The sequence below is a fragment of the Sciurus vulgaris genome, assembly GCF_902686455.1.
Source record: "Sciurus vulgaris genome assembly, chromosome: 2".
Classification (NCBI taxonomy): domain Eukaryota; kingdom Metazoa; phylum Chordata; class Mammalia; order Rodentia; family Sciuridae; genus Sciurus; species Sciurus vulgaris.
In genome coordinates, this window is record NC_136462.1 from 149,105,728 (window position 1) to 149,249,906 (window position 144,179).

Sequence of the window (144,179 nt, forward strand, 5' to 3'; positions counted from 1 at the left end):
TTGAAAAAAAAATCTGTTTAATATAAACAAACAGGCATATATATGTATATATGCACATATGTATATATATGACATGGATTAAAAAATAGAAAGACATCAAATATATTAAAAGTCTGGGAGCTCCTATTTGTTTTTAAAAACCAAAACCTCATTGGTTACCTTTGGAAAATGGATGCAAGGGAACCAACTTATTCTGAAACTGCTAAATAAAGATAATCAAATATTTGCCATCTTTTTTTTTTTTTTTTTTTTTGCAGCGCTGGGGATTGAACCCAGGGCCTTATGCTTGCGAGGCAAACACTCTACCAACTGAACTATATCCCCAGCCCTGCCATCTCTTTCTATATGGACGTTTCAGAAGATAATGAAATAGGTGATGAGAGGAAGGTTCTTTTTAAAAAAGATTTCTGATCAATGAAGAAGGAATGACAGGGTTTCACCACTTTGCAAACCCTGATGAAATAAGAAATCTAGGCGGTTATTTTCTGAATCCATTTGATATATGATGAAAAGCTGATGGAAAATATTTTCCCCTTATTTTGCAGTACTGAGAAATCAAACCCAGTGCTTCGTACATACTATGCAGGCAGGCACTCAACTACTGAGTTACAGCCCCAACTCTGATGGGAAGCTTTATAATGAGCAGGTCGAACTGGCAACATCTAAATCCAATGATCAGTCTTTACGTTACAAAAAATAAGGCCCTGATGTGATGTAATGGGAATTCTGAAATATTCTTGCCAAAAGGTTGAAACTGGGTCTGATGTACAAGGATACAATAAAAGATCCAGAATGTGATTCTATAGGATCAACATCAAATAAATTGGAAGTAAAAAGAGGGAGAATTTATAGATTAAGGAATTTAAGAGACCTTTCAACTAAGTATAGTGTGTGGAACTTATTGGGTACCTGATTCAAACATATGAAGTGTTGCTTAGTGCAGTGGTGCATGCCTGTAATCCCAGCAACCTGGGAAGCTGAGCAAAGGATCTCAAGTTTGAGGCCAGCCTCAGCAATTTAGCGAAACCCTGTCTCAAAAGAAATAATAGTGTGGGGATTTCACCCCTTTATCTATAGAGTGGAGATTCAACCCCAGCCACTACTAATATTTTAGGCTGGATAATTGTTTGCTCTGGGGGTGCTCTCCTGTTGTACTCTAAAATGTTCAGCATTTACCCCTAAACCCTCTACCCACTAGGTATGCTAGCAGAGACTGGCCATCTTCCTGCCTCAGCCTCCAGAGTTGCTGGGATTACAGGCAAAATTGATCCCATCAAGAAACAATGTTTGAAATACCTACTGAAGTATTTACGGTTAAAATGATATTATAGCTGGAATTGTCAAAATAACCTGAGGGGGGTATAGGCAGAAGTAGAAGTGAAACAAATTTGACCATGTGTTGACAATTGTTGAAGCTGGATGGTGGACACATGGGAGTTCATTATACTGTTCCCTCTGTGTTTATTAGTTAAAAAAAAAAAGTTAAAAAGCATAGTGCCAAAGGAATATTATTTTCTTTTCCCCAAAGCAACATTAGCATAATGTATTAAAGAAGCTGCCTTTAAATCAAAAGTAACTAATTTTTAGTTACCAATTAGTATGACAAGATGATCAAAAATGTTTTCCTCACGTAAGATTCATAGCTACCATTTTCTGCCAAGCATGGTAGCACATACCCATCTCAGCAGTTCTGGAGGCGGGGCAGGAGGTTAGTCTCAGCAACTTAGAAAGACGGTCTCAAAATAAAAAAAGGGATGTAGCTCAGTGACAAAGTGCCCTAGGTTCAGTCTCCAGTACCCTCTCCCCAAAAATCTTTTTTAAAAGTCTTGGACAAGACCCTTGTCTACTTCTCAAGTTTCAGGAAAGTCGATTTCTAATGACTGGCTAATAATTCCTTTTCCAAATCCGGTCATTTTCTTTCTCCTTTGTGGTACTAGGGATAGAACCCAAGGCCTCACTTGTGTTAGGCAAGCACTGTGCCACAGAACTATACCCCAAGTCTTCATTTTTTTTTTTTTTTTTTTTGTGGTCAACCAAATTGGGAGTTCTAATCAGGCTATATTTGTTGTTGTTGTTGTTATAAGCCACTGAGGTTTATTTGGTCTAAGGAATCTTAATAAGTAACATTGCTCTAATAAAACACCAATACCTCAGTGTTCCTCAGGGCTTATATTTATAAACATGAAAAATTGGAAGAGCACTGGTCGTAAGCCCTATCTCATTCTAGCAAGAATATATTTATCCACGAATTTATTAAATCTTTTTTTTTCTTTTTGCAGTACTGGAAATTGAACCCAGGGCCTCACACATGCTAAGCAAGTGCTCCATCACTGAGCCACAATCCCAGTCCTCCAGTTCTTTTTAACAATTTCTTTTCTTGCCAAGTTGTTGAGACTGGCCTCGAACTTGGGATGCAAGTTGTTGGGATTATAGGCCTGTGCCACTACATCTGGCTTAAACCTTCATTTATCTCATTTTTCATTTTTGGAAAACCTTCATTTATCTCAAGAAATGAATTCCAAATACCTCTTAGAGTCCTTTGTTAAGACAATACACACTCTTACTATGATCAAAGGTGCACCAACAATAATGGTAATGATGTAAGATATTTTTTCTGGCTGAGTTAGTAGCCTTATGAGCACAGAAAATAATTTTTTAGTAATTATGACAGAATGGTCAGAAATATTTTAACACATTACATTAGGGGGCTGGGAATGCTCAGTGGTAGAGTGCTTGCCTACTTGCTCAAGGACCTGAGTTCAGTCTCCAGTACCAAAACACTAGTATAAAAGTGTGAGGGTAGTGGAATAGAAACATGAGTTTAAAACGGTGCAAAATTTCTAATTAACCAAGAGCTTTGTTTATGAACCTTTTAAAATGGATAATGGTGGGCTCCATTTCATACTTTGGAGTAATTTTTGTCTCAAAGTTTCTAATATGTTGGCAATGATACACCTTGTAAGCATTTTTTTTTTTTAAACTTAAAATGTGTAGAGAACAAGTAAGTTTTCCCAAATTGTTTTCAGAGTTAAATGGGCAAAAATAGTGCAACCAGCATTGCTGTGACAGCTCTGGGCGGCCCGCATGCCCTGGTCTTCACTTCCTTTACCAGCATCACTCCCAGGTTCTGTGAAACCTTCCTCCTTTGATCATCCCAGTCTTGTTTTCCTTATTGAATGTTAGCCCAAGGGATTTTATCACTCCCTTGAAGGAAAATGTAGAGCACAAGTCCTTATAATCTACTTGAGTTTTCAATAACAAACCTACCAATGCAGGGGCTGGGGTTGTGGCTCAGTGGTACAGCACTTACCTAGCATGTGTGAGGTCCTGGGTTCAATTCTCAGCACCACATATAAATTAAAAACAAACAAAAAACCTACCATGCAGCACCATCTGTTACAGAATGAGAAAACTGAAGATCAGGATAAATTCCACAAGGTCTCCCTGCCAGGAAAGTCAAGCTCTTCCTCAGAGACATCGGGGGCCATTGCTAGCCACTTACACAAACCATCCACCTCCCAATTTTTCATGTATGCCAGCTTAAAGCTATTCCATTTCTAATTTCACACTAATTTTCCAACAGTTTGGCCAGTGTTCAAAGACAACGGGATGCTTACATATATGCATTTTTATGTAAGGTTGCCACTTTTTCCTTTTATTATCGCTATTTATTTTTTCTGTAGCCAACTTCCCCCCAGTCTTCTCTGGTGACTTGCACTTAGGAACACAGAGTAGAACATAGTAGTGTGCACCCAGAGGAGCACACTACACTTGCTCAACACCTGGTGTACTGCCATCTGTAAAATAATGTAAGGTGGGCATGATGGCACAGGCCTATAATCCCAGCTACTCAGTAGACTGAGGCAGGAAGATTGCAAATTCAAGGCCAGCCTAGGCAATTTAGCAAGAACCTGTCTCAAAGTAAAAATAAAATTTAAAAAAAGGTGGGGATGGAGGAATATAACTCATTGGTAGAGCACCCTGGGTTTAATCCCTACTACCTGCAAAAAAGTAAAATGTTGCTGCAATTTAAACCTCCAGTCATTAATTAGTCAATCAGAATTTAAGTGGCATTATTTTGCTCCCCACATTTTTTTAAAATACTTTTTTTAGTTGTCAATGGACTTTTATTTTACTTATTTATATGTAGTGCTGAGAATCTAACCCAGTGCCTCACACATGCCAGACAAGTGCTCTACCACTGAACAACAATCCCAGCTCCCAACATTTCTTTAAGGCTACGTTGAGTGTAATAATATATTTTTTTTTTTTTTTGGGGGGGGGTGGTACCAGGGATTGAACTCAGGGGCACTCAATCACTGAGCGACATCCTCAGCCCTTTTTTGTATTTTATTTAGAGACAGGGTCTCACTGAGTTGCTTAGTGCCTCACTAAATTGCTGAGGCTGCCTCAGGCTTCCAAGCTGCTGGATTGCAGGCATGCACTGGAGGAGCTGGCTATAATAAATTTTAAAAGGCTAAATTTGCACATTAAAAATCACTTAAGGAGCTGAGCATTGTGGCCCATATACCTGAAAATCCTGGTTACTAGGGTGTGCAAAGGCAGGTGAATCCAAGTTCGAGGCCAGCTTGGGCAAGTTTGTAAGACCCCCATCTCAAAATAAAAAAATAAAAAGGGCTGGGGATGAAGCTCAGTGGTAGAGTGCTTGCTTAGCATGTGTGAAGCCCTTGGTTCAATCCCTAGTACAGCAAAGAAAAACATTTACTTTGAAATCTAGCACATGACTATAATCCCATCTACTGGGGAGGCTGAGGCAGATGAATTACAAGTTCAAAGCCTGCTTTGGCAACTTAGTGAGACCCTATCTCAAAAAAAAAAAAAAAAAAAAAAAATCTAGGGATGTAGTTTACCCACACAATATCACTGGGGGATCAAAGGCCAGGGTGGGATTCTGTGATTTGATAGCAGAGTTAGTGCTTGCTCCTTTAAAATACTATAAAGAGGGGTTGTTTTTGTTGTGGTTTTTAATTATTAAATCTCACCCTAGTTAACACTGTTTAGCAGGAACTGCTAACAATGAAACTGAGAAAAATAAACATAAACAGGAACAAATGACCTTTTATTTCATACAGAGATACAAAGGCAATTGTGTGTAGCAACAATCTTGATGGGCAGTCCAAATTCTTGGGAGGAAGTAAATTCATGATAAATGTCATGATGCCTGCTCAAAGAGAAGGTCAAAGAAAAAGTGAGATGAGACAGAATGCTATAGCTAATAAATAAAGTAAAAGTACTACATGGTTTCAGTGCCGCAACTTCAGAGTTTATTGGGGTGATCCCTGTGCTATTAAAACTGTAATTCTACACAGTTGTCACCAAAACTCCCAAAGTGCATTTGGCATTACTTTGCGTTAGAAATTGTTATTTCAGGGACAAAATGCTTAAAAATAATTGAGTCATACTATTTTATTAGAGGAGTTGCAAACTTTGTTCATTCTTGTCTGTCTTGGAGGCAGGCTCTGGGACAAGCATTTGGGATGGTTATCCTCTTTTAAGGAAACAGTGTTGACACATTTTTGTTACTTCCAGTTTTTGAGATGATGCTAGTTCAAGAGCATCTTCTTTTAATCTGAGTAAGACGTTTGCTAAAAAAAAAATTGTCTTCCAAAAACAAGGCCAGGGCAAATGGCAAATCTGTGCAAAAACACTTCTCTAAGACTTATCATTTGTCATAGGGACACACCACATAACTTACTATTCATCAAAACAATTTATTGGCTTTAAATATACAACAGTAAAATTATAAATGTTAATTTTATTTTATGATAAAAGAGTACTGAACCAAAATTTTAGAGAAAATTGTAGGCTCAGTAGCATGATTTCAATCTATTTTCCAGGATAAACAGATTGAGAAAAGAAAAAAAGCGTTTATGACTTTTTTTTCTAAGAAGAGAAGCTTCCTAAACTCAATGTTTAGAACTGAATTGGTTTTGACTAAACCCAGAAAATTGGGGTCTATAAAATAAAGGCACAAATGTGAACAGCAAGAGAAGAGAAAGAATTGGGAAGACATTTTTATTTTAATCTCAAGTGTAACATAGATTTGCTGGTTTTTATTTTAGTTATTTAAGGCAGGATTATCTCTTGCAATCCTGCAGATAAACCCTAGTGTTTTAGCTGTAAGAAAGTTTCTAGAGTTCAGATATACAGATAAACCGATTTTTAAAAACTTTTTCTCAGAGTATTCCAAAGATTTTTGAAACATTATATAAATCTTTAAAATTCCTATCACTCACATTTAAAGAAATAAATCTATGTTTAATAAGGTACTCTGAAGACAGAACAGCTTGCTGACTTTCCTGGCTGTAGGGATGCAGTTAATCTCTGCAAAAGGGTATACACAGGTAGGTGCCTCAGCCCACTCTGCATCTACTTAAGACAGCTGAACATTATCAGTGGAACTCTCTCATCCAATGGAGAAGGGGTTGTACTAACAGCATTGCCCAAATTTGATAGTGAAATTTTAAAACAATATCTCCTTTTCTCTAAATCTGTTTCATTTGAACAGAGAACAGTGATTTATTTGTATTAGCTCCTAACTACAAAGAAAAAAAGGATGGAAGAGAATCAATGATCCCCCATATCCTTTGATTTTACTGATAAGACAGAAATATAAAGGAGCCTTACTTTTTTTTTTTTTTTTTAATTTGGTAGTATGGGAATTGAATCCAGGGGCCACTTTACCATTGAGCTACATCCCCAGTCCTTTTTATTTTGAGACAGGGTCTCACTAAGTTTCTGAGGTTGACCTCGAACTTGTGATCTTCCTGCCTTAGCCTCCCAAGTTGCTGGGATTACAGATGTGTGCTACCACACCTGGCAAAGAGCTTCACTTTCAAATGACAACCTAATTAACTGTTGATAACCTGACATTTTAATTGTGTATGTTATGTGTACCTGTTATTGATGTCAATAACTCCCACTTCTGAATAACAAAAATTTGAACTCCACTATCCTTATTCCTAAGTAACACAAACACCAAAGCTTACAAAATAGTAATTCCACTTTGAAGGCTATAACAACAGCAAGGGATTTTGGTAGAGTTTCCACTCTTCCCTAAATGATGAACAAAAAACAAAACAAAACAAAACAAAACAAAGGAAATAGAAGGGTCACACTAAGTCTGAAATACAATTTCACTATGAAAAACAGGCAACAAACGTCCCTTAGAGTGACAGGACTTAAAAATGGGGCATTGGGAGAGTACTGAACGGGGCATCATTGTGGTGTTGGCCTCTGCTTCCAACAAGTAAGGAAGGATCCTAGAAAGAAGTGGTGAGGTGTTTCTTTCCTGCACCCTTCTTGAGCTGGCAGCAAATGAATGATCAATTACTTCCCGTAGAACTTCTTGTTGAGAAGGAAGATCAGGAGGTTGACATTTACTTTAGCTCTATCAAATAATTTCATGACTGCAACTCCTTCATACTGTAGCTGCAGCAGGTCCTGTTTAAAAAAAAAAAAATCATTTTGGCAGTCAGTCAAATCTGTGGAACAACAAAAGAAAGGACACAACGTAGGGAGGGATCCAGAAGGAATAAGGCAAGCTTCCTATGCCAGATGTGAAGCAGGGCGAGACAGAAGTTTCTAGCTACATGACTGCCCCCTGCACAAATACCCTGGGAGCTGAAGCACACAGGCATGTTGGCCAAGGGGACCTGCTGGTTAATCTGACATTAGGGAGTCATATTGTTTATATTTAAAGCACACCAAACTTGGAAAGAAAAAGCATGTTCAGTTATCACACACACACTTCTAAGTCTTTTTATTTCAGGGGGCTTAGGGATGTGGCCCAGTAGTAGAGCACTTGCCTACCATGTGTAAGACTCTGGCTTCCATCCCCAGTACTGCAAAAAACCCTTTTTCAGAAGTTACAATGACATTTTCCCATTTCATTTCATTGTGGGTCACCAGTTTTAAGAAATCTGGAAAAGGTAGAAGCATGGTAAGACATGATGAAATATACTAATCACTGAAAGTGAGACAAGGGGGTTGGGGTTGTTGCTCAGTGGTAGAATGCTTGCCCACCAAGACACTAGGTTCGATCCTCAGCCACCTAAGGATAAAAAAATAAATAAAGGTATTGTGTCCATCTACAACTAAAAAAAAAAAAAAGAAAAAGAAAAAAAAAAGTGAGACAAGGCTAGTAATGTCTTAATAACATCTATTAGATTCTTTTTCAATAGGGATTGAACCCAAGATCTCTTTCATGCTAATGTGTGCTCTACCATTACACCCATACCACCTCTCTATTAGATTCATAATTAATTTCTATTTCGCATGAGAAATCTTTTATATTTTGAAGGCAAGGGATAAAAGAGGACTTAAGGAGCCTATCCTGTGCTGGCATTGTTTAGATACATTATAAGGTACGTTTTTAAGTCCTCACAAAAATCCTATGAAGTGAGATTACACCAGGTTTGAAGATGATCTGCTAAGGCTCAGAGATATTGAATGATGTGCTCAGCAGATCAGAATTGGACATGGCGACTCCAGACCTGATTACAAAGCTGCTGCTTTTCCTACTATGCTCCACCATGCAGAACAAGTTTAAGGAACTGGTGTGGTCTTCCTACCTACAAACTTTAGAGGAGTGAGAATGAGAAAGCAAGGGTTAAAGGACCCAAAGTGACCCAAAGGTTTAATCAATCCATTTTTTGGAAAACTCCTAGCAGCTCCATGAGGGTGGGGACTATTGCGTCCCCCTACGCCTAATATATCACCTTGCATCTAAGCAGTTACCCCACATTTAATGAACTTGAGCATAAACGAATAAACTACTTCAGGCAGACTGGTAGGCCCATATGTATTTGGTGAAAATGAGGGAATAAGTGGATCTTTTTTGTGTGGAAACATTTAGTTAGCTATTTGTACCACAAAATCACTTCACATTTGTTTGGCCAATATGCTTTGAGAATCTACTGGTTTCTGAGAAGGAAACAAAGATGACTAAGACATACTACCTGTCCTTAAGGAGTGGCAGAGTTTGTGGGGGGTGGGAGGGAAATGCGTCAACATGTACTATAAACAAAGGATGTCTCTCAGGGCTATTGAAGCAAAGGGGAGACCAACTATTGTGGTATGATTGGGGGTGGCTTTGGAGATGGTAACACACAGGCAAGTATTCATTATTAGATGGAGGAGTAAAAGGGATGGGAAAGGGAGGAAAGGCACCCAAGTAAAGGGAACAACATGTTCATAGCAAGGCACCTGCCCAGTTTGACAGAGTGTAGCTAGCACTTTGAGAAATGGAACTGTAACAGCCTATAGGGCCTGGGGTGCAGCTTGGTGGTAGAGAGCCTGCCTACTATGCTTGAGGCTCTGGGTTTGAACTTCAGCACAGGAGGAGAAAACAAAACAAAACAAAATTTATAAAGTGTTACGTACACAAAACTAAACGAGTCTGGACATTGTTAGGAATTCTCTCAATGCCCTAATATTTTTTAATGTGAAAAAAATTAGATTCTTAAAATAAAAATTAGGGAATCCCTGCAGAGTTCTTTTTGAATTTAAAATGGGACTCAACTTACGAAGATGCAATTTATACACACCTCATCAGAAAACATCTAACCCTAGCAGGGTGCAGTGGTGCACACCGGTAATCTCAGGGACTCAGGAGGCTGAGGCGGGAGGATCACAAGTTCCAGTTCAGCCTCAGTAACTTAGTAAGACAGAAAAGAACACTAAACTTTAAGTATCAATATCAAATCAAAGGAGGGGGAAAAAAAAAAATCAAACTATACTGTTAACCCTTATACCTAAGCCTTTTATTCAAGTCTAAGGTATCATCTCAGTTTATTGGCAACACTTAAGTGGAAGATTGTTTAAACACTTCCTGAAGATTCACATATCTTGGAAAGCTCTGCCGAGTGCACAGGCCAAATCAGACACATTCAAACACTTGGATTCTTTCCCCTCTGTGGAGCCAAGCTCAGCTGAACATGGACAGTTTTCCCCCGAAGGGGTCTTCATTTTATCTCCTTCTCTCACCTTGATGAGAATATAACTACTTCAAAGAGAGAGATTTTAGTTCTACCTGTGCATACCCACCTGATAATGTAGCATAAATGTCTCCATTTGAACTCCCATGAATTTGGCTTTTACTTCAAAGTCTCCAACTTCTTCTGTTGGACTGATTTCAAAGATAACATTTTTAAACCTGTTGAAACATAACACGTGGGTGTGCTTTTTATGTTCTCATAACAATATTCTGTGAAATGGGAAAAGGGATGAATCCAGTCTTTGTGGGTGAAAAGGGGCAGAGGTACAGGTTCAAAGTCTTGCTGCAGGTGAAGCAGCATGGACTGCCACTGCTCAGCACCCTTGGCTTTGGGACCTGGAGGGAAGAATGGTGACCTCTCTTCACAGCACAACCCTTGCATTTTACTCAAAGAGGAGCCACTGGGGAATGCTACAAGAGACCTGTGAAAAGGTAACATCAGAGAACTCCCTTGGTCTTCCACATGGCCACTGCTGAAACTCTGTGATAAAAGGAGAACCAGGAAGAGAGTGGGCAGGAGGGAGAGCATCTGTGTTTGGATGCAGGCATGTTTGAGGACTGGGAGAACTGAGCAGGTAAAGCAAAGGGAGTCAGTAAAAGGAACAAGAGGAGGAGGTTTTCTGGACAAGGTAGGTGCTGTATATTTAAATGCACTGAATATGACCAAGTTAAACTGCTATTATTGTATTACTCAGTCTCAATAAGTTACATGCCAGGAAATTCTACAGCACTACCAAAAAAGAAGGATTATGCTGCTCCCCAGGTGAATAAAGTCTATCACCCCAAATTTCCAGAGCTCAACTATGGAACTCAATTAATCACCTTTTAGGAACAGAGCTGAGGATGATAAAGGATGTAAAAGAGGTCACCATGAAGCTAAACGAACTCATAAAACCCATACACTGAAATGTGCATTCTCTTTGGAGTAACTCCAAAGTTATTGCTTTTTCTTTTTTGGGGTGGGGAGAGGTTACTAGGATTGAATTCAGGGGCACTCAACCACTGAGCCACATCCCCAGTCCTTTTTTTTGTATTTTATTTAGAGACAGGGTCTCACTGAGTTGCTTAGGGCCTTGCTTTTGTTGTGGCTGGCTTTGAACTCTCAAGCCTCTTGCCTCAGCCTCTTGAGGTGCTGGGATTACAGGCGTGTACAATCGCACCCCGCTCCAAAGTTATTCCCTAAAGTTTTATGAGCTAATTAATCTAACCAATTTTACTGGTTAACAGGCTTCTGGGCCTGTAGTAATGAATTAGAAAGAGGGGCATGTAGAGGGAGGCACCTAAACAGCAGTGGGAAATAATGACAAAAAAGAAGGGAAGAGAATGATAAATATTATGAGATAGAGACATAAAGTACTCAACCCCTAAAAAAACTCACAACAAACAAAAAACAGAGAGACTAAGATTCCCATTGAAAATATGATCAAAGAAAACACAGATAATAATCTGTATTTAAAAAAACAATAATAATGTGCTGAGTGTGGTAGCACACACCTGTAATCCCAGTGGCTTGGGAGGCTAAGGCAGGAGGATTTCCTAGTTCAAAGCAATTCAGCAATTTAGCAAGGCCCTAAGGCAAGCAACTTAGTGAGACCCTGTCTCAAAATAAAAATATAAAAAGGGCTGTGGAACACTCCTGGGTTCAATCCCTAGTACCAGAAAGAAAGACAAAGAAAGAAAGCAACCTGTCACAAAACCAAACACCTCAACAAGAAATCTAAAAAAACACAATTTTTAGGAAATATTTTTTAACTTTTAAAATAAAAAACATAAATTATCTTATTCATTACTTAGTGGTGGCAAGGAAATAGTGAGATAAGTACTTTTGTGTATACTTCAGACACTAGTGGGAAATATTTTGGCAATATATGTTAAGAGTTTATATATGTATTTTTAATACCAATATTTCATTCATTCATTCATTCATTTATATGCAGTGCTGAGGATCAAACCCAGTGCCTCACACGTGCTAGGCAAGTGCTGTACCACTGAGCTATAACCCCAGCCCGAATTTATATTTTTCTTCAACCACTCTGGAAAATACTATGACAGTTCCTCAAAAAATTTAAACTAGAACTGCCAAATGACATAGCAATCTCATTTTGGGATAATATCCAAAGAATTAAAAGGAGGATCTCAAAGAGATATTTACACACCCACATTTGTTTCAACACTATTCACACTAGCCAAGAGGTAGAAACGATACACGCATCCACCAACAGATGAATGGACAAACAAAATGTGGTACAAACATACAATAGAATATTATTCAGCCTTAAAAAGGAAGGATATCCTGTCACATGGATGAAACTTGAGATATTATGGTATGTAAAATAAGCCAGCAACAGAAGACAGTGTCTGATTTTACTTATGAGGTAACTAACATGGTCAAATTCACAGAGCAGAAACTAATACTGGTGGTTGCCAGAGGCTGGCAGGAGGAGGAAATGGGGAGGTGCCACTTATGGGTAGAGTTTTCCAAGATGAAAAACTTCCAGAGGTCTGTTGTACAACAATGTGAATACGCTGAACACAAATAAACTATACCCTTAAAACACGGTTCAGATAGCAAATTTTCTATTAATGCATTTTTATAATAAAATAATTTAAAAAACTTCTTTGACTAGAAATTCCATTTCTAGGCATCTTCTATTAAAACAAACATTGGGTGTGGTGGCATGGGCCTGTTGTCCTAGCTACCAGGGAGGCTTAGGGGAGAACTGCTTGAGCCCAGGAGTTTGAGGTCAGCCTTGGCAGCATAGCAAGACCTGGTCTCCTGCCACCCCTGCCCCCTCAAAAATCAAAAGTAGGATCAAAGATTTACATATGAAGGTGTTACCACATGTATAATATAAAAAGTAAAACCAATTTAAGCATTTTACAAGAGACTAAATTAGGGAATATGTAGCCATTACATAAGATGCTTTCAGCTGGGCATGGTGGTGCATGCCTATAATCCCAGTTACCCAAGAGGCTGAGGCAAGAGGTTTGAAAGTTCTGAGGCCAGCCTGGGCAACTTAGTGGGACCATGTCTCAAAATAAAATAAAATAAATAAATACAATTTAAGAAGAAAGATATATGATAGACACATGGTAATAAACAATATCATCCTAATTTACATTAAGAAAATAAGTAGGGGGACTGGGGTTGGGCTCAGTGGTAGAGTGCTCACCTGATACTGTGAGGCACTGGGTTCATTCCTCAGCACCACATAAAAATGAAAGAGGTACTGAAAAAAACATGTATATTAAAATAAAGAAAAGTAGGTAATTAAGTGGGCAAACAGATAATCTTCATGTGAACAGGGACACAGAAGAAAATGTACTAAAATGATTTCAGTGGTTATCTCTGACTTATGGGAATAAAAGTACTTTTTCTTTTCCTTTTTGCCTTATTATATATTCAAAGTTCAAGGGCTGGAGTTGTGGCTCAGTGGTAGAGAACTTGCCTAGCGTGAGTAAGGCACTGGGTTCAATTCTCAGAACCAAATATAAATAAATAAATGAATAAAATAAAGGTCTATTAACATCTAAAAAAGTATTTAAAAAAGAAAAAAATCTCCATTAAAAAAAAAAACAAACAAACAAAGTTCAATAATGAATATGTATTTTAGGAACAAATAACCCAGTCAATAAATGGGCTAAGGAACTGAACAGGCACTTCACAAAAGAAGAAAAACAGCCTATCAACAAACATATGAAAAAAGTTCATCTCTTGCAATCAGAGAAATGCAAATCAAAATTACCCTAAGATTCCGTCTCAACCCAGTCAGAATGGCAATCATCAAGAACACAAGCAATAATAAGTGTTGGCAAGGATGTTGGGGGAAAAGGTACACTCATAAATTGTTGGTGGGATTTCAGATTGGTGCAACCACTTTGGAAAACAGTATGGAGATTCCTTAGAAAACTTGGAATGGAACCACCATTTGAACCAGTTATGACACTTCACGCTTTATACCCAAAGGACTTAAAATCAGCATACTACAGTGATGTAGCCACATCAATGTTTATAGCAGCTCAATTCACAATACCTAAACTATGGAACCAACCTAGGTGCCCTTCAACAAATGAATGGATAAAGAAAATGTGGTATATATGCACAATGGAATATTATTCAGTTTTAAAGAAGAATGAAATTATGGCATTTGCAGGTAAATGGATGGAACTAGAGAATATCATGCTAAGTGAAATAAGCCAATCCCAAAAAACCCAAGGCTGAATGTTTTCTCTGATAAGTGGATGCTGATCCATAGTGAGGGGTGGGTAGGGAAGAATGAACGAACTTTGGATTATGCAGAGGGGAGTGAGAGGAGGGGTGGGGCAATGGGGATGGGAAGGACAGAAGAATGAGACAGACATTATTACCCTATGTATATGTATGAAAAAAGACAAAAAAAATTATGAATATGTATTTTAGAATCAGAAAAATGTAAAAGTTTCTTTTTAAATAGACACAAGATGAAAAAGCTCAGCAGTCTGAACTCACAGGGCTAACTATGCAACCATGTGCAAAGAAAGCTGGCGCTTCCCAGAAAAGAAAATGAAAATTCCACAAGTAGAATAAAGTAGATGCTTCTTTTTTATTTATTTGTTTGGATTTTTAATGCTGGGGACTGAATCCAGGGCTTCTTTCATGCTAGGCAAAAGTACTACCATTGAGCTACATGCCCAGCCCTTTTTATTTTGAAACAGGGTCTAAGTTGCTGAGGCTGGCCTTAAACGTGGGATCCTCCTGCCTCAGCCTCCAGAGCAACTGGGATTACAGGCTGGCATCAACAAGTCAATGCTTCTTACTATTATTCTTACTTATTTTTGGTCTACACAGAAGAAATGGCTTCCTGATTTAAAGAGGAAAAATTAAGAAGAGGCACACAGAAACAAATGTGAATGTTCCCTGAGACAAATGTTCCACAAACAATGTAGAGGAATACATTTTATGACAAATTAATTGTGTATGAGGCCAAATCTGCACACATAAAAATTATATATATTTGTTTGTATATATATTTATTTATATATGTGTATATGAATAAACACATTAAAAAATACAAAGTGGTCAACCAGGAAAGAGAAATAAAGGCAAGATGAAGATATGATGAATCCAAGAATTTTAAAATCAACTTACAAAACAAAGTTAAAAAAAAAATGATAAACACTCACTGATTCACTTGCAGGTCCTCAATCTCCAGAAGAACTCCTTTTTCATGCAGTCTGGCTGCAGTATATTTTAGAGAGATCTTTTTGCTTTTCTTTCCCTTCATTTCTCTAGGCTTTTTGGAGACTCTTTAAAAAAAAAATCATATTATGTTTCTTTTTATAAATAACTATCCTCATTGATAATTCAAGGAAATGAGGTCAGAAAACTCTTTACATAGGCCTAAGTAACACAGCACTTGTAGAATGGTGAACCGTGTTAGGATTTGCCAGGGCGGTCACAGGAGAAGAAACATTACTACACTGCTCCTGCTTTAGTTTAAGTTATATATGAGAACACTTCAATGGATCCAACACTGTCTTAATGCTTCTACGTCCTTCTTGGAACCTAGGCACCTACCAGCAATGTGAGTGCTTCCTATGCAAGCCTGAGGCAACCGGACAAGTCCCCGGGTTAAGAAGTCACTCTAAACCCCTAGGTTATGTAGAGAAAAATTTTTTAAACAAATAATTTTTAAGCATTTGAGTCAGCATAGCAATCACAGGAATGGGAGTAAGGAAAAATAAATGGGTCTTATAAAACTATTAGGACAATCAAAGCATGAAGTTGATAAATAAGCATGGGAAGAAGAGAGAAATGAGATCCAGTTATATGGGACTCTCAAGAGGAAGGTTTCAAGAAATAGGGCAGAAATACTGGTAGGAGTGCAAATAGGGACAATCACCATGAAAGATATATGGAAATATCAAAATTACGGTTGCAGGGGCTGGGGAGATAGCTCAGTTGGTAGAGTGCTTGCCTTATAAGCACAAGGCCCTGGGTTCGATCCCCAGCACCCAAAAAAAAAAAAAAAAAAAAAAATTACGGTTGCAGACAATTTCTGACTTGGCAATTCCACATCTAGGAATTTATTTTCAGAAATAAAGCTCACACTTGCAAAATGACAAAAAGTTCATCCAGAGAATTAAAGTGTTTTATCCATCTATACAATGGATTAGTACATGTTTGCGTAGAAGGTCTAAAAGCAGTGACCACTTGGACAATAAGCACCTCATTGCTAGATATTGGTTTCTAAGGACCATTAACTAAAACCAGTGATGCTTGGAGAAATGATTCATTCCAGGTCCAGTGAGGGGAAGCTACAAGTTGAATTTGAAATACCATGTGCCAGAAAGGCAGTAAATGTACAAAGACTTTCAGGCACATGACAAAAGGACACAGAAGTCAGCTCTGCAAGCTAGGTTAGGTGAGTCTGGTTCCCATCCCTTGAATATCAGACCTGCCTCACTCCAGAGGGAAAAAGACAGTATACCTGTGTAAGAATGAAGAAGTCACAGAGGAGAAGCAGAGGCAGCAAAACATGAAAAACTAGTGAATCTAGGTTAAGGGTACATGGGTACTTATTTTTCTATTCAATCAAACTTTCTGAGGTTAGAAGATTCTTTTTCTTTTTCTTGGTACCAGGGATTGAACCCAAGAAGGCACCTGACCATTGAGTGACATCCCTAGCCCTTTTTATTTTTTATTTTGAGTCAGGGATTTGCTGAATTACTTAGGGCCTTATTAAGTTGCTGAGGCTGGTTTTGAACTCCTATCCTCCTGCCTCAGCCTCCCAAGCCACTGGGATTTTAGGTGTGCAGCTGAAAATTCTTGAAGTTAAGGTTAAAGTTGAAAAGTAAACCAATCTCTCAAGTAGAACCTGAACTTGTCATGTCACCTCTCTGGGTGTTCATGCCCTCCTTGTAAAATAGGTGTGCTGATGGTTTATGACCAGTTATAGGCAAGCTGCCTATAACTTTCTCAGACTCTGATCCTGTTTCCAGGGGGTAGGGAATCCAAATTTGTATAATATTCCTTAAGAGACTGGGAAGTGCACTTAGATTATAGGACCACTAGATGATCAATCTTCATGATTCTCTAATTTCTATAAGGTCAAGAACGTATTTTGGAACCAGGAATGCTTTGACATAAGCATCCTTGAAACTGCCCCCACCCCCCGCATTATTTTATCACATGCTATTGAATGGAAGTGAATGGAAGTAGGCAATTATGCAAATAATGAGAAGCAAAATTGAGAACTAATGTGATAAAGAGATCCAGGATGTGTTAGGTAAAAATTTTCCATGTCACTTCAGTTCCCTGTACTTCTCCTCCACCCCATTCTTGTTTTTCCCTTGGGTTGATTTTTTTTTTTTTTTTTTTTCTTTTTTAAAATACTCACTTGCCCTTGCTGGCTAAGTTATCCAAGCAGGTTTTGATATAGCTTTTATAGTAATCCACCTGCTCCCCATAAAAGGTGGCTTTAGAATTCAGAGCAGCGTATGTTTGTTGCAATTTCACCAGTTCTGCCTTTCTCCTTTGTCGGTATCTTCGCTGATTCCGAATGTCCTGAGACATAAATATTAAAATTAGGAAAATAATGATACCATGTGCTTCTTGAATGATCATTGTATATTCAGCACTAGACCCCAGCAATGCTTAACTCTGTATTGAACATGAGCACACGTTCCTAACAGGCAGCTATCTGTGTTCACAAACTGATAAATCCAGACCTCATCTCATTTCTATCTTCTAGTAGCAGGGAAATGGGCTACTTTCAGACTCCCATATTTTTTAAATTTACTTGTAAATTGATATAAAACTCTTTTTTTTTTTTTTTTTTTTGAGGGGGGAAGGGCAGTACTGGTAATTGAGCCCAATATTTTATTTAAATTTTATTTTTTTTATTTTGAGACAGGGTCTTGCTAAGTTGTCCACGCTGTCCTCAACTTGTGATTCTCCTGCCTCAAACTCCCAGGTTGCTGGGATTATAGGTGTGTACAACTTCATGTAGAAGAACTCTTAAATTTATTGTCAAGAGACGGAGAAAAAGAATTACATCAATCACCAAATTCTTAGGTGTGCATGGTATTCTCTTGGTGCAATGATGGAGAATACCTAATATTCTCAGCTTGCATTAGAGTCCCTCGTTTGAAATGACACACAAATCAAGGATCTGATGACCAACTTTATACTTCATAGTAACTATGAAAAAGATCTGAAGAATTCTTTAAGGCCAAGGACAAATTTAGAACCAGGAAACTCTAATATAGTGTCCTCTCCCTGTTAATTTAGGCCATGGAATAAGCTACAGCAAGACAAGCAAGGTCCTCAACTTAGAAACAGCTTCTCAGAGGGGACAATGATTTAAGCTCTGCTCTGAGCAGCTACTATCCCTTTATGAGCCTCTGAAACAACTTTAAACAAGGCAAGGCCATTAATTCCCCCAAATTCAATACCCTGGCAATGTCGTTGATCAGTTCCTGGTATTTGTTCTTTGGGTTCACAGTCCCAAGCTCTGTTAGCTTCTTTAACCCTGTCTGGATCTTCTCCTTCTTCTCCTGGAGAGTAAGGTTGTTGTCTTCCTTCACAGATTTTGACTTTTTCATCTTATCAGGAGTTTTGGCATCACGGATAGCCCGTCTCTGCATGGCCCTCTGATGTTCTGCTTCCTACAAATGAGAAAAACAAGTTCTTGACAAGTTTGCTACACTAATTCTAAAATGGGATTTATATAGCTTATCTGCATCTGAATTTATACAGTTCTCAAATTTCATTCTAGAAACAGAGGGAACAAGTTATACACCCCCTATCAAATGACAAATGAGAAACTGCATGAAGTAGAGACAGTAAATGATAGATATCATGTGCTTTTAAATCAAAGGCCAAATGTTCTCCCTGATAAGTGGATGATGATATACAATGGGGGTGGTGGGGCTGGGGGGTGAGAGAAGAATGGAGGAACTTTAGATTACATAGAGGGAAACAAGAGGGAGGGGGTATTAAAAATGGTGGAATGAGACAGACACCATTACCCTATGTACATGTATGATTACTTGAATGGTATGAAGCTACATAGTGCACAACCACAGAAACAAAAAGATGTACCCCATTTGTGTACAATGAATCAAAATGCAGTCTGTAAAAATAAAAAAAATTATTTAAAATTTTTTTTTTCAAAACTCCCTGAATGTCATAACTACAATAATGCAACATCAGTGATCAGTAAATTCTTGCTAATTCTTTAGGCCACCTTGTTCAGGCTGAATCAAGCCATCCCTCTGCTTTTAAACACAGTACAAATGACAATATCTTAACAAGGACAAAACCTTTGACTCTGCCATCTTTCCTTGTTAACATTCATTTGTTCATTACATCCTTGCCCAACATATGATCTACACTTGCTATTCCAGTCTTTTAGCACTTTCTTCTTTAACAACTTACAATCTAACTTCAGTTTCTACGGCTCTCATCACTGATTACCATTCTCCCATCCCAAATTCAATGTCTTTTCTTTTTTATTTATTTATTTTATTAAAAAAAAAAAACTTAGTTGTAGAAGGACACGAAACCTTTATTTTATTATTTATTTATTTATGTGGTGCTGAGGATTGAACCCAGAGCCTCACATGTGCAAGGCAAATGCTCTACCACTGAGCTATAGCCCCAGTCCCTCCCCAGTACTTTTAAAAAATTTATTCCGAGACAAGGTTTTACTATGTTCACCCAGGATGGCCTTGAACTTCTGATCTTCTTGCCTCAGTCTCCTGAGTAGCTGGGGTTTCAGGTGTCCCCACCATGTTCAGCTTATGGGGGGCTTTCCCCCAACCCTTTTCCTATTTTTCATTGGCACACTATAGTTGTACATAACAATGGGGTTTGCTGTTACATATTTGTATACACACATGATTTTATGATGTACTATGACTTATTAGTCACTCCTCAGCACTTCCCCCTCACTCAACCCTTCCCATTCCCCACTTGGTCCTTTTTCTCTACTGATCTCCCTTTTATAGTGGGCTTCTAAATAAGTTATCAACTTAATGAAGTAATTCCCACAATTAAAATGTGAAAATAGAAATGACTTGACCAACTTTCTCATTTGATAAATGAGAAACCAAGTTTTAAACATGAAGTGGACTCACCAACCCTTCCCAAAGCCCACCTCTCCATCCTACCCCTTACTCTGGGACTTTATCACACATTCAGATGACTCAACTACCATCTGCTCTGACAACACTGCCCAATTAATCAATATTAAATGACCTCAGGGCTTACAAACATGTTTTAGTCCTTATCTCTGTAGGGCCAAATTCCTGTCTAGGTTTTGGGTTCTAAATAACCTGGTCTTGTGATTTTTTTTTCTCTCTCACTACTCCCTCCCACCCACATCTTCATCCTAGATATGTGGTCTGATCACATCACACTCTTCCTCTCCTTTGCACTTTTGTTCATGGGGGCTCTCCTGCACAAAATGCCCTCTCTTGACTTAAATGCACATCCAAATCATCTCCATTCTGTAAGCCTGTTTCAAGTTCCACTTCTTTTACAGAGCCTTCCTGATGCCCTCCACCTCATTCACCTCTTTCCTCAAACTTACATCATTTTTATAGTCTATACATAGTTAACTTTAAATGATTTTATTATTGTTTCAGGTATATATGTCACATTTCCCCAACAGGATCTTAAGATCATTAAGTTTAGGAGCCACATTCTGTACTTTTCTTCTATATACCAAGGTTAACAGAATTCCAACTATAAAATATTCAATGAATTACTACATGGACTCTGCCCCAGGTTAAAATTACTTACTCTCTGCATTTATGTATCAGTGATCTTCATGTCCTAAGAATATTTTCTGGATGTTCTGGAACCAACAGCTTTCTCAGACTAGCCTTTAGTTACCACCATCCTCTGGTTAAATCCAGAATTGCCCTAGATCACAACCTCTTGTATATGTCTGCTTCCCTTAACTTGGCATGCACTTACAGGAGAGCTTATGTACCTTATGAAGACCTAAGATAAAGGAAAAATTTTACCTGCTCACTGGTGGCTGGTATTTCTAGGATTTCTGTCAAGGTCTCTCCTGGTTGGAATCGGATGACATCCACAATTAAACGTTTTGTGCTAAAATGAGATGAGAAAGCATTTAAACATTATACTGTGTATTCTGCTTCCTCTTAAGTGAACTTAAGCAACAGAAGTACAAATACCATTTCACAGAGATGCCAATAGGCAGCTGGTGATACAAGGTACTCAAGGCCCTGGGCTTATTTATGCAATTATGACATAGCAGGTACGAGGTTATGATTTCCAAGATTTAAATTTCATTTTACAGCATTAGCAAAATAAGGTTGACAAATCCTTATACAAACAAGGTATACAAATACCAGGTATAACATGTGAGATAACCAAAATTAAGATGGGCATAAAGGCCAGAGGATCATTTCAGGTACAACCCAGTGGGCTCCCTCACCAAAGGCCAAAGGATCTTTGGATTATATTCACTTCATTCTTCCTACTTTCAATACTCACTTCAGTAAGATGGTCCGAGCATCCATTTCTGCATTCTCATCTCCAGGCACGTCAAACTTGTTGGTCAATGTGAGAGACACTTCAGTCTTAGCCAGTGCCTCCTTATTTGGATCATTTAAATTGCCAGAGCTTTCCCCTGAAGGTTTTTTTTTTTTTTTTTTGGGGGGGGGGGAGTAAAGAGAGTAAACATAATAAAAGGAGGAGATATTTGGGGGAAAATTATACAAATAAAAGATGCAAGTCTAAGATGATACTTAAATAAGTCAACAGTGTGGCAAGAATATTTTTTACTCAGAAATAAAAGAAAATATTATGCTAAAACGATAAAGGCAAAGGATCCATAATGAAATAATTTCATAAATAGCTGACAAATTGAGCTGGAGTTATGGCTCAGTGGTAGAATGCTTGCCTCACACGTGTGGGGCACTGGGTTCAAGTCTCAACACCACATATAAATAAATGAATAAAATAAAGGTCTGTCAACAACTAAAAAAATTTTAAAAAACAGCTGACAAATAATTTCAACAGTAATATCACAATTCTCTCTCAAAATCTCTCCTTTATAGGACATATAATTTCTAATTATATGATTACTTATACTTAAAATGATCTCTTTCACTGTACTTCAACTTCTCATGGACAAGGACCACATTTTTTTCCCCCCAATATATCCACAATTTGGTAAAGTGCAAAATCAGAGGAGGTGACAATTACAACATTCTTCTGTCATGTTCCTCCTCTTATCTTCTGGGCAGTTAAGTCAGAACATTACCTATCAGGGATTCAATGGTGGGCACCTCGCCAAGGTCGTCCAGCAGTTCATGGATCGGGTCGTTGTGCTCTGGAGCAATGGCATCCTGATGGTCTAACAGGAGCTGCAAAGACCTTATGTTCAATGCCATTTTCACACCCACTGTAGCCCCCATCCCCATCCATGATGCCTAGCAGTGATCTGTACATAGGAGGCCAGACAAACAAAGCTCCTATGTTCAAAGCACTGACAAGCTAAACTTCAGCAAATTAACTCAAATAAAAACATGATATATTAAGCACCACACTGGGCTCCATTGACTGACACGTTATGACGTATGGAGAAGAAATACTGATATACTCTTTAAACCTAATGACCCTAAGGTACTAATGTACATTGTGAAAGAAAGAACAATTAAATTTATAGACTTCAATATCTAAATTAATCAATGTATCCTACTACCAAGTCAAATAATTCACATTCAGACTGTAAATGTTTCCAGTATACAGTATCTTCTGGGTCCCCCTGACCCCCAACACTACTGTGGGAGATCAAACTCAGTTAGTGTACAGTATCTTTTAATTCAGCAAAAAGCATACCAGATGAACACTGTTATGATCTTAGTAGTACTCAAGCCTTCAAGATGTTATTATCTGCCTTCTTTCACCACTTCTACTCAACATTATCCTTGAAACTCTAGCCAGAGCATACAGACAGGAGAAATAAATTAAATTGATACAAATAGGAAAAGAACTCAAATTATCACTGTTTGCCAATGACATGATTCTACATTTAGAAGATCCAAAAACTTCTACCAAAAAACTTCTAGAACTCATAAATGAATTTAGCAAAGTAACAGGATATAAAATCAACACCCATAAATCAAAAATGTATTGCTATACATCAGTGATGAATGTACTGAAAGAGAAATAAGGAAAACTACCTCATTCATAATAGCCTAAAAACAAGAACAACAAGAACAACAACAACAACAATAAAAACACACTTGGGAATCAATCTAACAAAAGAGGTGTAAGACCTCTACAATGAAAACTACAGAGCACTAAAGAAAAAAACTTGAAGACGACCTTAGAAGATGGAAAGACTTCCCATGCTCCTGAACAGGCAGAATTAATACTGTCAAAATGGCCATACTACCAAAAGCATTATACATATTTAATGCAATTCCTGTTAAAATCCCAATGACATTCTTCATAAAACTAGAAAAAGCGGTCATGAAATTCATTTGGCAGCTGGGGTTGTGGTTCAGTGGTAGAGTACTCGCCTAGCATGCGTGAGGCCTTGGGTTCGATCCTCAGCACCACATAAAAATAAAATAAAGGTATTGTGTCCACCTACAACTAAAACAAAATATTTTTAAAAAAAGAAATTCATTTGGAAAAATGAAAGGCCCAGAATAGTCAAAGCAATCCTTAGCAAAAGTGAAGCAGGAGGCATCACAATACCAGACTTTAAATCATACTACAGAACTATAGCTATAGCAATACAAACAGCATGGTATTGGCACCATAACAGAAATGAAGACACAGTGACAAACCCAAAAAAATTCAGTTATCTCATACCAGACAAAGGCACCAAAAACTTTCACTGGAGAAAAGATAGCCTATTCAAGAAATGGTGCTGGGAAAACTGAAAAGCCACATGTAATAAAAAGAAATTAACCCCCTATCTCTCACCCTGCATGAAACTCAACTCAAAGTGGATCAAAGACTTAGACACTAGAACAGAGACCCTGCACCTAATAGAAGAAAACCTAGGCCTAAATCTTCACCATGTTGGCCTAGGATCTGACTTCCTTAACAAGACTCCTGAAGCATAAGAAGTAAAATCAAGAATCAATAAATGGGATGGATTCAAACTAAAAAAGCTTCTTTTTAGCAAAGGAAACAATCAATAACATGAAGAGAGAGCCTAAAGAATGGGAGAAAATCTTCACTATATGCACCTCAGAGCATTAATCTCCAGGATATATAAAGAGCTCAAAAAACTTAACACCCAAAACCCCAAATAACCCAATCAATAAATAAGCTAAGGAACTGAACAGACACTTCACAGAAGAAATACAAGTGATCAAAAAATATATAAAAAAATGTTCAAAAATCTTTAGCAATTAGAGAAATGCAAATCAGAATGGCAGTTATCAAGAATACAAGCAACAATAAATGATGTGGGGGAAAAAGATACACTCATACATTGCTGGTGGGAATGCAAATTGGTGTAACCATTATAAAAAGTGGTATGGAGAATCCTCAGAAAACTTGGCCTGGAACCACCATTTGACTTAGTCATCCCACTCCTTGTTTTATATCCAAAGAACTTAAAGTCAGCATATTACAGTGACACAGTCACATGGATGTTTATAGCAGCTCAACTCACATTAGCTAAACTGTAGAACCAATGTAGGTACCCTTCAACAGATGAATGGATAAAGAAAATGTGGTATATGTATACAATGGAATATTACTCAGCCTTAAAGAATGAAACTATGGCATTTGCCAGTAAATGGATGGAGCTGCAGAATATCATGCTAACAAAAATAAGCCAATCCCCCAAAACCAAAGGCTGAATGTTTTCTCTGATAAGTGGTTGCAGGGGCGAGGTTAGGGAAGAATAGAGTTACTTTAGATTAGGTAGAGAAGAGTAAAGGGAGGGGAGGGGGCATGAGGGTATAGGAAGAAGAGTAGAATGAATCAGACATTATTATCCTATGTACATATAAAACTATATGACCGGTGGGATCCTACATCATATACAACCAAAAGAATGAAAATTATACTCCATCTACATATGACATATCAAAGTGCATTCTTTGGTTTTTTTTTTTTTTTTTGGGGGGGGGGGGCGGTGCTGGGGATTGAACCCAGGGCCCTGTGCCTGCAAGGCAGGCACTTTACCAACTGAGCTATCTCCCCAGCCCTATCAAAGTGCATTCTACTGTCATGTATAACTAATTAGAACAACAACAACATAAAGATGCTATTATTGTAGGTGATGTCCTCAGAAATGACAGCCCCTGAGATTTCATTTACATTTCACATAAGTCCTCATTTATTTTTCTACATGTCCCCAAAGGGGAAAGAAATTATTTAAAAAATCTGCAGAAATAGGGAGTTTCCAAGGAGGGGAAAAAAAATCACTCCAAGGCTACAGAGAGGAAGAAGTTGGTATTCTAGATAATGTTTAAAAAAATAAAATTTTTTCAAGCCACTAGATCAGTGCTCACAATGTACATATTGGAGCCCAGGGATTCTGATTCGGTCCATCTGTGGTGGGATCAGGTAACTTCATTTTTAACTATCAGCACAAATAATTCTGATGTAGGTGACCTGGGCATAATTTCCAGAAACTAAGCATGCAACAGGCTATGGTTTTGATACCCAGCACTGCCAGGGGGGGTGGGGGAGTGGAGGCTGAGGAGGCAAAGGAAGAAAGGCAACAAGATTTGGTGTCATTAACATCACAGGAAGCTGAGATACCTGGCTACGAGACACAGTAAGCAGCTGCCAAGGAAGGTAATTAATGATAGAGTAATGAAATTAAGTAATTAAAGAAAAATACTTACAGTGTGGGTGTTGATGATTTCACCAATGGAAATGTAGATAACTGGTTTGGTGAGCGTTACTAAATCAGAATACTCATCCACATTAAATTTATCCTGCAGCTCTGGGACATCACAAGCAGTTTGGAAAAACCGTCTGAAAGTAAACACAGGAGGCAGTGCCCCAACAAATGACACACAAATGAGAAGCTGGCAAAAACCTTCCAAGCAATGAGTTCAGACAGAAGCCAGTGAATTAATTCTAGAGAAATTGCTGCATGTTTGATGTTAAAAGTGTTCCTTGACAGCTTTGAGTTACTGGTTCTAATAACTATGTTCTATATCTAGTTTTAGCTCTACTCACAAGAACCACTCAACCACAATTTAAAAGAGTTCTCAGACACCTGAGCCATTTACCTGTAAGAGATGCTCTGAAGCAGTGAATTCAAAACTGTTAATTTACCAAAATTAAAAGAACTCAGTTCTTTGATTACAAAGAAACATGGGCCTAACCATAACTACCGTTTTTATATTAAGTACTAACTCATATGAAAATCTTCTTCAAAATGAACGTACCATCCTCTGAAGCCCTGAGCACATCAAACATGTATCCAGCAGTATGGTATTCCAGGACAGGGAAAGCTAGAAGTGATATATAACCTTGTCTTTCCCCTCAGAGATAAAAATATGCTTACAGAATCTTTCAAATATTTTGTACCTTTTCTCTTACCTGAATTTCTGGTAGGACTGGGAAAGATACTCATTAATGATACTTAAGTGGGCATTATCTCCCAGAAACATCTTATTGGAAGCTGCATGCTGGAGCATCTTTGCAATGGAGCCCAGATTTCGGCGTTGGTCGGTGGTAAGTTGGCCTCCTGCCGACAGGTCAATGATGTCAAAGGCGTCGGGAGCAACAATGGCTGGATTCATGTATCGGTAGTAAAGCAAGTTACCAATAATCTGGGAACAGATAAAATATAAAACTGGGTATTAAAAACCATATCACCAAGTATACCGCTAATGATTTTGCTAGCAAAGAAAATGAGAAAATGCAATCCTGTGAGGAAAAAAAAAAATAAAACACACACACACACACACACACACACACACATATACATGCACCATGCATATGTATACTTTCTCTTAGGGCCTAGAACTAGAATAAAAATTATTTTGTTGGATGTGGGGGAAAACAGGAGAACCACTACCAGTAATTAATGAAAGAATAGATTCAGAAATAAAAATGACAGACTTAAAGTGTATCAAACATTTCAGGGCATCTTCTGTTCACATGTCATAGTAGCAAATAAGTTTGCTATCATCTACATGCACTTTATACTTTCACACAGACAGCCTTTCAATTATAAGAAGCTACTGAACATAGTTAAGTACTTAAACACAACCTATTTAGCACAGTGCAAGCTGTCCAACCCCCATCATCCTCATGCTGCAGACTTCAAAGGCCAAGTTTATGCCTCTGAAATGAAATCACTCAACACACATCTCTACTGCAGAAGAATTCAAGGACAGTCACAGCATTTCCCCTAGAGTTTTATTCAGAAAAATAAAATTAATTCACCTGAACAGAAAGTCTAGAATCGAGGCCTCACTGTAGGAAAGCACAGAACTAGGAGAGAGAAGAAAAAAGCGTTCAGATTAAAAAAAAAGAAGAAGAAAGGAGTGTAGCTGAGTAAGAAAGATTTTTCAGCAACGGCGTTAGCAGAAAATTGTGCTTGCTATTTTTCACCTGGCCACCAGCAGAGGGTGCAATTTTTCAGCGAGAAGATAGGACTCAGAAATTTAACAAGACAGGAAAAAAAAATACATCTTCCTCTATTTGATAGATGTATATTGAGTGGCATTCAAATTGAATAGGAACTGTTTTACACTAAGAGAGCCATGATTTACTATTTACAATTGCTTTCAAGAGTTACAATCAATAGTGAGCTATGCCGCAAACTATGCTTAGGCACCCATTAATGGTCTGTAGTTGGGACTAGTTTTGTTACTTTTTCCTCAAAGGGCTGTAGAAGGGCAGGATTCTGCCAGCTTTTAGACTCTTACCTTTAGCAGCTCATCCTCACCAGCATCAGGGAACTTCTCATGCAAGGAGTCCTTCAGCACTTTGGCAATGAAGCGCATCCCGTAACTGTGGGATGGACAAAACAGTGAGAAGGGCCAATGAGCAGCAAGACCCTAACACTAGGCTATATTTGGGATCATGACAACTGATGGCACTCACGGGATTTTGTCGACAGAGCTGATGATAGCTGAGAGGAACTTGTCTGTCACAGCTCTCATGTTCCTGATAGAGTTGTCTAGCCGTGTCTTTACTTCTTCATGAGCCAGAGCCTGCTCAGGGGTCACATCATAGGGCAGTTTGCTGGAAGAGCAGAAATTTCCCCCAACTATGTTAGACCGACAGCAAGGAACTATGACTTCTGTACACAGAAAGATCTAGAAAGGTTAGGAACTTATGTTCATGCTGACAGAGCTGTTAAGTGGTAGGGCTAGAATTTGAACTCAGGTTTTCAATTGTGAATTAGATGTTATGAATTTTGTGCCAGGCACTATGATAAACACTTAGGAATAAAAGACAAGATCTATTTTCTCTTGATAATCTTCCAGTCCAGTGGGAAAGACACACAGAGATCATTATAAACGTAAACATATAAACAGAAGTTAAACAGAAGCACTGCAGGACTACAGGATACCACTCAGACTGCAGAAAGAAAAAGTGGCTTCCAAAAGGAAGAGACTCCTAACTCAGGAAAAAAGGAGAAGGGCCTTCCAGGAAGGAAGGTCAAATGCAAAGAAAGGGAAGAGGGACCAGCATATATACTAACAAGCCTGGACTTCTTAGTAGTCAGAAGCCAGGGGGAACTATTAAAAGTTAGGAGATCTGCATTTTGAAGAAGACTACTCTGGAAAGTAATGAATTAGAGAGATGGACAGACACCATGAAAGAGGCAGGAGATCAGTGTCACAGTCTGATGAAGAAATGCTGAGGGCTGGGGTTGTGGTTCAGTGGTAGAGCACTTGCCTCACATATGTGAGGCACTGGGTTTGATTCTCAGCACCACATAAAATAAATGAATAAAAAGAAATGCTGAGTATGACTAAGGATACAGCAAGGAGACCAAGAGAAGAAAATCTGATGGATATGAAGGAGATATGATGATACATTCAATAGGATTTGAGGCCTTTTAGATGCAGAAGGGAGTAGACAGTTACATACAGGAATCAAAGCTAGAGGCACTGATGAGATTACTTAAGGAGGGGGGCAATGAATTTGTCAGGAGAACTGGCATGAGAACAGTAGATGTGCTAGAATGTGGGCTTAACCAGAAAGGAAGGGAGGACAGAGGGCACTGAAAGACAAAATGAAATGCAGGGGTCATGGTTCTGGTACTTTTACTAAAGTAAAAAAGTAGTAATGATTATATTACATTTTCCAAATGGGCCCTAAACCCAAGGATCTTACAAAACAAAGGCAGAGGGAGATTTCATACATCCAGAAAGAGGAGGAAGTGTGACTAGAGGCAGAGACTACAGCCATATGGCCACAAGTAAGTAATAGTGGTTGTTGTCAGCCACCAGAAGCTGGAAGAAGCAAGGAATAGATTTTCAACCACAGTCTCCAGAGGGAGCACAGCCCTAACAATAATTCCTTGATTTCAGCCCAGCAATAATGACATCAGATTTCTGGCCTCCAGAACTGTGAGAGAATGAATCCCACACCTCTCCTCCCATACAGAGGATTGAACCCAGGAGCACTTTACATCCCTAGTCCTCCTTTTTTTTTTTTTAACTTGTAGAAGGACACAGTACCTTTATTTTATTTATTCATTTTTTATGTGGTGCTGAGAATTGAACCCAGTGCCTCACACATGCTAGGCAAGTGCCCTACCACTGAGCCACAACCCCAGCTCCCAGCCCTAGTCCTTTTAATTTTTTTTATTTTGAGACAGGCTCTGGCTAAGTTGCTGAGACAGTCCTGGAACATGTGACACTCCTGCCTCAGCCTCCTAAGTTGCTGGGATTACAGAACTGAGCCAACAAACCAGGCAAATTTCTGTTCTTTTTAAGAAGTTTGTGCTGATTTGTTACAGCAGCCCTAGGAAACTATTACAAGTAGATGGGGTTATGACTCTGTCATAGTGTGAAATACTCCACAGGTAGACTACAAATATATGAATTCAGCTCGACAGCAACATTCTATGAGAAACAATTTGGAATTTTTATAATAAATTGTACTGTATATCTTAATATGTATAGGTCATATGCTATACATTTGGGGGGGGGGTGCTGGGGATCAAACTCAGGGCCTTGTGCTTACAAGGCAAGCACTCTACTGACTGAGCTATCTCCCCAGCCCCTGCTATACATTTTTAACACAAGTAAAATCTATAATAGCCTTATTATAGTGGGGCAGGGTTGTAGCTTAGTGGTAAAGCACTTGCCTAACTATACACAAGGCCCTGGGTTCCATCCCTAGCACTGCAAAAAAAATTTTTTTAATTAAAAAATAAAAATAAGGAAAACAAAGTAATGAGCAAAAGGAATAAAAGCACTAAAAACAATGGTTGTAGGGCTGGGATGTAGCTCAGTGGCAAAGCGTCTGCCTTGTATTTGCAAAGCCCTGGGTTTGACTCTCAGTTCCAAAAAAGACAAAAAAAAAAAAAAAAAAAAAAAAAAAAAGAGAGAAAGAACAATGGTTGTAGTCAGAGAAAAGATTAAACTTTTTAAGATTTCAGAGGTGACCATTCTTCCCAAGAGGTGACAAGGTCATGGCCTGCTGTGTGGTAGTTGAAAGAGAAAAGGAAAGCTCTAGCATTTGTGATGCCCACACATAGGGTGGCTCCCACTACACCTCACAGTTACTGGTATCAAAAAAGTGTTAAAATTAATTTCCATTTTTTGAAAAGTAAAAGGAGACAAGAGTTTCTTATACATACCCATTAGAGAAAAAATTCTGAAATGGTCACTGGAATTCTGATCTAAATATCACTGTATCATGGACCCAACAAGGAAAATAACTTAGTACCCTTGAGCCATTGTCCACGGGCTGTTAACTACAGAAGCCCTGAACTGCCAGCAAAACTTCCCAGGCAAGGCTGGGGGTAGAGCTCAGGGCTACAGTGTGTACCTAGTATGCATAAGGTTCTGAGTTCTTTCCATACCCAAAAGGAGGGAGAATGGGGAAAGAGAGGAGGAAGGGAGGCAAAGAAGGAAGGAGAAAGAGAAGGGAAGAGGGAGAAATAGAAGAGAATAAAAAGGAGAAGGAAGGAAGAAAAAACTTCCCACACAAGTATTTCATCACACCAAGCAATGATCTGAATCCTGGTGAGAGACTAAGAGTACTGAGAACCAAATCAGATGCCAAATGATTCCCAGCAAGGATAAGGCCTTTCTAGGAGTCAGCATGTTCTGTTCTCCACCTAAGGTACACTTCCTCCTTTGCATGGTGTCCAGATACAAAGAAAGTAGAATGATGTAGAACAGTGTTATTCAAAATGTGGATCGGTGCCAGTCTATAAACCAGTGTTAAGACAAGATAAGGAAACGGAGCCAGAATGAAAATCAATGTACTGTTTTCCTCATTGAGAAATGTCAGCTGAACTAAACCGTGGGCTTAGTAACACACATGATTTCCCATAACTGGCCTGCATACCACACTTTGAATAGCTGCTCCAGGGAGCTCAATGCATGAGCTAACCCTAGGCCACAACAAGAAAAACACCAGACACCAAGTTGCTCATATCTTCATTCTGCACCCAAGCTCAATGAAACCAGAAGCATTTTGCCTTTCTTCATTTCATTTTCCCAGTATTATCCATATTTGACTGACAAACTTGTGCTTTATGTATGTTAATGTCAGTGGTTAAACTATAGGCCCGGCATGGCAATCTCCTATAATAAATTAATTTAGTTAGTCTAGCTCTCAGTATTTCAGGGCAGCATGCCATTCACCCTATGCCATATTCTTTTTACTTTAATGAAATAAAATGGTCTCACTCATCTGTAGCCTTCCCGTTCACTCAACTGAATCTCTAGTTATGCCAGGATCCTTTCAGGTGCTAGACCTTCCACCTTAAGGCATTCAGACATGAACACACTGCACCAAGGTCTTAGCAAGGCTGCCCCGTCTTACCCTTTAGGTCTCAAATGAAATTCCACCTTCTCAGTGTCTCCCTACCACCCTATCTACATTGCTCTCTCTTGTATTTTCTACTATAGTACCCTAGATTAAACCTCATAAAACTTCCCTCAATTTATCATTAATTTTATGTATCTATTTGTAGTCTCTCTTACCTAATAAACTATGTAAAGAGAGGGCAAGAAGCACATCTGTCTCTCATTATTGTGCTTTACTCTATGTGTATATAACACAGTGCCTGGCACATAATAAATACTCAATAAACATTTGTTTACATTGCCAGCTTAGCAATGTAAAAAACAGGATCTCTAAGGCTAAGCTATTTGAACCATTATTGTTTTGTAAATCAAAGGTAACTGCATTTTTTAAAAAGGCAGAGGAAGTAATAAAAACAGGAAAGGAAAAGTGGTACAGCTATCATACCTTGCCTCTCCTGTCTGGGACTCCATCTGGTTAACCCAAGATTTGTAGATGTCCACAGGGTCAGTTTTGATGTTGAGAGATTTGTCATCCATAATCTCCTTCACGACGGGGGCCAAGATCTGTCTCAGTGCATTCTGGCCCCGGGCACCACGGTTGAAACTTACAACCATCTTAATAACGGTAGGATTTCCTGTCACAATCTCTTGAATTTGATCTACCTTTGACCTGTAAAATATCACAATTCAATTTAATCTCAGAATCTATCATCTTAAAGATTCTTCCTACTTCTAAGGTCCCCATTTCCTTGGGAACAGATCAATTGAAAATATTTCCCAACACTCACAGGACCTTCCCACAGCTATACACTCAATCATGGAGTTATGATGACGTCTCTATTAGACAGACATGTGGGACCATTATGTTTGGATCAGCTTTTCTTGAAATTATAGCTCACAATAGAATATTTCTTTTTCTTTCTTTCTTTCTTTCTTTTTTTTTTTTTTTTTTTTTTTTGCGGTGCTGGGGATTGAACCCAGGGCCTTGTGCTTGCAAGGCAAGCACTTTACCAACTGAGCTATCTACCCAGCCCACAATAGAATATTTCTAAAAATTAATTTAGCAAATCTCTTATTCTCCCTGATTCCCAGAAGCAAAACTTTATATTAGTAATTTTAAAAGTGGATGCTTCTTTAGAAAGTACTTCTCACAAATTAATTGAGATCAAGAAAAGGCCTGGGCAGGCCTGATTCTGAAACTATGAGCATCTGTGACGGTTAGAAGGACTCTGCAGCAATCTCTTCGTACTTGATTTCCTCCTGGAGAGCTGTCTTAAACAGCCGAAGCAGCAGGTACTCTTCTCGTTGATTGGATGCATAGTTGTAGAGTGTGAAGATTACAGAGTCCATGAACTTTGTGGACTTGTTCTGGGGCATCTGAAAAATCAGCTTGGCCAGATAGGTGGGGTTGGTCTGAAATAAAACCAAGGGTTAAGTAATTCCTAGATAACATAAAGGCCAGCAAAATAATGTTCACTTTTTTTTTTTTTTTTTTTTTTTTTAATTTGAAGGGTTAGATAAGTAAAGAAAAATAAGACAGTCCTGAACATATCCCTAGGTAGAAATCAGAGAGATCTAAGGGTAAGGCTTCCTTGTGGGAAAGTAAATTAATCAAATGCTGCAATACCAATTTGAGGAGCCACTCACCTGTAATAAATAAAACAGGTGCTGATAAGCTTCCAACTTCTCTCTTTTCTCCTTGCTCAAAGCCTTGAGACCTCCTTTCTGTTTATTTATCATCATCATATCAGACAACTGTTCCTTATTTTTTTTGGTAAGCTTTTTACTGTGGGAAACCACATCCTATAAACAGAAACCAATGCATAGATTGAAAGTTTTCTAAAAGGAAACTCTGAGCATTGTGAAAAGGTCTTTTAGTACCTGTACACTTACATGAAGGTCTACTGTGCTGGCAGATCTCCACTAAATATTTTAGAACCATTAAAATATGCTATTTTAGCTTAGTATACCAATCAACTCCATTCAAGCTTCTGCCTTCCTATAAAGAACATGAGCTATGGGTGGTTCCTCACATAGGCTCAGGAAAAACCAAACAAACAAACAAACAAAAACAGTTCATGGAATAAGGAAACCACCTTCTAGGAATTTATCTTTTAAATATATATCAACCGAGTATGGTAGAGCAGGCCTATAATCTCAGTGACTTGGGAGGCTTAGAAAGGTTGCAAGTTCGAGGCCAGCCTTGGCAACTTAGCAAGACCCTGTCTCAAGATAAAAAATAAAAAGCTGGGAATGCAGCTTGGTGACAGAGCACCCTGGGTTCAATTCCCAGTATCATAACAAAACCAACAACAAAAAACCAAAAAACATCTTAAGCCAGTCATGGCAGAATGTGCTTATAATCCCAGGTACTCAGAAGGTTGAAGCAGAATGGTCACAAGTTCATGGTTAGCAAAGGAAATTTAACAGGAGCCTATCTCAAAATAAAGAAAGAAAAATGTAGGTAGGGCTGGGGATGTGGCTCAAAGGTAGAACACTTGCCTAGCATGTATAAGGCCCTGAGTGGAATCCTAGTAAAGAAAACAAACAAAAATCCACCAAAAAAAAACCCCCCAAAACAAACAAACAACAAACAAACAAACAGAAAAACAGACTTAAACCAGGTACACTGGTACATGCTGATAATCTCAGCTACTTGGGAGGATAAGGAGGATCTCTTGAGTCTAAGAGTTCAAGGAAAGCCTAGGCAGCATAGTGTGATCCCATCTCAAAAAGAAAAAAATATAATAGAAACTTCATTGAGATATTAACTGCTATTTTTTTATAATAAAAATTTGGGAACAATCTAAATGTCAAAACAATAGGGGAAAATAAGGCAAATCAAAGCGTATCTTCTGTTTTTATTTATTTTATTTTTTTGCAGTACTGGGGATTGAACCCAGGGCCTTGTGCATGCAAGGCAAGCACTCTACTAACTGAGCTATATCCCCAGCCCCAAGGTGTATCTTCTAATGAAGTACTATATTGCCCTCAGAAGTACTTATGACATTTGTCACATGGAAAAAGTGTCTTATTCTCTAATATTAAAAATGTAGGTGGGTTGGGCATGTAGTTCAGTGGAAAGGTGCTGGCCTAGCATGCGTGAAGCCCTTTGTTGATCTCCAGCAGCCCAAAAGCAAACCAAAACAAAATAAAAAGTAGGATAAAAAATGATTATGGAGTAGTGGAATTAGGGAAGGATTTTATTTTCTTTTCTAAAATTCTAATTGTTTTACTTCTTATAAAACTTTAAAAAAATATGTCATTAGCTGAAAAGAAAGTTATTAGTTGCACCCTCCCTGAATGTCAGAAAGGGTGAAGCAGGATGAAGTACTCTGAGGCCCCCACTGGTACTGGGTCATACCTGCAATGTAATTTTATTTTTTACTAGCAGTCCAATTTTGATATCCATGAGATTGAGGTCATTCTCTAGTTGCTGGTTGGAACGAATGAGGGTGATGACTTCTTCCCGCATCTTCATAAGATCAAGCTCCTCCTGAAAATCCTGGTCACTTTGGTCCAGCAGGTGGACAAATTTTCGGACCACAATCATAGGAGGATCCTCAGCATTGACTGACAGAAGGAAAACATACATCACACAAAGAATAAGAGTTACCAGAAAAAGTTCTAAGGTCCAGGAAGTATCAGCATTGTCTTGAAAAAGTAGCTCTAGTCATATACTTATTTTTAAGATGTGCTAAGACAACCATCAAGTGCAATCTCCTCTGTCACACTATTGCTATGTTATGACAAAGGCTAACACAGCAAGCAACAAGACATCTAGCCACATGTTAGAAAAGGGCTTAAATTCCAAGTGGCACCCTTCCCCTCAAGTCTTGCCTTCAAGACAACCAAAGAGATCCGTGGTGAACACCCAGAACCTGATGGCTCCCAAGCATTGCCTCAATCCTCAGTGCTGAGCCAAGTTACTCACTGAGAGTCTTGTAGTCATCACGAGCTTTGTTTGCCCGAATAAAAGCCTGGATTTTGATAATGTCATTTATCTGAGGAACAAGAAAAAGAAATGCCTTTGCTCATTCACCTACCAAATATGTAGTAGAACCAATTTAACTGGCCCGTGATACTCAAGAGTACTTACGTGGTCTCGGAAATACTGTAGGCGATCTCTATAGCGCTTTCTAGCTTGATGCATCCTTGCCAGGGATTGAATCTGTGGAAAAGGGATCCTGGAACTTAGAAGAGTTCTTCTTTCAACATGCCATGTTTGCACCCCACCTGGAGAAACCTCACTCAGGCTAACATACCTTCACAACTTCATCTTTATGAGAGCGTAGGTAAGCTAAACGATCTTGATATGCCTTCTTCTGCTTGTATCCTCTCCATTGTGACTGCAGTCATTAAATATTACAGATGACATGTTATTTCCCAAGGACCAGAGGAAGTTAAAAAAAATCTCATCCTGACATAGTATCCAAATACAATTTCATGATGAAGCTTTAGAAAGGACTGCTTCCCGCAGTGACAGTAGAAGGAGGGCCTGGCCACAGAGCCCCCAGAAGAACAGTGGCTACATTTCACTCCCCAGACACCTTTTAAAGTATATCATAAAGAATCACTGATTGGTTCCTTACAACAAATCTGGTAAGGAAGCTAAAAATTAGTATCCCCGTTCTACAGATGAAGAAGCAAACTTAAGATTCACCACTGTCTGGCCTTAGTGGCACCATAATTCCTAACTCAGAATTCTTCCTGTGACACTGTACTACCCTATCACTGAAGCAAAACCAGTTTTTTCTCTCAAGATTCAAATTTTACACAAAGGCAGAGTGTTAGAAGAGAAGAAGGGGTGCCCAAGAATTACCACTGCCTTCATTAAACAATAAACACACATTAAACATTAAGCACACTGATTACAATGGTAGCAAAGAGAAGGTATCTGTTAAGAGAAGAGAAAAAGAAGTCAGAAGTTAAGAAACACACTCACACATTGATTTCAGGAGCTGATAGTTTATTGCCCCTGGTCTAGAAGCCTGTTTGCTGTGTGTATAGTATACTCTGAAATACCTGAATGCAGGTGATGGCAGGGATTTGTTTCTTTAGGAAATTCATTCTGGATCGGAATTCCTGTCGCACTAAGTAGCCACGGCAGCAAGCTTGCAGCTTGGTGATCAAGCCTTCGTTGGCCAACCAAAGCTGTTCTCGGTTATAGGCAGCAGTCACCCCAGAGATGGAACTCTGAAAAAGCAGAGATTCAAAGATATCCAAAGTTGAGAATGGACACTAAATTTACCCAAGTTTCATTCAAAGCACAAAAACTCACTACTTTATGAATCTCTATTAGATTTTTCAGCTAAGCAACAGAAGTAAACCTCAGGTGTGTTTTTTCAGGGCCAGCTGATCTTCTTTTACACCTTATCTCTTACCCACCCACCTATTCCCACCACTATACTAGCTGAGACAGGGTCACTGTTGGCAGGAATACAGGGCGCGTACTGAGCACCAGGTGGCTCCCAGGATGCCACAGTGTGGGACACCTCCTCATCCCTACACAGACTACAAATGGTCTTAAAAAGCAGTCTAGGGGTGGGGGGGAAGGAAAAAAATAATGGAATGAATCAAATATCATTACTCTATGTAAATTTATGAATATGCAAATGGTATGCTGTTACTCCATGTACAAACAGAAACAACATGTATCCCATTTGTTTACAATAAAAATAAATTAAAAAAAAAAAAAGCAGTCTAAAGGTTTTGGACTGTTGCTGCAGGAACTGAAGAACCAGAAAACCTTAAAGCAAAGGAATTCAACAATCAGATTTGTTTTTAGAAAAATAATACTGTTAGCAGAAAAGCTGACTGACAGGAGTGAGGAGAAACTTTAAGCAAGTGAGAGAATTAGAAGGCTGCTGTCATCATCAACGTGAGAGGACATGGGCTTAAATGAGGGCAGCAGCAGTGAGAATGGGGAGGAAGAGCATCTGGTTACTCAATCAGTACCCACATTCTCCCCTTTCCTTGGTACTGGAGTCTTCTCCCTCTAGTCCTCGCCCCCACACTCCTGCAACACCATGAGCATTTAGAACCACCCCTGCTGTGAGAAGACCAGGTTGTGTGAGACCTTTGGGAAAGCTAAAGAAAGGGAGCTGACAGCACACCCTTTAGCTTTTCTTCCCCTTCTCCCTACATCCTGTCTGGACTGCTGACTTGATAGTTGAAGCTCTAAGCTGCCATTGTGAATAACAAAGTGACCTTGAGAATGGAGGCCATATGCTAAGAAAGCGCAGTGATAGGAGGACTGTGGGACAGCTGATGGGTAGCTACCACACCATCCCTGGATTGTTAAAGCTCCAGAACCATTCTATGTGAGAGGAAGCAAAAAACACCTCAAGAGCTTTTATGTGCTTTTTTTTTTTTTTTTTGGTCAAGCTGTGTATTTGCTGGACTTCTAGACTGCAAATGGAAGGGCAAACTGGTGGTGAGGAAAAGGGCTTAAAACATCTGAAGATACAAGATTTAGGAGTCACAAGCACAAAGGTGAGGGCTGGAGTAACAGGCTTGAATGAGACCACTCAGGAAAGAACATGTACAGGAGAAGAGGGACAACAGAATCCTCTGATGTAATTCAGGCAGAAGCACAGAAAAGGAAGGCAGCAAGAGAGATTAAGAGAGAACATGTGGAAGCAGAAGAACAAGAGGAAATTGCATGGGGCAAGTCAGGAGAATTCAGAGTTTAAAGAAGGGATCTCAAGTCAAATATGAGACCTCCTAAATAAATTTGGTAATTAAAAGGTTACTGATGAATTCTAAAATAACAGTTTTACTAAATTACAAGTCATACAGGATACTATATTACAACGAGCTAAGAACTGAACAGTAACAGAATGAATTAGTGAGGGGCATACTAACTTTCAAAGAAATTAGCAAAGACAAAGAGTATGAACATAAGTGAGGTCAAATCAGCAAAATTCTATGGGTATGAAACTTTTTCTTCTTCCTTTAGATAAGGGAAACATAATTATATATGTAGACTGACACTTAAAAGTATAGTCCTTGGACCAGCAGCATCAGTATCACCAGAGAACTTATCAGAAATGTAGATTCTCAGATCCTCAAATCCTACCCTGGACTCAAAGAAACAAAATCTTCATTTTAACAAGATCCCTATGTATTATGGTTTGGATATGAGTGTCCCCCAACAGCTCCTGTGTTAACGCAGTAGGAAACGATTAGATTATGAAAGCTATAACTTAATCTGCGAACCGATTAACTTGATGGATTAATTGGAATGAACTAATTGGGTGGTAACTGTAGGCAGGTGGGATATGGTTTGAGGAAGTTAGGTCACTGGGGGTATTCCTTTGGGGTTTATATTTCTCTGGTGGGGGTGTTCCTTTGGGGTTTATATTTCCCTGGTGTCTGTCTGTCCCCACCACCCCCTACTTCTCTCCTTCTTAGGTACCTTGAGTTAGTAGTTTTTCTTTGCCATGCCTTTCTGCTGTGATGTTTGGCCTTACCTCAGCCAAGGGCAATGGAATTGGCTGACCATACACTGAACTTCTAAAACCATGAGCTCAAAACAAACTTTTTCTTCTCTAAGTTGTTCTGGTCAGGTATTTTGGTCATAGTAACAAAAAACTGACTAATACACCAGGTGATTCGTACACACATTAAATTTTGACAAGTGCTGACCTAAGCAATAGAGTAGAATTGAAAATATGAGGAATACAAAAATCTGAAAGAAATTGGGAGAAGATGGCATCATGTATAAGATGAACAACAAACTTTGGAAAAATAGAGATTTTTTTCCTCTAGAGAAAAGAATCAGGACTGAGTGAAAATCCAAAGATGAAAAGTATAGAGTGGGGAGCAGGAAAAGCCACACTTGATGGCCATTATTTTGATATAGGGAGGGAGAAAGGTCATGTGCATAAAGCCAGGTAGTATCACCCCTATCTTTAAATTCTTAGGTCCTGACATACCTGCAAAACACTAGGCATGAGTGTTTTTCTGGAGGTAACACTCAAAGGCACCTGATCTAGCAAGGGTTATACGCTGCTCTGGTAGAAGATGGAGGCTGGATTCCTCAGCACAGTGCACATAGGACTGTCCCTCTCTGCCTGCTTTTCTGCAGTATCCTCAGTATGCCAGTCAACAACACTAATGTGTCTTTCCTTAAATGGTCTGTTTTCTCAGTCCTAGTGCCTTTCCCCACACTATCTATCCTGTCCAAAAGAGCCTTTCCTCTTTTTCTCATGTGTTAAAATACTACCCGTGGTGTCTTCTTATAGCACAGAATTAAACTTTTCCTCAACATTTCCATCATTTATTATCAGAGCCCCTACTTTTCCCTGCCTTACATGGTTGTACTCAGGTCTGTGCCTGTTGTTTTCACAATAATATGAACAAATGGAAGGCAGATCATCTTTAGATCAATCAAATTTCCTTTAATAAGCACACAATTTATCTAACTACATTCTGCTAGTCAGATATTTCACCAGTTCAGCCTTCAGTCATCCCCAAAACCGCTAAAAAAAAAAAAAAAAAAAAATTACTCTGGTGTTGGGGTTGTAGCTCAGTGGTAGAGTGCTTGCCCTAGCATGGGGAGGCACTGGGTTCAATTATCAGCACCACATAAAAATAAATAGAGATTAAGGTGTTGCGTCAAAAAAAAAAAAAAAAAAGAAAGAAAGAAAGAAAAAATTACTCGAAAACATTACATAGCTGAATTTTTATTTATTTTTTTATTTTTATTTTTATTTTTTTTTGCAGTACCAGGGATCGAACTCAGGGCCTTGTGCTTGCAAGGCAAGCACTCTACCAGCTGAGCTAGCTCTCCAGCCCCACATAGCTGAAATTTATTCTAAGGCTTCTGACAACATGTCCTCCTCCCCTTAACTAATATGAGCTCTAAACACTTTCTCTCAGTCCCTTCTTAGTTGAAGAAAGGTAACTTACCTGGATCTCTTCCCGGGAAAGCTGCATAGAATTTTGCACAAAGTCTGGGGGTTCGTCCCAACCTCCTTCCTGGGTCTCCAGATTGTGGTAATAATAATACCCGCCTTTCACCCAGTGCTTCACCCACTTGCTGTTATTATCTCCTGGCAGAAAGTAAAGGAAAGATAAAACAAACCCATAGCCCACCCCTTTTATGTGTCTAATACTACAGGATTATTCTAGTAAGTTCAACAATCTGAATGAAAACCATTCCCAAAACTGGTTCCTTGGATTTTTTGCAAACAAAGGTGCATTCTAAGACAACATTAAATGATGGTTATATAATATCTAATTTAATTTATTCAGATCTATATTATAAAAGGAAAATACCTATGAAATCAAATTATGAAATTAACCATGACTAGCTGCCCTTTCCAATGTCAATGTCTAAGACCTGTGTGTTGGAAAACTGTTCTGATAAAAGATTTGCAAATGCCAAGTGTGGTGGCACATGCCTGTAATTCCAGCAACTTGAAGGGCTGAGGCAGGAGGATTCAAAGTTCAAGGCCAGCCTCAGCAACTTAGCAAGACCCTCTCTCAAAATTAAAATATAAAGAGGGCTGGGATGCAGCTCTGTGGTGAAGTGGCCCTGGGTTCCATGTGCAGTACAAAAAAAAGTTGCAAACATTCAGTACCTCCCATTAAGAAAGAAAGGAACATGAAATTGTCTTTTATTTTTGTTTTCAGATAAACTACTTTCAACCGCTATTGAAATACTAAAAAAGGCAAGCGGTCAAATGGCCTTTCCACATTTTCATAAAATAGTTGACAGCTATTTGCAAGGGAAAGAAAAGAATATTTTCAAAAATTGGGATAGTATTTCCTTTATAAGCCTAATCAGGTGTAGTGATGCACACCTGTTATCCAAGTGACTCATGAGGCTGAGGCAGGAGAATTGCAAGTTCAAGGCCAGCCTGGACAACTTATCGAGATTCTGTCTCAAAATAAATACAAAGGGGTAGAGATGTAGCTCAGTGGTAGAGTGCCCCTGGGTTCAATCCCTAGTGCTGCAAAAATAAACAAACAAATAAGTAAATAATAAAATGAGCCTAAATATTGTACTTCTACATTAAAACATCTTTCCCTATGGCTTATCCCTTTCTTCTACATCTATCCCCTCATATACTCCAGTTCTTAGAATTCAGGTACATATGCACTTTCCATAACGCACCTGCTGCCAGTTTTTTCTTCTTGACTTCAGCAAGATCACTCTGGTAAGTTTCGCCACACTCAGGAATGACTCCATACAAGCCAACGTCAGGGGAACGAAGGGCACTCAGTGTTTTGCCAACATCACCACTTTCTACTGCCTCATTAATGGCAAAGATTCCTAAGGCAACTACCCCAGAAAAGAACTGTTAATAATCTGACAGTGTTTGGGTTCAAACACCAGTTTACCTAACAATACCTACTGGCCAACTATTGCCACCAGATCTATCTTGGTCAAGTTGAACATAAAGATATGGAATACCTCACCACCCGCACCCGCCACAAAAAGAGAAACAAAATAGCCGATACATACACTTCTGTGCTTCTTGGGTGTCTTTGTTGGACTGCCAAATTCCACCTTGAATTTCATCCAACCATAAGACAGCCGACTCATCCTGGGTTTCCTACATAAAATTAAAAGCAAAACAAGAGTCATGAAACCAGTGTACACATGATGAGGGGAGCTTCTGAGAATCATTTAGATATGGAGGAAGAAGTTCCAAATATATTAGTCAGATGGAAGAAGTCAGGCATTAAAAAACTGGTAAAGGTTATAAGGGGCAATGGCTCAGATGTAATGAAGGATACAAAAATGAATTTCAGTGGTTGAGGAAGTCGAGTAGCTAGAAGGGGCAAAAGGAACAGAGAAACTGGGAAGGGGCCGAGGGACTTTGATAGTGTGACAAAGACCAAACCAAGCATATGAATATGTAGTACTTTCTTTAGAAAGTCTCTTTTGCTTACAATACTCAGAGGAAGTGAATATTCTCTGTGACTACCAATGTTTTTAAACCTGTCAAGTCTTACTTTAACCAGAACTTTTAAAATTATCACATTTAAAGCAATGGGTCACTACAGCCAATCTAAACTTATCGCCAGATTATATTCTAACATTTTAATGTTAAATCAGTTTTTGGCAACTTAAAAACACATTTTCAGAGAAACACACCAATAAATAGTGATTGGTTTCCTTAATATGGTCAACAAAAGCCTCACTAGCCCATAGTGTAGTCTGAGCTGACTACTGGGAACAGAGGTGATGTCATAGAAGTGGCTTACTTCCATCTTTCTAAATATAGTTTTAGACTTTTCTTTCCTTTTCTTTTTCTTTTTTCTTTCTTTTTTTTTTTTTTTGGTACATGTGTGGTATCAAACCCAAGGCCTTGTGCATGCTAAGCAAGTGCTCTACCTTATCCTCAGCTCACAGACAATGTGTTGTGGGTGTATTTTTTTTAATAAGCTACTGATGATCATTTACTCTGAAAGGCATTGGATTATCAGAAATATCTTGCTAATACTTACCAATTTTCACAAATTTGGCTATCAAAGTCTGATTTAGTGAAGTAATAGGTAGTCACTTCTGTTACTATCGGTTAGCATAACAGATATTCTATTGTTTACCTATTCTCAGTGTGAGAGTCAGAATTGGAAACCACCACTGACAACTAGTTAGATTTCAGAGGTAGGACTGAGGTTATATAAGCTAACTGTCCCAGAAGAGTGAGCGAGAGTCCTTTGTTTTATAAGATGTCTCTAAAGTCTTTACCCAGAGGATCAATTCAGCAGATTACTGTGGCAGCCTTCTTCAGAATGGGCAAGACACCTCAGGTTTTTAAATGGCCAGGTTGTGAGAGGCATGTTTATGGTAATCTTGGCAGATCTAACAAAATTACTATTCTCCTCAGGCTTATGCTAACATCAATTGGGATAAACAGTAGTTCAAACAACCAGTGAGATTACTTGATGTGAATATGTTTGCCAAGGCCTCAGTGAGGCAGAACAAAAAACTTGGTCAATAACCATGACTGTGGGGCCAGATGAGGCAGTGTCTGGGCTTTGGGGCAAAGTGGAAAATTTCACTGCCCAAAAGTTGAAGCCACAAAATGTTAGGGGAGACTGGCTTTCCTCCTGTCTTACTGTAGAGAGCAATGTAACATTTCACTTGGCAGAGCACAGCAGCCATATACCTGAAATTTATAAAGACTGTTGCTGAAAGGGTAACCCACACCCCATCAAAAGTGAAATTGAGAGTAGTGATTTTTCTCAAATGTGGCATTTTAGAAAGATCATGGCGCTGGAAATGTGGCTCAGTGGTAGAGCACTTGCTTAGCATGCCCAAAGCCCTGCGTTTAATCCCCAGCACCACAAAAAACAAAAACAAACAAATAAAAAACCAAAGTCACCAAGAAAGATCATCTAACCAAATTATGTGGGTGGTAGCCCATGCCAATTTTTAAAAGTTCATAGTCTTGATAAAGGAAAAAGAATAAACAGATAAAAAGAAAAAAGGAAATCACCCAATAGCTATAGAACCTCTCCTACCACTAGCTACCTTCTGTTACTGAAAATAGAAAATGACCACATACAATTCCCTAGAGTCCTAAAAGTAAGTGCTGGAAATGTGAAACAATAGATCCAATATGAAACTACAATGAGTCAGCAACAGGCTTGTGAAATTGTAAACTGAGAAGTCATAAGCAAGAGGCTAAAATGTCCAGTCTCCAAGAGAAGCAGCCTAAAAACGCTTGCATTCAAACAAACAAACAAACAAAAAACAAAAGCAAAAAAACAGAAGCATTTCCACAGAATCAAGACACTTTTGGTTCACTTTTTTGCCTGATCCTATCTTTGAACAGAATGTGCTGTAAGCAAAGCTGGAAAGCCTAGCATGACGTCCCTGTAGGGAGAAGGCAGAGCTTCTGAAGAATTCTGGCCATTTGGAGTTCTGTCTTCCCTGCCCCATACAAACTAAAATAAAAAGGATTAAGGTAAACCTTCCATACATATTCCTTTAAGAAACAAGCAATAGAGTGATACTATAAAAAGCAAGAAAAAGAGAATGGATTAGTATTTCAGGTGTGTTAGGGAAACATGTTCAAGAAATACCCTTTAGCAGACTGAAGAAGAAAGCGTATATCACCTCATCCCAGTGGAAGGAAAGAACAGGTTCTTATTGCTCCAAACAGATTGAATAAGATCAAATAAGATGACAAAACACACATCAGTAAAGTCTGTTCTAAAGAGATAACCCAAGATCAAATCAAATCACTGAGGATGGCATTAAAATCCTGAGTTAGGTTATTACAGAGAATACTGAGATACAAGATTTAATGTAAAAATGCTATACAAAATAAAGTACAGCCCCCCTAACAACTCTGACAGGCACTTAGGAACATGATTACATTTCAGAAGAGGGAAAGAGATAAGGATCAGGGACTGGGGTTGTGGCTCAATGGTATAGTGCTTGCCTAGCATGTGCAAGGTATTGGGTTCAATCCTCAGCACCAGATAAAAATAAATAAATAAAAAACTTTTTTTTTTTTTTTTTTTTTTAAAGAAGTTGTACCTTAAAAAAGAGAGAAGGTGGAGAAGGGGTGAAGGGAGGGAGAGAGAGACTAGAAAAGAATTTTCAAAAAGGAGCGAGCAATAACTAGAAGTAAAGGAGACAGGCATGGTGGCACACACCTGAATCTCAGCTATTTGGGAGGCTGAGGCAGGAGAACCATAAGTTCAGGGCCAGCCTGAACAACTTAGCAAGATCCTGTGTCAAATTAAATAAAATAAAAAGTTCGGTGGTAGAGTGCCTCTGAGTTCAATCCCCAGCACTGTAGGGGGAAAAAAAAAAAAAGTGGTGAAGGAGCCAGAAAACAAGGGAAAAGGAAGGGAGAAAAGGTAAAAGATTGGCAATTTTAAGTACATGTATATATGGAAAGCGCAAATACACACCCCTAAAGGGTACTTCTTACCCCTTAAAACTTTCTTTAAACCCTCTCTTTTATTATGTGACATGGTTTATATAGGGATAGATAAAATCTCACATATACACAGCCTCAGATCGGACATACCACATACATGTTAACACATATGTGAATCTACTTGACATATTTATCAACTACACAACACAAGCAATCAGAATACAGCAGAGCCCTTTTCCATGCTGGTTTAGGTATTAGTCTGTTAGTTGCTCCAGAGTGGAAGTTCAGGGAAAGAGGTATAAAAGTAACAAATACAAGGATAGGAAAATGGTCAGAATCAATTTTTTTTTTAAAAAAACTATGGTGAGTAATCGAAGGCTTGCAGCTATTGGGAGAGCTAACTCAAAACAGTAGAATCTTGGTAAGAATAATGAGCTTTGTGACTCACTAACAGAAAGCTTTCAATTGCCATATTCCCACCTGCTCCCACCCTGACTTCAAAGCTCCTCCAGAGAACTGTCATTAGTTGGCCTGTTTGGTGGTTCCCTGGAAGATCACACTTGCCTGTCTGTCCTTTAACTTTACCCTTCCTCCACTTTGATGAACTTGGAAAATTTATTTCACAGTAAAAGGAAATGCTTCAAACTCCATTCACATCCTCTAAAAGTTTAACTCCCCTGATGCAAACAAAATGAATAAACAGAGCCAGGCGCAGTGAAGCAGACCTGTAATCCCAGGCTACTTCGAGAGGCTGAGGCAGGAAGATTGTTAGGTCTGAAGCCTGCCTTGGCAACTTAGGGAGGCCCTGCCACAAAAATAAAAAGGGCTGAGGACATAGTTTGGTGGTATGGAACACCTGGGTTCAATCCCTAGTACCATTTAAAAAAGAGCAAACAGCCTTACAGCATGAGTGAGGACAATGTAAGTTCTATACTGTCTACTCTATCTACTTTCCTCTTTAGTCATGGAGCTCAATCTTGTACAACCTCCCAAATTCCACTCCTCTGACAGTTTGATATAAGGCTTCTTTTGGACTTTCCTGAAAGCAAACACTATCACCTCCAGCCTACACAGAATCATTGCAGCCAGGTCCCACAGCTAAGATTCTAAATCAGTAGAATTAAAACTGCATTTTTAAAATGATTTTTCTGATGATCATAGCTGCTCAATTCACAATACTTCACTTCTTCACTTTTATTACTGAATAATATTCTGTTCCATGGCTAAATCACACTTTATTTTTTCCTGCATAAGTTGATGGCTGTGTAGATTACTGCCATGAGCTATGATCACTCAAGTGATTAAAACATGGAGATGTCAACTGCTATCATGGCAAGGAAATCTGTCAACACTATAATATTACCCACAACTCCTCCACTCCAATACAAACTTATAGTGCCTGCATAAATATACAAGCAACTTCCATACACTAGAGCCTTGGTCTATTTTTCTGTCCCTGACTTCCTAGAAAGAATCTGACTCCTTGAATTAAAATTTCCTTTTAGCTTTTTAGTTTCCTGCAAGAATCTCGCTTTAGGGATTTTCTAAGACAGAAAGGGAAGCCATGGTTCACCCTACTTAGTTGTTATTACTTAGGAAGAACTTAAAAGATCACAATTAGAAAAATAGATGTAATTATGTTTTCATCATATAATTCATGAGGCCTACTACATACAAGGAAACTTCCTAGATAGCAACAGCATAAAAAGAAGTATAAATTCTTCTCAGTTTCCCCAACAAACTAACTAGGTGGCACAACTAGTAAACTTTTAAAAGATGGGTTTGTACTACAATTACTTTAAAAAACTTTTATAGAAGCATTATTCCTAATAGAAATAAAGTGGCAATAATCTACACAGCCATCAACTTATGCAGGAAAAAATAAAATGTGATTTAGCCATGCAACAGAATATTATTCAGTAATAAAAGTGAAGAAGTGAAGTATTGTGAATTGAGCAGCTATGAACATTGATGTGGCTGCATCACTGTAGTATGCTGGCTTAAAGTCCTTTGGGTATAAACCAAGGAGTAGGATACCTGGGTCAAATGGTGGGTCCATTCCAAGTGTTTTGAGGAATCTCCATACTACCTTCCAGAGTGGCTGCACCAATTTGCAACTCTGCCAGCAATGTATGAGTGTGCCTTTTTCCCCACGTCCATGCCAACACTTATTATTGCTTGTGTTAATGTTCATAGCTGCTCATTCCACAATAGCTAGATTGTGGAACCAATGGAGATGCCCTCCAATTGATGAATGGATAAAGAAACTGTGGTATATATACAGCCATAAAGAAGAATAAAATTATGGCATTTGTTGGTTAAATAGATGGAGTTAGAGGATAGCATGCTAAGTGAAATAGGCCAAGCCCAAAAAACCAAAGGTTGAATGTTTTCTCTGATAAGCGGATGACGATATATAACGTGGGGGGGGGGGGGGGGGGGGGGGGGGGGTTGTGTGTCAGGGGAAGAGCAGAATGAAGGAACTTTGGATGGTGTAGAGGAAAATGAGGCAGGAGGGGTTGGGGGAAAGAAAGTTAGTAGAGTGAGACAGACAGTATTACCCTATGTATAAGTATGATTACATGAATGGTGTGAATCTACATTGTGTACAACCATAGAAATGAAAAGCTGTACCCCATTTGTGTACAATGAATCAAAATGCAGCCTGTAAAAATAAAAATTTAAATTAAAAAAAAAGGAAATGAAGTTTTGATACATGTTATAGCTCAGATAAACCAAGTTAAATTTAGGAAGCTAGTCACATAGAATAAGAATAAGGATAAGTTTAAGGCCAGGCTGGGCAACTTAATGATACCCTGTTTCATAATTAAAAAGGGTCAGGGATGTAGCTCAGTGAAAGAGTAGCCCTGGGTTCAATTCCTAGTAGTGGGGGGGAGGGGCGGTGCTGGGGCAGAGCAGTCAGTTACAAAGGACCATATATTGCATGATTCTACTTATATGAAATGTTTGAAACAGAAAATCCATAAACAGCAATGAACTGAGTTGCCTAGGAGAAGAGTAAGGAAAAACAAGGACTGCCTACTAATGGGCATGTAATTCCTTTTTAGGATGATGAAAGTTTGAGGCCAGCCTCCACAACTGAGGGACACCCTGTCTAAAAAGGGTGTCAAGTACGGTAGCATACACCTGTAATCCCAGTAACTCGGAAGGTTGAGGCAGAGGAGGATCACAAGTTCAAGGCTAGCTTAGGCAACTCAGTGAGACCGTGTCTCAAAATAAAAAGAACTAGGGATGCAGTCAATGGTAAAGCATCCCTGAGTTCAATCCCTAGTACCAAAAAGTAAAATCATATAATAAATAAGTGAAAATGGCTGGAGAGATAGCTCAGTGGTAGAGCATCCATGGGTTCAATCCCCAGTCCTGCAAAAAAAAAAAAAAAAAAAAAACCACTTCTCCAATAATAGAATTTATCATTGTACAATGGAAAAGAACAAAACAATGAGAATGAAAAACTATTGCTACCTGTACCATACAAATGAACATCACTAACATAGGATAAAAGAAGTTCAACACAAAAAGAGTACATAACTTATGTTTCCATTTAAATATAGTTCAAAAATTGGCAAAAACGAACTATGGAGTTAAAAATCAGGATAGTGGTTACCACCAAATGGCAAAGTGGACAAGGCAGTAGAGGACATGAAGGAGATTTGAGGGGTACTGGTAATGCTTGCTATACTCTGAATACCAATTACACAGGCATGTTAAGTTTTAAAAATTTATGTATCTGAGCACTTACACAGCTTGTGCATTTTTCTGGATCTTATATTTCCAAAAAAAATTTACCCTAAGAGATGTGTCTACCACTAACAACAAAAAACAAAAGCCCAAATGTGTAAAATAGCATGAACTTCTGAAAGAGGGAGTCTATTTCTAACAATTCACCTCTCCAGTACTCTGAATCTATGGGGGACCAGAAAATAGTCAATAATCAAGAATACATCCCATCTTCCTTCTAGAAAAGATGAATTGCTCTAAACAAAAAGAATAATTCCAGGGCTGCTCACCTGGGCCTTTTCTCTCTTTGCTCTAATCAGTGTGTCTTGGTAATGCTGGGCTACTTCTGCAATGACTCCTTCAAGTTTAGCTGCAGGAATTTGCAGGGCCTGCAGAGTCTTTTGGGCATCACCTTCATCCAGGGCTTCATTAATTAGACCAATGGCCAAAATCCCTAGATACACAAAGAAAAAAACGGTTATTTTTTTAAATTATGAAATTTAGAAACAAATCAATTCTATCCAGGCATGGAGGTGCACACCTATAGTCATAGTCACTCAGGAGGCTGAGGGGGAAGGATCACTTGAAGCCACAAGCTCAAAATCAGTATACACAACACAGCGAGACTCCTTTTCTTTTTTTCCCACATTATTTATTGGCACATTATAATAATACATAATGGTGGGATTTGCTGTTACATATTAGTAACATGCACACAATAGAACAATAAAATTTGGCCAATTCTGCTGAAACCCCTTCCTAAAAATAAATTTGAAACATGCTAATCATACATCCATCAGAGTAGCCATGAATCAGGCTACCATTTGTTATCCATTAAGAAGCACTTTTTAAAAATAATTTAGTGTCTATTTAATCTAACCTCCCTCCTACTCATTCCTATTGAAAGCTAAAGTTCTTTTTTAAAAAAAATTTTAATTCTTCCAATTAAAAGTGATGAGGATTTTTGATGAAACTGGTTTTATAGTTTTCAGGTACATTCAAATACGTAATCAAAACCACTTCTGACTCACAAAAAGTCAGAGTTTAAAGGATCTTACAAAGTTAACTAATTCGATATTTTTACAGAAGAAAAGAGAAAGTTCAAGAAAATTTTCTCTAAAATTGTACATCAAACAAGAGGCAGATGGAAGATTTAAACCTATCCCCCGACACCATTCCATGGCAAATCTTTTTCCCTCCACGTGAGTTTAGTATTTCTCATAGGAAATTTAAAAAATTTAAATTAAAAGTATTTGTTCTTGGGCTAGGGATATAGCTCAGTTGGTAGAGTGCTTGCCTTGCAAGCCCAAGGCCCTGGGTTCAATCCCCAGCAATACAAAAAAAAAAAAAAAAAAAAAAAGAGAAGTATTTGTTCTTCAGGTATTTTAGGCAACTGTGTATTTTTATAAGGACTCTGTTATACAGTACAAAATCTGGCTGGTCTTTGTGCCTGGTTCCTGGGACGGAGCCCCTATAATCCTTGGAATAAGCTGAGTGACAGGTGTATCTATGTTCTTTAGGGTGGGTCCTCATACCATAACCACATTTATGCTAACCAACAACTGCTAGTAGGTCTCTAGGTAATTTGAGGATGAGGGCTGGCCCATCTGGAAAGATCAACCACATTATTGTTAAGATTGGGGCTTGGAGTCATGTGATACCAGCCTGGCCTCCTGATTGCCAGGAAGGGGAAGCAGACTAGGTACTGAGTTTAATCATATGGACAATTAATTCAATCAACAATGTGTAAGTAATGAAGCCCAAATAATAACTGCGGATACCCAAAACTCAGGTGAGTTTCTCTGGTGTGTGATATAGATCAATATCAGGAAGTAGACACATCCTGAAGGGACAGAGTCTTGTATTTGAGACCCTCCCAGATATTGCCCTACGGGTCTCTTCTTTTGGTTGGTCCTAATTTATATCCTTTGTAATAAAACTATTATCATAAGTGTAGCACTTTTTCCAGTTCTGAGTCATTCTAGCTAACTATTGAACCTGAGGGGAAAGACGGAATCCCTAAATTTATAGCCAGCTGTTCACAAGTGCAATAACCTAGGAACCCCTGGAACTTAAGTAAAGTCTGAAGCAAGGAGTCTTGTACAGGATAGTGCTCTTGACCTAAGTAACCTAATTCCAGGTAGTTAATAGTGAATGGCAGAACTATTTATATATATATATATTTAAAACAGCATTTAACAGTAACAGATCATGTTCAATTCAACTCCTGAAAACATTTTTTATTCTTCCTTTTATTTTTTTTGGCAGTACTAGGGATTGAACCCAGGGCCCCATGCATGTTAAACAAGTGTTCTGCCACTGGAGCTACATCCCCAGTTTCTCAAATTCATTTATTAATTCATACTTAATTACAGCAATTGCCTAGTGTTTTGAAAACAATATAAAATCTTAGCTTTTTGGGGGGGGTGGGGGTGGTACTGGGAATTGAACTCAGGGGCACTCGATCACTCGAGGGGCAGGATGATTACTCACTCTCATGTTCCTCTTGCACCACCAGGTTCACGTGGTCTACACAAGCTTGGATATCATTCCATGTGATGAATTCATTATTCTCTGCATGTGCCTGAGCTTTCAGTTTCATCAACTCATCGAGATACCTGCCCCCAACCCCAATCAAGGAAAAAAGACTTTCAGAATTATAACATAAATGAGAAGACTAAGAAACAAAGTACTCAATAAACAAAAATCTCTAGGGTACCCCAGCTGTTTGATATAATCTATAGGCAAGTTTTGGGACTGAGGAGTTACCTTAAACAAAGTGTGAAAATGTAAGGAAATCACTTTTTCAATAGCTGGTTATATATCCTAATTTCTAAGTATGACTATCTCCAATTCTAGAATCTGGGGCAGCAATTGAAGCAATTCCTCTAATGACATAAAAGGGCAGAGCTGGGTGTGTAGCTCAGTGGTAGAGTACTTGCCTAGCACACATGAGACCCTAGACTAAATTCCCAGCACCCCCTCAAACATAGACACATGAGTTCATCAATGTAGAAGCAATGACAGATCAACAAATCATCAATCAGCAACTATAAAAGTGCTGACTCAAGAAAAAATGTTCTATTGGGTTAAAAATATTATGTGAATGGTTAGTGGGAAAGGGGCATTTTGATGTTGTAAAAGGTTCAAAAAGAAATGATGTTCTGTTGATAAAGGAAAAAAGAAATATGCAATAGTGTTTAAACTGTTTCCCTGATCCAAAGATCAATTTTAGAATCTCAAATAGAAGGAAAAATAGATTTTATATGTCTTTTGATATGAAATACACATCACAAAAATGGTCAAGTAAATCACGTTAAGCCTTTAGATCTAATTTCTAATTTATAAGAATAAGCCAAATATGAGAAAGCAGCTAGAACTATACATAAGATGGGGTATTTTATAGGACAACTAGTCCCATCTCATTAACAAATCAGTGTCACGAAAAAGAGGACCTATTCTAGATTAAAAGAAACTTAAAGGACACAAGCCAGATGCCACACATGGTCCTGGTCTAGATCCTGGTTTGAATAAACCAGCTACAAAGGACAGTCTGGGAACAACTGAACAAGAATGAAAAAAGACTAGATTTAGAAGACATTTAAAGAAGTATTAATATTGCTGATAATAGAGTGTTACTTCAGGTATATAACAAATTTAGACAAGCATATATATTTAGGAGGGGATCATCATGGTATCTGTAATGTACTGTAAATCCTTCAGCATAATACAGGACAAAAGGGAAAAAAACAGAACAACAACAACAACAAAAAAGGATGATTACACTACAGTCATAATGCCTGCAGAGAAGACAGACAAAAGGCTATGTAATGGACTCAATTCATTTACTGCAGGCACCCACCTCTGACAGTTCTCTTCCTCAATGTTGGTAAGGCCTGTAACTGAACTGCTCAACTGCTTCCACACTGTGCTCATGTCTCCTGATTCCAGTGCCCTGTTGATTAGGGCCACCGATGATAGCATTTCCACAGCAACAGAGAGTTCTGGATGGGTGAGGTTATGCTGTACAGAAAGAGAGAAGGAAAACAGTGAGTGGAGGTATTCTCCAATACCAAGAGAGACGGAAATTTAATAAAACCATAAGAAAAGTAAATTTCTGGAAAACCATTCTACCCAAGCACACTAAGATGTAGGTATTAAATTTACTTCTACCCTGTTTTGATCACAGTTAGGAGAGGCTTGGTTAACATACTTCAGGACTCTGTTGCTGCAGAGTAGCCAGCTCCTTCTGATAAAGATCAGCTGCAAATGGATACACCTGGGGCAGCTGGGCTTCAGGATTCATTAGTTCCAAAACAGTCTTCTCAGCAACACCCTTCTGGATTGCAGCATTAATTGCTGCCACTGCTGCCAATCCTGTGCAGAAAATAGGAGGTCAGAAATGCAGCAGGCTCAGATAGCCCTGTGGGGAAGGAGGTGACAATTTTCACAGAGCTATAAAACATCAGGTTATGAAGTTTGAAGTGGATCTTTTATCTTTAAAATATTGTTTCTTTTGTATGATGAATGAAATGTATGATACGTGAACCATATTTCAATAAAGCTGTTCAAAAAAAGGGCAGCGTCCTAATCATTCTCCTCATCCATGTTTTCTTTCCACTCAGTTCATCCCATATGCCACTACTGTCTCTACCTAAAACTTCTCTTCCTTCCCTAGGAGTCCAGCAAATACCCGCATCTTATGCTGCCATTCAAAGCTTCCCACAGTCTTTCCGACACTTTATCCAACATTATTCAACCCAAAACATCTATAAAAATGTTATTCTAATCACCATCCCCTTAAATGAGTTGCTCACCATCTGCACTTCTGCTCCTACTTTCTTATTGTCTCACATAAGAAACATTCTTCTTTTTCCTCATTCACAATTCAAATTTTACCAATCTTGTGTCTCCTCCTCTAGATATTTCCCTAATTGACAGCTTATTGGCCAAAGTGACCCTGCATAAACTCTAGTTCTACTTTTTAAAACTGGAAGAACCCTACTACCTCCCAAAGTTCCTGACAGTTATTATGGCCAATAGGCTTGGGGCAGAGGGTGAGGGGTAACAGATGCTAATCTCACACCCTTATTGACATGAAGCCCCAACCTTCCTCCCTTCCCTAAATATTTCAGTGTACACCCAGCTGAGAGGACTTACTTCTCTGATATTGCTGGGCAGCAATGTTTGCAGCATCTACTCCAGACTGCAGCTCCTCTTTCTGCAGGGGATCAGTCTGACCACTCTGAGAAAAGCAAAAAACATTTATGAAAATATGACTCATGCCTATGCCTCTAGATCTGACAGTTTTCATATCTTAACAGCAGAGGGACAGAGAACCACAGACACAAATGACAGTTCCAGGCTATTTGGAGCCAAGTGGCAGCTTGGTTACAGCCAAATCTGGGATAGAGTGACTTTCCATATATCAGTATATTTTTAAAACTATTTTGTGAAAAGCATCAAAATGTTCTGAGAAAATGTTTATAGAATCATTAGCATATTAATGCTGCTTTCTCTAACCAATATATGTTGAGAATTTGTAAAACATGTACTTGCCCTTATTTAGACAAAAAAAGAAACTCCTTCAAGTTTGTTTTTTAAACAAACAAAAACCCACAAAATCCAATTCCACACAATCTACCTGTAGAGAAAATTAAGTGTTTTCCCAGCATTGACCAGGGAAAACTAGTGAGGGGTGTGTGTTTGTTTTAAAGTGGAAATTCCCAAAGTAATAATGTAAAAATATTCAGATTTTGTTTTTTCTCAAAGGCTTTTTCTCAGAGAGGAGCAGGATAGCTGAAGTGAAGAGGTGGTTAGATTCAGGGTGAGTATCATTTATTTTAAAAGAGGATTCACAGCTCTAAAAGCAAAAGAGGACTGAGGATAATGTGTACTTTACCTGAGGATAGTTTTTGTCAACTAATTTACATGATGGAAAAAAGCTATATTAGGAATAAGAAAAGACCACATAAATATCTTTAAATGACAGCATGGGATCCAAATGAATGTAAAGAGCTAGGTATGGTGATGCACACCTATAATTCCAGTGATTAGGGAGGCTGAGGTAGTAGGATGGCAAATTCAATGCCAGCCTCAGTAACCTAGTGAGACCCTCAGCAACTCAGACTCTGTCTCAAAATATAATATAAAAAGTGCTAGAGATGTGGCTCAGTGATTAAATGCCCCTGGGTTCAATGCCCAGTATCAAAGACAAACAAAGAAAAATCAAATGGACATACAGGAACTCTTGCAGGTTCCACCCAGAGTATGTTTACCTGTCTCTTCTGCTGCTTATCACTCAGGAGCTGCTTGAAATACCAGTCACTGTTCTGTTGCTGCAGTCCTCGCAAACCCAGAGCAGGGGATTGTAGAGCCTTGAACAAGGCCAGGGCACCTCCCTGCTCTAAAGCCAAGTCAATGTTTGCTAATGCAGAAAATGCTGAGGAGGAAGAAAAAGACAAAAGCTTTTTAAAAAAAGATATTGTGTTAGTATAGCCTCAATCTCAGTTCCCAGATTAGGGAAATATTACTTGACCTTTATTCTGTAGTATCTCAGAAGCATAAGATTTTAGGATTAGAAGATAATTTTTTTTTCTTTTTTGCTTTTATTGGTACATTATAGTTGTGTATAATAGCTGGCTTCATTTTGACATAATCACTCATGCATGGAATTTAATTTACTCCATTTCAGTCCCTAGTGTCCCCTACTTTTCCTCCCCCTATTTCCCTTCTATTTTAGTGGTCTACCTTCCATTCATTTATATATTTAATTGGTACTTTATAAATATACATAAAGAATAGAATTCACTGTGGTATATTTATACATGTACATAACATAATTTTGTCAAATTAATTCTGCATTTCCTCCTCTTTTCCATCAATCTCCTACTCTGCTGATCTTCCCTGTCTTTATATCTTACTGCCTCTACCCCCATTTTATTCCCCTTACTTTGCTCTAGCTTCTGTATATGGGAGAGAACATTTGACCCTTCATTTTCTGAATCCTGTTTATTTCACTTAGCATGATGTTCTCCAATTTAATCCATTTACTGACAAATGCCATAATTTTCTTCTTTATGGCTGAATAAAATTCCATTGTGTATTAGAAGATAATCTTAAAGTTATCAAGTCCAGGAGGTCTTAACCAGGCTATTCACCAAATTCCATACAGATTCCTAACCACTCCCAAGCCTACTTAAAAGTTTCCAGATGTAGACAGTTTAGCACTGACATAGGCACTAATAGAGCTACTAATCCAGACTAATATGATGTCTAAAATCCCTCTAAAATGTCCAATAGTTGAACAGATCATGTTTATAGACTACAATTTTGTTTCAAAGATTTTTAAAGTTCCCACTCTAGAGTTCACACAGAATGCATCTACTTCCTCTAGCTTCCTGTAACAATGAACTCCTTACCAAGAGCCTGAGTTTCTTCAACCATTCTTATACAGCATCATTTTGAATCCATTCATTATCCTGATATCTCCTGAACACACTCGACCCAAGGCAGTCAGTGCCCAGGCATCAAGGTGATCTGTTCTGTGCACAGTGGAAGAAGCTGTCTTCCCCCCTCAACATTTTCTATTCCTAGTCACAGACCTCAATACAAGTTCTTTAATGCAACATCTAACAGTGGAAACCCAGACATTCCTTCATCTGAAAATGCTAGTAAAGATACATTCCTAATGGGGTGATTTTTATTTATTTATAGGCATAATATCTCACTATGTTGCTCAAGCTGTTTCAGACTCATATGGGGTTCAAGCAATCTTCCTGCCCCAGTCTCCCAAATGCTGTGGAATACAGGCTCATGTCACTGTGCCTAGCTCATAGTGTGATTTTTAGGATTAAATGAAATAGACATGAAAGCACTTCATATATTATAAAATAAATAAGGTGCTATTAAGTTCAAAGATAGAATAATTTCTGATTTCAGAAATTATAGCCATTTGGAAATATACTTAAGTATTTTTAGTTTCTTTTTTCTTTTTTTAGAAAAAAAATGGAGTATTATCCCTCTTCCAGCCAATTCAAAGATGAACATCTGATTTTATCACCAAAGCAGCAAAAGAAAACCAATAAAATACCAAAAATCAAAATATCTGGGTCATCACAAAACTTGTTAATTTTAAATGATTTCATTTTTAAAAAAGCAACTATTAACATAAGTTCTTAGAAAGGCAAAACAACCCAAGGGAACATAAAGTCTTAAGTAAAATGGAAAATGGTTGCCCTTCTCTCGGAGAAGACCTAGTCTCTCCCTTGTAAGTGTCCCCTTTTCCTTTTTCGATCACTTCAATAAACTTCTGCTTGTGTACTGTTGGAGTAAAGGGTAGGTGGAAACATCAGGGGAGGAGTAGAACTAATAAAACCAAAAGATAAAGGAAAGAAAGAAAAACTGTTCTGAATTTATGATCTCATTGTAGGTTACCGGGAGACTGCTTATTTCTTTCTAATGATTATGCCTGCAATTCAACTAACTGAACCTTGTGCCAAGGTATATATAATCTTCTCGAATCATAGCTGAAGGTCTATATGGCCATTATTCCTTCCACAATATTCACTGTGGCCCTGCTATATGCTGTGAAAACAGCAGTTAAGAAATATCCCCCATCCTCATGGAGGTTTTATTTTATTTTTATTATTTTTTTATAGTAGGGGGCAGAAAATAACATTGATACTGGTAGCAACCAAATTTTGTCTAGGTATGGGCTACAGAATCTGAGTATCTGCTACAAAAGCCTCTAATCAATTATGCTTTCTCTGGAAGCATAAATTTATCACTTAAATACATAAAAATGTAAATGAACATTTATTGACATTTATATTGCAAAGATGATGACGTTTACAACATTATTTAAGTACATTCTCTCATTGAACTTTAATTCTTTAACTTTAATTTTCTTATCCTACTTAACAAAAAATAAAATAACATTTTCTGGTTTCTAACTACTCAGCCCACAGCTTTCCTCTGGAGCAGTGTTAATGAGCAGTGTTGCTGGCTCTCATGCCCAAGCAAAAAACTATAATTACATTAAGATGACAAAGTTCCTATATCTTCCTAAGGACATAACATTCTTTTGCCTCACACTTTCTCTGCAATTAGGAAAAAGACTGTCCTACAGGGAATTCTGCCTTATCCTCATCCTCTTAACTTTCCTAAGAATCTCAGTAAATATTTGCATGCACTGAAAACCTACCCCAACCTTGAGCAGAAGTTACCCTTCCCTTCTTTATGACTGTACCTCATACACCTTTGCTATTTTACTATAATCAAGCTGCCCTGAAATTATTCCTTTATATGGCTACTTTCCCCACTATATTGAGAGTTTGAGAACTTCTGTGACCATATCAGAACAATGTGCATAGAACACTGAAAACATGCATTTATGATTATTTCCTTACATGTTTATAACTCTCATATAATTAGCAAGGTAAAGCAATAAAGGTTATAAAACCCCAAAAATATTGTAAGAAAAATTTCTTAGAAAAGCAAAAAATATTCTATGCACTCTATGCAATAGGAAACATACTGGACTTTCTTCTCACACAGAGAAATAAGTATAAGGACAGTCCAGCTTATATTTGCTAACCTAAGTATTCATAGAAATCCAACACAAGAAATCAGTCATATTTGAATGGTACTACTACTCTGTTCAGAAGGTCATTATCCTAAATAAATGAACCAAAATGTAACAGGATAAAGGGAATCTTGGTCAAGATTTAGACCTTTATATTAAATGAAGTTGATAAAATTCTTCAAAAATTCTCTCTAGTTATTAAGAGTATTAGTTCAAACAACAAATTAGAAGTTCCATAAGCAATGAAGACACTGATTACTATTACTACATTATTATCTTGAGCAAAACAAATCGAAGTCTGGTCTAATTGGTTAAAATAAAAAATTTTAATTCTTTCTAACACTATGCTGGGAACTATAAAAATTTCAAAAGAAGCAAAATAAGTAATCTCTAATTAAAAGAGTTTACAAAGATGTTAAAATTGAGGAGCTGAGAATCAATAAATGGAATGGATTCAAACTAAAAAGTTTTTTCTCAGCAAAGGATACAATCAATATTGTGAAAAGAGGGCCCACAGAGTAAGAGAAAATCTTTTCCACATGCACTTCAGATAGAGCACTAATCTCCAAAATGTATAAAGAACTTACAAAACTTTACACCAAAAATACAAAGAATTCAATCAATCAAGGGGCCAAGGAATTGGACACTTTACAGAAGAAGATATACAGGTGATTAATAAGTATATGAAAAAGTGTTCAACATCTCTAGTAATTAGAGAAATGCAAATTAAAACTTCTCTTACTCCAATTAGAATGGCTATTATTAAGAACACAAACAGTAACAGATGTTGATGTGGATGTGGGGAAAAAGGCACACTTTTACATTGCTGGTGGAGTTGCAAATTGGTGCAGCCACTCTGGAAAGCAGTGTGGAGAATCCTCAGAAAACATGATGGACTCACCTTTTGACCCAGTAATCCCACTCCTCAGTTTATACCCAAAGGACTTAAAATTAGCACAGTAACAGCCACATCAATGTTTATAGCAACTCAATTTACAATAGCTAGATTGTGGAACCAACCTAGATGCCCTTCAACAGATGAATGGATGTATATATACATTGTATGTATATACATACAATGGAATATTATTCAGCCAAAAAGAATAATAATATTATGGCATTTGCAGATAAATGGATGGAACTGAAGAATATCATGCTAAGTGAAATAAGCCAATCCCAGAAAACCAAAGACCGAATGTTTTCCCTGGTGAGTGGATGATGATATATAATCATCAGGGGTCAGGGAGAGACGGGGGGGAGAGAAGAATGGAGGAACTTTAGATTACGTAGAGGGAAATTGGGGGTGGGGTATGAAAAATGGTAGAATGAGACAGATATCATTACATGTATGATTATACAAATGGTATGACTCTACATCATGCACAACCATAGAAACGAAATGATGTACCCCATTTGTGTATAATAAATCAAAATGCAGTCTGTAAAAAAAAACTGAGGAGCTGGGCATGGTAGCCCACACCTGTAATCACAGATAGCTGAGAAGTTAAGGCAGAAGGATTCCAAGTTCAAGGCCTGCCTGAGTAACTCAGTGATAACCTATCTCAAAATATAAACGTAAGAAGCTGGGGGTGTGGCTCCATGACAGAAATCACCTGCCCTCCAATTTGCAATTCTTCTGGGGATGGGATTATAGGCGTGCTCCATCATGCCTGGCCAGAAAACACATTTTTAAAAAAAGTTTGTAACAGGATAAAAGAGTCAAACTGTAGCAAAAAAGACAGAGTCCAGAAGGCCTTGCAGGTACAAGGCAAGGGCCATCTGAGGGCAACGAAAGTTGAAACAGGCACAGGAACACACAAGCCTATAATAAACAATCACTCCTAAACAAATCCACTAATGTCTAAAATAAATCCATTAAATATGTCTCTTTCTTTTGGTATTGGGGATTAAACCAAGGGGCGCTTAACAACTAAGCCACATCCCCAGCCCTTTTTTTATATTTTATCTAGAGATGGGGTCTCAATGAGTTGCTTAGGGCTTCACTAAGTTGCTGAGGCTGGTTTTGAACTCATGATCCTCCTGCCTCGGCCTCTTGAGGCATGCACCACTGTACCTAGCTAAACCATGTCTTAAGTCCAAGAATAGAACAACACAAACATTATTCTGTAATATTCCCTTAGGTGCCTAACTCAAGGACATACTTACTGTTGACTTTGTTTATATTGCCTTGAATTTCAGCTTGAGTGAGTAGCTCCTCATAAACGTCCCTTTCTCTCTCGGAGTTTTCTGTCTGAGGATGAGTAAAAAGTGTAATTAAATTAGCTCAGATCTCTAAGAAGACCACAGAAATACATTTGTACTTTCCACCACTATTTAACACAACCAAGAACAAGTATGGATATGACTTCAATCCTTTGTAAAGAACAAAGCAGAATGCTGCTTGACTACAACTAAAAACATAACTAGATCTACTTGTTAATAAGCATGGGGATGTTGCAGAGCTGGACAAGTGAAGGAAGTACTGGATAAACCCTGTGAGGCAGTGGGGCTAATGGCCCATATCCTTGCCTCAGACCTGAGCAGAATGGGCATATGGAGGCACCAATCTTGGAGCTTCACTGGTGGCACATGCAGGGGGCTAGGCTGTAATTGCTAATCTAGAAACCAATACGGTACCTATTTTGAGGGTTGAAATTATTGCTCAATGATAAGAGATTCAAAGAATATTCTAAGAGTTGCCTTCATTTTATCATCTGGATACCTCCCCAAGAACTGAATTATTTCAATCACGAATTTCAAGGGGTGATTAAATTTGAGTGAAGTCTTATATGAGATTCCTAGCCTCAGTTTTTTTCAAGTAAGAATCATTCAGCTAACTTCTATATAGTGATAACAATGGTTTAAAAAAAGAAAATCACCCCAGAGAGGCTGGGAAAGGAGAGTGGCCTTACTGGGAAATCATGTTTCACAAGGGTAAAATTAATTTTTAATGGCCACAAATCCAAAACTTCATTCGCACAAAATTCAAGAAGAAAACAAGAAGTCAAAATAGAACCTAATACCAAGAAACTAGATACTATATAATTCCATTTACATGAAATTCTAGAAATGGTAAAATAAGTGATAAAAACAGGTTGGTAGTTGCCTGGAGGTAGGGTGGACAGATGGAGTTCGACTGCAAAGGGGAAGCAGGGAACTCTTCAGGGCTATAGTAAACCAGCTGCATACATTTGTAAAACTCAAACTGTATACTTAAAATGCATGGATTTTACTGTATGTAAATTATACTTCAATAAAACTGATTTTTAAAGTGAATTCATACCAAATGATAGAAAAATATAAATTAATTATAATTTTTACCCTGTTTTTAGCATTTGTCATTTTGTCTTGCTTGGCCTGATAAAGTACATCCTGGTAAGTGGAAGCCAGAAGCTCTTCAAGATTTACAAGCATTGCATTGGGGTTTTTCAAAGCTGCAAATGTGTCAGCTGGAACTCTATGATCAATAGCTTCATTAATAGCAATAACAGCAGCATGTACTAAAAAAGAAAAAAGTTCAAAGCATAGAATACTGAAATTACTAAAGGATATACACTACAGATACAAAACAACCTTGCATCCCCTATTACAGAGAAAGACTCCTTTTTTCTGTACTGAGCTGTCCCCAGCCCTTTTTATTATTTTTTAAATTTTAAGACATGGTCTCACTAAGTTGCTGAGGCTGGCCACAAACTTGCAATCCTTTCTGCCTCAGTCTCACAAGTCAGTGGGATTACAGATGTGTCACCACGCCCAGCAAAAGGTTTCTTTTCATAGACCAGAGAAACAACACTTGGGGCTGGAGGAGTAGCTCCCTTGAATCCTGAAAACCTAGTCTCTTTCTTATGATGTACAAAGCCACAGCTCTGTCTGTGAGCAATGTTGAATTTGCAGTCACACAGGGAAATATTCATGAGAGAACACTGGAAGGAACATTTATTTTCTGTGGAAAATGTTCACCCTTAATGATCTAGTAAACACCATAAAGGGAAAAAAAAAAAAAAACCTCTTCAAAAGGCAATGAAATGTAGGACTTTCTAAATGTCTTTCTTTTAATAAACATTAATAAATTGATAATTTATTTCTAAATAACAATAGCACAAAAGACTATAATAATGTCTAAAATTCACATCTACAGACTTAAACTTGATGGCAGAATTCCTATTGTCCAAGATCATCACCATAGTATTAATTACAAGTGGTAGCAACAATTCCATTTGAATCCAGAAAATCTCTCTTCTTACATGCAGCTTCATCCACAGACAGTTCATTAGCCAGGATGCCCCCAATCTTGCTGAAGGCAGGCATCTGGATCCCATATTTCTCTAGTTCAATCTTCATGTTGTTGATTTCTTCTTCTGCAGAAAAGAATGAAGACCCAGTCAAGCAAATAAAGTATCTTTTTAAACTCAGAGAAGGAAGCAGATTCCTCAACTATAAAACAGGAGAAAATGGCATCTACCCCTTAGGGTAATTAAAAGGATTTAGTGAAATAATATATGGAAGCATGTAACACAGCTACTATATAAAAAGCAATCAATAAACATTAATTAGGTATTAAACATTAACTATAAAGTGAGAAGTTCCTATGGGAAAGTTTTTCAGAACTGCTACTATGGTATTTCTTACAACTAATTTATAAATGGAAGCTTTAAAGGGAGCTCAATAAGTAAATCACAGTTATCTCAGTCTTTAAAATCCAAATCACTAGCTGCTACTCAACAACTTTGTTTCTAAGACAGAAAGCCAAATGATAAAGAAAACAACATGTAAGGTTTGACCTTTGTCCCACATCTGGTCAACAACTTCCCTCGAAGGAAAAATATTGCAGATAAAAGCTTTCTTATCAATTCTTAAACTCCCAGGCCTAGAAAATAATCACCAGTTCAAAAGACTTGAATCTGTTTTATCCCTAAACAATATTAACCTCTGCTTTTTTTCTTCCCAAGCATCCTCTTCAAGCACCAGACTACAGAAAATATACATAATACTATGGGTTTGTCCCTAAAGGGTTCATATGTTAAAGGTTTAGTACTAGGTGCAATAATGTGAGAGGTGGTGGAACCTTTAAGAGGTGGGTGCCTGTTGGGAAGTGCTTAAGCCACTGGTGATGCTGCTCTCAGGATGAAGGCATTCCTGCTGTCTCATGCCTATAACTTAGACACCTATATCTTGAGTTAGTGCTCAGAAGACATTGTTATAAAAAGAGAAAGTCTGGCCCCACCTAGCTCTCTGGCTCCTCTCTTGCAAAGTGAGGACCTATTCACAGACATGTTTCTGCCACACCATCTGCTAGAGGTCAAACAAATGGGGTCACTGGGTCTAATATTTTCAGCCTGCAAAACTACGAGCTAAATAAGCCTGCTCTCTCTCTCTCTCTCTCTGTGTGTGTGTGTGTGTGTGTGTGTGTGTGTGTGTGTGTGTGTGTGAAAATTACTGAATTGCCAAGACTGGCCTTAAACTTGGGATCCTCCCTTAACCTCTGGAGTTGCTGGGATTACAGGTGTGTACCAGTGTGCCTGGCAGCCTCTTTATAAAGTTAAAGGGTCTCAGGTAATTTGCCACAGGAGTAAAAGTCTAATATATATAAAAACATCCACCCAGAGATGGTTAAACTTTAAAACTACTAAAATGCGATCTTTACATCTTTTCATTCCCTACTCACTTGCCCTTGCTTTGCCCACAATAAAGGGAAGGACTTATAAACTTTCTTTTTTACCATACATGAGCATTTAATGTTAAATGTTAACACAATTATATGTTTTATATATTACATATTAAAATTACTCTCAATTTACATATGAGAAAACAGATTCACTAATCATACCCATGTCATAAGTGAAAGAACACAGCCTGAAATTCCAAGTTCAGTATCTGTCCATCACACTAAGAAAAGCAAGTTATTTATATTTCTTTCATCATCTTTGCCAGAGTATTTTTAAAGCCCTAGTTCTTTAAAATTGGCACTGTTGACTTTCCAGGTTATTTCAAATAAATCAAACATTTCCTGCCAAGTTTAGACTCCTTACCTGTGAAGTCAACCTTTCCATATAGGTCTTGAATCTGAGGAGCCAGGCCTAGTTTAAACAGGTACAAACTAAAAGATATAATAATGCAAGAGTTAGGCCTCCCAGTCTACCTACCTGCTGCTCTTAAAAAAGAAAATCTGGCAGACAGGGAAATCAGCAGACATAAATTCAAATCCAAATTCTGGCATAAATTTAATGTATAATTAGATGCTAGTATTAATTTTAATATAAATAATATTAGTGCAGTCTCTTGGTTTCTGTTTACCTTCCTATAATCATTAAGTTTTAGGTGACACTTTAAAAATTATCATGAAAATAACTGAGAGAGCAAATCTTACACTAAATTCATATTACTGATATAAAAGTTGAATTCAGGTAATTCAAGAATTTTAAGTAAAGTACATATTATGTATCTTTATTCTTTAAATTAAAAAATAAATAAAAAAAAACAAGGTTGGGGATATATCTCAGTTGGTAGAGTGCTTGCCTAGCATACACAAGGCCCTGGGTTCAATCCCCAGCACCACCACAAAAAAAGGAAAGAAAAAAAAAAGTTTCACAAAATGAAATCTTTCTGTATGTATTTTTTTTTTTTTTACACTGGGGATTGAACCCAGAGGAGTTTTATCACTGAGCTACATTCCCTAGCCCTATTTATTTATTTATTTATGGACCCCAAGTCCTTTTTTATATTTTATTTAGAGTCAGGGTCTCACTAAGTTGCTTAGGGCCTCACTAAGTTGCTGAGGCTGACTTTGAACTCATGATTCTCCTGCCTCAGCCTCCCAAGTCTCTGGGACTACGGGTATGCACCACCGTGCCCAGTAGTAAGAGTATTCTCCAGGAATTTCTTCCCCTTTTATTCCCATTATGAAATAGAAAAGTGGTTGCCACATTTTAAAAAATTTAAGGACATTACTTTCATAGCTCAAGAAGCTGTCACTTCTAATGACATTTAATGGTAAATTAAAGGTGTACAATGATACCACTGGCTGATATAAAAAGTAGGAGTGTGGATACCATCTTTCTTATACCTTTCCTTACTTATCAGGTAGTCATTAAGAGTATTTAATGGAAACACTGGAGCTATGAATAGAATCATAATGGCCACTCAGATACTCTAACCCAGCATAAAAAGCACTTAGCTTCAAACCTGAAAATTAAAAATCCTAATAGTGAACATTGCTTTCCCTCCTTCACTCCTGCTGTCTCATGCCTATGACTTAGACACCTGTATCTAGTCAGTCTGTCATTAAGCTTAGACTTCTTTTCTTTTTCCTTATTTAAGTTATACTTTGTAGCAATGGCAAGAAGGAAGCTGTGTTAGCCAATCTAGATTCCAATTAACTTTGCTGAATGCAGAATAACATAGAAATCAATAAGCTAATCTTAAAGATTATTAATAAAAACTCTTACCACAGTTGATTAACAAACAGAATCCATACACAATCCTTTATCTAAATTCTTTGAGCCAGTCATGCTTCAATGTAGAAATGTTTCAAATATTAAAAAGATTCTAGAGTGTACATGGTATTATAAAACATCCCCAGGATGCCTTGGGGCAGTACCCCTAACCAAACACATTACTTTTCTGCAGAGAAACATACAAGTATTCATAAATATTCTAAATAACCTCAATTAATCCTTATCAGATTTTGCCAACAAATGAGCTTGCACTAAAACTAAATTTTCAGAAATATTAAGGTTTTTTAAAATTTGGGGTAAGGGATTATGGGCCTATTTGACCCCAAAATGAATTCTTTTTTTGGAAATACTAGGGACCAAACCCAAGGCCTCCTGCATGATAAGCAAGTGCTCTATCACTGAGCTATCACATACCCCCAGGTCCCCAACTGTGTTCTCAGAATAGCAAAACAGGGGAAAATGGAAAGTATACAAATACATTCAGAATAATATGTATCTTTCAAAGTAACTTAGTGTGACTGAAGGACAATGACCACCTCTTCAATAATGTCTTTAAAATGACTTTTAAAGGGGTGGGGGCAGGAAGAAAGCAGAAATAATGCTTCTTTGTCACTGTTGATCCGAAGGGAGGTGATGCTACCTCTAATACAGTGAGGTGCAAACCTGCCTAGAATGCTGTTGTGTCTTACGGTAAAAGAAGAAGCTCTGAAAGTTCAACACACTTCTACATATCATCAGGTATTGCCAACCCACTTTCAGGAAAAACACCATATGAGAGGAAAGAAACTATAAATCTCAAACCATAACACAGTGCTCTGTATAGACTTTCGAGCATAGATAGCATATGCAAGAGAAATAAAAAACAATAGTGGACTTCCTCCCTTTGTCATTTTTACTTCATCATGAGAAATGTATGGTTAATTCTTCATCTGTATTTCAGAGAATTGAAACCGGGACCCTGGTTATCATTATTGGCTACAATACTAATAGAGAGAAATTCTGCCAATTTAGCCTCTGCATCTGCTAAGTTCAGAAAACCATTTTGGGTATAGTCTTAATAAGGGTATTGACAAAAATTAAAATAAAAATTAAAGTCATTGCATTTAAATGTGAAGCTGTCCTGAATTCTACTCAGTGGGTGTGAGATGCAGAAAGTGACTGCAGCTAAGTATAGAACACTCTTCTCCATGAGGACAAGGATGATGGTGACCATGATGATAACCTTGACAACAGGAGCTAAGATTCATTAAACACCACATGCCAGAAAGTATGCTTATTGCTTGGAGTGAAATATTCTCAGTAAAATACTGCTTTGGAAGGAGTTCATCCTCAAAGCTCTCCTGGAGGTATACATTTTCTGGAAAGTCCCAAATTTAAAAAAAAAAAAAAAAAAAAAAAAAAAAGTTATCAACACTGACCTCATAGAACACTAAGCTAATCACAATACTTGGAATTTATCTGATTTTGGCTCAGACGCATATTCTCAACACAAGATAAGTGGTAGTCCTCAGCTATATTCATTCTTTTGTGTGTTTCACATTGTTTCCAGTGATATCCACATATGTGTGATCAAGAAACTGTAAACAGACTGGAGTTGTAGCTTAGTGATAGAGTGTGTATTTAGCATGCACAAGGTCCTAGGTTCAAGTTCCATGGCCAAGAATAAAAATGAAAGGAAAAAAACCTACAAAATAGTTTTCTTTTTTTTCTTTTTTCTGTTTTTCTTTTTGGTAGCACCAATGATTGAACCCAGGGCCTTGAGCATACTGTGTAAGCACTCTACCACTGAGTTACACCTCCAGTCCTTTTTATTTGAGTCAGGGTCTTTCTAAGATGCTTAGGCTGACCTCAAACTTGCAAACCTCCTATCTCAGCCTCCTAAGTAGCTGGGATTACAGGCATGTACCACCCCATGGAGTGACAACAGGCTTCTTATAGATCAATATTATACAATACATTCATTCATGTAATTAACATTTATTAAGCACATTCATAAGATGATATCTAAAAAGGGCAATCCAAGCAAAGAAATCTCACATTCATATCTCACTCACTTTTACCATCTTCTCCTTTAGTCCTGTGGCCATCAAATAAGTCTGCTGAAATACTACATTATTCGACACTACTGTAGTATACAACAGGCACCCCCTCTCTTCCCATTTCATCTCCCTCCAGATATATCACCTTTTCCTTCCAATTGGGTACCTTGTGGATTCCAAGAACAAGGGACATGAAATTAAGTCATGTTCCCTATTTACCATGAAACTGTGAAAAAAATCATTTCTTTCAGTTCCTATTAATATATCTATGTTGGTATAAAAATTATTTAATGAGTGAACAAATGGTGGCAAGGACCTAGATGACTAAACTCCGCATGAAATGCAGAGCTCATGGAGACACTATATTAGTAATGAAATATTATGCCATGTTTTTATAACAAAATTATCTGTTATTATGGGAATAAACAAATCCCTTCTCTCTACTCCCTGGAAAAACACAGCTGTTTCGCACCATTTTGTGAGGTTAGCAGTTTTCCCCTATTTGAAAATCCTGAAGCTGATGAAAAATGTGTTCATTCTTACCATGGACAAAGACACACACTTAAGTGAGATGTCATTACTAAATTGCTTATTTTACCAAGAAAATCTAATTACCTGAGTGCATGGATACAGTAAATACATCTTGGCATGTTCTTTCGATCATAGATATCTGTGGTTTCTGGGTAAAAAATCTAGAGGGAAATAAAAGGAGCAGAGTAAGCTATCTATCCACTGGTTTCATGTACTCATTTAGCAATCATCAATAAAATAAATAAAACTATGGACAATTAGAAAACATTGTTGGCATTCAGCAAATCACTTCATTAGGTTGAACAAACATTTCATCATGAGCACTGCAAGGAATAAAATGCTACAATGCAGAATGAAAAGTACTATTTCAGAAATCCTTATTTGGTCAACCCACTGAATTTCATTAGGTGTGTAAGAAGTGATTTAGTTATTTCAGATCCAGACACAGGGAAATGAAACCCAAGTTCTAGTTCAGTGTAAGTCAGTGGCAAGTGTATGAAGCGTTAAAGGACCACGATCTTCTTAGTTACTATCTACCCAGATTAATAATTCAACAACAAACACTACATGCTTTTTAGTTTGTGCAAACTACTACATTTAGACATTGAAAAAAAATCATTAAATATGAAACATGCTATATAATGCTTTGAAGAAGTAGAAAGAAAAATGAAGTAGCCAACGTAGAGGATGAATATAAGAATGTAGAAGATAGGTTGTTTTTGTTTTTTGATTCTTTACAAAATGTTTATTAAGTCCATTGCATTCATAGGGAATTAACACTTTAAATGTTTCTTTTCCACCAATGGCAGCATTATCTAAGTAAGTCAAAATAAGAACTTTTAACATAGATGTAATATTTTTCCCTGGTAGCACTTACCACAATTAACTAGTTACCTGTGTTTATCTATAATGGCTACTCCAACAGACTAAAAACCACAGGAAGTCAGGGAGCTAGGTCTATGTTACTGCCAATTCAATGTCAAATCTAGAGCCAGGGTCACTGACAAAGCTCTATATTTGATAGGTTAACCAACAAGGTAGGATAGCAATAGCATAGGTTTAGACTAGTAATAGCTTTGAATTTCAAGACCTATTCTCACCATAATGTGGCACCATACAACCCAATCTGTGATTTAGAGAAATAAAGGGTAACAGAGGATAGGAAAAGCAAAAGACTGAATAATGAGTTGACTAAAAGAATCTGGAGAGTAATAAAGATCTATACAAAAATAGACTATGAAGTCCTGAACTAATGAGTTAATCATAATAGATAGCAAAAGATTTCCCAACCAAGAGAAACAATAAGAATAAATAAAGCAGAGCTGGGTGTAGTGGCACAAGCCTATAATCCCATGACTCAGGAGGCTGAGGCAGAAGGATCACAAGTTAGAGGCCAGCCTCAGTAACGTAGTGAGTCCCTGCCTCAAAATAAAAAACAAAAGGACTAGGGGCATAGTTCAGTGATAAAGTACCCTGGGTTCAATTCCAGATACCAAAATAAATAAATAAATAAATAAAGAATAACCATATTTGTGAGTAAAGAAATATAGTTCATTACTTTCAAGAATATACAGAATACCTTCTAGAAAGTAACAGAAAAATAAAGCTGGGTTGGTATGATGGAATCAGATTATTATGAGCAGCTTAAAAGCCAGACAAATTTGACCTTGATAAGCAGGACATAAAGAAGACACCTAGCTTCGGAATTAAGGATAAAAACAGCTTTAGGAAGATCTAACTGGAGATGGGACATAGGATACATTGAATACTGAAAAGATTACAGCTGGAGAGGCAGGCTTGGGGGGTAGTTGTTGTATAGATAAAACAGTGGATGGATAAAAGAGGTACCTCACATAAATGAAGAAGGTTTTGGAAATGACTAGTTAGACCAAGATCTCACCAAGGTTCTGAGCCTGGATGACTGTGATAATGATGACATGGTATCACTTATCATAGAGAAGGGCACATTTACTTGGGGAAAAGGAAGGTTTAATTTTAGATATGAAGAATTATAGGTGATAGAAAGCTGTCCAAGGAGAAATGTTCAGCAACCAACTGAATGAAGGTACCATGTTTTTCTTACAGCAAAAAATCTTCAGAATAACTGAACTCACAAAAATGGGAGAAGTAGCCAGGCACAGTGGCACATTCCTAAAATCCCAGTCACTTGGGAGGTTGAGGCAAGATGATTGAAAGTTCAAGGCCAGCCTTAGCAACTTAGCAAGGCCCTAAACAACTCAGCAAGACCCTGTCTTAAAATAAAAAGGACTAGGGATGCAGTTCAGTGGCAAAGCACCCCTTGCTTCAATCTCTAGTACCAAAGCAATAAACAATTAAGAGGAAAAGTTTATTTTTTTAAAAAAAGGGGAGAAGTAACTTAAAAAAGCATTGCATCTTGAAGAATGCCCATTGATAGAATTGTATAAAGTGAAAGATTTCAAGAAATCAAGACTAGTTGGGCAGATTAAAAACAATTTAAGGGTCTGGGGATATAGCTCAGTTGGTAGAGTGCTTACTTTGCAAGCACAAGGCCCTGGGTTCAATCCCCAGCACCCCCCCCCAAAAAATTTTTTTTTAAATCATTTCTGGGCTAGGTGTGGTGGCACACATTTATAATGCCAGCAGCTCGGGCAGCTGAGGCAGGAGGATCACGAGTTCAAAGCCAGCCTCAGCAAAAGCAAGGCACTAGGCAACTCAGTGAGACCCTATCTCTGAATAAAATACAAAATAGGGCTGGTGATGTGGCTCAGTTATCAAGTGCCCCTGAATTCAATCCCCAGTAACCCCCACCCAAAAAAAGAAAACATTTTGGGGAGAAGGTAGCCAATAATACCAACCAAAAAGAATCAGAAAGGATAGGAGTCAATTTTCTATACTTATAAGGAGATTGGGAAAGGCATCCCAAAACACTATATATGCATAGTAAATTATATATCATACATTATTTTATGGGTGCCAATAAATTTTAGGCTAAAGTGTTTTTAGTGCATGTTACTCAGAAGCCTTCTGGACCTACATCATGTAAGGTAGATATTCCAAGGCTACAGACACGATTACCATGCTGTCCTGAAAGCCTTTCGGGAACTCTACGTTTGTTACTACTGTTAGTAAACAAAAAACAAACCAAAAAAAGACAATTAAAATTACAGCAATAAAAAGGCATTGTGTAGTAATAACACTACTAGCAACAGCAAATATTAACAAAGCTCTGAGTACCATTCAGGAGGTTAAATTGTCACTGTCCACTGGAGATATACTATATAAAAAACAGGAACAGGAACAGGAAGTTACAGGTGCACATAAAGGCCAAGTAGCTGTAAACACTGACACACTGCATTTCCTGACATTTGTAGAACCTAATTCTCAAACATACCAGTGGCAAGGAAGAGAACTTCAGCACTCTGCTCTGACAAAAAGAGGATAAAAGCTAGTCTTCTGCAAAGACTCAGCTCTGGATTTAACTCATTTCAACAGATATGAGTGTAACAATGAGCTCAGCAGCATACTAAATATCAAATACTCATTTCCCAGTGTTAACCACTTTCTGATACTTCAAACATCACTTCTATTCTTATTCTTTCTTTAGTTACATTTACTCCACAGCTATGTATAATGAAAATAAAAACCATCCTTTAATTTCAACACACAGAAATGAGTTAGCCAGACACAAGCTCTTATAAATCTAAACGGGTTTTCCTTTCCCTACTTAATATGTGGAAGACAGTTCCTATGTCTACATAAGCTGATATCTAATGGCACCCGTACTTGGCTTTAACACTAATAGTATTCCTAGTGAAGGAACAAATTATTTGCTATCAATTTTTCTATTATAAGCAGGCTGGAAAATCCTTACAAATACATCTTTTTGTGTTTTTCTAATTATTTGAGGGGAAATCAATTCTTAAAACTAGACTTCCTAAGTCAAAGACAAGCTTAACAATGCCTCTAAGTGTGACAATAAAACATGGCCTTTATGGATTATCTAATGGGTAGCAATTTCACTAGAAGCAGCACAAAAATAAACTCCTGAGAAAAAATGCAGAACATGCACACTGCTATATCAAAATCACAACCATCACCAAAAACAGATACAGGAGTAATGTCATTATACTGCCTTGACACTTTGAAATATAAAATGACCCATGGATTTTGGTTAAGCTGGAAAATGACATCTCTGAAATATTTCTGTGTGTGTGTGTGTGTGTGTGTGTGTGTGTGTGTGTGTGTGTACGTATGTATATGTATACATGTTTTTATTTTATTTTATTTTTTGGGGTACTGTATATTTAACCCAGTGGTGCTTTACCACTGAGCTATACTCACAAGCCTTTTTCTTTCTGATTTGAGACAGGGTCTCACTAAGTTGCTTAGGGCCTTGCTAAATTGCTGAGCTGGCCTTGAACTTGTGATCCTTGTCTCAGGCTTCCAAGCCACTGGGATTACAGATGTGCACCACGACACCTGGCCTAACTTCACATTGTGAATAAATAAAAACTACTATCTGTACACTTTAAAATGGTGAAACTTAGAGTATATGAATTCTATTTAAGAAAAAAAGTTTTTTTTTTTTTTTTGGTGCTGGGGATCGAACCCAGGGCCTTGTGCTTACAAAGCAAGCACTCTACCAACTGAGCTATCTCCCCAGCCCCAGAAAAAAAGTTTTAATATAAGTCGTACAACTAATGTAATAAAAGCAATCAACATAGGAAATTTCACTATAGTAAGGTGAGACTAGTGTGAGAAATATAAAAGAAAAAGAACAAAACTATTTCCTAAATCAAAAAGAAAAACGAGAGTTTAGCACTAAAAAAAAAAAAATTAACCACCAGTAAGGTGGCACATTCCTATATTTCCCCAGCTACTCATGAGGCTGAGGCAGGAGGATTGAAAGTTCAAGGCCAGGCTCAGCAACTTAGTAAGAGGGTATCTCAAAATAAAAAGGGCTGGGTATGTAGGTTAATGGCAGAACACCCTTGGATTCAATTCCCAGGACCACAAAACAAACAAACAAACAAACAAACAAAAAAACACCCTGAGGATAATTTTATAGGTAGAATGAGAACTATTTTGCTGCAACAGACAGAACTGTGAATATCAGGCAAATTACCTTAGGCAATCCAATCTCATCCATGGCATTCAACCACTGAATCACATTATCAGTGTGTCTAAAGTGTAGACCAGTTGCCTAGAAGAAATAAAAGACCATTAGTGGCAAATATTAAATAAAAACTCTTCTGGCAGAAGTTTCTTCCTGAGAGTTTATAAGCTCCCCTCAAATTTAAAGTCACTATATTCACATTCCAATACCAAGAAGTCAAATCTACACATCAGCCCCTCTTGCTTAGCAATCACCCAGAAAACCATCCTGTATACAGTGTGCTTGACAGAACACAGGTTCTGGAGTTTCGTGATCCTGGATTCAATTCATGGCATGGATATTGACCAGTGACATTGAACAGGTCATTTCACCCCTTCAGTCTGTGGTTCCCTCTATAACACCTGCCTTATATGTTTATTGAGAAGATTATGAGATAAGGTACATAAAGCAATTAATGTGTTATCTGAAAAATAGAAGATACTAACAAAATGACAATATTGTAATACATCGATCAGAGTTTTCATACTACACATAGAAATACCCTCTTCTAAACTTCTGTCTTTGTCTTTTTGAAGTTGTGGGGTTTGAACTCAGGGCTGTGAGTATGTTAGTCAAGTGCTTTAGCATAGAGCTACATACATCCCCAGCCCCTATGTCTGCTATGTTCAAGCAAGATTTACTTTCAAGAGAGGTACAAAGATAGGATGGTTTTAAAAAAATCATTGCTGCAAAGTTTCTACTCTTCTTTATTATTGTTGGATTCTGTCTAAAGAACAGCTCCAGAGTTGTCTTCAGAATAACTGCTTACTTAAAACTCAACATGTTGTCTTTGCTTTTTGACTAAGAGAAGTTTCTGTTTAAGATATTAATTTTATTTTAGGATCTATACCTTCTCTGTTTTCACCTGAATTTCAACACAAAATATAAAAACCTCTTTTCACACCATCCATGGTCTGAGCTCATTATGATGCTTGGCTGGATTCTGAGAGTCAACCACTCTTACGTTAACTCTTACCTATGCTGTCCTTTGCCAATTTTATATTCATGCTTTTTCAAATAAGAGCTGACAGGCAAAGTCTCTTTAGTTCTGTAGACAACAAAATTTGGTCCTTGTCAACATTTCAGTTTAGTTAATAGTCTTTTTCAGGGCCCTGAGCCACAGAAATCAAACCCTTTTATCAATTTAAATTTTCTGAAATTGAGTCACTTTTGCATTTTTACCTTGCATGTACCTGATATTACAGAGTGATGCTTTTGCCTGAAGTTGCTATGGCTTTTTATTTACCACTAAATCTCAACACTTGGTTAAAATTAGATTTAAAGAGTAATTCCCCCCTGGGCACAGTAATACCAGCAGCAAGGGAGGCTGAGGCAGGAGGATTGCAAGTTCAAAGCCAGGCTCACCACCTAAACAAGGTCCTGTCTCAAAAAATAATTTTTTTTTTCTTAAAAAGGGTTAGAGATATGGCTCAGTGGTTAAGTGCCCCTGGGTTCAATCCCTGGTACCTAAATAAATAAGTAAGAGTAATTCCCTTAGTTACTTCCTCTAAGAAAAGAAAAATTTCAATCTAGGATTAGGATTATGAAAATTTCTGGTCACACAGCAATAACATAAGAATTCTATTGGGGCAGGGTATATAGCTCAGTGGTACAGTGCTTGCCCAGCATGAGTGAAAACAAAGGTTCAATTCCCAGCACCAAAAAGAGAATTTTAACAGAAACACAGAGACAACGTTCTTTTACTACTATATATTTTCTTTGCACTATTTTCTCCATTCTGCCAGGTATTTTAAAGGCCATACTCTATTGAAGCAAACTCATTTTACATATATTCCTCAATAGCTCTCATACAGAATAAAGTTCGCTAGCCTTCTTTCTCAACTTTACAGAACAATCTAAACACCAGCAAAGAAGAATTTACCTTGTATCTGGTCTGCTCTCTATCGTAGATTTTTTTCAGGGACACAACTTTCGGAGAGAAGAAGTTTCCTAATTTGGCAAGGTAGACCCCATTCCGAAGCCCTTCCTCCAGTTCTGTGGTAGGTGGCAGATCCTCCCCTAGGCATGCTTCCATCCACCTGCACAAAAAACAGGAGAGCACATGAAAAAAGAGAGGACAAGTCAGAAGTCTTTAAGAAAGTCTAAGCTTAACTTCCATTTTCCCTGAAGTTTAAATTCAGTATAGCAACACTCTGGTTTTGTTGTTTGTTTGTTTGTTTGTTTGTTTGTTTTTTGCAGTGCTAGAGTCTGAACCCAGGGCCTCACACAAACCTTGCTAGGCAAGAGATCTGCCACTCAGCTACACACTCAGTCCCAGCAACACTCTTTTTTTTTTAGTAAATATTTTTTTAGCTGTCAATGGACCTTTGTTTTTATTTATTTATATGTGGAGTTGAGAATGGAACCTAGTGCCTCACATATGCTAGGCAAGCACTCTAGCACTGAGCTACAACCCCAGACCCTAGCAATACTTTTTTAATATCCATTTCCACAAAGAGCCATGTTCTGAACCACTCAGATCTGAGGCAGAGCCAGGTACAGTAGATAGCAACTCTGGTGGCTGAGAGAGGAGGATCACAAGTTCCAGGTTAGCCTCAGCAGTTTAAGTTTAGCAAGACCCTTTCTCAAATTAAAAGAAAAAAAGGGCGGGGGGGGGGGGCGGCGGTGGCGCGGGGTAGGGACGGCTGAGGATTCAGCTCAGTGGTAAAGTGACCCTGGGTTTAATCCCCAGTACCAAAAGAAAAAGAAAAAATCTGTGAGGCAGAGAATTTAGGAAATGCTTGATCATCAAGGCCATCTTCTCTACTTTCACCCCTGCCACACCAATAGAGCCAACTGACTCCCCACATCCTGACTGTCTCATGAATGGCAGACTCTTTCCTGAACCCTTAAGTTACTCTTTGAGGAAGTCCTTAAAAAAAAAAAAAATGATTGAAATCACCCAAACTCTTCAAAATCTTCTACCAGTTGCTTACATTCTTTTCTGGTTTCAGAATTCAGTGAACTTCTCAGTTCAGGTTTTAAGGTGGTTTAAGGATTATCAAAACAGACAATTAGCTAAAATGCTGGAAAAAAAATTCCTACATAAGCAATAAATAATTCTTGAAGGTGATTTTAAAGGCAGAAAAAAAAGGTTGTAAAGAGGAAAGGAAATGAAAACTTTATCTTTTCCCCTTGGATATTAAGAAAAGCCTAAGATAAAACAAAGGAAGGGCTGGGGATATAGCTCAGTTGGTAAAGTGCTTGCCTTGCATGCACAAGGCCCTGGGTTCAGTCCCCAGCACCACAAAACAAAAACAAAGGAAGTTAGGTGCACCTATCTATTTTCTACCAAAAGAAATATAGGTAACTAAATCCTTTACAGCAATGTTTTCTAATCACTTTTTGGGCCACATTATCCCCTGAATGTCTGAGGAAAGCTATAGACTGTTCTGCAGAAAAATGTTTATATACTTAAATTTTACAAATAATCTCAGAGACTTCATTGACTTTATGAAACCCAGATTAAGAACCCCTAATTTAAAAAACCATTCCATTCAAATTTTACAAGGTTGATATTATCCTCACATTCATCACCATACTAGGAAAAATGTTTCCAAGACACTACGTTTTGACTTTGGTCTCTTGGATCAATATAATAAAACTTTGAAAGCCAAATAAAAAAAAATCAAGGGGCCTAGGATATAGCTCAATGGTAGAATGCTTGCCTAGCATGTGGCAAGCCCTGGGTTCAATCTCCAGCAAAAAAACAAAAACAAAAACGACCAAAAAAAAAAAAAAAAAAAAAAAAAAGATTTATTGCCACATAAAAACAAAACATTTGTGTTTACTGATACATGGATTTTTTTTGTTTTTGTTTTTGCAGTGGGGATTAGTAGGCAAGCACTCTCTACCACTGACCCACATATATCCCCAGCTCTGAAGTTTAAATTATAAGCAAATAAAACTGAAAGAAACATTTGAACATGCAATATACACTCCTCCACAAAAATTTGTAAAACACCAATGAACCAATAGAAATACTAGTCGAATAACTTGTAAATGCATTTATTATTGCATTTATGTTTTACATATTCTTCATATTAATAAAATCATAGGACTACAGAATATGAATTCATCATACTTTTATAAGTTGTTACATTAAATTCAGAATTCAATTTCTTTTATTAATTCCACCTTTTCAAATTGAGAAAACTGTTCAAAATCTTAAAAAAAAAAAGCAACAATTTCCTTACTTCTCTCAAATTTTATAGGACAGTTACTCAATTTTATTTTCAAATCTATTTAACCCTTAAAGCAGCTAGCATACTGCCTGAAACATGGCAGGTAAGTTTTTTTTTGGGGGGTACCAGTGATTTCACCCAGGGGCACCAACATTGAGCCACATTCCCAGCCCTTTCTATTTATTTTGACACAGGATCTCACTAAGTTGCTTAAGGCCTTGCTAAATTGCTGAGGTTGGCTTTGAACCTGTGATCCTTCTGCCTCAGCCTCCTGGTAGCTAGGATTACAAAGGTGCACGTTATACCCCCCGACCCCATCCTTGGCTTAGTCATTTTAATTCTGGGATAAAGTATCACTAAGTTGCTGAAGCTGGCTACATTGTAGGTGCTTTAATGAAGGCTGGATAGATATGTGAATGAAACAGAGAATTTTCTAGTTGTTTCCTATACCCAAATGTCAGAAAGGGTGGGGGGGACAAATTTTCCAGAGGAGCTGCCAGAGTAATTAAACTATATACCAATTTGCAACAGCTAAAAAATCTGAACTATCCCTCTGCAAGAGCCTAAAGACCAGAAGGGCAACGTTAAAACAATGGCAGCTGTTGGTATGAAAAACAGCTGTAATCTAAGAACACATCGTATAATTTTATTTCCAATATTTTACTGCTAAAAAGGGTATGGATAAAATCATTCTGGTAAACAACTGCTGGCAACCCCAAGTCTCAAGGGATAATTGAATTCAGGTTTCCATTAACCTGAATGATAATCTAAGCCAAAAACAGCCCTCTAGCATATAAAAGGACAAAGAAAAAATTACTTATTTTCTTCTTAAAATGAGGAGACTATGTAGGGAAGACTATGGATAAAAAGCACAATAGTTATTTTTGTCTTGAATCAGAGCCAGTTACCAGAGTTACCAGTGAGACCCTCAGCAACTTAAGAGACACCCATCTCAAAATAAAAGAACAAAAATGGTTGGGGACGTAGGAGATAGGTTCTTCTCTTCTCTGAAATTACCAGATTAATATTTTTAAAAGGGACTTTACTGACATCGCCAACAATCTTTTATCTTTGCCTTCCCTAATCTGACTGCTATAAAATAGTTCAGATTAATGGTTTGATTTATAAGTTTTTCTACAGAGAGAATTCTTTGCATGTCACATAAAAATAAGATTAGAACTATGATCTGATGGAAGTAGATAAGCAGAGGAAGAAAGCTAGAATAAATAGGCAAAATACAGAAGCTGGCCTCTGTAAGTCACCGTAAGTGTGGTTCACCCTCCAGTATCAGTGCCTCACTATGGAGTACCACCTGGGTTGTTTAGAAGAATAAAACAAGTTAAATCAGGATGGAATGATTAGAAAAAGTAGGGTGCCATATTCTATAACATTAATATTATCTGAATCACAGAATCACAAAGTACAAGAGCCAGGAACCAAATGAATTTCTAGGGTAAATCCCTTTGGTTTTGTTTCTTCATTTTTGTTTTTAAATATAATACCTACCCATTAAAGAAAATTATTTAACATTTCTCAAAATTGTATGAATATTTCCCATGTTATTATCTAGTTTCTGAAGACTTTTAAATTACATAAAAATTCCACTAGGGCTGGGGTTGTGACTCAGTGGTAGAGTGCTTGCCTCACATGTGTGAGGCACTGGGTTCAATTCTCAGCACCACATATTAATAAATGAATAAAATAAAGGACCATCAACAATTTTAAAATATTTTTTTAAAATTCCACCAAGTGCTTAATCAGTCACCTTATTGGCCATTTATGTCATTCACAAATGTTTTGAACCACTAAATAATTAATATTGCAGGGGATATCTTTGTGTAGAAAGGTATCTTTGTGTATATTTAGAATTAATTCCTTGGGAGAGGGAGGGCAGTGTAAACTCAGTGGTAGAGCACATACTTAGTGTGTGTGAGGCCCTCCAGTATTAAGAAATACATATAAATATAAATTATTAAGATTTAAAAAAAATTTTTTTCTGCCCAAAAGCCTACTCCAAGGCTGTACCTCATTTGCACAATCTCATTTATGAATAAGAATGAGGTTTATGTAAGGCTAGTTGCTAGTTAAATGGCAAAGGTGGAATAAGAAGACAGATTCCTCACCAACCAGCGTTGTGGCATGCACCTATAATCCCAGTGGCTCCCAGTGACTCTGGAGGCTAAGGCAGGAGAATCAAGAGTTCAAGACAGCCTCAGCAACAGCAAGGTGCTAAGCAACTCAGTGAGACCCTATCTCTAAATAAGATACAAAACAGGGCTGGGGATGTGGCTCAGTGGTCGGAGTGCCCCTGAGTTCAATCCCCAGTACCCCCCACCAAAAAGAGAAGAAGACAGATTCCTCTTTTAGAAACCTTCTCACCATGCCAGTGTCACTCTTACTAAATTATCCAAAGTCCTTAACAGGCTGAGTTCCACAGGGTTGAATAAATGGAACAAAGTTTCAGATAACCTATGCAGAAAAAGGCTGGTATTGCTCCACATTCAGTTCACTTAACCACTGTAGCTTAACTATGAACCCACTAAAACCTTCTTATAAATCTAAAGCATTTAAATTAAGTTTTACAAATATACTTAAAAATGAATCTCTGCACAAAAGAAAAAAAAAATCATTGGCCAGCCCAGCTTTTTTTTTTTTTTTAACCAATTCTCTCATTTAACTGTCCCAGCAATACTCACAGAATCTCAAGATTAGAAGGCCCATTATAGATCTTCTAGCCTACCTCAACTCCTCCACTCTCATCCTGCCTCCCCACCCTCCTCACTTTGATACCTGAAATGTTCCCAAAACATCTCAGCCCAGTCATAAATCGGGCTAAGTCTAAACATTGCCACTAACAGGAATTCAAACATTCAATGTAATTTATTTCAGTTCTGAATTCTAGTAGCCAGAAAATTTCTGTTATCTAGCACGGTTCAACACTGTCACCCTAAGATCCCTTCTGGAGCAAGAAAACATGGAACAAAGATATAATGTGACTAGCATTGGCCATAAACTTATAAAGATCTAGATTTATATTCTGTCTCTGGCACCTATCAAGACAGCAAGCCATCTAACACATTTCTTCATTTGTTAAAAGAGGATAACAACACCTTTCAAATAGGTTTGTTGATGAGAATAACATTGCAAGTGAAGCAAAAGATAGTACAGTGCTTGGTTGGCTACTAAAACAGTATCTGTCCCTTTCCTCCTCCTATAAGAGACACATGCAGATACTTTTGTTATGTACAATAATTTCAGTTCCTTCAAGTACTCTTCATAAATAATAATAGCATTTCCCAACACAATGTTTAGGAGGATTAAAGAGAACACATACAATGTACTTAAAAAAATACCTGATGCTCAAATGTTTACCTGGCACTACCAGGACTATAGGACATGACTCCCTGAACCTCACATCTTTCTCACTCATCTCTGAACATTCTCTGACTGAGCCCATGTTCCGAGTATGGTCCTACTAGCCAAAATGGAAGGGGGCTATCACCTTCTTCATTCTAAGCACTCCAGAATCACAAACAAAGCCTCAGATTAAATTATTTTGTTATGCTTTTCCACTCAACAGAACCTCTTATTTTTTCCAAATACAGAGCTGCTACAATTCTATATTAAAACCTCATTTGGGGCTGGGGAGATAGCTCAGTTGGTTAAGTGCTTGCCTTACAAGCACAGGCCCTGGGTTCGATCTCCAGCACCGCAAAAAAACCCTCATTTGTAGTCAGGTTCTGTGGTAGACACCTGTAATCCCAGCTACCAGGAGGCTAAGGCAGGAGGATCACAAGTTTGAAGCCAGCCTCAGCAATTTAGCGAGGAATTTAAGCAACTTAGTGAGACCCTGTCTTAAAAATCAAAAACATAAAAAGGGGGTTGGGGATAGAGCTCTGTTGGTAGAGTCCTTGCCTTGCAAGCACAAGGTCTTGGGTTCAATCCCCTACATTGCAAAAAAAAACCCAAACACACACACACACACACACACACACATAAAAAGGGCTGGGGAAGTAGCTCAGTGGTAAAGTACCTCTGAGTTGAATCTTCAATACCTACCCACCTCCAAAAAAAAAAAGTTCTCAGAATATCATACAAAGTGGTGACTTCAGAACACTTACATGTGATCACAACTCTCACTCACTGCCAGAAATAGAGCATGGTGCAGAACTCATACTTCTGAAGAAAGTGGAGAGTAGGGTTCTTAGTTCTTCTCAGGAAGGATATAAGCACTCAACATTTTCTCCTCCTTGAGTTTAACCCCAAAAGTGTTTGAGCAAATCTAACTCAAATGCAAATTATTTTTTAAAGTGATATAAGATCTGAAACAACTACTGAACAAGAAAAGAGTAATATCTGAACAGTTCCTTTCCAACATAAATAAAACTTCAAAAAAATATGTTTTAGCTGGCACAGTGGCACATATCTCCTAGCTATAAGGGCAGTAGTTGAGGTAGGAGGATCAAAAGTTCAGAGTCAGCCTGGTATGCTTAGGGGGACTCTGTTCTCCAAATAAAATAAAAAGGGCCAGGTACATAGTTCAGTGGTAAAGCACTTACCTAGCATAAGATTCTGAATTTGATCCCCAGAACAAATAAGTAAATAAATATATACAAAATCTAACGCTATGTAGAAGATATGATGCTAAATATACACATTATCTCATCTGATCTTTGCAACAACATTATAAGTATCATTCTTATTTTACAGATAAGAAAACTGGGCTTCAAAAAGTAAAATAACCTGTCCAAGATTACTCAACTAGTAAGCTTAACCTTGAACCTAAGTTGGTTTGATATAAAAGCCCATACTCTCAATTGCTACAATATGCCACCTGCTTTAAAAATAATAACAGTTACTAACTATATAGAACACTCAATAACAAAAGCTCAGGCTCTAAAGCAGGGTTCCTGAGGTATCCCACAACACAGTACAAGACAGCATTGACAACCCTCACTCTAACAAGCACTGAGAGAGAGAGGCCTATTAATAGGTCAAGTTGACAGAATTAATATGAAAAATGAGTGCCTAAACAAAAGCTTATCTTTGATATAATTACATAAGAACTCTTATTATCCCTTTATATTTGGTCTATTTTTATAAAGTTTTGTTTATAAATATTTTAAATCAATTTTCCAAAAATATTATCCAGTGACAGTTACATATTCATTCAGGAAACATTTCTGATTCCTCTGTGCAACACTTATCAGTGAAGTAATGTGTTAAACAGCAGCCCCTATCTTTAAGGAATATACTCACTGGGAGCAGAGATTCTTAAACAACTAGCTATGATAGGAGGTGATATTTGAACTTGACTTTGCAAGATAAACTGCATTTAGACAGATTTTAAAATGGGGAAAGGAGACATCTAAGACAATAACAGCATAAACAAAGTGCAAAAAATTATGAAAGCAAACAGTATACTCTGGGAATGACAAATCACTACAGTAGGGGACTAGGTAAAGATTTATCTGAACTATCAGTATTTTATCCTGCAGGCAGTAGGATCCACCAGAAGTTTTCTAGCAGATTAGTGGCCTGGTCAGATCCGAGAATTAGAAGTTTAACTAGGACAGGAACATGGAAGACAGGTTCAAGGGAGAAATATTATGCAATATTTCAGAAACTAAAATAAAAAAATAATAAGGTCTTTGAGGCAACTACAGGGACAGCAAAAAGGATAAGGAACAATTACAAAGGTAGAATTCACTCCAACTGACAATCTGTCAGGTGGAGAAGAGGGAAGGAAATGAGGAAAATGGTTTCATAAATAATTGGAAAGGTATGGGGGTTTAGCTAGCTATTGATCTCACATTCTGCAATTAACATGAGCACTAAGTGGATTCAAGATTTAAATATGCAGAAGTGTGTATTTGTATATGTGAATAGTTGTGGGAAAGAAATTTATTAAACAAGACTACAGAGGCAGAAATCAGAAAGAAAAAGATAAATGCCAGGCATGATAGCACACACCTATAATCCCACCAGCTTGGGAGGATCACGAGTTCAAAGCCAACCTCAGCAAAAGCAAGGCACTAAACAACTCAGTGAGACACTATCTCTAAATAAAATACAAAATAGGGCTGGGGATGTACCTCAGTGGTTGAGTGTCCCTGAGTTCAATTCCTGGTTACCTCCCTCCCAAAAAATAAATAAAATAAATTGACTATACAAAGTATTACATTTCTGTAAGGTAAGTTTTATTGTTGTTGTTGTTCTTGTTTTTTGGGGGGGTGGAGGGGTGGTACTGGGGATTGAATCCAGGGGCACTTAATCACTGAGCCATATCTCCAGTCCTTTTTTATAGTTTATTTAGAGACAAGGTCTTGCTGAGTTGATTAGGGGCTCACTAAATTGCTGAGGTGGACTTTGCCTTCCCAGCAACTGGGATTACAGGCATGCACCACTGCATCCAACTAAAGCAATTTTTAAAAAATTAAAACTTCTAAAGAAACTGAACTAGGGATGCAGCGCAGTGGTAGAGCCCTTGCCTAGCAAGAGGAAGACCCTGGTTCAATTCTCATTACCACAAAAAACAAATAATTAATTAAATAAATAAAAGGCAAGGAAAAGAAACTGAAGGGGAAAAAATGTAACATACAACAAAGAGCTAACAAACTCCCATAACCTTTATACCTTAGTACATTTTTAAACACTCGAAATAAATAAAGATGAACTGGGGATATGGCTCAGTGGTAGAGCACTTGCCTACTTGGCATAAGGCCCTGAGTCCAATTCCCAGCTCCGAAAAATAAATAAATAAATAAATAATATAAAATAAACCCTGTCATAAATAAAATGACAAAAGTTTTCCTTAAAAAATGGTCTAGAAACAGACAACTCATAAAAGAAGAAAAAAATGGACAATAATCACATGAAAATGTCTCAGTCTTGCTACTAATCAGACATGCAAATTAAAGTAACAACATTACTATCTTCAGCTATCAGATTACCAAAAGCTTTCAAAAGAGTAATATATTATCCACTGTGTGGGGAAACACATTCTTACAGTTCTGGAAAAAAAATCTGGTACCACATACCATCTATAGCAAAATTACAAAAATTTCTATATAAGGAAAAAGAAAATGCTTTATTTTTAAAGACTGACTTGGTGACTTGGAGCATGGACAACTAAATAAGATGATGCCATTAAACAAGACTGGGGACACCCACAGAAGAAGAGGGTGAGAAATTCATGTCTGAAACACTTTCAGCTTGAAATGCCAAAAGGACATCCAGGTAGTAACATCCTGCAGGCAGTTGGAAATATAAGTGTGAAACTCAAGAGGGAAACCTGAGTTGGAAAAGTGGCACCATTTTCAAATCTGGAAGGAGATGAGATCCTCAGGGAAACAAGTTGTAGAGAAAAACACCAGAGATGAAAGACTGTGCCTCAAAGAACACCACCATTTAACAGATGAGAGTCACTGTGGTAAAATGAGAGTCAAAGGAGAATCACATAATGGCAATCAAGGAAGGAAAACATTTCAAGAATCTGAAAGATGTCATCACGTCATCACCTTTGAATGCTGCAGAAAGACAGGTAACAGACAAGAATGTGGCAAATAAAATGGCCTTGGTTTCAAGGAAGGGACACACACACATTGATCCTTTGAATCAGGACTTGCTCTAAATAAAATTGAAGAAATATGAAAAAATACATAAAAGAAAAAAAAGATGTGGCAAATAAAGAAGTTTATTTGTAACCTCTGTAAGGGGGGTTTCAGTAGAGTGGTGAGGGAGGAATCAGAGTACAATAACTAGACAAATGACCATAAGTAGAAAAATTACTAGACGTGGGGAAGGAGAGACAGTAAGTACAGTCTTCTTTTTCAAGTTTAAGAAGGGCATAAGAGTTTTCCAGTATCTGAGGTAGCACTGCCACCACAATGCAAAGTTGCATAGACACCTTAGTGGTGCTGGGCATGGTGGCACATGTCTGTAATTCCAACTACTCAGGAGGCTATGGCAGGAGAATCACAAGTTTGAGGCCAGCCTCAGCAATTTAGTGAAACCCTAAGTAACTAAGAGAGACCCTGTCTCAAAAATATAAAAATAATAATAAATAAAAAGGATTGGGGATAAAGCTCAGTGGTAATTCACCTTGACTCAATCCCCAGTAACAAAACAAAAACAAACAAACAAAAACCTCCTGGGAAGCAGAGTTTGGTGTACCCCTATAACTATAGCTACTCTGGAGGCTGAGGCAGGAGGATTGCAAGTTTGAGATCAGCCTGGGAACTTAGTGAGATCTTGTCTCAAAATAAAACCAAAAGGGCTTCTATGTAGCTCAGAGGTAGAGAACTTGCCTAGCATGTACAAGACGCTGGATTCAAATCTCAGTACTGGAGTGGGGGTGGGGCACACAACCTTATTGGGAAGACCAATAAGAGAGCTCAAGACTGAACTTTCAAATACTACAGAAAATTTAAAGGCCAAGACCCAGGATATGGAAGGAATTCCTCCTCATCAGCAAAGGCTGATCTTTGCTGGCAGGGAACTAGAAGACAGATGCACTTTGTCCCACTACAATATTCAAAAGGAGTCCATCCTTTACCTGATGTTGAGACCCTGTGATAGTACTGAAAAAAGGAAGAAGTCTTATACCACTCCCAAGAATGAGCATATGAGAAAAAAGGTTAAGCTGGCTATCCTAAAACACTACAAGGTGGATGATAATTGTAAAATTAATCACCTTTTGCCAGGAGCACCCCTCAGATGAATGTGGCTGGAGTTTATGGTCAGTCACTTTGACATACATTATTGTGGAAAAAGTCTGACTTAATTGCTTCACAAACCAAAAACAAGTAATTGTGTAGGAGTTAATAAAAGATACCACCTAAAAAAACTGTAAAAGGGAAGAAGAGAAATTAGGGGAATGGAGAATGGGTTAGTCTGAAATGGTGGCATATCCAGGGAAGGTATTTTGGTCTCGTTCTTGTTTTTAGTGGTTGTAGAAGAAGCACATATTTGCACAGCCTGTAAGAAAAGATCAAGTAAAGAGGAACCTAAAATACAAGAATGAAAAACAAAAGAAGGCAAGGTTCTGATCAGGAGAGGTGGTTTCTACAGAAAGAAACATACCCCAACTTCTTCCCTGAGAAAAGAGGGAAGGAAATAGAAATAAGCAAGAATGACACGTTATCTAACTGACCCCTCTGACCTTCCATTTCCTGTCTATAATTCAGTATTAGGGAAATACCTAACTTCATAAAGTTGTGAGGATTAAATGAGATATGCCAAGCACTAGAAGGTTCTAAACAATGGTAACCATATATCTGTGCATGCATACATGAGAATGTGTGCAAAACAGCTAGGTCCCCAGAAATAAATCTACCTTTAGAGTCTGACACACAGTAATTTATGTAATACCTGTCTACCCTGTCCTGCTGATAACATTTCTCAAAGGGAGTAAAAACTGCCCTACCCACTCTGCCTCAGCAAAACAAAGAAATAACTATACTGAGAACTCTACTGTGGTAAGCTTTAAAACAAGCCCAGGCCAAAGGCACATGTAGAAAAGAATCAGGGTGGGAATCTGAATTAGGGGTCTGTGAAGAGGAAACCAGTTGAACGAGTTTGGCAGAGCACATGACTTCAGCGGTTTCCCAGCTCTGCAATACAGAAGGAGAACATACCAATGCCGGAACTGACTACTTCAAGCCACTGAGATTCAGTTCCTCCAGGAACAACTCCTCTGCTACCACACCCCACAACGCATTCCCCAGGGTTACTCTATGCTAAAAACCTCCCAAATTTGGCTGTCCTCTCCCACAATTGGGATTCTACTAAACCACTGACACATCTGAGCACCACCTAAGCATTGGAAAGAGCCTAGTGATTTCAATATAGTGTGCAAAGTGCGAGTCTTTAGAGGAAGAAAGGCAGAGTACTCGATCTTCATCACATGAGTCTTTGATCATCATACTAGAGAGAATGGTATTTAGGCCTGAAGGGACTTTATGGTGGTAACAGGGGAGAACATGTCAGGCCAAGGAAGAATGTACAGACCCTTTGGGGATTTGAAACAGGAAGGAAAGCATAAGCTTTGAGTTTTTGAGTCATTCTTAGCCATATGGATTAGGAGAAGGGCCAGTGAGGGAAGAAGAGGCACTAAAGAAACTACTGCAATAATTCAGGCAAGAGAAGACAAAAGCTTCTATTTCAAGCCATGCCAGCAAAATGAAAACTCTTGATAGCATCAGTTTTAAAAGAAATTTCTAAGTATAAATTAAACTGATTTGAAAAGCTATAGGGGACTGGGGTTGTAGCTCAGTGGTAGAGCGTTTGCCTAGCACAAGTGAGGCATGGGGTTCAATCCTCAGCACCACATAAAAATAAGTAAATAAAGGTATTGTGGGCTGGGGATATAGCTCAGTTGGTAGAGTGCTTGCCTCGCAAGCACAAGGCCCTGGGTTCAAATCCCCAGCACTGCAAAAAAAAAAAAAGGTATTGTGTCCATCTACAACTAAAAATTAAAAATGTTTTAAAAAGCTATAGGAATAAATTTAAAAAAACAAATATTTTTCTTCTCTTAGGTAATATAACGTCTGTGTTTATTTAGACCTAATACAGACCCATCCCTGAGCAAACCACTTCATTACTAGCTGAATTAGGTAAAGGTAAGTCTTGCTGTCAAAATGAATGTCGAGTTATTATCCTATTTCAATAGGGTCCCTGACCTTATTAATCTCTAGACTTTGGTAATGTGTTGCACAAATAAATTTAATACATATTGAATTATACATAAAAACAGATGAATTTTGTGGTATGTAAATTAGACATCAGTAAAGTTTTTAAAATGTTAACAGTTACTAGGATTAACAACTTACACCCATATCAAGACTTGAGATCCAGCGCCTAGCAAAACATTATGTCCATTCTGTCTACCTATCCATCTTTGTCTCTTTTACTGCACATCATAAAACATGAAAGATATTTTAATTCTAAGTGGAAAAAAAATGGTGAAATCTAGATGATAGCTAAGTCTCTACAGATACAGACTGGTCATTGTAAGCAGCTCTTATAAAAGAGGTAAATCCTCTACAAAATGGAAGACAGGAGCAGAGGTCCTTGCAAAGACAATCCTCTGCTAGAGCCCTGAGGAACAAGAGGAGTCTCTCTACAAGCAAGTATACATCAAAAGCTTAATTTCAGATCCATTACTTAGATTGTATTAGGCAGACAGATTATCTATAGTACTGAAGGCTCAGAGCTTATTAGGAAAAAAAAGATGTACAATGCACTTACACTGTTAGAAATTAAACTAAAGATAAATAGAGGGGGCAGAGCTGGAGTAAGGGCAGGTATCCAGTTAAGTTTCTTGGAGTAATGATAACTGAAATTATTATCACAGGTCAATACTTCAATACACAGTTCAAACTTCAAAAAGCATAAAAAGATACCTACTTACAGAAGGAAAATAGGGCTGAGAATGTAATTCAATGGTAGAGCACTTGCCTAGTATGTGCGAGGCCCTGGGTTCATTCCCCAGTACTGCAAATGAAAGTGAGGGTGGTGGAGACTTGAACAGGTAAGAGTGGCACATGCAGCAGACAGTAAGTGAGGTAAGTACTGAAAAAGTCCCACTGGCAAAGCAGATGGAGATCAGGGTAAGAAATTTCATAGAGGGAAAGAAAGGTAAGAGTCACACCCATGTGAATGAAGATTGAATACAGAAAGTTTTCCTTAAAGGAAAAATGGGTCAATAATCAGAACAGTTTAGAATTAACAGAGTATTATCTTGAATGGGTGAGAATGTTTATATGCTAAAAAGAAACAGTTGAACAACATGCATGTTACAGTTAGGAAAGTCACATTGGAAAAAGAACCCTAGAAGATAAGAAGGACCACAAATAAAAGTTGAGTCTTAGGAGGAAAGATATTTCTCCCATAGCTACAGGGAAGGAGGAGGCCAAAATGGCATGTTAAATGAAATGTGATATATTTTTTAGGGCTCAAATTTGAAGAAGTTTCTAGACAAAATAAAGTCAACAAGCCATAGTGTAGGAAGCTAGGGATGGAGTTATCCACTTAATTAAGGTTTGGTAAGGCTTTGGATAAGTCTTACCCATCTCTGTCAATTCAAATATTACCTTCAAAAGTCACTTCCTCCATGAACTCTTCCATGACTTACCCTTAGAAATAATCCCTTCTTTCCCCAAACTTTCTCTAAATCTTCCTATGGCAGGCATTTCTTTGTATTCTTTAGCTCCTAAAACAAGTATTTGCCAACATATGGGTGGAATTGTTTCCTAATTTATTTTTGAAGTATGGTACTCTAACTTGGAAAGATACAAACCATCCCTCTCTCTTAAAGAACATACTACTCCTAGTCTCAATTCTAACCAAATAATAATTAAAAAAAAAATTATGCCAAGTTCTTATTACTGTACTACTGAAATCTCTTACCCACCCCACATTCCATATACCTCGGTGCTGATTCAATTGAACCATATTCCAGATCATCTACTTTGTGAAAAGCACTGTGATAAGAGGTGCTATTGGTCCAGGCCCCAAGGGACAGAAAGGTTCAAATTCTAGGCCAGCTGGGCAACTCAGGAAAACCCTGATTCAAAACAAATTAGAAAGAAACTACAAATAAGTAGAACACCAGTTGAGTAAAGGGAATGGCGGCGGGGGGAGGAAGAAAGTGAGGGAAAGGGGAAGTATTGGGGACTAAACTTGAGCATATTATAATCCAAGTTTGTATAATTATGTCAAAATGAACTGCAATATCATGTATAACTATTATACACTAATAAAAACTTTTAATAGAAAGAGCTAGGGATATATTTCAGCAGTAAAACACACCTGTACCCAAAAGAAAAGAAAGAGAGAGAGAAAAAAAAAAAAAAAAAAGAAAAGAGGTACTATTGAGTATCAAGAAATAGAAAAAGACAATAAGACAGTCCCAGTCCTAAAGGAGCACAAAAGAATATGTATGGTATGCTTTCTCTCCCATACAATTTCAGCTTCTCTTGCAAAACCCAGCCTAAAATAATCTTCACCTCATCTAAACTCTCACACAGTGACTGTTTGCATCACTTCTTTAGCAATCATATATTGCCTTGTGACATTTTTGACTTTTCATTCTTTAATGCTAGGTAAATTTTCTAAGGTTTATGTCCCATCTGTCCAATTAATCTGGAAACCTTCCAATGGCAGGGCTAGGTTGTAGTTTTGCCTCTTTTCCAGTTCTACCAGGATGTCCTGAACAATAAACTCAAAAGTGTTTTTACTTGTTTTAAAATAATTTGTTTCACTGAAGGCATTTTTCCCAACTTTTTAACCATGTCAGAAAAAGTGAATAAAGGAATACTATCGAGTCATTCAAAATAAAAATAGCTATTAACCATACAGGAAAACAAAATAAAAACTTATTTTAAAATAACTTGAGAAAATACTTAGAACATAATAATAACCTCCCATTAAAACTACAGTCTATTCTTTAAAATGTTCTGCTACATGGATTTTCCCAAAGCAGCTCACTTTTTGGCAATTTCTTATTGTTATAAAGTTCTTCCCTGTGTTTATATTGCCTAGTTCTATTTGCCTGGTACACACAGATGATAGATAAACTGAACCTCTCTTCCATTCCACAGGAATTTTTTTTTTAATCCATGTAGGCAAAATGTTAAAGAACAGATGAATAAATTCCTACACTGGATGAAAGGTTGAACTTTTGAGATTCGGGTTCTATGTTCCCTCTAAATCTTATTTCCTCATTAAATAGCCTCAGTCTTTTCAATTGTTCCTTATAAATCACAATTTCTAGACCTTTCATCATCAGGTCATGCTCATCCAACATGCTCTCATCCTAGAGCAATAGCCAGGTCTCAACTAGTGGCCCAACACCCACTGATTAGAAGTGGCTCTTCAGGTTCTATGTTGAAAAGAACTCTGATCTATCAGAACTGTTCACTGCAGGTAGAAGGAACCAACCTCAGATCCATTATCCCTGCTCTAGATTACCAAGTTCCCTTTTGTGTGTGAAGTACTAGGGATGGAACCCAGAGCCTCATAGCGTAAGAGGCAAGTACTCGACCATAGGCCCAGCCTTCAAGTTCCCTATTAAAGTATGGCCTCCAGAACTGAACACCAATTTCAGGCAGTTTTCTGATGAATACAGAAGGCACTGCAAGGATCTCTTTGCTGTGAATATCACATTTTTATTAATGGTTAATAAACACCCCAGGTTTCTTTCATTTTCTTTTCCATTAGTGCTACTTCCCTAACTTATGCTGTACTTAGACTTTTTTTGAACCCCAATATAGGAATTCACATTTATCACTATTAAATTTCCTCTATCCATTCAGGGCATGTAAAAGCAGAATCTGTTATGCAATTTACTAACTGTCTCTTCAGCACCCCAAAGTCAAACACCACCTTGAGCAACACATCATGGATGCCTTCCTAAGTCCCAATGTTTATTTTCTAAGTTTTTTTAAAAAAATACATATTTTTAGTTGTAGTTGTCAACAGACCTTTATTTTATTTATTTATTTTTATGTGGTGCTGAGGATCAAACCCAATGCCTCCCACATGCTAGGCAGGTGCTCTACCACTGAGCTACAATTCCAGCCCCAGTCCCAATGTTTTATATATAATAATATAACACGTGCTAAAGAGTTTTTTTGAATTAAAAACCTAACACCTCTTTTTGAAGAAAAAATTCTCCACGTCACCATTTTTAGCCATTTAAAACATGCAATACTTTTAGTACATTCACAATGTTGTGAAATCATTATGAATTTCAGAATACATTCACCAACCCCATTAAGCAATCATTCCTCCATCTAGCAACTCTTTTTGAATCTAATTTATTCAGCCAGTTACAATTATTATTATTATTATTATTATTATTATTATTTTGGTGGCACTAGAGAGTGAATCCAAGTCCTTATGCATGCTAGGCAAATGCCCTACCACTGAGTTATATCCCTAGCCAGTTATGAATCTTAATTACATTGTAATCTAGTTCACATTTTTCCAACCCTGTCTGCAAAAGTATCATTAAGACATGCTTTCAAATGCCTTGCTACAATCTAGACAATACTGTGTTTTTCTCTGACTCAGAAATCTGATGACCATGTCCAAAAAGAAATGATAATAATGTGACATGGCTTCTTAAGGAGTCCATGTTGGCTCCTAAGCATCATTTATTTTCTCCTTAAGTGCTCATAAATTATGTATTTGACATGTGCTCTAAAATTTTGCCAGATTTTTTTTTTTTTTTGTACTGGGAATTGAACTCAGGGGCGGTTACCATTGAGCTATATCCCCAGGCCTTTTTAATTCTTTTGAGACAGAACCTTGCTAAATTGCTTAAGGCCTCACTAAATTGCTGAGGCTGGCCTCAAACTTGTGATCCTCCTGCCTCAGCCTCCTAAGTCACTGGGATTACAGGTGTGTACCCTGCATCCAACTTTTGCCAGAAGTTACTAAAAAGGAAAACACAGATGCCAGAATTTGTGATATCTATTTTTCCTTTTTAATAATACATTTGTGCTCTATTTTTTAGAAACACACTCCTATGCTTTACAGTGTCTTAGAGATCACTGACTACAGTTCAGCAATTATACCTAAACAATTAGGAAAATCAGGGCTTTAATTTAAGCTGTATTAACCAGAAAATTCAAGAACTCAGTGGAGAATGTTAAGAAATTATAAAACAATGAGCATGGTGACACAAGCCTATAATCCCAGAGACTTGGAAGGCTAAGGCAGGAGGATCCCAAGTTCCTGGCCAACCTGGGCAATTTAGCAAGACCCTCAGCAATTAAGAGAGATCTTGTCTCAAAATAAAAATAAAAAGGACCAGGGATATACTCAGTCATAAGGCACCCCTTATACTGAAAGGAAAGAGAGAGAGTGAGCGAGCAAGCGTGCACACGCCAGTTGAGAAAGAACAGCATTTCCCAGCTTGGAACACTAGTACTAAGAAAGACAATCTGTGAGAAAAGAGTCTGCCAGCTAAGTTTGAGGAATATTGTGTATTATATCCTCTCCCTTAGAGTTCAGAATGTATGGATCCATGATTAAAGAGTTTTAGTAACCCGCCAGTTGAATAATCATCTTATTTGGTAAATTCCAGTATTTCTGAAATTAATTTTACCACTAAATTCTTTCTTACTTAATGCTGAAGCATTCATCAGTACAAGATAACTTGAGCCAGGTGTGGGGGCACACACCTGTAATCCCAGCAATGAGGGAGGTTGAGGCAGGAGGATCACATGTGGGATGCCAGCCTCAGCAGCTTAATAAGAGCTGGTCTCAAATTGGAAAAAAAAAAAAAAAAATTCTTTTAAAAAAGGGTTGGGCTGGGTTTGTAGCTCAATGGCAGAGCGCTTGCCTGACACATGTGAGGCACTGGGTTTGATCCTCAGCACCACACAAAAGTAAATAAAATAAAAGGTATTGTGTACATCTGCAACTAAAAATATTTTTTAAAAATAATGATTAAAAAAAAAAAGTCGGTGGGTGCTGGGGATGGGGATGTAGCTCAATGGTAGAGTATCCCTGAGTACAGTTCCTGGTACTGCCAAAAAAATTGAGGCCAGCCTGGGCACTTTAGTAAGACCCTGTTTCAAAATAAAAAAATAAAAAGGGGCGGGTGTGGCTCAGTTATGGAGCTATTGTCTAGAAAGTCAGTCACACAGTTTCTTAAAATCCAAGCTGTACTCTCCTTCAGCAAAAGGGTATGTTATGTTAGTTTGGCATGTCTGCTCCTCTCTTCACAGTCTTTATGTCAAAAATCTTAATCCCAAACCTGTTTCCTCAGCACCAGTATTCCACACTATTAATCTGTTTAACATCATAATACAACTTGCTTGAAAGCACTCTAAAAAACTCTAGCCAATTTCCCTCAAAGGATATTTAAGCCATTTATTTCAAAAATCTCAACAATTGAAGTTGCCTTGTTCTGGGGGAAAAGATTAGTTCATATACCAGAGAACATGGCACACTCTAGAGTGCGTTTCATAAGAAAGTCACTGCTGATGCTAAAAATTTGATATTGCCAGGTGTGGTAGCACAGGCCTGAACTCCCAGCAACTCAAGAGGCTGAGGCTGGAGAATGGTTTAAAGTCAACCTCAGCAATTTAGCAAGGCCTTCAGCAACTTAAGGAGACCCTATCTCGACATTAAAAACAAAAAGGGGCAGGGATATAGTTCAATGGTGAAACACCCCAGATTTGATCCCCAGTAAAAATAAATAAATAAATTTAAGATATTACCCAAAAATTACCTGGAGAAAAGTTTAAAAATAGGATCTCTACCCAAATCCTCACATCAAAATAAATTCTAAATGGCTCACAGAATGAAATGCTAAAACTGTTATTTTTTGTTATTCCAGGAATTGAACACAGGGGCATATAGCCACTGAGTCACATCCCTAGCCCTTTTTTGTATTTTGTTAAGAGACAGGGTCTTGCCAAGTTGCTTAAGGCCTCACTAAGATGCTGAGGCTGGCTTTGAACTCACAATCCTCCTACCTCCGTATCCCAAGCTGCTGGGATTACAGGTGTGTGCCACCATGCCTAGTAAAATGCTAACACTCCTTCTAACCTAAAAACACTAGAAGAAAATAAGGAAAAAGAAAACTGATAACATATGTTCAGAAAAAAGAAAACATGCTGCTTTGGTAAGGACTCTATAAAAATTACCTCTCCCCCTAAAGAAAAAAAAAAGAAAGAAAGAAAGAAACCCAAATGTAAAAATAAAAGATTAATAAATTCAAATGTTAAAGAATGATAAAATTATGGCATTTGCAGGCAAATGGATGAAATTGGAGAATATCATGCTAAGTGAGATAAGCCAATCTCAAAAAGCCAAAGGACGAATGATATCACTAATAAGTGGAGGATGACACATAATGGGGGGGAGGGAAGGGTTAGTGTTAGGGTTACAGTTAGGGTTAGGGAGGGGGGCAAGTATGGAGGAAGGAAGTACTGTATAGAGGGTAAAGAGGGGTGGGGGCAAGGGAAAAAATAACAGAATGAATCAAACAACATTACTCTATGTAAATTTATGATCACACAAATGGTATGCCTTTACGCCATGTACAAACAGAGAAACAACATGTACCCCATTTGTTTACAATAAAATAAAATAAAATAAAATAAATTCAAATGTTTAAAAATTCAAAATTATTTCAAACACCTTACACAAAGTCAAAAATTAAAAGATAAACTGGAATATTTACAACACATCTGGCATATAAAGGCCAATTTCCTCAATATATAAAGAACTGTTACTAATCAATACAAAATGTTTAAGAATCCATTAGAAAAATAACCAAAGAATTCTACCAAGTGTTCACAGAAAAGGATATACAAATGACCTTTAAACATATACTCAGCTTTGCTCATAAATAGATAATCTAAAAATGAAACTACGTGAAACAACTATTTTCACCTACGAAATTGGCAAATAAAAAAAAAAACTATTAATACTCTGGGTTGCTGAAATTACATGAACAACAGTCATTTTCTACATTATTGATAAAGAAACATGTAAACTGGTACAACCTCTAAGAAGTGCAAACTGGCAGTATGTATATTCTCTTTGCCTCCAAAATTGTACTTTTAGAAATGTATTTTGCAAGAATACTTACACATGCACCTTGGTATACACACAAAGCTACTCAATGTAGTACAGTTCATAGTAACAAAAACTAAGAGAAAATGTTCATTCATGTTTAAATCCACAACTGAAAACTAAGCAACTGTGAAAAATAAAAATGAGACATAATACTGCATTCATGTAGAATGAGTTGTAAGATAACAAACAAAATGTGTACTGTACCCCACTTTTAAACAAAGAAATAAAAGTGATTTGTAATTATATGCATAGAATCTCTCTGGAAGAACACACGATTGTAACAGTGGTTCCACATGGAGAAGATAACAGAAACTGAAGAAAGAGAACTAAGGAAACAGACTTTTGAGTGTGTGTGGTACTGGGAATCAAACCCAGGGCCTCTTGCATGACAGGCAAGCATTCTACCACTGAGCTATATCCCAGCCCTGGAAGGTAGGTATTTTTACACTGTATATCCTTACATAGCTTATGAATTACACGTCATGTCCCTGTGTCATCTATTTGTTTTTTGTTTGTTTTGTTTTGTGGTACTAGGGATTGAATCCAGGGTTGCTTTCCACAGAACTATATCCCCGATCCTTTTCTTTTTTTAATTTTGATACAAGGTCTTGCTAAGTAGATGAGGCTAACTTCAAATTTGTGATTCTCCTGCCTCAGTCTTCCTCATCTGTTTTCCTGGTTTTTTTTTTTTTTTTTCTTTTTTTTCTTTCTTTTTTTTTTTTTTGGTACTGGGGATTGAACCCAGGGGGCACTTAACTTCTGAGCCATATACCCAGACCATTTTATTTTTTATTTGGAGACAGGGTCTCACGAAGTTGCTTAGGGCCTCACCACTAAATTGCTGAGGCTGGTCTGGACCATGCAATCCTTCTGTCTCAGCCTCCTGAGTTGCTGAGATTACAGGAGTGTACCACCATGCCCAGCTACTTATCTGTTTTTAATTTTTAAAAAAAGTCTTAAATAAAACATTTTTTATTAAGACCCAAATTAATCTAAAAAAATTTTTTGCACAGATTCTGAAATTTCTTAAGGAAATCCCCAGTCAAATCATTGTCCAGTGCTACCTTTACAAACTACTAATGTCCAAATAAGCATCACCCAAGACATAGCAATATGTCTTCAGGGCAGAAAAATATTTCCTTGTGAATCAGTTAAGTAGAAGGTAATTTCTGTTTAATTACAGCTATTTTGAGGGTCACTTGAAATGTACATGTTATGAAATGACCTGTAATTAGAGACAACTGCACATATCTGTGAGAGTTTTTTTATTTAAATTTTATCATTTTCCTATCTTTAATGACCCTTTTCAACTTTTCTAAATTTCTCTATTCCTTTTGTTATTCCTCTGTTTCTTCTACTTGGTGAACCAATTAAACTCAATCAAAAAAATATTTTGTTTCTTATGTTGCTGATCAATGATTCCAAGTAACACTTTGATACCTTTTAATGTTATGGACAAATAACTATCACAATAATATATTTCCTTACAAAAATCTCACAATTCTTAGAGCCCAGCATTCTCTCAGTCCCCAAATATCTGTCACAACAGCAGCCAAGCCTGGGCTGGCAGCTGCCTTTTCAGTGTTCCTTCTGCTTTTCGTTATGATTTCCAATGAGTCAACAGGAAGGTATTCTGAGTAAAGAAGAAATAGAGGCCTTCAGACAAATCTTTCCTCCACCCACAACCTCCCCAAAATACAGTTCTTGCCAAACGATCCAAGGCAATTTCCAATTCAATTTGCCACTCCTGTCTGTATGAGGTCACCATTGAACAAATGAGAAACTGGTAGAAGGGAATGTCTAAGCTGAATCCAGTGCAGATAACAGGTTATGAAGAAGAAAAACAATCAGGAAGAGTCCAGCAATCTAGTTAGACACAAAAATACATGAGACAAACTGGAGACTTACCTACCTACCTCATGCAGAGTGGTAGGTTGAGCAATTCTGTAATAAGAGGCAGAAAAAAGCTCTAATTCCTTCAACCACTCGACAGCTAGACCAAATTACTTAATGTCTCTGGGTACCAACTAACTTGATTGGACTTAAATCTTTCCCATTCCATGCCTACAGAAGTTAACAGCACTAGCACTGATGTTACACAGACCTGGGTTTGAATTCCTCAGACAGTTATATAACATTGGGATAAGTGATCTTAACTCCTTTTTTCCTCTTTAAAATAAAATAAGGACTAGGGAGTGTAGCTCAGTGGTAGGGCACTTGCCTCACATGCTCAAGGCCTGGGTTCAATTCCCAATATAGCATAACATCACATAAAAATTATTTCTATCTCACAGTATGGTTCTATGTGCATTTCATCATCCTTCTGCCTAATTACTGATAGTTACTACTGTTGTCATTATTTGTAGAAATAGAAGCACTACTACAGCAGCAGCAAATTAACATGGTAGTTAAAGAGCATGGGCTTTGGAGTACTTGCCAAACCTGAAATCTGGATCCACCACTTATGAGAAGGGAGACTAACCTCTGAGCTTTGTTTTCCTATTTGTTAAATGTAAATAAGAAGCACCTCATGGGCATCAAGAGCAATTAATCAGATAAAAGCAAATAAAGTGTTTAGCAAAGGGCCTAGCACATCATAAGTACTCAATAAATGGTGCTAATAATGACAGTGAGGACGCGGGAGAAGCAAGAGGAAGACACTGACTTTGGGACATGGGACTTATTTTCATTCATGATGGCCTTGCAAATGGCACATCTGGCGGGTATTTGACTTTCGAGGGAATTTGGGCTTTTAACTGTCTTAAAAGTAGAAGATTAAGGTTTCTATTTAAAAAAAAAAAAAAAAAAAAAGCAAAAGTCTTACTAATCTAAGTCTTCCTAACATACAGTTATAAGAAATTTTTAAAAAATTCAAACAAATAAGTAAACTCTTACTCTTCAAAATAAACCGATAACCAGATCTTTGACTTAAATGTTTAATTTTTTTTTTTTTTAACTTGGAACACTGTCAAAGCCACTGCTAGGAGCCTTGCAGAAGAAAAATCAAGCAGTAGAGGTCTAAATTTGATCAGGTAGGCCAAGAGCCCTAAGCACTCAACTGGTACTTCACTCAGCTTGCTCAAAGATATGGTCTCTAGGCAACCAAGTCCCAAACTAAACAAACAGCCACAGGAGTATGAATCACTTCCGGAAGGTCTCATTTTGCCTACCAGCAATTTCTTATACAAATACTTGTCAAGGGGTTTATTTAGGCAGCCCTAACTGGAAACAACCAAAAGTCCATCAAATACCACAAAGCTTAAAACAAAACAAAGCCTGCTACCAACAGGTATTCCCCCATTGCTACATCGTGAAGCAGAAGATATTGTACTAAAATCAGAGACAAGTCAGAAAATAAAATTCCTAGAACACGGCAACTTGGGACCTCAAATACATTTTCATTATTTTGTCATTAGGGATTTTAAAATATATAAGCACAATTACTGTTTTGCTCTCTTAAGACCAGAAAATATATTTGCCAAACTAGGTCAAACTAATGGGTCACCTAGTCCAGCAAGACTTCCCCAACCATTTTTTTTTTTTTTTAATATTTTGAGTTGTAGATGGACACAATACCTTTATTTTATTTATTTATTTATTTACTTACTTACTTACTTACTTAGTGGTGCTGGGGATTGAACCCAGGGTCTTGTGCATGTGAGGCAAGCACTCTACCACTGAGGTACATACAACTCCAGCCCAAGACTTTCCCAACCTTGACTAGTGGACAATCCATACTCAGCTGACCAGTTAATAGTAGTCTCCTGCGGTCAAATCCATCTTAACCACTACTGATTGTAAGGAGAACTGTTAAAGTACTACACTTAACACTCTTGGTAACCCACTCCTTCTTTCCACCTCAAATAGGATTTTTTTATGTATCACACTATTCTTCATAAACTAAACAAGGTCACCTAATCTATTTAAAAGAGTAGAGAGGGAAAAGGACTTAATAGTTCAAAACAAAAATTACAAAAAGAAAAAGCAATTACCAACAACAGTACCAAGGGAAAAAAGACTACAAAAAATCAAATCAGTGAAACAAAAGATATACATGAAGCACACATCTAGAATGAATGTTCTACCCAGGGACTCAGGAGGCCGAGGCAGGAGGATAGCAAGTTGAGGACAGCAAGACCCTTTCTCAAAATAAAAAATAAAATGGGTTGGGGTGTGGCTCAGTAGTTAAGCATTTCTAGGTTCAATCCTCAGTACCAAAAATTTAAAAATAAATAGAAAGTACTTCCAAAAAGTTAAAAAAAAAAAAATTAATGCTCTAGATGATTTTGTTATGATTTAACATAAGCAAAGAAATGAAGAGGCATAAAAGAGACAATGCAGATCTCACCCCCAAGACAGAACTAATGAACCAGAACCAATTATTACAGGTATAATGAATAAATTCCTAGAACTAAAATAAACAAAAAAAGATACTATAAAGAAGTCTTGGGTTGGGGATATAGCTCAGTGGTAAAGCACTTGCCTAGCATGCATGAGGCCCAGAGTTCAAACCCCAGCACCACAACAAACACACACAACGTAAACTCCATAAAATTTTAAACTATACAATGAACAAATAAAATGGAAACTCAAGGAACAATGTTTACAACAAATATTAGAAAGTTAACTTGCATATTATAAGAGAGATCACAGAAGTTAATATCATGATCCTGGAAGAGGCAAAATAATAAATAGAAAATTTGCATAAGAAAATAAAATTGATAAACAAATATGTAAGAAAATGCTTAACTGCTCCAGTAACCAAAGCAATATAATTTTAAACTGGAATAAACTTAAATAAATTATAGATATTATATAGACATTGAAAAGAATAATTAAGCAGGGCATGGTGGCACATGCCTGTAATGCCAGCTACTCAGGAGCCTGAGTAGGAGAATTAAAAATTTGAAACTGGCCTCAGCAACTTAGCAAGGCCCTCAGCAGCAAGTTCCTGTGAGACCCTGTCTCAAATAAAATAATAGTAAGTAAAAAGGAATGGAGATGTGGCTCAATGGTTAAATTCACCTTTGGGTTCAATCCCCATTACCAAAAAATAAAAATTAAGAAATAAAAATTAAGAAAGAACAATTTAGCCAGGCATGGTGCAGCACACACCTGTAATTCCAGCAACTTGGAAGGCTGAGGCCAGAGGATTACAAGTTCAAGCCGAGCTCCAGCAATTTAGAGGCCCTAAACAACTTAGTGAGATACTGTCTTAAAATGAAAAAATAAAATAAAAAGGGCTGGAGATGTGGCTTGGTGGTTAAGCACCCCTGAGTTGAATCCTGGGTACCAAAAAATAATTTTAAAGAATTTAAAAATAAAAGAAAGAAATGAAACAATAATTATTTGAATTTGTGATTACATTTTTAAATTATGTACTTATAGATTTTTTTCTTAATCCTGTCTTCACTTTTTCTTTATTATAAAATTAATTATCATTGTAAAAAGCATTTTTAATATATAATACATAGTAAATAAAAAGGAAAAGTCTTGGGTTGGGGACCTGACTCAGTGGTAGAGAGGTCCTGGGTTGAATTTCCAATACTGACAAAAAAGGAAGTCTTCTCACACCTTCCACCCCCATTCTACTCCTTAGAGGTATCCTGTTTCTGGTTTTCCTTTCAAACTAAAGTTTAAATCTGACGTGAAAAAAATAGGGCTACCAACTTTTAGGATCTTGAAAATGCCTAGAATATTCCCCAAAAAAGTATACTAACATCTCATTATCTTCATATTAAATCTGCTTTTGCCAATAAATGTGTATGAAAAACACATATTGAGTATTTTTCTGTATTTCACCATAATGGCACCTAAATCCCACAGCAACTCTGTAAAATACATAGTATACCCATTCTGCAAAGTACAAATTTAGGCTTACTCTTCCAGGTAAAGCAGCTTGCAAAACCAGAATCAGAAGGCAGACCAGACCAAACGCAATTCTGATTCTTTTCACTTCGCCAAGATATCCAAACATTCAAAGTGTGCAAGGACATTTTATTTAGCTTTTTTGAATTTGTTTTACCTAATTATAAGTATCATGAGTGCAGTCATATGACTTTTCTTAGTAATATTGATATCTATTAGCTGCCTTTTACTAGACTACTCTCCACCTGCTTTTTTTGTTTTGTTTTGTTTTGGTTTTTGTTTTTTTGGTGGAAGTTGGGGATTGAATCTAGGGCCTATATGCTAAGCATGTACTCTATCCCTAAGCTACAACCCCAGCTCCACATCTTTCTTTCTTTTAAATTTTAGATTCACATTTCTTAACTATAAATTTTAAATTTTGCAAAATGTTTCAGCTATGAGTTAAGGTAAAGAGCTTTTAATGACCACACTAAGAACTAATACTCTGATTTGTTACATTGTTACTGTAAGAAAGCACTTAGTTTCAAGGACTTTAACAAATAACACTTTAAATGCAACCCATTTCTTAGGGTAGAGTCTGTCCAAGGCAGTTAAACTAAAATGTTTCAAAAAAGAGAATGTTGGTTTCCCTCTATATCACCATTTTAAGAGTAAAGGATTAATGCCATTCCATAATCTCCCCTTGAGAATGATGACTATACAAATGCATCCAGTTCCTAGTTCCAAAGGGCCATTAAGTAGCTATATGCCATAGGTCCTGAATCACAGTGGGTTTGCTGAAATGACTAGTTTTCTTGCCTATAAAAGAAGAGCTTGGGTCAATCTCCTAAAAATGATCTCCCTCAATATTGGCACCCCCCAAACACACACACACACTATACTGGGGATGGAACCCAGGGCATCACACATACTAGGTCAAGCACTCTACTGAGCTATATTTCAAGCTCCCACCCACCCACTCTTTTTTTTTTTTTTTTTTTTTTTGGTATTAGAGATTGAACCCAGGGACACCTTACCACTTAGCTACCTCCCTAGCCCTTTTATTTTTGTATTTTGAGACAAGATCTCACTATATTGTTGAGGCTGGCCTATAGCTTATAATCCTCCTGAGTCAGCCTCCCTGGTTGCTAGAATTACAAGAGGGGACCACTATGCCTGTCCTCACCCCTTTTTATTTTGAGACAGTGTGTCACTAAATTGACAAGGCTGGTCTCCATTTGCAATCCTCCTGCCTTAGCTTCCCAAGTAGCTAGGATTACAAGGGTGCAACTCCCTCAATCTTTAAGTGATGCTTCTCAACTGAAAATCCTAGAAGATGGTGGTCAATTCCTCTTAATTACAAAAGGCAAATTCAATGCTAAACTCTGTTAACACTGTAGTTTCTGACAGTCTCCAAAAAAGCCACAAGTCAGTATTTTCCCTTCTATAAGGGGAGGAAAGTAGAGGAATTTATAACCATGAAGCAGGAGAAAGATGATTCAGAACAGACTTAAAAAGACATACCAAGTCTCTGAACAAAGGAATCCTAAATAGACAAGCACAGCAGGTACGGGAATTAACCTTCCAATGACCTTTACCTAACAGAATTTTCTTCCATTTCCAGAACCACTCACACTTCCTCCACACCTGCTCTTCCCTGTTCTGCATTCCTGATGTGTTCTCTTCTTGTTTCTTTTTCTTTTCACTTGAACCTTCTTCTGATCTTTCTCTATTACTTTTCTCTTGTCCCTCACATATTTACAGATCACCTCTTTCAACTGAGCGAAATGGTATTCATCTCTCCCATACAACTGCCAAACCAAATGTAAAGCCCAATCAGAACAGGCGAAAGAATGAAAGCAAACACACATTTAAGCATAAATAATAACTTAAGATGTCTCTTTTAAGTTCTTGCTCCATGATATAGCCCTTAGCAAAAAGCCTTAAATCTTTCATTAGAACAACAGCTTAATTTCCATATTGAAACTACTTTTCAAACAATTAATAAACAGAAGCCTTTATATATTCTATTTCCCAACCACTCCCAATGTATATTTTTATGAAATTACCCTTAAATTTTCCCACTTAACCCTTTGGGGACATACCCACACAGTCTTCGCACACTCATACTCACTCTATACACTCTCCTTTTTCTCAAGAAAGAGCTCTATTAAAGGAGGGGGTGGCGGACACAACACACACAGAGTGCCCCAGGATATACAATGGTGCCACTGTACTAAAAGGTGGAGTTTTTAGTGGGAGGAGTAGAGGCATTATAAATAGAACTGAAGAGGGGAAGCTTTTCTCCCTTGGGGCTCTCTGATCTTTATTTCTGCCTTCGGAGCCACTGTAAATCCCAGGCCTTGGGGCTCCTTCAACTTGAAAAGGAAACTGGACCAAGCCAATCCAAAAAGGCAAATTTGGGCCTTGTACTAGAGAGGCAAGAGGAGCCCTAGAAGCACACAATATGTGCAGCCCAGCTCCTCAGGGCACAAACAACTGGGAGAGGAAGACCTGGCTAATAACAAAAAGCATGCCAATCACCTGTAAGTACCAGAAAAATTTTTAGGAGTAGCAGCAACCACATTAGGTGGCTCATAGGGCTCCTAGTCCCCTTTTTCTCACCACAAAATTCCCAGGCTTCCTAGTACAATATAGTTGTAAAATCTAAAAAGGTGCTTCCAAAGTTGATTTTCTAATCAAGGTTTTAAACAAAAATCACATACAGATTTTTTTATGATTGCCTACATAAAATAAACCAGGAGCATTTCCACAATTCTAGGCCAACAGCAGAGCTTGGCAGAGCAATACTGCAAGCATAATGCCTTCCCTCTTCACCCAAAGTGTAAAAAAAGTAAAGACTATCATAATGTCTCCACTACTTGAGTCACTTCCTAAGCAACCAACTAAGAAAGCACACCATGGGATAAGAGCCCTTGGATAGATTTTTAAAGCAAATGGGTCACTTTTCTATACTGGAAAAAAATACCTGACAGAAAAGAACATACTCTGGAGTAGATGCAAATGAAATGCCTTGCCAGTGCAGCAACTGTGGAAGGAAATATGGTGGAGAGTATCATTCTGTCCTGGTTATCATCTCTCAGTATGAGGCAAAGTTCTTTAAAAAAAATTATTGTTATTTTTTGGAGACAGGGTCTCACTATGTTGCCCAGACTGGTATTGAACTCACAGTCGTCAGCCAGGCACAGTGATACACGCTTATAATCCTAACAGCTTAGCTGAAGCAGGAGAATCACAAGTTTGAGGGCACACTTGGCAACTTAGCCAGAACCTGTCTCAAAATAAAAAGTTTTTAAAAAGGAGTGGGGAGATGGTTCAGTGGTAAAGCACCCCTGGGTTCAGTCCCCAGGACTAAAAAAGAACTTATAACTCTCTTTCTTCAAGCTCCCAAGTAGCTGGAATTGCAGGCGTGCATCACCACACCCAACTCTAAAAACATTTTAAACTCTGTTTCTCAATGAGGAGGAGAACCATCAGAACCACTAGAAGCTTTTAAACTACATAGGTGTGGAGCTGGGGATGTAGATCAGTGGTAGAACACGCTTGCCTAGCATGTGCGAGGCCCTGGGTTCAATTCCTAGCACTCATATACAAAACAACAAATAAAATATATGAGTATAACCCCTCCACTATAGACCTCCTGAACCAAAATCTTTGTGGTAAGGCCCAGACATCTGTGTTTTAAAGTTATTTTAATGCACACACCTAAAGAACCACTGCACAAAATGATGGAAATTATTCCCTGATCAAGAAACTACAAGTAGACCAAGAAAACTCAGGCCTCAGTTTCTAAACTTCCATTTAGAAAGGTAAGCATCATGCCTACCCTGGTTTCCCAGAAGGGTTTTAAACTCAGAAAAGCAGCCTAGATTCAAGAAGGCACACCCAAGGGAAGAAAAATAGAACTGAAGAGGGGAATCAAGGGCTATTACTTTTTTCTTCTTTTTTCTTTTTTTCATTTTTTAGAGGAAGGGAAAGATCTGAAGGGTTAACAGGTTAGTCCTAGGATACAAACATGTTTGTTATATTGTTCTCTGGATCATCGTGTAGTATTTTAAGATTTCCAGAATTACCCAGAAGCAGTGCAGCACTCCTGAAATCCCAGCAACTCAGGAGGCTGAGGCAGGAGGATTGCAAATATTGAGGTCAGCCTGGGCAACTTAAAGAGACCCTGTCTCAAAATAATGGGAATGTAGCTCAGTGGCAGAGTGCTTGCCTAGCATGCACAAAACCCTGGGTTTGTTCCGTAGAACCAAGGAAAAAAAAGAAAAAGAAAAAAGATTTTCAGAATTATTAAAACAAAATACCCAATACTCTCATTTATTAATCCCATTTGAAACATTCTTAACATTCTTCTTTTTTTTTTTTTTTTTTTTTTTTTGGGGGGGGGGTGCTAGGGATCAAATCCAGGGCCTTGTACTTGCAAGCACTCTACCACTGAGCTATCTCCGCAGTCCCTGAAACATTCTTGATTTTCATTAAAATTTGCTGACAAATACCTTTTATTATTCCTCACTAGACTTTCCACCAAAGCTCACTTAAAGAATACATAATCTATAATTACATCTACTTTTCCTGGGACAACACAAAGGAACATAAGCACCAGAACAAAAGAAATTAATTACTAATAGTAAATTGACACCCTTAACCCAGGTATTGAGGCATCTGAAAAGAAAAACTGCAGTTGTACATTCACTTCATAAAGAATGCAGACAATGCTGCCTTTGGTAAACCATCTTTGAACATTGCCAGATGGATGGACCAATACCCACAGCACTACCCTTCTAAGCCTCCCAAACCCAATACCCACTCCACAAGTCATGGGGGGAGGAGACACAATTCATACATAAATCAAAACCAGTGAAGAATCAGCAAAACATTCAGATCAAGAACTTTGAACTCTAAAACTGCTATTTCTCTCAGACAGCTGGCAATACCCAAAACAAGCACCATAAGCATAAATCCAAACAGCACAAATATAGAAACGTTCAGGATACACACATGCTCATCACAGTGTTTCATGATGAGGGATCATCAAGGTTACTTGCTCCCATGAATAAAGCCCTATCTATACTTATCCCTTCAACTACCAGCCTCCCACAATCCCGCATACAAAATACAGAGAAATCTTTATCTCTCTTCACACCATATCAGTTCCCTTCGACCCGGTCTTTTCTCCAGCCAACCCATCTTTACCTTTTGGCTTCTTCCAAATGACAAAGGTACTCATAAGCCACATTCTGACGTCTCCTTTCATCCATCTCCTCTGCAGTGAGTCTCTCATTATCCAGGACAGCTAAAACATGAAAGAAAGAATGTAAATACTAGAATCTGTAATCTTCTTCAGTGATAAAAGAATGCCACAGCTACCAAATTCCTGCTAGTCACCTTGAAGGTCAAGTGTTTGTGTGGATAGTCAGATATACAATGACTTTCCTAAAAAAAGACCTATGGGAGTTGTGTGTGACGGTGCACACCTGTAATCCCAGCTACTCAAGGTGGCTGAGGTAGGAGGATCACAAGTTCAAGGTCAGCCTAAGCAATTGAGCCAGATTCTGCATCAAAATAAAAAAGGGTTTTTTTTTTTTTTTTTTATAGCTCAGTGCCCAAGGCCCCAATATGGCTATAAAAAAAAAAAAAAAAAAAAAAAGAGATGGGGGGAGACACCCTCCTCTCAATTTGCCCTTCATTGAAAATGTACATTAATATGAAAAGGTGCTAAATTTTATTGTAACCTTGAAAAGTAGACTTGAGATTTGGGTCTTCTTTTGTTCTTGTGTTAGAACTCTTTCTAAATACAGATCTCATCATATGTCCTTTTATTAATAACCAAAGCCAGCAGTTATTGAGAATTAAGTGGTAGTAATTGTCCTAAGCATTTTACATGCATTCTCTCCCTGAAGTCCACAACAATCCTATGATTATCAGTTCTTATTTTACAGATGAGGAAATTGAGGCCTGTGAGCTTAGCCCCAGGGCTAATTAAGAGGAGGGGCTTGGGTTCAAATACAGACAGCCTTCTACACCCAAGGGCTTAACCTTGAAGCTATCTGCCTCCTTTACAAACACCCAAGGTATTAAATTCCTAACTCCTTGGGAAGGCAAACGAGGCCTTTGGAGTCTGGTCTGAACTACTTTTGGAAACTTTTCCCCTTTCCTCCCATCACTCTGCACACCACACCACTCAGTTCCTCACACACAACACACAGTGTCCCGGTACTCTTCCACACCCTAGCTGGAGTCAGATCTCTTGCCCCACCAACCCCGTCAAACTTCTCTGTACAGCCTCATTCAAGAATATTCAAATGTCACCACCTATGTCCACAATGACTTCCCCAAACCTCTTCTCATCCAGATTACTGTATGCCCGTTATCGAATCTCTTGTCTTTATTGCATCTTATCATCATTAGCTTGTACACCTGTCTCTCTGATTAAAAAATTCTTTGAAGGCAGGGCCTGGTCTAACTCTAACTGTTGCTGAATGAAATCATCCTTTTTTTAAAAAAGACCATTATTCCCAAAATGTAAAATAAAAATCGAAAACCTTGAGACCCCAAAGTACACTCCAGTAGCCAATGGTAACCACCCCACCCGCAGTTCATTGATGTCCCAAGGATGGCGACAGAAAATAAGGAAGTCAGAGGTTTTCGGTGGCTTTTTTTTTTTTTTTTTTTTTTTAAGTTTTGAAATTCTGACGAGGGAACTAAGCCCGAGAAAGGTGAAGTGACTTGCCCAGGACCGCACCTCGCCTAGCCTGGAGCCATGCAGGTGTGGACCCCGGGTCTACCTCGCAGGCACCACTCGGGCACACCTTTCCAAGAAGCCCGAGCGGAGCCCCAGTCTCCGGTCCCGAGACACGCCCTGCCCGGTCCTCCAGCCACCTCACCCCAGGCCATCTCCCCCAATCTCGGCCAAGCTGGACTGTGAGAGGCGCCGGGTGGGGCTCCTTCTTTCGCAGTGGGAGCTGAGGCAGGGAGGCCTCCGGGGTCCTACCCGCCTCCAAGACGGAGGGGGCGCGGGCCCGGGCCTCCCGCCCTCCACCCAGCCCAGCCGGCTCTTCCGGGTCCGCGCGGCCGGCAGCCACCCTGCCCCACCCGCCCGGCCAAGCCACCGGGAAAATCTCGACTGGAAGGCAGCGAGCCCAAACCCAAAGCTCCCGCGCAGGGGAGTCCCGCACTCACAGCCATAGTGCGGCCGAGCCACGCCCAGTCCATCAACCTCGTCCACAGCGGACATGGCGGCCGAGCCTGGGTCTCTGCTGAACAAGCGGTGAGACCTTGAAGACACGGGCGGCAGCAGCTGCAGCTCCTACCGAGTGCGCGGGCTGTCGTGGACCTGAGGCCTCGCCCCGCGCTGTCAGTCCCGCCCCACAGGCCCCGCCCAGCCGCGCTGCCCAAAGTTGCCGGGGAGGCGCGGTCATGGTCTCTAGGCCCCGCCCCGCCTACGCCCCCCCTCAATCCGCTGCACCCTCGGCTGCCGGAAGGAAGGAGGAGGAGCCCGCCTGCCCGGGCCCGCGCTCCACCGGGCTCTGCCAGGAAGGCTGCCCCGGCCTTCAGCCCCGCCCTGCCGGCCACCGCCCCATCCGCAACTCAGACTGAAAGACCGCGATGTTGGCGGCTTGAAATCAAAACCTTGGGCCACCTCCCTGCCCTGCCAGCTAAGTTAACTTCCGCTACACTAAGGATCAGGGAAGGCGTCTTTACAGATGGCCCAGAGTATGTTCTTGTTGGACTGAGCAGGACCCAAACTGCCATAAAGGACTGGGGTTGGAACCGCAGTAAGCGCAGTCTCAGTCCACCCAGATTTACCAGTAGTCGCCAGTGTAGAACTATTCAGTCTTTCAAGTATTTGAAACGTTGATTCTAAAACAGAACCATGTTTACCCAAACTTCCTTTTGATTCCCTGCCGTTGTTCTTTGCAAGTTCTTTTGTAGGGTGTCTTTGCCCTATTGGGGATGCCTTTTCCCCCTGCATCTTGTTAACCGCCCTGAAAGCAGGTATTTGAAGGAATTCTGCCCTCAACCCTTTTCTGGTTTGTTTGGGTTTTTGTTTGTTTACCCCCTTTGCCCATTCTCAGTAACTTTACTCACCTTAAAGTGCTGATGACCTGTAAATATCTATCACAAGACCAGACTGTCTGGAAGCCCCTCCGTATATTCAACTAATGAGCATTTTTATCTGTTTATGTTGCAGATACTTCAAATTCCATGTGTCAAACTTGACCTGCTTTTGCTATATTCTCTATTAATGGAAGTACTAAATTCCCAGTGGGACACACCGGGCTCCTTTCCTCGTGTCCTACATTCAACATGTGTTATTTCGGAAATGTCTAGCTTTTGTCTCTGTGTCCCTGTGATTACACTGTTTAGATTATCATCATCTCTATTTTCCCTTCTGCCAACCAGACCCTCAGAGTCATCACGGTGTTCTTTCCAAAGTGCAAATGCAATGTGTTCACCTTTTCAAATCTACATTTTTCCTATTCAGTCACAATATGGTACAAGTTCCTTAGCATACCAAATAAAACTCTTTACAAACTGAGCAGTCTTTTTACTCCAGCCATTTTCAATTTGTTCACTCTTCCTTCAATTTTTTTGTTACAGTGCTAGGGATTCAACCCATGGCCGCACACATGCTGGGCAACTATTCTACCACTAAGCTATACCCCAGCCCTCAAACTATTAAGGAACAAAACATCCCCATAGAAAAATGGACAAGGATTTAATTTATTATAGTTACAAAATCAAAAATTATTTTTTTCTTAATATTTTTTGTTTTGTTTTGGTGGGGATTTTGTTAGTTATTTTGTTTGTTTTTTAAGATGGATCTTGCTATATTACCCAGGCTGGCCTATTTCTTGGGGTCAAGTGAGCCCCTGCCTCAGCATCTGGAGCAGCTGGGACTACAAGCATATACCAGAGAGCCTGGAGCATTTTTTCTTAAGCTTTTTAAGTAAGCTTACAAGTTTATTATTCTATTTATAAGTCTAGCACTTTTTACCAATCACTGTTTAGAAACAAAATAATTTTTATCCTATTCACTAACTTAATTCAGCATCATCAAACATTTAAAATTATGTCTATAACCTTAATATATTAGATTTTCTTTTTAATTCCTACACTTATCTGACCTAGGACCTTTTCAAAGTTTTGTAATCCTTATAAATCAAGTATGCTTGCAAATATAATGAAACTAGGCAGGTGAGGTGGCACACACCTATAATCACAGCAATTTGGGAGGCTGAGGCAGGGGATTGCAAGTTTGAGTCCACCTTCAGCAACTTAGTGAGACCCTGTTTCAACATTAAAAAATAAACAGGGTTGGAGATGTAGCTCAGTGGTAAAAACTATCTCAATGTAAGAAATAAATGGGTTGGAGATGTAGTTTAGTGGTAAAACATCACTGGGTTCAATCTCCAGTAGCCCCCCAAAAAGTATATGTATACATAATCAAAAATATGAAGTTAACCAGGCACAGAGGCACACCCCTGTAATCTCAGCAGCTTGGGAGCCTGAGGCAGGGGATTGTGAGTCCAAAGACAGCCTCAGCAACTTAGCGAGGTGCTAGGCAACTCAGTGAGACCATGTCTCTAAATAAAATACAAAAAGGGCTGGGAATGTGGCTCGGCGTTTAAGCACCACTGGGTTCAATCCCTGGTACCAAAAAAGTAAAGTAGGGGCTGGGGATATAGCTCAGATGGTAGAGTGCTTGCCTCACATGCACAAGGCCCTGGGTTCAATCCCCAGCACCACACACACACAAAAAAAAAAAAAAGTAAAGTAGACCTTATAGGCCTGTGTATGTAACTTAGTGGTAGAGCACTTGCTTAGCATGCAAGGGGGTTCAATACCTGGTATTGCAAAACATAAAAATAAAAGCCCAGAACAGTTGTGCACACATGTAATCCCAGCTAGTCAGGAGGCTAAGGCAGGAGGATCAAAGTTATCCTGGGCAACTTAACCAGACATTGTCTTAAAATTAAAAAAAATAAATAAATTAAAAAGGGCTGGAAATAAACTCAGTGGTAGAGCACTTGCCTAGCATGTGCCAGGCCATGGGTTCTATTCTCAGTATCTTACACACACACACACACACAAAGTGAAATATGCTCGTATTTCATCTTAACCCCGACATATTATTCCAATAGATTTTTACTTCATTAAGCCTTTCTGTACATAATTATAAAGTTTCCCTGAACCAAAAGTTATGATGTGCTAAGAAAAACCAATCTAGTTAACTAAATTTTTTTTTTTTTTTTTTTAGTGGTAGAGACTGAACCTAAGGCATCATGAGCACTAGGCAAGAGTTTTCCCTCCTTCACTAAGCAACACTCCTTGGTCCCTAAAATTATTTTTGATGAGGTACCTCCAACAGGTACAAGTCCTGAAGCTGCAGATTTTGAGAGCCTTTTTTCTTTTCTTTCTTTTTTTTTTTTTTTTTTTTTGGTGGGGGTTACTGGGGTTAAACCCAGGGGGAGTTTTTATTCTGAGACAGTCTGGTTAAATTGGGAGGATGCGTACCTATAAACTTCCCTTTTGTGTGTGTGTGAGAGAGAGAGAGAGATGCTGGGGATTGAACCCAGGGCCTTGTGCATGCAAGGTAAGCATGCTATCAACTGAGCTATATCCCCAGTCCTCCTGTAAACTTTCGATCCTCCTGCCTCAGCCTCTCTAGTCATAGGTGCGCACCACCACACCAGCCCAGAGTCATTCTTTTCACTGTCAGCTGTCATTCTGAGCTCCTCTTTATATTATGTCATGGACTTCAAAATCATTGCTTTCCCCGGGAACAGTGGCCCATACCTGTAATCCCAGCAGCTCAGGAAGCTGAGGCAGGAGGATCACAACTTCATAGCCAGCCTCAGAAACTTAGGGAGGCCCTAAGCAACTTAGCAAAACCCTGTCTCAAAATAAAATATTTTTTAAAAGAGGGGAAAGGAGCTGGGAATGTGGCTTAGTGGTTAAGTGCCCTGGGTTCAATCCCTGGTAGTAAAAACAAACAAACAAACAAAACTTCATTTGCCTTACCCTCTGACTACTATCAGAAATTTATATGGGGTGTGTTTGCCTCTCTGTATTTACCAAGTTTTTTACAATGAGCTATGAGAAGTATTACTTTTTCAGTAAATATAAATATAAATATGAATAAAATTAATAAGTAAATGAATCAGTAAAAAAACTAAATGGCAAAATAATGAGCTATATAGTCATTTTTGGAAATCAAATTGGTTCTTGACCTCAAGGAATTTACAAGCTGGTGGGAGTGGAGCAATATACAGAATAGATTGAGATAAGCACCATAATAGAGGTTTCCCTTGGCATGGAATACCCTTTAGCCTCTTATCTGCCTGGGAAACTCCTACACAACTTCCCAGATCGGACTCAAATGTCACCTTGTCATCCAGATAAAATTAATCACTTCCTCGTGTGTTTCCCAGTAGCACTTTAAAAACCATATGTCTTCAAAAGCAAGTCTTAAATGATTTTCACATTTAAATGCTTCTGAAATCAGGTTAAGCCTTCTTGCAATTAATATTTTAAAAACCTAGAACTTAAAAAAGTAGATAAAGAAGTAATAAACAGTGACTTGGGAGGCTGAGACAGGAGAATCACAAGTTCAAGACAGCCTCAGAAACTTAGCAAGACCCTAAGAAACTTAGTGAGACCCTGTCTGAAAATAAAAAATAAAAAGGGCTGAAGATGAGGCTCAGTGGTTGAGTGCCTTTGGGTTCATCCCCAGTACCAATGAAGAAGGAGGAGAAGGAGAAAACTATCATTGCTTGGAAATGTGTGAATTTAATCTCTCAGGAAGGGTCAAAGAACTTTCAGAGTTAGATCTGATATCAGATTCACACTTTAGGAGTAACTGAACTGAAATAGAATTAGGTTCTTCACAAAAACTTTGGATGCAGGCTGGGGTTGTAGCTCAGTGGCAGAGTGTTTACCTAGCATGTGTGAGGCATTGGCTTTGATTATTAGCACCACATATAAATAAGTAAATAAAAATAAAGGTCCATTAACAACTAATAAAATATTAAAAAAAAACTTTGGGTGCAACTATAAAGAGCAGGCTGATAAGTAATTACAGTGATAAAAATAAGCTATTGTCAATCAGGTTTTTTTTGTTGTTTTGGAGTTTGTTTGTTTGTTTGTTTTTGGTACCAGAGGTTAAACCCAGGGGTACTTTATCACTGAGCTATATCCCCAGTCCTTTTCATTTTTTATTTTTGAGACAGGGTCTCCCTAAGCTGCTAAGGGTGGCCTTGAGTTTATGCTTCTCCTGCCTTAGCCTTCTGCATCTTTGGGATTACAGGTGTACACCACTGCACATAGCCATTTTTTGCTAAACTTTTAAGTGTTATCCATTGCTTATTTGTATATATTATTGCATATATACTTGCTAGAAGAAAATATATTTTGCCTTGTCCTTTAGGTATTCAGATATTCTGAATCTTATGAATCTGACACAGCTCCTGCAAACAAACTATTCTAACTTTAGATACTTCTTCAACTCTTCATTTTTTTCAGAAAGGAACAAAAGTTTTTAACTACCTGTTTATAATCAAAGTCTTTTACTCACTGCTTACCATATTCCAGAACATGCTAGTGCTTTAGATATACTATCTCACAACAACCCTCTGAAGAAAGTAAGATTATCTTCATTCTACAAATGAGGAAACCGGCAAAAACAGATGTTTTGCTCAAGGTCATAGATTTCAGAGCTGGGAATCAAGTCTAGGTCTTTCTGATTCTGCAATCTCTGGCAAATCATCATTCAACATCAACTCCTGGTTTATGGCAGCTTATCAGTAAGAAGGTGTCATGTCCATTCACTTTCTAGTCATTCATTTCCCAGTTGTCTCTAGAAACCTCCATCAAACACGTATGAATAGTCATGTCCAATCTAAAGAAAATTGTAGATGTTGCAGGAGGAAGCCAGGAAGACACCCAGAATGGAACTGGGGCATTAGTTTCATGGTTGGGGTTTTAAAATAGGCCATAAAGTCCTACTGACGTCTCAAAGATATGACAAAGGTCAGATATGACCCATCAAGAGACATGGTTAGGAATTGTGAGCTCAGGGGTGGTCATAGAAAAATATAATGAAAAGAGAGATAGATGGGGCAAGAAAAATCAAACTCCACCTTAGGATTAGATCTGGAGACCCTGGCGTGTGCAGGGTGCCCCGCGACATGCCTCTTAAACATCTACAGGAATAACAATGGGTCACAAGTAACAATAGCCAACAAGATGCGGTGGTGCATGCCTGTAATACCAGTGACTCAGGAGGCTGAAGCAGGAGGATCACAAGCTCAAAGCCAGCTTCAGCAATTTAGTGAGACCCTGAGCAACTTAGTGAGACCCTATCTCAAAAAATAAAAAGGGGCAGGAATATGTCTCAGTGGTTAAGCGCCCTGAGCTCAATCCCCAGTACCAAACAAACAAGAAAACAAGTGACAGTAGCTAACTTGTAATGAGTGCCCTCTAGACCTGGGTATATGCATCACCTCATTTGACCTTCATGATAAGTCTTTGAGGTAGAAACACTAGAATTCACCAATTAAAGAATAAGGTCATTAAGATTCAGAAAGGTTAACTAAGTTACCAAAGATTAAATGAGTAGTTAGTGAATTAGCCAGGATTCAAACTGCACTTGACCCAAAGCCCATATATGTGAACACTACTCTCCACTCATATGCCACTTTCATCCAGGTAGTGGCTACCTAGAAAGCCAAGTTGAAAGATTTGAGAAGCCACATCCACCAAAGAATGTGATGGACACAAAGATGACAAAGCAATCTCCAGGAGCTTCTAGACATCAGGACAGAGATCTGAGAGCACAGATAAGAGAACAGTTGATGCATGCCTATAATCCCAGCAACCCGGGAAGCTAACGCAGGTGGATTGCAAGTGTGAGGTCAGCCTTAACGAGTTAGCAAGACTCTGTCTCAAAATAAAATACAAAAGGGTGTGGAGATGTAGTTCAGTAAGTAGAACCCACTGGGTTCAATCCTCAGTGCCTAGGGACTGGGAGAGCAAGAGAGAGAGAGAGAATACAGTCAATTTTTACTAGATTATACAAGGTTTCCTAGAAGTGTTATTTAAACAAATCCTCCAGAGACAACCAGAGGAAAGGGTGAGAAAGGACACAAGTTGGGGAAACAGTATAAACAAAGCCAGGAAGTCATGAAGATGTATTGTGTGTGGGTGTGTGCAAGTGTGATTGTGCCCTGCTCTCTGCCTAGCTCCCTTCACTCAAGCCTTCTCAAAGAGCGGAAACCAGACAATCCAAAAGTTCAAGTGGAACCCTTTTTGGAAAAATGCCCTATCCTTGGTAGATGACGGAACCTCCTCTTTCCGCAGGTACCAGGTTGCTAGATGAAGAATGGGTGGACACATGAGGTGAGAGGGGTTATAAATATCTTCTTCCATTGTTACTCCTCATTCCCTTTAGGACTGAATTTGGGTGAAGGCAGATATCCCTGTGGAATGACACTTTCCTATGGGTTCCTCCAGGTGTGGAGTAAAGAAAGATCTTACGGGGTCTCTCAGGAAATTACAGACAATTGGGGACATTTCTACCACCGCTAATATTGTCAGAACAGGGCAATGTAAAATACTGCAAGACTTTGTTCACCATTAAGTTATGTAAAGACCAACACTAGCCAGGGGCAGTGGTACACACCTGTAATCCCAGTGGCTTTAGGAGGCTGAGGCAGGAGGATCGCAAGTTCAAAGCCAGCCTCAGCAAAAGCCAGGTGCTAAGCAACTCAGTAAGATCCTATCTCTAAATAAAATACAAAATAGGGCTGGGGATATTGCTCAGTGGTTGAGTGACTCTGAGTTCAATCCCCTGTACACCACCCCCCTTGCAAAAAAAAAAAAAAAAAGAAAAAAGAAAAGAAAAAAGACCAACACAGGAAAAAAAGAGAGAGAGAGAGTGGGGAGGCCCGGGGCAAAACACACCTATGCAGCAGCTTTACTCCTTAAACTTCAGTCAGTTAGCCTGGCATGGTGGGGCATGCCAGTAATCCCAAGGACTTGGGAGATTGAGGCAGGAAGATCACAAGTTTGAGGCCAGCCTGGGCAATTTAGTGAGATCCTGTCTCAAAATAAAAAATAAAAAGGGCTGGGGATGTAGCTCAGAGGTTGAGTGGCCCTGGGTTCAATTTCCAGTTCTGCAAAATAAGAAGACTCCAGTTAACTGACACATGTCCAATCTGATAGAAAAATGGCCAGGTTGTAACTGACTCCTCACAGTACAGAGCTCTCTGGACCATGAGTACTAATCATATTGTTCAATTCAGTGGAATCATTGACAACATGCTTTTGCACCAGAATGTTTTATATGGAAGAATTCACACATGAAAATTAAAGAAGCCTTATTTTAAGATCACACCTTGTACTGTCAACTCCTTCATGCATCAACTGGATTAAGAGATACTTCCTCGAGGAAGCCTTCTTTGACTCCCAAGAGAGCATCTCTCTGGCTCACTTGCATTTCTTTGTATTGAAACTATGTGTCTGTATATCTGCTCTCCTAACCATTCTATATTCTCAAGAGAATTGTCATGTTCATACCTGTATCCCCAGCATGCTGGAAAGGACCTGGATGCACTAGATGAGTAATGAGTGTTTTCTAAATGAAAGTGAATAAATTGGAGAAATACAAAATGGGGTTAGATCTGTATTCATATATTTTCTGCTTATGCTTCTGACTCCAAAGATTGAGGACAAGTCAGACTGGGGCCTAGATTCAAGGATTAGGTGCTGAAGGTAGTATGCTTTAAGTTATCTTCAGTTGAGCCCAAGTGACCTGGACATAAATGACAGATTCAGAGCAAAAGTTCTGCTCAGTAATAAAAACAAGTCTCTGGTTTTGGCATCCCTCAATTGTCTCTCCTTTTAAAATCTTTTTTATTATTTGGTTGTATAAATTGAATCCAGGGGCACTCCACCTCTGAACTACATTCCCAGTCCTTTTAATCATTATACTATTATTATCGTTGCTGCTGCTGCTGCTATTGTTGTTATTATTATTATTATTATTATTATTATTTTAGTACCAGGGTTTGAACCCAGGGGCACTTAACCACTGAGCCACATCCCCAGCCCTTTTTATTTTTAATTTTGAGACAAGGTCTGTCTAAATTGCTGAGATTGATCTCAAACTTGTGGTCCTCTTGTCTCTGGGATTACATCTAGCACCACCTTTTTAAAATATTAAAGTTAAAAAGGTGGGGGAGGGAAACTGGGGCTCAATAGTAGAATGTTTGTCTCACATACTGGGTTTTTCATCCCCAGTACTTCAAAAAGAAAAAAAAAAAAATGAGTGGATAGTAGTTCAGCAGGAGGAATTGAAGCAAGAAGTCATTCTAGAGACAAGTGATTGTGCTCTAGACAGCCAGCTATGCTCAGAAATAAAGTGTCATCATTCTGCTTGGCAGAATAAAGAGAATTTTTAAATTTTTGTCATAAGAGCAGCAACTTGCATTTGAATAGCATCCTGTACTTTATAAAACACTTTCACACTTGCCAGCTCATTTAATTATCAACACGAAGGATAAGCATCCTCATTTTATAGATGAGGAAATAGGCTCAGAAAGATTAGATGATATATCTGGGGATACTGTTGGAAGAGAAAAAAGTTTAAAAGGATATGCAACAAATGGTAGTGGTTATATAGAATGTGGGTACAGGTGATTTTACTCTTTTATTTGTTGGCTTAATTGTATTTTCTGATATTTCTGTAAATGCATATAGCATAGGAATTTCTATGATATTTCTGTATAGCTTAGGAAGTAAGAAATTAAAAAAAAAATAAAGGTGGGAGGGAGAGGAAGAGCACAGGAAAAAATGTAAATGACTTCCTCAAAATCATATGGTCAGGGCTGGGGATACAGCTCAGTTGGTAGAGTGCTTGCCTCGCAAGCACAAGGCCCTGGGTTCAATCCCCAACACTGCAAAAAAAAAAAAAAAAAAAAAAAAAATCATATGGTCAAGTTTTCATTTCCTATCCTGCTCCAAGGACACACATGGTTAATGACAGAATACAAGAAAGTAACTAACCTAAGAAAAAATTTCAAAATATTCTCCCTCACAAGTAATCAAAGAAATGCAAATTAAAACAACACATAATAATCGTCAATTATGTTAACAAAACTATTTCTCAAAGATGAGGGTGTGGTGAAACTGGTAGTCATTTATTGCTGATAACATTGTAAATTGGTACAATTCACTCAGAAAATGATTTGGCAGCAAGTAACTAGAGCCGTAAAAATGTTCACACCCTGTGGAAATAATCTAAAATGTGGAAATATTTTTTTCTGGAGGAAGAAAAAAGATGTTTACATGAACATTATTAATGTAGCAGGTCATCCTCTATTCAGACAACAGGTCCAAGTTTGGCTATTTATGGATAGGTAAGTCTGTAATCCTTTGGACATTTATTTGCATTAACTGCTATACATAAGGGGGTATGGCAGTATAGTTCAGTGGTAGGGCATTTGCCTGGCATGCTCCAAGCCCTGGGTTCAGTCCCCAGCATCACACACACACACAAATATACAAAAGGGGGAGGAGGAATTTGGAATTTTGGCTGAAAGGAAAATGAGAAGACGTGTGTGTAATGGAGAGAATGAAGGGTATTGGCCTGATGTCTGTTGAGGGCTCAGTCACTTTAGATTGTCTCCCCTCCCCCTTTTACTGTAACAACTTCATGAGATCTAAGAGGGAAAGATCAGTCTTTAGAAGAATGTTGTTTTCTTGTGTGTGTGTGCTTTTGTGTGTGTTTTGGTATTGAGAATTGAACCCAGGGGTACTTAACCACTGAGCCACATTCCCAGCCCTTTCTTTTATTTTATTTAGAGACAGAGTCTTGCAGACTTGCTTAGGGCCTCGCTAAATTGCTGAGGCTGGCTTTGAACTCACTAACCTCCTGCCTCAGCCTCCTGAGTCGCTGGGATTGCAGGTGTGTAACACCACACCTGGCTGTGTGTGTTTTCTTGTGAAATAAGAAAAGGTACATAAGTTATACACATTAATTGAAAGGATTTATTTTTATGATACTAGGGATTAACTCAGGAATGCTCTAACCACTGAGATAAGCTCCCAGCTCTTTTTATTTTTTTATTTTGAGAGAGGGTCTTGCTAAGTTACTTAGTCTGGCCTCGAACTTGCAATCCTCCTATTTCAGCATCCCAAGTAACTGGGATTACAGGTGTATGCCACCACACCCAGCTAACATGATTTTTCAAGTTTATCTGTAGTGGTGCACATAGCAAGAGTTTGATCATTTTCCCACTTGTATTGTATTCCACTATCTGAATGACCAACTAGGTCAGAAGTAGAATTCATATTTGAATAAGCACCCCAGGTAAGACTGATGAAGGTGGTGATTGGTTCACATTGTGAGAATTAATGTATTAGAGAATGAAATCTTATCTCTCTCTCTCTCTCTCTCTCTCTCTCTCTCTCTCTCTCTCTCTCTCTCTCTCTCTCTCTCTCTCTTTCGTGGTGCTGGGGATTAACAGGGCCTTGCGCTTGTGAGGCAAGCACTCTACCAAGTGAGTTATATCCCAAGACCAAGCCTTTTAATTTTAAACTGCTTCTCTACCTTTTCCAAAACTATTTGCCCATCTTTCTTCACCTAGATAATTTTTATTCTTTGAATCTCCCCATTAAATGGTAAACTCCTCCAAAGCAAAAGCAAAGATTATCATTGTTATCATTGTTGTCATTGACATTCACAGAGCAGACACAATGTACCAGGTACTGTACAAAGAGTTTTATATGTATTATCTCATTACTCCTCACCCAGCCCCATGAAGAAGGTCCTCTGATTGTCCTCATTTTACAGGTAAGGAAATAAGGGTCAGAGAGATTAAGTAATTTGCCCAAAGTTAAACAGCCTACTCATTTTTCTACATCTGGAGTCTAGTATAGGACTTGGTATGTGGAAGGCACTCCTTAAATATTTGTTGAGCTGAACTGAAAGGAAAAGTCAAGGAGACCAAGTGGAAAACTGTGGAGTTCAGATGATGGCAGTGGGAATGGAAAAGAAGAGCTGGACGCAAGACGTGGCATGCCACACTGTTACAGAGCTGAAATCCAGGGAGAGGACTAAGGGAGGCACGAGAAAGAGGCAAGACCTTTGCATTCTTTTGCTTTGAGCACTTCTGTCTCTTTTGGAAATCTTTACAAGCACATGGTGCTTTTACCACTGAAAAAAGAGAGGGAGACAGCAAAGGCAGATACTATGTGACTTGGTACCTGCGAAATATAGGAAATAAGGGAGAAGAAACTCAAGTTGACTGGCAGTTTCTGGCAAGGCTATGTAGAACAGTATAGAATCATTTGAAGAAAAACATTGTAGGCTCCTTTGGGAAGAGATACTAACTGTAACATGGAGATTCTGAACTTGTGATGAAGTGGGTCCCCTTTATCTACCAACTAGTTGAATTCATAGGTCTGAAGTTCCAGAGAGAGGTTGGACCAGGCTCCTGTTCTGAGAGATGATAGTTGAAGATAGAAGATTAGCATGTACATCAGGCATGGTGGTTCTTGTCTGTAATCCCAGCGGTTTGGGAGGCTGAGGCAGGAAGATTGCAGGTTAGAGGTTAACCTGGGTAATTTAGTGAGAATGTGTCAAAATAGAAAATAAAAAGGGTTTAGGGTGTAGCCCACTGGTACAGCATCCCTGGGTTCAATCCCTTGTACTGAAAAATAAAAGTACCTAGAAACAATAGCCCTGAGAATAAGTATGTGTGAGTAGAAGTTTGACAAAAGGGAAAGGAAAGGAATGTGAAAAACAGGGTTTAGGAAGAAAGCTTTTGAGGTGGAAACATGGTTTAACAATCTTGCCATGGTGCTTTGTGATAATAACCACTTGTGGGAGATTCGCTATGTGCCACTATGCTAATCCTGCTTCATCATGGACTGTCTCAAGTCTTCAGCTTTTCTCTCTGTACTATATGTAGCAGCCAAGTCATTCTTTCATGGGTGCTGTCTCTCCTCTCCTAAAAAACCATTAGTGATGACATATCATTCCCCAGAGAGTAAGATCCAGAGAGTAAGATCCAAACTCCTCATTTTGGCAATTAAGAAATTTGTTTGGTGTGACCCTCACTCACCAGTCCAACTTCTCACTGCGCAGCTTTCCCAGCACAATGAGTTCCTTGCCTATGAGCATGTATTCATTCATTCATTCATCCAATAAGCTTTTATTAAGCACTTACCATGAAAAGAAGTGTTATGATTTGGATATGAGTAGACCTCTGAGAACCTGGGGGCAAGCTAAGAAGCAGGAGAGGGACCAGAGATACAGCCTACCTATTTGTGTCCTCTCTAAGCAGGAAAATTCACACATGGAAGAGCCTGTTCCCAACATGTGACAGTATTAGGATCTCAGATTTGTAAATTTTAAGAGCCAGAAAATATCAGATATTTGGTGTAACAAATACACTAAGATCTAGAGTGACTAACTGAACTGATAAGAAGAGTTGGTTAGTAAATAACTGCACCAAACTAGAAGCTGGATTGGACCCAAGGGTGCTCTACCACTGAGCTACATCCCCAACCCTTTTTATTTTTTATTTTGAGACAAAGTCTCCCTAAGTCACTGAGGCTGGCCTTCTGAGTCACTGGGATTACAGACATTTGCCACTATGTCCAGCTAGAAGCTGGATATTCTGATCCCTGCTTCTGTGCTGCTCCCAGATCCTGCCTCCTCAATCTAGGGTCACTCACATACATACATTAAAAAAAAAAAAAAAAAAAAAAGCACATATCAGGTTCCTAACTGGGTTTAAGGTTATGACTCCTTGTGGTAATGTTTTGTTTCCCTCAAATGTCCTCTAACTGGCTCCTTCTTGTGGGACACCCTTCTGGGACATCTTATATATCAATCCACGGCAAATTCTCAAAATGGTACTTCTGAGGGACATTCAATCTGTTCTTTCTCAATCTGCAGCCTCCCCCTGACCAAAACTCTTCCATCTCTGGAGAGATGAAGCCCCTGAATCTCATGTAAATTACTCCTTACCTTGTTTGCTGGGCTCCTCTTTTACCTTCTCATTTGATTTTCACAAATGATTGCTCTTTCTACATACTGATGGCATTTAATTTAGAACAATACTTGGATAGGCAAAATAAACGAAGATGGCATGTTCTCAATTTACAAAAAAAATGGGATGTAAAATCATTCCCAAGTAATAGGGATGTAGTTTTATCTCCTGATTCAGGCCAGGATACTATTAAGATATATTAATTGGATGTAGAGATTACATCCCTAACTAAGAAATCACTCCAGTATTATTTATTAAGCTCTAAAGAGCTTTATGAGGGACCTAGACAAACTAGAAGGGAGTAAGGAAGGAAAGTTATTATGAGATTTATGCATTTAGAAATTTCCCATCAGATAGGGTCTCTCAATGGAAAGATGCTTAGAGATGTGGGTCATGAAGGCCAAAATTTAGATGGCAATATTTAAAAAAATCCATGAGTTCCAATCAGGCAGCTACTTTTTTTTTTTTTTTTTTTTTCAAACTGGGGATTGAAGTGGTCCTATACCACTATACTAAATCCCCAGTTCTTTTTTTTTTTTTTAATGTGTGGTTCTGGGGTTTGAACCCAGGGCCTTATGCATGCAAGACAAGCACTCTACCACAGAGCTACATCTCCAGCCCTTTATTTTCTATTTTGAGACAGAGTCTCACTAAGTTGCTGAGTGCCTCACTAAGTCACTGAGGCTGGCCTTGAATTTTCAATCCTCAGGTTCCTAAGTCACTGGGCCTGGTTAATCAGGCAGGTATTGTGCTATTCCTATGCAAACTATACTTTAAAGAAACCACATAGTAAAGGAGAGTTGTCTTTATAGAAGTATTCCAGCTAATAAAGGAAGGAGGAATGATTGATAAGGGATTATCAATGGCTGCTAACATCAGAAGAAGAGAGAAAAGAAGCAGTGTCTGGTGATACACACCTGTAATTCCAGTGACTTAGAGTCTGAGGCAGGAGGATTGCAAGTTTGAGGCTAGCCTCAGCAATTTAGCAAGATGCTGTCTCAAAATAAAAAATAAGAAGGACTGGGATGCAGTTCAGTGGTAGAGCAACCCTGGGCTCAATTCCCAGTATCAAAAAAAGCAAAAAAAAAAAAAAAAAAAAAAAAGTCATCACCGCTCAGTTCCCTCCTTAGCTCATTGTACTTTCCTTACCCGTCCTCCATTCTTGTTCTTTTTTTTTGGTACCAGGGATTGAACTCAGGGGTACTCAACCACTGAGCCGCATCCCCAGCCCTTTTTTGTATATTTTATTTAGAGACAGGGTCTCACTGAGTTGCTTAGCACCTCACTAGTGCTGAGGTTGGCTTTGAACTCACAATTCTCCTGCCTCAGCCTCCCAAACTGCTGGGATTACAGGGGTACACCACTGTGCGCCCCCCCTCCATTCTTATTCTATTAGAATCAAAGACCCCAGCATAAGATCCTGTAAAGCTCCCTCAGACTTGGGCTACATCTCTCAGTCATTTCCAAATCTGAAGTGTTTAATGTATGTAATATGGTTCTGTGTCCCAGGGGCACTCTGACAAATCCTAGATCTGATCTGATCCATGTTGTTGAAGAGAAAGAAATACAGATTGGAAATCTAGTCACCAGGAACCAGATCTGTCTCTTTTATAACCATGTGAACTAATGAGTCATGTCATTTAGCATTTTTGCACCTTAGTTTTTCAATAGATTAAAACAAAAACAAGTTCTTCATTATAAAAGACTGTGGGACACCTGGAGACATAGCCAGAATTTCCTGGGGGGAAAAAAAAGACATTAGCAATAATACTTTAACATTAAACTCTAGAGACATTACATTTATAGTTTAACAACAAAATGTGTAAGTGCGTGTGCGCACGCGCACGCATGTGTTTTAGATCCTCACTAAAACCTTGTGCAGTAGGGAAGTTTAAGTATCACTTGGGCCTGAGGAGATAAAAGCCTAGCCAATTTAAGGGCCAGGGCTAGGACTCAAACACTTTCTTAATGAAGTCAGTGTTCTGTCCAAGAACCTGACTCCCCTTGATTTATTTCAATTAAATATAGGAATGTTCTAGTGTGTAAAATGAATGGCCCTATAAGGATCAGAGAATTTCATTAACCTAAAAGTAAAGGGACACAATGACCCAGCAAATTAGAAAACAAGAGTTGCTTCCTTTACCTAATGCCAGGAAGGATTCCTGTAACATCATTTGACATTTTCAGCAACTTTGCTCCAACAGTTTTACAGTCCTCCTCCAGGTCTTTCTGGCCTGTTCATCATAGGATGTTTTCTATGCCTCAAATGACAGTAAACCTACAGTGGAAGAACCTCACACACTGTCTACAAAGAGCATCTGAAGGACTGGGGATGTAGCTCAGTTCATAGAGTGCTTACCTGTCAAACAAAAGGCCCTGGGTTCAATCCCTAGCACTGAGAATGAAAAAAAAAAAAAAAAAAAGGGCATCTGAGATTCTTTTAGCCTCTAAGTCACAAAACCACAAACATCCTCTATGGTAATTCTGCCTTGTCATGGTGATGAGACATCTGGTGACTAATGCCTGCATAGCACTAGTGAGAGTTTTCCATTTTATTAAATTTAGGTGTTCAGATCCCAAACCTTCTAGTTCCAATCTTTCTTATAAGTTCTGAACTTGGGTGGCTGCAATTATAAATTTCTTAGAGACTGAAAAAAAACAAAAACAAAAACAAAAACAAAAAATATATATATATATAAATATAAATATAAAATATTGAATATCTTTTAAGACCCAGGCACTGCTTTTAAGGGCTTTATTTATATAAAAACTCAAAAAAAATTTTTTTAGCAGTACTGAGGATCAAATCCAGAGGCCTCATACATGCTAGGCAAGTAATCTATGAGTGAGCTACACCCCCAGCCCAAAACTTCAGATATTAATCATTGAGCACCTACTTTGTGCCAGGTACTATACCAGATAGTTTACATGAGATCTCTAGGTCACATTTCTCTCACTTCTAGTAACCAGACATTAACCACTTAAACTCACATTTCCCTAAGGGTGAGTTACATACACTGAAGGAATGCCTTTTGTGTTCAGAACATTATTTGGACTCTGTAAGTTTATCCCATTCATTGTAACATAGAAAAAAAAGACAACAGATCAGGGTCTGACTTGAGTCACCAATACCCAGGTATTCTCTATTTGGGGTAGATGAAGATAGTAGCAATGGAAATTTGAAAAGGCAATAGCAGAACCACTAAAGACCATTTCCTAAATCAAATGGGTGTTTTGATGGCATAAGAGATGTGCTTTCTGCCGGAAGCTCTTATCACATTTACTACAGTGGAACGGTTTTTCTCCTGTATGTGTTCTTTGGTGTGTGAGAAAATGAGAACGCTGGTTAAAGGTCTTGCCACATTCAGGACATGGATAGGGTCTGTCTCCTAGGTGAATGCGTTGGTGGGTAGTGAAGTGGGAGCTCTGATTGAAGCTCTTTCCACACTCGCCACATTTGTAGGGTCTTTCTCCTGTGTGAATTCGTTGGTGCTTAATGAGGGCAGAGCTGTCAGCAAATCCTTTCCCACAGTCATTGCACTTAAAAGGCCTCTCACCTGTATGTGTCCTCTGGTGTGTGACCAGATGGGAACTCTGACTGAAACTTTTGTGGCAGTCGGGACAACTGAAAGGCCTTTCTCCTGAGTGAGTACTCATGTGTGCTACAAAATGAGAACTATCTCTGAAGCCCTTCCTACACTCAGGGCATTTAAATGGCCGTTCTCCTGTGTGGGTTCTTTGGTGCTTGATCAAATCTGAGCTCTGGCTAAAACTGTCCCCACAGTCATTACACCTGTAAGGCTTCACACCTGTGTGAATCCTCTGGTGGGTGATGAAGTTTGAGCTTCGACTGAAGCTTTTATGACATTCGAGGCACGTGTAGGGCTTCTCTCCTGTGTGCGTTCTTTGGTGCATTATGAGGTGTGGCTTCCGGCCAAAAGTCTTCCCACACTCTGGGCACCCGTAGGGTCTCTCCCCCGAATGGGTTCTCTGATGTTTGATGAGTGTTGAGCTGTCACTGAATTTTTTCTCACACCCACTGCATTGGTAGGGCTTCTCTCCCGTGTGTGTTCTGCGATGAGTGACGAGGTCTGAGCTCTGTTTGAAGCCTTTCCCACACTGGATGCATTTATAAGGTCTCTCACCAGTATGGGTTCTTAGGTGTCTTATGAGATAGGAACTCTGGTTAAAGCTTTTCCCACATTCTGCACACATAGGCTTCTTTCCTACATATCCATGTAGGAACTGATTTAAATCCCTCTCCTGTGTAAAGGGCTCCTGCTGGCCCTCTCCTGGAAGGGTTCTATGTTGCCCTCCTACTTCAAGGGCCTTGTCCCAGTTTTCTCCCCAATTAGGAGAATGAGAAATATTTTTATTGGTTCTTTCTGAGGATGTTCCACATTGTTCTGCTGTTTCAGATATGTCTGGACTGAGATTTGCCACCTGATGCTCAAAGTCTGAAAAATTAATGGAAAGTAACAGAATAAAGTTATCAGTTGTTAAGGAAAGAACATCAGAAATCAGTTAAGAATGATTAAAATTAGAGTCTCTGCAGTAAGCTACACTTAATTTATTCACTCCATTTTTAATTTTATTTGCAAAGTTTGTTGAAGACTGAGTGTAGCTCAGTGGTAGGGTGCTTGCCTAGCATGCATGAGCCCTGCATTCAATTCCTAGCACTGCAAAAAAAAAAAAAAAAAAAAAAAAGTATACCATATACTGTCAAAATTGGGTAACTTCCTTTAAAGATGTTATAGTCTATACAAAAGTGAAATGCTTACTCAGAATGAAGTCAATTTCTGACTGACTGCCTAAGAAATCAAATGTAAATTTTTCTAATAAGAACAAAAGACTGCCTGGTGCGGTGGCCAACACCTGTAATCCCAGTGACTGGGGAGGCTGAAGCAGGAGCATCGTGAGTTCAAAGCCAGCCTCAGCAAAAACGAGGTGCTAAGCAACTCAGTGAGACCCTGTCTCTAAATAAAATACAAAATAGGGCTGGGGAATTGGCTCAGTGGTTGAGAGCATCTGAGTTCAATCCCTGGTACCAAAAAAAATTAAATAAAAATAAAAACAAAATAAAAGAACAAAAGGCTATGGCAGGAGTTTAATACTCCTGAGACTTAGGTATGTTATAATTTTGCATTTTGTTTTCCTGGGTGGAAAAAAAAGTTAGGGAAGCAGTCCAAATTTTTCATCTAAAGAAGGGCTAAAATTCTAGATTTCCTCCCACTAGGTAGCACTCACATCTCACCTGTGTGACTTTCCCTTAGGATTGTCCTTGTCTCAAGGTTTTGGAGTGGTAGAACCCATGGTGATTCTTTCTGCTCCAGCTGGGAGATTGCACTTGGTCTAGAAATCCTACACAGGAAGATGAATGAACATAGTATGAGAATACGAGCCAAACACACAAAGCCTAACCAAAATCAAGCTCTTCACTTTTCCCAGGTAAAGAACACAAGTGGACTGCTAATGTATGTTTGGGCAACCAGAGTATGGGGCACATGCCTGGAATCCAGTGACTCAGGAGGCTGAAGCAGGAGGATCACAAGTTTGAGGCCAGCCTCAGCAAACTTAGTGATATACTGTTTCAAAATAAAAATTAAAAAGTGCTTAGTGGTACAGTGCCTCTGGGTTTAATCCCCAGTGCTATGAAAAACAACAACAAAAAAGCAACCAGGTAAAGTGCTATTACAGAATGGTTGCTACAGGAGGCTAAAGGGGAAAAAGCTTTTTCCTTTGATTAAAAACAAAAACAAAAACATGGGCTGGGGTAACTAGTGGTAGAGCAATTGCCTAATATGCACAAGGTGTTGGGTTCAATTCCCAGTTCTGGGAAAGCACACTTGTGCGCGCGCGCGCGCACACACGCACAGTCAGACCTGAGTGATAGAAACTCTGGAGTATACACCATAACTCATTTCTGAAGACACAAAGCTAAACCTAAGTGAAGAAACCTAAGTAAATTTATCAGAAACAAAGCTGCTACAACTTTACCCTTAGAAAGAATCAAGGAAGTTAACAATATAGTTGGGTTTTACAATTTTCCCACAAAGGCAGCTGTTGATACCACCATGAGAAAAAGACAAAAACTTGTTAAGGGAAGAAAAAAAAAAATGGGCAAAGGATGTGAATAGGCAATTTGACAAAAAAAAAAAAAAAAAAAAGAAAGAAAGAAAGAAAGAAAAAAGCAGCCTATAAATATATAACAAATTCTTAACCTCACTATTGACCAAAAAAATTCAAATTAGAACAAAGATACACTTAGGCAATATAGTACAGAGGTAAAGAATGCAAACTCAAGAGTCATATGCCTGAGTATGACTGTTAACCCTGCCATTTACAATCTGTGTGACTTTGGGAAAGTTATTTAGTGTCTTCATCAATTAAATAGGGATAGTGCTCACTTCAGCAGCATGTATATTAAAATTGGGAACAATACAGAGATTAGCATGGCTTCTTCCCAAGAAAAACAAGTAAATTTATGAAGTGTTCCATTTTTTAAATAAATACATAAAACAGGAGCCTGGCATAGTGGCACATGCCTGTAATCCAGCAACTGAGGAGGCTAAGGCAGGAGGGTCACAAGTTCAAGGCCAGCCTTGGCAACTTAGCAAGGCTGTAAGTAATTTAGCAAGACCCTGTCTCAAAATAAAAAATAAAAAGGGCTGGGTATATAACTCAGTGGTAAAGGGTTCAATCCCTATTACCGAGAAAAAAAAAAAAAAAAAAGAGGGGTAATAATAAAGTCTACATTAGAGATTTATCTTGAAGATTATGTGGTAATTCTTCAATACACTCTATCATTGTTATTTTACCCAAACTCTTAAATTATAATTTTCACTGTCATAGGTAAAATATGAAGAAATGAAGGTTTTCATTTAGTGCTGTGGTAATAAATAAATTGATTCAATCTTCTTATAAGCATTTGGCAAAGTACCAAATACCTAATCAAATACCATAGAAACGTATCCTTCCTTTCTCTCCCCACTCCCCTCTCCTTCTCTCTCTCTCTCTCTCTCTTTCTCTCATGCTGGGGATTGAACCCAGGGTTGCTGTACCACCAAGCTACCATCTCCAGTCCTTTTGCTTTTTTTTTTTTTTTTTTTTTTTTGCAGTGCTGGGGATTTGAACCCAGGGCGTTGTGCTTGCAAGGCAAGCACTCTACCAACTGAGCTATATCCCCAGCCCCCAGTCCTTTTTATTTTTTATTTTGAGACAGGATCTTGCTAAATTTCTGAGGCTGGCCTAGAACTTGTGATTCTCCTGTCTCAGGCCCTGGAGTAGCTGGGATTATAGGTGTGCACCACTGAGCCCAGTGAAATATATCTACTATTTATTCTTTGACCCAGAATTCTAATTCTGGGAATTCTAAGGAAATGATTATATATGTATAAATATGGAGGGGAGAGACCTGGAGGATTGGACCCAGGGGCACTCTACCACTGAGCTACATCCCCAGCCTCCAGTTTGTGATCCTTCTGCCTTAGCCTCCTGAGTAGCTGGGATTAAAGGCATGTGCCATCATGCCTGCCAAAAATTATATTTCAATACTCAAGGCTTTTTTAAAAAGACTAAAAGGATAAAAGATGTCCATCATAATACTGGTGAAAATTCTGAAATGACCTAAGTGTCCCACAACAGAGGGACACATTTGATTGAACCAAATGAAACTGCTGTTTTCATAAGTTAAAATAATGACCAAATATATGGTTCATATAATAAATATATAAATATTATATGAGATTATAGGCACAGAAGCATATGCCTATAATCTCAGCTAACTTGGGAGACAGAAGCAGGAGTATCACAAGTTTAAAGCCAAACTGGGCAGCTTAGTAGATCCTGTCTCAAAATAAAAAGCAGAAAGGGCTGGGGATGAAGTTCAATGGTAGAGCACCCCTGTGTGAAATCCCCAGTAAAACACACACACACACACACACACACACACACACACACACACACACACACACAGAGTTTCAATCTAATAATCTATTCCATACAACAAAATAATTTTCTATTCCATATAACAAAATGCAAGTTGGTTATGTTAAGTGATATACAGAAAGATATTATTACCAAAATATATATTTGCAATACAGTATGTGAGAAAATAGAAAGCATAACTGAATGTACAGTATAATCCCAGTATTATTCTTTAGTGGGGTTTTTGTTGTTGTTGTTTTCTTTCTCTCTCTCTCTTTTTTTTTTGGTACTGGGAATTGAACTCAGGGGTGCTTTGCTACTGAGCTACATCCCCAGCCTTTTTTATTTAGAGACAGGGTCTTGCTAAAACTGGTCTTGAACTTTTGATCCTCCTGCCTCAGTCTCTAGAGTCATTAGGAATACAGGCAAGGGCCACCAAGCCCAGCATTTTTTTTTTTTTTTTTTTTTTTTTGACATAGGATTTCCCTTTGTTGGCTAAGCTGGCCTTGAACCCATAATTCTCCTGTCTCAGCCTCTAGAGTAGCTGGGATTAAAGGTGTGTGCCACCACCCTCATCTTTTGTTTTGTTTTATAAATTATTTATATGTTTACAAAAGACTGGTAGGTAGTAACTCACTAGTGATAGGATTAGGGGTGACTTGTTTTCATTTTGCCTGTTTTTTTTATCAATGAGTATATATTACTTATGTGATAGATATGAAGTAAAGCAAGATGAGTAGCTATGGAATTTAATTTAATTTAATTTTACAGTACTTGGGATTAAATCCAAGGCCTTATGCATGCTATAGTCAAGAACTCTAACAGTGATTTACTTCTTCAGTCCATTGGTATTTTATAAAATGCATTGGAAGTACTTTTTGTTTAAGTAACAGCATGGGGACAGCCCTCCCTCTTCCACAAAGACCTGAATTGGACTTTTACCTCTGCCACTAAATTTCTGAGTGTGCCAATGTTCTTCACTAGAAAAGGAGAACAGTAGTATATCTATAAAAAGATTATAGTGAGTAGTAAGAAAAAGATAAATATCAAACATATCTGTTGCTAAGCACAGTAGCACATGTATGTAATCCCAGCTACCAAGGATGCTGAGGTAGAAATATTACAAGTTCAAGGCCAGTCAGAGCAATTTAGGAAGACCCTGTTTCAAAATTTTTATTTATTTATTTATTTTAGGGCTGGAATGTAGCATAGTGCAACCCTGGGTTCAATCCCCAGTACCATTTAAAAATAAAAACAAAAACAAAAACAACAAAAAAACCTCAACCCTACAAAACATAAAGTGCCATGAAAACATAAAATGTAAGTCATTCTTAGTAATTCTTAGCCAAGGAGCAACAATTAATTTCAGAGAGGCCTGGGACTTCAATAAAACAGTGTCCCCAGATACCACTCAGACTTGGGCCCTTTCAAAATATCTAAGTTTTAAATCTTAAGGAGAGTAGTATCCTTACCCTTTGAGAGCCCATTCTTCTAACTGTGCTGGGTGGCATCTCTGAAGAGAATTCTTTAAGCAGTGTCCAGGTAACCCACTCTTCCCTGAAGTCCCCAGCCACATCATTGAGGGTCATCAGTTCCTAAAGCAAAAGACCTCAGTTTGCATCAATAGCTCCCTAGATATTCTTACCATTGTCTGAAAACCAAAAGATGGACACTGTATACCCAAACAAAAAGCCCCTTGATTAGAATAGTCTTAAGGTAAATTTTGTGAACTACAGAAGCATTGCTTTTCTTTCTTTTCTTTTCTTTTCTTTCTTTCTTTCTTTCTTTTTTTTTTTTTTACTGGCAGCTGAATCCAGGGGTGCTTTACCACTGAGCTACATCCCCAGCCCTTTTTATTTTATTTTGAGACAGAGTCTCTGACCTTGCACTTGCAATCCTCCTGCCTCAACCTCCTTAGTTGCTGGGAATACAGGTATGTGCTACTGAGGCTGGAGAAGGATTTCTTTTCTTATTCTGGTTTCACATAATCCTTCACATGGTCAACTCTCACTAAGAGAGGTATGGGCCTCCCAAATACATCTATAGAACCCTCAATCTTTTGGATACCTTAACTTTTTCAGGAACAAAGTGTTCATAATGGACAAGATGAAGGAAAGAGATTGCAAATATAATTCAATTTCTGAAAATCTTTCAGTGCTCTCTAACTACATTTTACTCAGCAAATTAGAAAATTGTGGACTTTATTTATTTTAGTTATGAGAACAGTAGACCATTCTTGGCTTATATGTTTGGAATCAACCTCCGGGAAAAAGACTATGCAGAATCTCAAAGGGAATTGTGCTGGGTACCATTCTATTTCAAGGTTTAATGGCTTCAGAAATGAGATGTAAAAATATGTGGGTTGAAAAAAAAAAGGCATGGATAAGTTGTAAAAATAAGTAAAATTCAATGGGGAGAAGCACAAAATACATTCCTTGAAACCTGAAAACTGTCATAACATTGACAGCAGTATCATGAAAAGATTATTTTGGAGGAGGATGGTAAGAGTTATTACTGGATAGATCTGTAAATTGTTCAGTAATTAGCATATTGTAAGGCAGGAGTTCCCCCAACCCTTAAAAAATTTCCGATAGAAACAAACACAAGTCAACCAGCTGATAGACCATCCTCTACAAAGAATTCTACATTTCCTTGGAAGAAAACCAGACTGGAGTGAGGAGGTATTAGTCTTTCACGTTTTTTGTTTTGTTTGGGGGTTTTGGTCCTGGGGATTGAAACTTAGGGCACTGTACCACTAAGCTACTCCCTCATTTATCTTTTATTTTGAGACAGGATCTTCCAAAGTTTCTGAGGCTGGCCTTGAACTTGCACTCCTCTTGCTTCAGCCTCCCAAGTAGCTGGAATTACAGGCCTGGGCCACTGTGCCAGGCTCATTCACATCTTTTGTCCCACTAATGAAAGCACCTGCTTACTATTTGGATATACACACTTTTCATAGAAATATTTAGGTATTTACAGACACTGCTATTGCTTGTTTACAAATTACTGAGTTTTTAAGAACCTAAAATTTGTAGGAATACATTTCATCTCTCTGATTTAAAACCATAACAAATAAAAATAATGTCATTAGGAAGTAAAAATTATAATAAGAGCTTTAAGTATAGATTTTATTTCTACATTCATTACAAAACACATAATTGCAGTGCCCACTTGCAGTAGATAGTGCGATTGAGGGGGAGATAATTCTTAGCTATGTTTTTATAGAAAACCTGTTTCCTACCCAGTCTCCTTTTTCCTGTACAGGTGACCCCAAAGGCCCTGGAGCGCTAAGGTGCTATGACTAAGGGCCATTGTGAGAAGCGCGAGTTTCCTCCTGGGTTTATTAATAGGAACATGACCGCACCGGTGGGGCTGACACCCGTTCTTCCTCGCGGTACTCCAGGCCTTAATCAGGGTGCAGCGGTCAGAGGGTCACAAAGATAAGCTGAAACCCGGGGACCACCACTGAGGAACAAGAAAATTGATTAAGATGATGAGCTATACCGAAAGTGGTTTGGAAACTGCATCTCCCTACACCTCAGCCAGACCCGGGGCTCCTCCAGGCAAGAACCTGGACCGTGGACAACATCTGGTGAATAGGGCGAGCCCCCTTCCACGCCCCTCAGCAGCGGGAGAAGTGTCGCCTCAGACTCCCACCCTGGATTACTCACCGCCCCAGGCCCAGTCGGGGATGGAGCAGGAAGCGGGAGTCCACCGCCCAGCCGCACCCAGCCGGCAAAGCCGACCAGGTCCCTCCAGAACCTGACTGGGATTCGTGTCAGGGTTGTAGGGACACAGGTGGGACTCAGGGTTCGACAGCCGGCAGCCGGAAAACACCTCCCCCTGGCTCTCTCCATTGGTTTCTCCGTTACCACAACTAGAGGTTCTCCTGATTTATTGGATAATCTAGTCATCAATCATTGCAAAGCCTCCTGGGAAATGTAGTCCTCAACTAGCTCGTAAAGGACTTCGAGTCCTCTGATACTCAGTTCCAAGTGCTTGACAAGTGCTAAACCCAATTCTCGAGCTACTGGACCACGGGAATCGCCTCTGTAGAGCTGAGGACCAGATCAAAATGCTACCTCCAGAGGAGGATCTTCAAATGCGAAACTCCGGCCTCACCCGGAGCAGCTTGGTACCATTGCGCGGTCTCCCGCGCTCTGACACTTCGCCCCTACCAACCACGAAACTGGCTCATCGCTCTGGCCTTTGCACATCCTTTCTGCAAGAAGTCCTTCGCCTCACTCCGGGCGGCTAGAAGCTGGAGGGATGTGAGTTGTCGGCCCAAATCCAGACCAACTCGGACTAGGCAGACCCCCGCACACACCCCGCCTCCGAGAACCCGTTAGTTTAAAAAAAAGGGGTGGGGGGTTGTAGTTCAGTGGTAGAACCCTTGCCAAGCATGCGTGAGGCAGGCTCTGGATTCGATTCTCAGCACCACATATAAATAAATTAAATAAAGGTCCATTGACAACTAAAAAAATAATAATAAAAATGAAAACCCCAGACGTTCTGCTTCCTTCCATTAACCTCACACTTCCAGGCATATCCCCTTTCCATTGATTCATACACCTATTAATAGAGAATGCAGACGAGGACGTCAACATCAAGTATTGTGGGAAATGTGGTATTGGGTTCCAAACTGGAGAGGCTTCTGAGTGAGTACTTTGGTGAGAGAGAAGAAGAAGGAGAAAGAGGAGAATTAGGTGGTGGTCGTGGGGGGTACCTGTCTACCCTTGTTGACTCAATGCAATAAAAAAATAAAGTGTTTTGTTTTTGTTTGTGATGGACTGTAAAATACTTAGAATTACCAGACAAGTTTTGCTACTGTGGAAAATTCCTTAGATGCTAATTACCATTCCTTCAACAAGCAGGGATGGTACATCCTCCAACAAACACACGTGATACATCCTCCAACAGATATTTATTGGGAACATTCTATAAAAATTCTATATTTAAGATCATTCTGAACTCTGTGGTTACCCACAGAAATCACACATGGCCCTTACCCCCATGAAACTCACAGCCTAACAGGGAAGATCAACCACAAAACATACTAAAATCAACCTGGGGTTCAGTAGCATAGGCTTGTAATCCTGCTACCCAGGAGACTGAGGAGGAAGGATCACAAGTTTGAGGACAGAGCAAGACCCTGTCTCAAAAAAAAAAAAAGAAGGGACTGGGTATATAGCTCAGTGGTAGAGAGATTGTTTAGCACGAACAAGGCCTTGGATTTAATCCTAAGTACCACCAAAAATAAATAAATAAAATAATAATAAAATAAAAGATTAAAATCCCAAGCAATATTTTTCTTTTTTCTTCTTTTTTCATATAGACAGTGGCACCTTAGTTATTTTGCTATGTAATTATAGTAATTTATAAGATAACCATTTAGCATTTGGGGGGGATTCTAAACACTATAAGCATATGTCTGGTTTGGGATAGCAGTTGTATTTTAGTTAAGTGAAAATGAGGAATTGTGTACATATATGAATGTGTAACAATGAATCCACCATTATACATAATTATAATGGACTTATTTAAAAATATGAATGGAGCTGGGGTTGTAGCTTGGTGACAGAGCACTTGCCTAGCATGTGTGAGGCACTGAGTTTGATCCTCAGCACCACATATAAATAAATAAAATAACAACTAAAAAAAATTAAAAACAAAAAAAAAAAACCCACAATCCAATCACAGAGATAATCTTTCCCCTATAAAAAAATAAATAAAAATATGGGAGAAAATGAAAATGAGGAAAACGGAAATCTCACAGGAACCCAGGAGACCTACAGATCACCAAGCCTCATGTGACTACAACATAGATCAGGAGCTGCATAACTAAAGGCATCTCCAGACCCCTCAGTATTCTTTCTGTATTTTGTTGTCAAGGAGATTTTGTGGCTCTTCAATCCATTCACAGTGAGTAGGAAATGGAGATGAATAAAGAGTCACAAAATCTGACTGGTGGCTATTCCCTGTCTCTCTTTCTTACTTCTACCCCCATTTGTTCTCTCATCATTTCACCACACAGCAATTATCCAGGAGGGGAAGCTTGATCTCATGACAAGACAAATTAGTAGAGGAAATAAGACCTTGTATAGTATGGAAACCTAGGAGTGCTCGGAGGCCAGCATCATAGGGGGCTGCTTTGGAGTTTTGCTACAACAGGGTTTATTTTATTTTATCTTATTTTATTTTGGTAATGGGGATTTAACCCAGGGGCATCTTCCCAGGAACTACATTTTCAGTCCTTTTGTTTTTTTAAATTTTGAGGCAGGGTCTCACTAAGCTGCTTAGGGCCTCACTAAGTTGCTGAGGCTGTCCTCAAACTCACAATAATCTGCCTTAGCCTCCCAAGTGGCTGGGATTACAGGCATGCACTACCACACCCAGCTACCACAGGGTTTAAAGTGGATTTCAGGACATTTATCTGGTGCCTTGCTCTGCCAGACTCCTGTGACATCTCTTTAGGAAACTTACAGTGAAAACAAACAAATAAATGCATAATAAAACCTATATGTATGGGGAGTCAACTCAGAATGTCTCTATAATTGAACTAAGATTCTTCAGGAGATTCTCATTACTGTGCAGCTGTTCAGCTTACCAGGTAAAAATAAGTCTCCTTGGGGTTTTAAACAGACTAATTTGAGGTAAGTCTTAGTTAATTTAATGTTCAAATGGCTTATGAGAGTTGTCTCTCTCCCCCAAAGTTTCCTTTCTACTTCTTCCTTCCCATGACATTATCTAAGTGTAAAGGGCTTGGTTCTCCACCCTGGGAGGAAGTGTCATGGGGAGAGGGTCTGAGGAAGTCCGCAAAAGGGAGAAAGGGATCTCAACTTGGCCCTGGCAGGTTCTACACTTATGCTTCAGAAAGGAATTTTGGGACACATCAAAATAGGAACAAAGATTTATTTAAGAAAACAAGGGGGCTGGGGCTGTAGCTCAGTAGTAGAGCGCTTGCTTAGCATGTGTGAAGCACTGGGTTTGATCCTGAGCACCACATAGTAAATAAATAAATAAAATAAAGGTATTGTGTTCATCTACAACTAAAAATATTTTTTAAAAAGGTAAAGATGAGCGTGGTATCATCATTGACATCTCCCTGTGGAAATTTGAGATCAGCAAGTATTATTGTTGATGCCCCAGGTCACAGAGACTTTATCAAAAACATGATTACAGGCACATCTCAAACTGACTGTGCTGTCCTGATGTTGCTGCTGATGTTGGTGAATTTTAAAACTGGTATTTCCAAGAATGGACAGACCTGTGAGCACGCCCTTCTGGCTTATACACTGGGTGTGAAACAACTAATTGTTGGTGTTAAGCTCAAATCCAGCCTGGGTAATTTAGTGAGGCCTTGCCTCAAAATAAAATATAAAAAGGACTGGGGATATATTTCAGTTGTAGAGCACCCTTGAGTTTAATCCCCGGTACTGCAAAAACAAAAACAAAAGAAAATTGTATCTAGCCAGGTGTGGTGGCATGGGTGCTTATAACTCCTGCTACTCAGGAAACTGAGGCAGGAGGATTGTGAATTTGAGGCCAACCTGGGCAACATAGAGAAATCCTGTCTTCAAAACAATTTTTTTCCTAAAAAATTTTTTAGTTGTAGATAGACACAATGTCTCTATTTTATTTATTTATTTTTATGTGGTGCTGAGGATCAAACCCAGTGCCTCATGAATGCCAGTCAAGTGCTCGGTCACTGAGCTACAGCCCCAGCAACAATTTTTTGTTATGTGTCCCAGGGATTGAACTCAGGGGCACTGGACCACGAATCCACATCCCCAGCCCTATTTCGTATTTTATTTAGAGTCAGAGTCTCACTGACTCTATCACCTTTAAAAGCTTAGCACCTTTCTTGCACTGAGGCTGTCTTTGAACTGGAGATCCTGAGCGGCTGGGATTATACGCATGCACCACCGTGTCCAGTTCCAACAATTTTTTTAATTGAAAAAAAAAGTGTATCTAAAATGAATGGCACTAGCTACTTTGGTTTAACCAGGTCAGGGATTTTTTTTTTTTTCTTATGTATTAAGATGTTTAGAAGTGGGTAATACAGGACTGGTATAGTAACTCCAGGATAACATCAAGGACCTGGGTGTCTTCTGTCCTCCCACTCTGCCAGGAAGGTGTGTGGCTCTTGTCCTTAAGATCCTATCCAGTCATTGTGGCTGTATTCCAAAACAGAATATTGTTCTGCCAATAAATACCATTAACACTAAAATTATACCATAGAATATGAATAGAAGAAAAATGCAGAAAAGAATATGATAAAACATTTACTAGAAATATGGTTCCATTTGTATGTGGTGAATAGTTGTCATTTGTCTACCAATATACTATCTTTCTGTGGGAAGTAACACCAGATTTTTTTTTCTTTCTTATCTTTTTTGGTACTGGAGATTGAACCCAGAGGCACTTTACCACTGAGTTATATCCCAGCCCTTTTATTTTTTATTTTGAGACAGGATCTCACTAAGTTGATTAGGGTCTCACTAAGATATGCTGAGGGTGACCTCAAACCTGAGATCCTCCTTCCTCAGCCTCCTGAATTGCTGGAATTACAGGTGAACACCACCACTCCCTGCTTGGCTTTTTCATTACAGATCAGCATCCTGTGGTTCAAATGGGAGTTTCCATCTTACCCGATCCTTTCTCTCCATAAAGGTTTGGTTTAAAGGTGGGCATTTTACCCAAACTGAGTCAGTTGTAGAAACATGAACATGCCACTTTGCCTATGATGAATTGTCAGGGAGAGCAAGTGACTCAAGCTAAACCTATCTGTGATTTTTTTTCCTTGGGACTTTATAAACTGGAACTCTCTCCTGAGAAGAGGTATCTACAGCAAAGAGTTCTGAGGAATTCCTTGGTGGGAGGAGAGCTTGATTTAGGACGAGTAGGATCCTTGACATATGTGTGGAAAGAGAATTCTAGCATATGTCAGGAGAGGCACAGAGGTTTACTTAGGAAAATAAGGAATATACATTCAAGGGAGAATATGGGCCATATCGAGAGCAAGAAATGTGCTTTCAGGGTTCCAGGTTCTTCTTTTAAAGGAAAACTGTTAAGGGGTGGGTATTGGAAGGTATGCAGGTCTGACATGAGACTGATGATTGATTACAAGATGGTTGATAGTGGTCTCGTCGCTCTCAGGATTCTTAGGCTAATGTGTTCTCTCTTACCTGATTTGTAGATAACACTGGAAAATCTCCTAAATTACAGCCTTCTCAAAATATCCCATCTTTCTTTGTTTAATCTATTTATTGGTGGGCTAATTAACAGTATAAAAGGTAATTATTATCAGTGAGAATTTGTTTTTCAGATTTACAGATTTCCCAGAAATTTGGGAGGTATAGGCCTAGAAAAATATATCTTGGAACATAAAATTATATCTCCTTGTCCTTCCTTTATGTCTTCTTTCTACCTATTTTTTATTTCTTATATCCTACTTTAGAACCAAAAGAAGACCTTTTTCTCTCTGGAGGTGAAGATGGGTATATGCAAGGTGTAGGCTCTGGCTGCTGTGTTTTTATTTTATTGTAGCAGTTTTTCAGTACTGGGGATTGAACCCAGGGATGCTCTACCATTGAGTTACATCCTCAGTTCCTTTTATTTATTTTTAATTTTTATTATTATTATTACTTATTTTTTTTAACTGGGGATTGGACCTAGGGGCGCTTAACTACTGAGCCACATTCCCAGCTTTTTTTATATTTTATTTAGAGACAGGGTCTCATTAAGTTGCTTAGGGTTTTGGTAAATTGCTGAGGCTGGTCTGGAACTTGCCCTCCTCCTTTCTTAGCCTACTGAGTCACAGGAATTACAGGTGCATGCCACCATGCCCAGCTAGAGCAACTGTATTTCCTGGCAGCAGAGTACAGTCTGAGTGAATGAGATGGACAAAGAAAGGGAAAGCAGAGAGGAGAAGCTCGGAGAGACAACGGAGAACATTTGAGTCCTGGATCACTGAGACTAGAAATAACTCTTCACTTCTCCTTAGGGTTTGTTTTATGTGTTGTTAAACTTTCCTTCCTTACCTAAGCTAGTTTGAGTGGTAAAATTCAGGCACTTGCATTTTTTTTTTTTTTTTGCAACTTTTAAATTCTCCACTAATGCACAATTTCTGTTTTTAAAAAAATCCATGCATGGGTAACACCCCCCTCCCACACACACACTTGCAAACTCACATACATATACATAGGTATGTATATAGGAATAAGGTAAGATAGAAGACATAGGATACATAGAAAAGAGACATGTGGGACAAAATAAGAGTGGCCATGATTTAAAGTCCATTTTCACATGGACTAAGAGTCAAGAATTAAAGGTCACTAACAGCGGTATTAAATCAGTTATTAGACCTTATCCACAGGCATGCCAATGTACTGTTTAAATTCACAAAGCAGAACGTGTTAAAAACAAGGAAGAAAATGACTTTCCATCCTGGTAATGGTCAAAATGCCCAGTTACCAACACAAAGGAGAACTAAAACCACCCTCTTAGGTCATGACTCTCCTACAGATTTTACATGTATAAATATGCCTAGTTAAGACGTACCTAACACATTCCCTCTGCAATATCCACGCCACAGCTTGTCTCTCAGAATGTGTGCATCTTTCTTTCTCTCAATAAAATCAACCCATGCCTCACTTTGACCCATCCTTAAATTCCTTTTTCCAACTACAGTCTGAGTTGAGGACCACCTCCCTTTTAGGAGACCTCAAGATACCCATCCTGGTGACAGGAATATTTTTCTACATTTTTAGTCTTCCTCAATGAACATACAAGTTTTAATGCAATTTTAAAAGAAATACCCATTTAAATCTACTCATTGTAAAGCACTGAGATAATTTACACAAGAAGAAATAAAATCAGAAACAAAATGAACAATTTTCATTCTTGTTAATAATAAAATACTAGCAAAATGATTTTAAACCCTTTTTAAACTGAACCGCTTCCAGGATAATCAACCAATTCAACTCTTCAGTAGAAATTCAAAACAAAGCATCTAATGCTTATGCCTAAGTGATAAAAAGGACCAAGTGGGGATTATCATCAATTGGTACAATGATGGGAACGTGATCTTAAAAATGCTCCCTCTAGTCAGATGAAGTGTCCCACCCCTGAAATCCTAGCCACTCAGGAGGCAGAGCAGTAGTATTTCAAGTTTGAGGCCAGCCTCACTCAGTAATTTAGCAATGCTCCAAGCTTAGCAAGACACTGCCTCAAAAAATACAGGGTCTGGGGACACAGTTCAGTGGCAAAGTGTCCCTGGGTTCAATCCCTAGGGCATGCGCATGCGCGCGTGTGTGCACACACACACAAACACAAAGCCCCCTTTAAACACGTGTAGTGCACTAACTGTAGTCCTTCCTGCTCTAGAAGCTAAGGCAGAAGTGAAATGGCCCCTTCTGAAGTGGGGGGTTCCTCAGAAATGGAAAGCAACTTGCTTACACTGACAGCAAAGGCTGAGGGGCTGCCTCCCTGGCCTGATGATGCCAAGGAAGTTGAGAGTGGGAGATTGTCCCCTGCCCTGGCCTGTCTAGCCCAGGGCAACTCCATGTGCACATGTATATTTCCTGCCTTTAGTCTCACTTTGCCAATTTTTCTCTTCCCTCAGAGTCTCTTAAGATGGAAATTTCGGAACAAAAACTTTCTTCCATCTTCAAATCTGGTTTTGAATAAAACCCATTTTCCTGCCAATTCGACTCCAGATATTTGTGGAACAACAAGTGGTATAATCTAGCACCTTGATCCCCCAGCCACCATCCATAATAGTCTGAGGTCAACCTAGGCAACATAGCAAGACACACAAGCCTCTTTTAAAAGGAAAGAAGGGGAGGCTGGGAATACAGCTCAGTTGGTAGAACTTTTGCCTTGCATGCACAAGGCCCTGGGTTCAATCCCCAGCAACACACACACACACACACACACACACACACACACACACACACACACACACACCGAAAGGAAAAGAAATATGCTACCCTCTCTGCAGATAACAGGGGTCAGTATGCCATCATTTGATCATTTGGGGGAGGGAAGCTTGAGTAGATTTCTAGAGAGGCTCCCTATCACCTCCTGCCAAAATCTGAAAACCAACTTCCTTTCCTGTCTCTGGAACCACATATCCCTTATAAAAGACTTCTCAGTGTACCAAGGTCCCCGTGAGGGATATTCTGGGACCTTCATGATTTTTGCA

The 144,179-nt window shown here is 38.5% G+C and overlaps 2 protein-coding genes across 4 annotated transcripts; both read right to left on the bottom strand.

Moving 5' to 3' along the window:
* Positions 1–5,061: 5,061 nt before the first annotated feature.
* Positions 5,062–110,324, bottom strand: IQGAP1 (IQ motif containing GTPase activating protein 1). 2 transcript variants are annotated; one of them, XM_079126790.1, is made up of 39 exons: positions 110,163–110,324; positions 108,177–108,276; positions 76,208–76,364; positions 74,296–74,373; positions 72,562–72,594; positions 69,273–69,349; positions 65,194–65,261; positions 63,409–63,522; positions 62,486–62,664; positions 61,331–61,415; positions 55,857–56,020; positions 54,739–54,823; positions 53,792–53,955; positions 53,441–53,601; positions 52,072–52,196; positions 49,869–50,032; positions 42,459–42,549; positions 42,108–42,275; positions 40,898–41,040; positions 37,007–37,177; positions 36,247–36,330; positions 36,081–36,152; positions 35,916–35,985; positions 35,346–35,554; positions 33,629–33,784; positions 33,231–33,394; positions 32,427–32,651; positions 28,086–28,226; positions 27,908–27,992; positions 26,571–26,803; positions 25,865–25,997; positions 22,303–22,405; positions 21,531–21,666; positions 21,035–21,122; positions 18,455–18,667; positions 17,398–17,564; positions 15,182–15,304; positions 10,069–10,177; positions 5,062–7,464 (listed from the first exon to the last, which is right to left on the bottom strand). In XM_079126790.1, exons 1-39 carry the CDS (start codon positions 110,215–110,217, stop codon positions 7,351–7,353), a joined length of 5,007 nt encoding a protein of 1,668 aa, XP_078982916.1. In that variant the 5' UTR covers positions 110,218–110,324; the 3' UTR covers positions 5,062–7,350. The 2 variants fall into 2 exon arrangements, with proteins under 2 accessions (XP_078982916.1, XP_078982917.1); XM_079126791.1 differs by lacking the exon at positions 72,562–72,594.
* Positions 110,325–126,783: 16,459 nt separating this feature from the next.
* On the bottom strand, positions 126,784–135,789 carry ZNF774 (zinc finger protein 774). Of its 2 annotated transcripts, XM_079127531.1 has the most exons (5): positions 135,643–135,789; positions 133,444–133,566; positions 129,300–129,406; positions 128,690–128,724; positions 126,784–128,502 (listed from the first exon to the last, which is right to left on the bottom strand). In XM_079127531.1, the coding sequence occupies exons 4-5, from the start codon at positions 128,709–128,711 to the stop codon at positions 127,262–127,264; spliced, it is 1,263 nt and encodes a 420-aa protein (XP_078983657.1). In that variant the 5' UTR covers positions 128,712–128,724; positions 129,300–129,406; positions 133,444–133,566; positions 135,643–135,789; the 3' UTR covers positions 126,784–127,261. The 2 variants fall into 2 exon arrangements, with proteins under 2 accessions (XP_078983657.1, XP_078983656.1); XM_079127530.1 differs by lacking the exon at positions 128,690–128,724.
* Between the last annotated feature and the right edge of the window lie 8,390 nt (positions 135,790–144,179).

Excerpts from the sequence above, each read along its gene's own strand:
- IQGAP1 (XM_079126790.1), bottom strand. The coding sequence starts at position 110,217 with ATGTCCGCTGTGGACGAGGTTGATGGACTGGGCGTGGCTCGGCCGCAC. Across the intron at positions 74,374-76,207 it reads GAGAGCAGACCAGATACAAG|GCAACTGGTCTACACTTTAG; the intron begins GTAAATTCTTCT and ends TATTTCTTCTAG. Across the intron at positions 36,331-37,006 it reads CTGCCATCACCTGCATTCAG|TCACAATGGAGAGGATACAA; the intron begins GTATTTCAGAGT and ends TAATGACTGCAG.
- ZNF774 (XM_079127530.1), bottom strand. The coding sequence starts at position 133,550 with ATGATGTGGCTGGGGACTTCAGGGAAGAGTGGGTTACCTGGACACTGC. Across the intron at positions 129,407-133,443 it reads GAAGAATGGGCTCTCAAAGG|GATTTCTAGACCAAGTGCAA; the intron begins GTAAGGATACTA and ends CTTCCTGTGTAG. Across the intron at positions 128,503-129,299 it reads CCTAAGGGAAAGTCACACAG|ACTTTGAGCATCAGGTGGCA; the intron begins GTGAGATGTGAG and ends TTAATTTTTCAG.